General features: G+C 33.5%; 2 protein-coding genes across 2 annotated transcripts; both read right to left on the reverse strand.

The window, feature by feature from the left end:
- Window positions 1-35,370: 35,370 nt before the first annotated feature.
- LOC126885189 (aspartate aminotransferase, mitochondrial-like) lies at window positions 35,371-54,123 on the reverse strand. The gene is made up of 4 exons (XM_050651625.1): window positions 53,862-54,123; window positions 41,853-42,185; window positions 38,582-38,886; window positions 35,371-35,927 (listed from the first exon to the last, which is right to left on the reverse strand). The coding sequence occupies exons 1-4, from the start codon at window positions 54,047-54,049 to the stop codon at window positions 35,470-35,472; spliced, it is 1,284 nt and encodes a 427-aa protein (XP_050507582.1). The 5' UTR covers window positions 54,050-54,123; the 3' UTR covers window positions 35,371-35,469.
- Window positions 54,124-64,357: 10,234 nt separating this feature from the next.
- LOC126885190 (aspartate aminotransferase, mitochondrial-like) lies at window positions 64,358-115,732 on the reverse strand. Its single transcript, XM_050651626.1, has 4 exons — window positions 115,484-115,732; window positions 109,220-109,555; window positions 77,568-77,872; window positions 64,358-64,906 (listed from the first exon to the last, which is right to left on the reverse strand). The coding sequence occupies exons 1-4, from the start codon at window positions 115,669-115,671 to the stop codon at window positions 64,449-64,451; spliced, it is 1,287 nt and encodes a 428-aa protein (XP_050507583.1). The 5' UTR covers window positions 115,672-115,732; the 3' UTR covers window positions 64,358-64,448.
- Window positions 115,733-144,179: the final 28,447 nt, after the last annotated feature.

Consider the following 144,179-nt stretch of genomic DNA (forward strand, 5'->3'; position numbering starts at 1 on the left):
AGCCCCTTTGAATACAGCCTTTTCAAAAATAGGCACTTTGAACCAACGAATCTTACATATCTTATAAACAATAAGTAAAGTAATTTGTGAAGCGGTAATAGCATTTCGGATGCTAATTAGAAAGTGATTTTCACGACTTTTTTACCAACCAAAAAAGATACCAACATTATTTTGACCGAAATTTACTTACTTTTGATGTTAGAAACTAGATGTACTTAATATGGATACTTCTCTTCATGTTAGAAACTTAAAAAAAAACAATAGACGATTAAAACAGTAAATTAATATTTATCCTATCGTTTTTCATACTTACATGATTGATCACTTTACGCCAGCCGTTTTTATAAATAATGAAACTCAAAAATTTTCTTCATCCAAAATTCCAGTCATAATTAAAATCATCATTAATATCGGAAAACTAACACAGCTTTTAAAAATGAGCATTGGAATAAAATTTATATCAAAAAATAGATTCTGAAATTGCATAATATGATACATTTATAAATAAGTTAAATAATTACATACAGACCTCTAGGGAGATAAAACGCTTAAAAAATATATCAAAAAACCCCTGGATAACGGTGGGGTTGATATCTTTAATCAAATGACGAGATTTTCTTAAAAAGAAATTAGTGTCTATATATAGTGTCTTGTACCACTATTGTGTATATTTAGAGTTTAATTTTAATTTTTAAGAAAAACCTACCTCTATAAAAGTACAGGCTGATTGATGACGGTTCAATAAACACGAGTATCGAGCCTATTGTATTGGGATTATTTTTATGGCCGTATAAAACTTGCAAGGCATATTTACAACATTGTAGTTTACCTACATATTATTCATGAATCTTGAGTTATCACGTGTAGGCAGGCCCTGTCGGTTAGTCTTTACAAATGTTGAAACATGGGCTTTGGAAAGCAGGTAAAACGTGTAAGGAACCTTACAACAGGGTTCCCTGTATTTCAATAAATTTTGTTTTCAAATTTTTTGAGGAATAGGTATTCTTCGTTTTTATTTATAAGTACCTACACAAAAAGTAAAATCTATTAAGCAGTTACATTTCCTATGTATGTACTTGTGTAGTTCAAAATGTCCCCATCAAATTAGAAAAACAAGAAGCAAAAAGCGCATTAAAGCGGGGCCCGGGCCCTGGTTCCGCGGAACCCGTGGAACCATGCTCTGTACGCCACTGCTCGTTTTTGGCTCGTCAAATTAAAACTGTCAAAGTGTCACTCGGGAAAAATTCAATAATTTTAGAGCTCTTGTGCAATTACTACTGAATATTTCATTCATAGGATATTATGACCAATAGAAAGCTACAGAAATCTGAATTAAATCGATAATTTTTGATAATTGCCCGTCGTTAAGTATATTACGTCAGATGCCCTTAGTTGCTACGAAAAAATACATTCAGTGACATTAATGACAATTAATGTTTTAAAAATTATAAAAGTGATGACTTTCAATCGTCAAATATTTATAAAAACTTTGTGTTTAATTGTAGTAATTTGTACTTACATAAATAAATTACAATAAAATTTTGGTTTTGAACAGTTTTATTCATGAAATAATCGCAACAAATTGCACTCGAACTCTAAAATTAATATAGAATTTTAGAGCTCTTGTGCAATTACTACTGACTATTTCACTCATCTTAAAATTTTCACATAATCTGACCAATCACAAACCAAAGACAGCTTGTGTTATCGCGAAAACACCAACTGTCTTTCAATTCTGATTGGTCTATCAGCTTCGTGTTTTCAACGACGTAACCATGGATACCGATCGCAAAGCAAAGTTTGACGTTTGCCAAAAAAATTATTGTATAGCTGTATACGTCAAAATGAGTCGTTTCGGTGGTACTTCAAACGAAGTTATAAACCAAAACATTGAAGAAAATATACCGAGTAACACAAGAAAATCTAAATCTTATATATGGAGACAATTTATGATGTTCTGTGTGGATCGCAACTACAAATTAGATGCAGAAAATAACAACGAAAGACTAGCATTCATTCTAAAAGACTGGGCCTTCAACTATTTATTGTTATAGGTAAAAAATAATTATAACAAATTATTTATAGTTATAATAAATATTTCATGATTATGACTAATTGTAAATTATTCAAAAAATGGGTAGATTTGGGTTTCCTAGATCAAATGTATTATTATTAAATTCCTTCCTCTCATTCTACTGAATTTTTGACCTATCACTTTGTTCGTGAAATAGTCTAATAAAATACCACTCGTGATTTAATTTATCTTATAAGTCTGTCTTTTATTTCTAAACTCAACTGAGTTGTTAAAGAAAACACCACTCGTCCTACGGACTCGTGGTGTATTCCAAGCAACTCGGTTTCGTTTAGAAGTAAATCGACAGACTTATCGCGAAAATTGAATCACTAGTGGTATTACTATTGATAATTCGATGAAATAAAATTATTTTGACATAATATTTAAAAGTCAGATCAGTAGACAATTACAATGGGAATCGTCGTCATGGAAACCAATATCGTCGTCGTGGTAACCCATTATATTGAAAGTTGGGTTTTGAGAACCTTGTCAAAGAATTAATTTCTGTATTTTCACTTCTAAATAAAAATTGATATAACTCTATTTTTTGTGGCTTTTTTCCAAACGTACGGCCCTAGAAAAGATATTGTTCCTAACTCATGCGGAAAGTGTCTTTCCCGCACTCGACTGCTTGCCCGAACTCCGCTATTGCGCAGTTCGGGTCAACGGCAGTCTCGTGCGTGAAAGTATCACTTTTCGCACTAGTTAGGAAAATAACTAGATTTTCGAGTGAATATATTCATTTTTCAACAAAATAACCACGTTTTTAGACGGTTTTTCGGCAAATAACTCAAAAGTAAGTATTTTGTCGAAAAAATATTCCTAGCAAAAATATAGCTTGTAAAAAATTGAAAAAAATGGTGTATGTATTACATATTTAGACCTGGTAGAAGTAGAGTTATAGCTAATCAAAAATAGGTTCATATTCGTCAAATTCCAAATCGAATATTTTAATGTGAAATAACCAATAACTGAAGCACTATTTGGGGAAAACTCCATTTCAATTTCCACAAAATAAGAATAATTAATCGTTTTGTATACAACTTTCCATATTTTTACATACTTATATGCCTGGACTAAACTAATTAAACTTGTTTGCAGAACAAATAAACGGACACGTTTTGTTGCAAAGGGCCGAAGAGAGTATTTATAGAATTAGATGTTTTAATAAACTAACAGACATTTATTTTCATCTCGTTAGAAAGTTTTCGGTTACTTTCATAAATTCATGAGTTTATGTTTTATTTAAATACTTCCAAGTTAGAATTCAAAACAATCAAAATTTGTAGCGGCGAATACACTAAAAATAATGTTGTTCAGCATCGGACTTACGAAGTAAAATATTTAGAGGCAAAATCGGTTTAACATGCATTTAAAAGGTATCATGTTATCTAAAGAAAAAATTAGGTAGATGGCAGTTGAGCGATATATTTAATAAAGAGAGGGATGTTCTTACATCCTTTCATTTTCAATTTTATGAGACAGAAGGAATCAAAAGAAAACTAAGAAATGAGATGGGCAAATGAGAAAACTAAGAAAACTTAGTGAGGGGCAAAAAATCGTAGTGTTTGTTAATGTTGTGTTTAGTTTCATTAGAGTTATTTAGAGATTCTTACCATTCCGCCCATCAATTTTAGTGATTTCTCGTTATCTACTAATATCGATATTTCGTCCGATTTAAAAATTATCAGTATATTGACCGTTTACTTTATATACAGTGAGCACGTAAAGGTTGGAATAAATAAATTTTTTCATGAATGGGCGATTTTGAAAACAAATCCCCAAACAAGTCAATTTTTATTTTTAAATTATTATTTTTTAGCCGTATATATCATGCTAGTGGCGTCATCCATCTGGGCGTGATGACGTAATCGATGATTTTTAAATGAGAATAAAGGCAGTGGGCTATCTCATTTGAAATATTATTCATTCTCTATGCAGGGTGTCCAAAAACTCTACCGACAAACGAAGACAGGAGATTCCTCAGATAATTTTTAGACAATTTAACCAAATTCACCTAGTCCGATGGCGTCTTGTAATTAGTTTTTCTTATATGCGTCCAGAACGCTTGTAGTTAGAAAAACAAAAATTGGCACGCATATTTATCTTCCAGAATTAAATCGATTCCATCTATTTCGAATTTCTAGTACCGGTCATAGGCGTCCGTTTTGGGTAGGGCAACGGATAGTTTATTGCATAACTTTTTTGTCTTTAAATTTTAAGCATTTTTGACTTTGGATTATTAAATTGTGAGATATTCTAGTACTGAAAGGTACTCTTGCTTTAAGTCGGTAGGACTCACCGTTTTCTAGAAAAATCGATTTGAAAATTTTTCGTCTCTTGAATTTGAAAAAAAAAATTTTAAAATTTTTTCAAAAGGACAACGGTGTATTTTACTAACTTAAAGCAAGAGTAACTTTTAGTAACAGAATAACTCATAATTTAATAATATAGTGTCAAAAATGCTTAAAAATTAAAGACAAAAAAGTTATGCGATAAAATAACCGTTGACCTACCCAAAACTGACGCATATGGCCGGTACTAGAAATTCGCAATTAATGAAATGGATTCATCTCTGATATAATTAAACGTACCAGTTTTCGTTTTTCTAAACAGTTTTTTTTTGAAATTCAAAAAACGAAAAATTTTCAAATCGATTTTTCTAGAAAACGATATGTATCCTATCTACTTAAAACAAGAGTACCTTTTAGTTCTAGAATACCTCATAATTTAATAATCCAGAGTCAAAAATGTTAAAAAAAAAAAGAAAAAAAGTTATTCGATAAAATAACCTTTGCCCTATCCAAAACGGACGCCTATGACCGGTACTAGAAATTCGCAATAGACGGAATCGATTTATCTGTGGAAGGTAAATATACGTACCAATTTTCGTTTTTCTACCTAGAAGCGTTCTGGAGGTATTTAAGAAAAACTAATTACAAGACGCCATCTTCAAAGAGCTCCAGCTCCCTAGGAAGCACTTTTGGGCTAGGTGAATTTGATTAAATTGTCTTAAAATTATCTGAGGAATCTCGTGTCTTCTTTTTTCGGTAGCGTTTCTGGACACCCTGTATAATAATATAAAAATTAATATAATTATTTATACAGGTTGCCCAAAATTTTATACAGTTCATAATATTTAAACGGACTGACAAATTTAAAAATTAAATATTTTTAAGAAAATGTCTGAAAACAATAGGGATATTATCACCATCTAAACTAATTATATGTTTTTGTTACAAAATAAATAAAGAATATAGTTCGTTTTGTTATGAATGGTCATAGAAAAAAATCATGTATAGGTACTACTTGCATCTTCTTCTTCTTAAGGTGTCGAGACCGCTTGTCGATCGTTGGCTCTCATGTTGCCCAGCGTATACAATCATTGTCTTATTTACAGCCTCACGAAATAGTTCAGTGCTAGTTTTCCCAAACCATTGGCGTAGGTTTTTAGTTGTACGACGGCCAACACTTCTTTTTTCCATTTGGGAGAGGGGGGGAGGGGGCATGCATCATCAATTAACGGGTAATATTGTCCGACAAATTTTTAACGGTACTTCAGTTGTCGGGCACACCAAAGTTTAGAAACCTTTATATTTAAAAACGCCCCCCTCCCGAAAAATTTACGTATTAGAGAAGTTGTCCGACTCGACATAAGTAACTGAATAAAAAAAAAAGAATGTGTGTACTTTGTACGCAGGTAAGAAGTTATACTTGTATTATTATGATTTCAACGAAATTAATATACTTAACAGGTTATTTGTATTTTATTTAAATAATAAACTAACTTTCTTTACCTACTTTTAAAATTTTTTTACCTACCACTTTTAAAATGTTTTTATTAAAACGATACCAAAAATATAAAAAAAATATGAAACGTCCGGAATGTGAACCCGGGACCTCTTGATCTCCGGTCACACGCTCTACCGCTGCTCTATCTCCCTTTTGTTTGACAGGTTACAAGATTTCTCATACATACTGACAAATTTAATACAAAAATACTTTAAATAATTTACTTACTATTATTATAAAATATCTTATTCCCGAGGAAGACAAATCCAAGGACACAAAAATTATAATAAATAATACATTTACTAAAAACACTAATATTTTCTTTTCATACTTTTTCTTGCACTGGTATATTTATACATAACTTGAAAGATTCAGCAACTAAACGCCATACTCTCTGTGTACGCATGCGCGCAGAATTAGGAAATTTTACTCTCAATCGCGCCTAAAGAAGTATAACTTCAAAAAGTCTCAAGGGGGAAGTAATATTTTTTTTAAGTATGGGCCCATTGGGACCACATTTCGTATTGGCTTTCTCTTGAACCTGGAAGTGATTATTCAAAAAAAAATTCATAGGAAATTTTTTCCGAACGAACCCGAGTTTTTCGCCTTCTCTTCTTATTCTTCTTCTTCTTCTTCTTCTTCTTGTTGTGCCACTCCTGTCGGAGATTGGAAATTATCAAGGCTATCCAGACCTTGTTTATAGCTGACATAAAGAGTTCATTCGTGGCGCAGCCAAACGACTCTCTCAAATTCCGCGACCATGACATTATTCTACGGCCTGGATTCCGTTTCCCTTCTATTTTTCCTTGCATTATGTTTTGAATTAATGCGTATTTATGTCCTCTCATCAGGTGACCCAAATATTCGAGTTTTCTTCATTTATCGTTAACAAAATTTCTGGGTCTTTTCCTATCCTTCGTAAAACTTCAAAGTTTGTGACTCTTTCAACCCAACTTATCTTCAGTATTCCACGGTAGGACCACATCTCGAAACTTTCAATATTTTTTATGTTGTTCTATTTGAGCGTCCAGGCCTCTACACCGTATAGTAGCGTGTTAAATACGTAGTCTCTTAGCATTCTTAATCGTAGAGGGATGCTTATATCTATGTTGCAGAAGAATTTTCTCATCCTTATAAAGAAGGCCCTGGCAATTTCGATACGTCTTTTTATTTCATTGTTTTGGTCTCCAGTTTCATTTATTAAATTTCCCAAGTATTTGTAATTTGATACTTTTTCAATTTGAATGTCGTTTATGTGCTGGTTGTGTCATGCTTTTACTGAAACCCATATATTTGGTTTTTTTGATATTGATATTTATGCCATAAGTGTTGCAAGCTATATGTTATTTCTTACCAACATTATGTTTGTAAGTAATCGTTGTAATTCTTCTTCTGTTCTTGCAACTAGTACAGTGTCGTCTGCGTATCGAATATTATTTACAATCTCTGGCCTTCTCTACAGTGCTTTTAATTTTTCCCTTAGTTCGCCAAGTTGAAATTTATCTTTTATTAAGCACTGCAACTGAGAATTAACTACAGTGGAACCTCGATAAGTCGGATTAATCGGGACCGCTGACGATCCGGGTTATCTAAAATCCGGGTGAGCCGGAGAATAATGAAAAACATTAATAAAATACGGATACTTACAGATAAACTCCATTATAATTGCAAAAACATGAAATACATATGCACAGTACATCTAAAATACGTACAGTTGTACATAGTCCAGAAAGCCACTGCGCATCCGCTAGGAAAGATATTCTAATTCGGATTTGTTGCACAATCTTACTCAAAAAGGGCCCCTTTTAACAAATTTGCATGTTGCCAGGACCAAAAGTTAGTCAAACATTTTTTAAACGTTTTTTTTTTGTTTTTTTTCCTAAAATTATTTTTTTTGCATGGAGCAAAATTTTTTTAGGTTTTTTGGATCATTCCAAATAGAAAAGGTCTTTAGTGACTTTTCTCTAAAGTTGATAGTTTTTGACATATAAGCGATTAAAAATTGAAAAATTGCGAAATCGGCCATATTTAACCCTCAAATACTATGTGCAAAACTGAAAATTTGAATGTCGCCAAGGTAAGTAGATATTCGTTAAACATCGATTGATGAAATCCCGAAGAGTTTTTTGTCATACAATATCAAAAACCCCTTTGTTTTTTAATTGCCAATTAAGCGTGCGCGACACTATTTTCCACCGTTGCATGTGTATACAGTATGGTGCAAATGAAAGGAATAAATTCGTTATCTCGTAAACCGGTGACTTTAAGGAAAAATCCCAAAACAGGTCGGTTTTTATTTTTAAGTTATGATATTGTGGCATATATAGTATACTAGTGATGTCATCCATCTGGGCGTGATGACGTAATCCATGATTTTTTTAAAAGAGAATACGGGTCTTGTGCTGACTCATTTGAAAGGTTATTCAATTCTCTATTCAGTAATGTAAACATGTAAATAATTATTTATACAGGGTGTCCAAAAAAGTTTTATTAAATTAAATCATTTAACCAATTGACAAAAAAATTAAATTATAGGTCACGCCGTATAAATAATTATGTAAATGTTTATATTACTGAATAGAGAATTGAAGAACCTTTCAAATGAGCTAGCACAGGACCCCTATTCTCATTTAAAAAAATCATCGATTACGTCATCACGCCCAGATGGATGATGTCACTAGTATACCATATATGTCATAATATCAAAACTTAAAAATAGAAATCGACCTTTTTCGGGATTTTTCCTTAAAGTCGCCGGTTTACGAAATAACGAATTTATTCCTTTCATTTGCACCATACTGCATACACATGCAACGGTGGAAAATAGTGTCGCGCACGCTTGATTAACAATTAAAAAACAAAGGAGTTTTAAATATCTATTGCAAAAAACTCGTCGGGATTTCATCAATCGATGTTTAAAGAATATCTATTTACCTTGGTAACATTCAAACTTTCAGTTTTTCACATAGTTTTTGAGGGTTAAAAATGGCCGATTTCGCAATTTTTCAATTTTTAATCGCTTATATGTCAAAAACTATCAACTTTAGAGAAAAGTCACTACAGACGTTTTCAGTTTGGAATGATCCAAAAAACCTAAAAAAATTTTGTTCCATGCAAAAAAAATAATTTTAGGAAAAAAACAAAAAAAAAACCTTTAAAAAATTTTTGACCAACTTTTGGTCCTGGCAACATGCAGATTTGTTAAAAGGGGTCCTTTTTGAGTAAAATTGTGCAAAAAATCCGAATTAAAATATTTTTACTAGCGGATGAGCAGTGGCTTTCTGGACTAACACAGTATTGCTCATTTCTTGGTAAAAAACTCAATAATGTTTTTATTGTTAAAATGTTCGTCTGATGAAAATCGGTCCCGGTTAGCCGGACTTCCGGGTTATCGGGGGCCGACTTATCGGGGTTCCACTGTACTAGAGTTTGTATTTTTAATCTTAAATCGATGATGCAGTTATCGGTTCTCGCTCCCGATACAACAAACACTATGGATTCTGGATTCCGACACGAGTAGTGGTGGTGGCACAGCACCGCTTAAATTATCTGGTGTAGGAATGATGGATGCCGCCAGGTCAAGGGTTAATCTTGTTGCATTTCCTAAAGTCCGAAATTGACCTGGGAGAATTTATTGAATTTGTGTTGGGTTAAACGGCAGGAAGATTAAAATATTGTGTTGGGCGGATAACGAAACACTTTTTAAAAATACCAAAATAGATGTACTATGAGTTAAAAATTCAGTCAGTTAAAAAGTCAGTGTTTCTGTAAAAACTACAACAGTAAAATAATTATTCTTGAACGTTATAAATATAACATCATTCTCTTTGCCTTATCCATATGCGGGGATATAAATATAATGAGTTCACAAAGAAATCGTACTGAAATCAAAAGATGATTTCGAAAAAACACTTGTTGAGTTTTTTGCCAAATGTTTGTTATATTTCGTCTTTCCAGGCTAAGTTAAGTAGTTTAGTCTAAGTTTAGTCAAAGTTTAGTCTAAGTTTAGTCTAAGTTTAGTCTAAGGTTAGTCTAAGTTTAGTCTAAGTTTAGTATGAGTTTAGTCTAATATAGTTCAAATTTAACCTAACTTTAGTGAAAGTTTAGTTTTAGAAAACAATATCTTAATGTTTTGTTGCAGAATTAAATGTTTAATAATGTTAAATTATATTACACATTCTGGGGTCAAAAATAGTTCGATTGAACCTAACTTACCTTAGTACAAATGTGTTCATAAAAAAAGTTACAACCCTTTGAAATTACAAAATGAAAATCGATTTTTTTCAATATATCGAAAACTATTAGAGATTTTTTACTGAAAATGGACACGTACCATTCTTATGGCAGGAAAATCTTGAAACAAAATTATAGTAAAATTTGTCCACCCCAAAAAAATTTTATGGGGGTTTTGTTCCTTTAAACCCCCCCAAACTTTTGTGTACGTTCCAAGTAATTCATTATTGTAGTACCGTCAGTTAAACACAACGTTTTTAAAACTCTTTTTACCTCTTAGTATTTTTTTGATAAGCCAGTTTCTATCGAGATGCGGCTTCTTTTGAATATATTTACATAAAAATTTTATGGGGGTTTTGTTCCTTTAAACCCCTTAAATGTTTGTGTACGTTCCAATTAAACTATTATTGTGGTACCATTAGTTAAACACAGTGTTTTTAAAACTTTTTTGCCTCTTAGTCTTTTTTTGATAAGTCACCTTTTATCGAGATGTGGCTTCTTTTTTAAAATATACCGAAAAATGTAAATTACAAATAAATTTTCAGATTATTAACAGGTCTCTATAATCGTACTTATACTAATAATCGTACCATATACAAATATGTGGCGGATTCGACAATTATTCAAAATATCTCGATAAACACTGGCTTATCGAAAAAGTACTAAGAGGCAAAAACGTTTTAAAAACATTGTAATTACCTAATGGTGCCACAATAATAATTTAACTGGAACGTACACAAAAGTTTGGGGGGGGGGGGGTTAAGTGGACAAAACCCTCATAAAATTTTTAAGGGGTGCACAAATTTCACTTTAATTTTTTTTAAGATGTCTTTTCAATAAAAACTCTCTAAAAGTGTTCGATATATGAAAAAAAAATCGATTTTCATTTTGTAACTTCAAAGGGCTGTAACTTTTTTTGTGTACATTATTGTATATAGGTGAGTGAGGTTCAATCAACCTATTTTTGACCACAGAATCTGTGGTATAATTTACGACCAATCTTTTCGGGACAACCTGTATATTAAGTACATACGTCAGTTAACAAACACCTTCACTGATTGCATGTTTTTACTTTCGAATTCATAGCTTATATATTTTTAGTGCTTTCGTTATTTTTGCGTTATTAGTTTTCCTTATAGATATTTAGGAAAAATCATAGTCCATTAAAGAAATGATGCGCTAAATGCTAGTTCTAGGGCACTATTACAGGTTTAGATGCCCTTAGCTTCGATAGTCTTGACCTGTTTATTCCACTTTTCCGGTCCTTCACATGTCCCCTCCAGTCCCTTTTCACCAATTGTTCTATGTCAGTCCATGTAGCATCAAACCACTTCCTTTGTGATCTCACTCTTCTTCCCTTTCCTTGTTCTTCTGCTTGCAGAACTTTTAGGACGTTTCTTTCTTTGGCATTCATAAAACATGTCCCAACCATCTAACTCTCTGCGCCCTGATTTTCTGTGTTATTTTGGGTCTCTCATATACCTCCATTACCTCCTGGTTTGTTCTTTTGTGCTATTCTCCGTTGTCGTCTTTTATACCACTTAAAACTTTTCTCAAGATTTTCCTGTCCCAAATCTCTAACTTTTTTTCTTCTTTCTGATTGTATAAGTTTCCAGCGAATAAAGGAAATAAGAAAAAAATTCTATGATTGTATAAGTTTCCAGCGAATAAAGGAAATAAGAAAAAAATTCTATCCCAATATTAGGTACACTATGTAGTATTCTGTTTACTTTCAATATCAACATCATATTATTTTCTTTCATAGAGATATTAGAACTTTCATAATATCAGTAACCTTTTTTTTTCATTTTATTAGGTGCAAATTTACAATCTACTCTAATTACAACACAGAGTATTTAGCAAATAGTAGCAAAGTCTTGAATCCTGGCATGCTTTGGGCACCATCCATCGATAATTCTCCAATACACCTAATCAGTTAGGTCCTCTGGCCATGTCTTTTTCAGTCTTCTTCCCACAAGTGGCGGCTGGTAGAGTTGTTGAATAGTTTGACTTTCATGGGCGAAATTTCTTTCTTGGGCTTTGTTTGCCTGTAGTTATAACATCATAACATCTTCGATAAATGGTATCCCAAGGTCATTATGGATAGTTATATTGGAAACGTACCATGGTACATTCGCTATCATCCGCAGCGTCTTTGATTGAAAAGTTTGCAGTATTTTAGTGTTGCTCGGTTTGCTGCAGCCCCATAACTCTTTACCGTAACTCCATATCGGCTTTAGTATAATTTTGTATAATAATACTTTGTTTTCTAATGATGACTGGGATCTTTTACCTAGCAGCCAATACATTTGTCTGACTTTTAAATTTAGTTGAGATTTCTTGGTTTTGATATGGTTCTTCCATGTCAGCTTTCAGTCCAAATGGAGTCCCAGGTACTTGACACCTGATTTTAAGGGGATAGGAATGTTATTAATATGAACCTGTGGGCAGTCGATCCTTCTTGTTGTGAACGTAATTTGTGAAGACTTTTCACCGTTTACTTTAATCTTCCATTTTGTTAACCAAGTATGAAGTGAATTTAAATAGTTTTGCAGTTTGTTAGAAGCTCTATCTGGGTTTTCGTCTGATGTAAGGATTCCTGTATCGTCGGCAAATGTGGCCATAGTAATGTCATCATCAGTAGGTATATCAGCAGTGTAAAGGGACCGAGGACACTACCTTGAGGTACTCCGGATTGTATAGGGTGATATTTGGAAAGTGAGGTATTTACTTTGATTTGGAAAAATGGCTCGCTCAGATATGATTTTAATATCAGGTATATTTCATTAGGCATATTCTTTTTCACTTTATACAACAGGCCTTTATGCCACACCTTATCAAATGCCCTTTCCACATCAAGGAATACTGCTGCACACATTTTCTTTCCCTCTAAAGTTTCTTTTATATAATTTACAATCCTATGGCACTGCTGTATTGTTGAGCGGTTCTGTCGAAAGCCAAATTGATGGTCAGGTATTATGTTATTTATGTTTATTCTTTCGAAAATTCGGACTAAGAGAAGTCTTTCGAAAATTTTTGACATTATTGGTAGAAGGCTTATAGGACGATAGGAGGAGGGTTCTGTAGGCGGGTTGCCCGGTTTCGCAATCGTAATGATTTGTGCGTATTTCCATTGAATAGGAAAGTGACACAGTCTTATCATGCTGTTATATACAATAGTTAGCAGGACTATCGCTTTTCTAGGCAAATGCTTTAGTACATCACCATTAATTAAGTCATAACCTGAAATATGAGTAACCAGAAGTATTTACGGAATGCCTATGTTCAGTGGTGGACTCGAAAGTATACCGTTTATAATAATAAAAAACAGACCATGTGTAAGAAGGTGCCAGGTGACTAATTATGGATACATGTTTGTGAACGTAAAATTCAACGCCACTTGGCTGTCAAATTCAACACTTAAAGCTGTTGGAAACAAGATACCACCATCATATGGATAGCTGACCACTTTGAATAGTACGTCATCATTTGCTGTGTCTATGAATCAACGACCATCAACCAAATTCTTTAGAACAACCGTCTCGAAAGTCTAAATAGCTATGATGATTGAGTTTAATCATTTCCTGAGAATATTGAATACTGGCCGCATCCTAGATAGTAAGGGAGACAAATATCTAGGAACATTGGTTAATCAAAACGCAGAACAAACATAATATATTAAAAGACATATAGGTATAGGTATAGAAATAGCAAGGACAAAATTTGTGAATCTATTATGTATACAGTATGGTGTAAATTCGATATTTCGTAAGCCGGCGACTTTCAGGGAAAATCCTGAAACTGGTCTATTTTTGTTGAAGTTATACTTCTTTAGGCCCGATTGAGAGTAAAATTTCATAATACTGCGCGCATGCGCACACAGACAGTATGGCGTTTAGTTGCTGAATCTTTCAAGTTATAAATATATCAGTGCAAGAAAAGGTGTGAAAAGAATATATTAGTGTTTTTAGTAAATATATTTATTATAATTTTTGTGTCTTTGGATTTGTCTTCCTCAGGAGTAAGATGAGTATTATTAAAACATTTTATTGTATATTTATTATACTTGTCTGTTTGTTACCGTGAGTTGTCATTAGGTACGTCCGAACCGATACAGACACAGTCCTCCCCCCCCCCCCACAGTAGCGTATTTGGTATAGCATTCGGCCAGAAATCGAGAGGTCTTGAGTTCGAGTCCCGGAGCTTTCCTATACTTTTTTTTTATTATTTTTTTAAGCGGTAAGCACAAAATTAATTTGGTGTTTAAAAAAATTAAAACAAACTGTTTAAAGGATATTTATTTTGAAGAAATCATATAATACAAGTATAACTTCTTACGTGCGTACAAAGTACACACACATTCTTTTTTTTATTATGATTTCTTGACATATATATCATAATAGTTACGTTATCTATCTGGGCGTGATGACGTAATCTACAATTTTTTTTAAATGAGAATAGTGGTCGCGCTAGTTCATTTGAAAGGTTATTCAATTTTCTATTCAGTATTATAAAAATTAACCTAATTATTTATACAGGGTGTCCAGAAATAATTTTTTTAAATTAAATTAATTGACACAAAAAGAAAAATATATGTAATTTATTGAATTCAAAATAAATTCTACTGCTGTCAGAAATCAGAAAAGAATGTTTATTGGACAAATAAACATTACTTTTCGCTTAAATTCAATGTTCAAGCTGCTACCCATCTGCCTCTTGACAGTTTGAACATTGAATATCAGCAAAAAGCAATGTTTATTTCCCATATAAACATTTTTTTTGTTTTTTGACCGCAGTAAAATGTATTTTGAACTAAATAAATTAGATACATTCTTCTTTTTGCTTCATTTAATTTAATTAAAAAAATGTTTTTTTCGACATCCTGTATAAATAATTATGTTAATATTTATACTACTAAATAGATAATTGAATAACTTTTCAAACGAGCTAGCACACGACCCGTATTCTCATTTATAAAAATCAACGATTACGTCATCACGTCCAGATGGATGACGTCACTAGTATGATATATATGTCAAAAAATCATAATTTAAAAATAAAAATCCATCTGTTTCAGGATTTTTTCTTAAAGTCGCCGGCTTACGAAATATCGAATTTATTCCAGACATTTGCACCATACTCTATAGTAGAGACCTAACAACGGTTTTAAGGATAAGGTTGCTGCGCTGCTAAGTTTTTACAACTTTTCTCTACGGGTCTGACCCCTGGATATTGAAGCAATTAGAGATTAAGAAATTGGAAGTTTTTGGAGTTGGTGTTATCGAAAAATGCTACGAATAGATGAGTAGACAAAATTAGCAGTATTGAAGTCCTTGATAACCTCCTGAAAATAAGAATTGCCATGTTGATATCCAATCTTTGATGACCAATCTCCAATAAGGATGTCATATTTTGTTTTGAACATATTTATGCATATCTTGTGGTATTATTTAACTAATACTTCGTACCTTCAATTAAAACCACTAGTCGACAACTTAAAGTGATTACGTCAAATAAAACGTTGGCTGTTTCTCCGAAAGAAATATATTATTTTAATTGCACGTAATATTCTTTGTATGCACAACAAACGTAGGTAATATGAAAAATACAAAACAAAGTAATAATAATTACAGCCACTGAATAAGTTAAATATTGTTTTCTCACAACTTCATAACAGACAGGCATTGTTTCATTTTGAGATAATGAGAACGAATAAAATGGGCAGGAAAGTTAGAAAATTGTGTGTATTCTGACTTGTTATCGAAACAAATTGACTTATCGTTTGAAGATATGTGCATGCATATACCAGAACAGTGTGAAAAGTACACTGTAACGTTACAAACGTCATATCTTTCCTATTTAATTTTTAAAAACATAATTATTTTATTTTATTTTCTTCAATATTTCATTACTAATTGTCTTCTGTATTTGTGTTAACCTGCTTTCCCCGTTAAAAACTTGCTTGACGTCCTCTTTCGTTATCTTCTATTTCCTATCTCTCTTTTCATCCAACATCTAAATCATCATACTGAACATACTTCATATGCTTACTCTCTAGGTATCTGTCTTTTAACACGGAACATGCCTGTCCATCTCCTACTTTGCGCTGTCATTTCAATGACAGTGACAATATAATTTCAAAATCAATGCCATTGCACGCTGATAATAGCCATTTTAATTCCAGAATATTTCTCTTGGGGTAAGAATTTTAATTGTATTTATTTATATTTTACATTAATAGTTTTTATAATCAATTTTTAAATGTTGAATGGGTTGCATGTGAGTTCATTTTAAATGAAATAAAAGACAGACGTTTAGAGTTTACTTCACTAGACGATAGTTTACTTCACAAACATAATAACAGGCACAGATTTGTTGGTTGTCTTTTAACGACTATCTCTTCACCCTCAAGAATTCCCAAATCACATAAACTTGTTTACCTTTGCAACATTCTCCGTCTATTCCACCATATCCTGTTAGCATAACTTAAGCAAAAACTTGCATACTTGTAACCGTTGACCTAAAGATGCTCTGCATACTTTAGAGAGCGAAACCGGTCGTCGGAAGTTACAATAAATGATTGAGAGTATTTGAGAGTACGTCTGTCTTTTACTTCATTTACTTCATTTAATCATTTTTTAGTATCTAACCGCCTTCTTGTAAAAGCAGATGTCTGATATTTTAATGTTAAATTTTCAACTTACATACATGCACATATAAATCATAAGTAGTTTAACTAGTAATCATTATTATTAATTTTATTTTATTCCTGTGTATTTTCATCCTTATTTTACGATTATTTGGCAAGGAACGGTTTCAATACTTCTTTATGTCACTAATATATAGCTTATCTTCTAGTTTTTGGGAATAAAAATCACCTCTCTCCCTTTGGAAGCCCCAAGCATCCTCCACCGTCAACGATACAACCATGAGGACCATATAATGGCCATCTAGACTGCAATGACCAACCAACATCCGTAGGCCTGGTGGATTGCAACATCTAGGACCCCAGAATCAGTCGCAAAAACAGCAGTACCATTCGACATCAAGAAGTTACCATGGAACAAATACCAAAATCTACATAAGTATAATCCAAAAATTGTTAGTTTTTGGCAAGAATCTGAATATATCTCTTATTGTATTTAATAAGGCATATTTTATTAAATCTCCATTGAACAATAAACATTATTAGTTAAATTATTATTTTATTTGCGCTATTCTAGTTTTTCAGTGTTCATATTTTTGATTAAGACAAGGTACACTCACAACTTGGGAGATTGAGCTAGTATAAGGTAAACGATAATTATCATAGTTGGTTGAAATAATAGTTTCAATGTTATTTAAATTATCTCTGGTAGTTTTTCGCTTTACTTTGGCGCCCAACGTGGGGCCAACTAGACAAAATCAATATCGAAAACAACTGATTTTTCTAAATATTCTTGAAGTTTTTAAATAAATTCACGAGAATATTGTAGTGTGAGCGGTTAGCGTTGTCCAAAACTTGTATTTTGAAAACGATGTCTGAACTGAAAGTCTGAAATATCAAGTAATAAAGTATTTCTAATTGTACCTAGATAGTAGATAATTGTACCTAGGATTGGGAACACGAGAAGCTCTTTTTGCCTTAAATGTGTTAACACAACGATGCAGAGACATAAATGTAGATGTATATGCATGTTTTATTGATTATCTTAAAGCTTTTGACTGCGTAACCATCAAAAGATTATCGAAATTCTAAGAACAACTGGAATTGACGAGCAAGACCTGCGAATTATCTCAGAACTATACTGCCACCAAACAGCAATAATTGAAATAGAGCACACAACATCCGAAGATATATAAATCCGAAGAGGAGTGCGACAGGGTTGCGTCTTATCACCGATATTATTTTAATCTGGATTTGGAGTCTATATTCCGAGAAGCATTAGACGAGGTTCAAGGTGGAGCAAGATTAACGGAACCAGCATAAACATCAGGTACGCCGATGATACCGTCTTAATAGCAAGCAATGCACAAGAACTACAAAATATACTAAATGCGGTAGTTCGTCATAGCGAAATGTTTGGTTTACACTTCCTAATCCTCTATCTGTTCTCCTTCGTAAGAATGTAGTGGCGTCATGTAAGTCGTTTGACTATTTCTGTCCAATTCTCTCTCTCCTGTGCGTGTTGTTTTGCTTCGGAGAATGAGTAACCTGTCATGTCCTTTATTTGGTCCGACCATCGTAATGGAGATTTTCCTCTGAATCTTCTGCCATCTACGTTGCCTTCAACTATCATTCGTTCCATGCCTTCTCTTCCTGGTTTTTCCTCATGCTTTACTATGGAGTCTCTAACGCAAGAATTTTATAGTCACCGTTGCATGTGGTTGTCTTTTTAAAGACAGATCACATACTATGAATTTTTTTCTGATGGATATTCTTGAGTTAAGGTTGATTTCATGTAATCGAATGAACTATCTTTCAATAAAGTCGTCTCAGGAACGAAACTCATAAATATTGGCTGAATGGCCGATATAAATGAGTCAGATTAAATTAAATTATTAGAAGAGTTTCTTAATAAGCACAACATTTTTGTTTCATTTATTAATATTTTGTATTTGGACAACGACGTCCCATCTGGACATCGTAACGTTAATAAAATCATTTATTTAGTTAAATTGTGGCTTATTTTCTATTTAGAATAGTTAATTACAAAGAGGCCACAAATAAATAGCTTCAGAACAACATAATAAAGGACGTCTACGAGTCCATTCTGTAATATATGAAATATAGTATATGTATTATTAGTGTGACCAACTAGCCCGAAAAATCCGGGACATGGCCCGAATTACGAAGTCGTGTCCCGGCGTCCCGGAAAAGGCTTCCTGGCCATCCGAATTTTCAACTGTCTGGTGAAATTCTATTATTTTTGTTATTCTTTTAAGAATACACATCAAATTAAATTGTTGGGAGGAAAAAAAATCGACAATAATTATGATTTTAAAAAATATGTAAGCAATGTAAAAGAATTACATTGCAAGAATACATCATATTTTGACCCGTGTTGAGCTGGCCCCCCCCCCCACTTGCAAAAATTAAAAAACAAATAGCCTTGATTTATGAGCTATTTATGAGCTCTCATATTCCGCAAACTAAAAATTTTGAGCTCGTTCCACTGAGCAGGAATTTAATACCCTAGTGGGGGGGGCTGAGTCAGCCCCCCCCCACTACTTAAAAATAGGAATATTGAATCGGTTTTTGCGGCAGAATTACGAGCTATTTATGAGCTCTTGAAATTATATAGTTTCGATTTTTGAGCTCATCCCCTTCACCCCCAAACAACCCTTTAATTGATTTAACTTAAGAGAAAGATGCTGAGAAAACTTAAAATATATCGTATTGCGGATATAATTCCTATAGCTTATATACTCTAAGAATAAACTATTAAATCAAGGGCATTTCGATTATTGAGCTGCAACCCCTTCGCAAGAAAACCACCCTATCTTCCCGGCTTAAGAGAAAGTTGTATTTAAAATGCGTTAAACTAATTATTTGGCGACTGCATATCATTTAATAATTTATAAGCTTCCAAATTACGCGCATTTAGATCAATAAATTGCAATTTATTTTGTATAGTGCAGTCACTGAAGGTAAAAATCAACGATTACCTTCAAGTTCGGTGAACCTTCATCGATTTTCACGAAAATTGGTCAGTGGTTAGAGGATACGTCAAGAAACAAAGGTGACATGGTACCACCTTGCGCCTTTACCCTGAGGGTGGATACCGCCCCTTCTCGGGGGTGAAAATTATTTTATAAAAAATAACTGCACAAATCAATAAATGAACAAATTAAAAGCAAAATTTATTATATAAAGTTAATAAAATAAGTCAATACTTTTTAAGTTATTAAAGATCAAAGATTTTAATTATTTGTAAAAAAATGCATGTTTTGAAGAGGTTTTTTGTAAATCACTGAAAAACTGTAAGTTTTTACAAAAAAGTTAATAGTAGTTTAATTCGCATAGCTTATATTCTAAGAATAAACTCTTAAATCACGCACCTTTCGATTACATAGCTACAACCCCTTCGCAAGAAAACGACCCCATTTTCCCGGCTTAAGAGAGAGTTGTTCTTAAAATAATTTAAATTAATTATTTGTCGACTATATATTGTTTAATAATTTATGAGCTCGCAAAATATACGCATCTCAATTATTGAATTGCCATTTTCTTTCTATAGTGCAGTCACTGAAGGTAAAAATCAATTATTACCTTCGATTTCGGTAAATCTCCATTTATTTTCACGAATTGACAATAACAACTTGGGGTTTTAGCCTGGGGTATATGTCACCCCTTCTCGGGAGTGAAAATTACTTTATTAAAAATAACCCCACAAATCGAGAGAGGGACAAATTGTAAGCAAAATTTGTTATATAATGTGATTAAAATAAATCAATACTTTTTGAGTTATTAAAGATCAAATATTTTAATTTTTGTAAAGAAAATGCATGCTTTAGAGCGATTTTTCATAAATGACTCAAAAACTGTAAGTTTTTACAAAAAAGTTTTCATCACTAAAATTGAAGCTAATAAAGAATATAATAAATTGCTTACTTGAAAAACCTTTAATGTTAATTTAAATTAAGTTATTGGTAATTAAATGTATATTTTTTTCCGCGACTGTTCAAATCTAAGGGTTCAAGCTTAAATAACGGGAAAAAGATGCATTTTATAACACTTAGGTACTAAATACTTGTCAAAGTACTTTGAAATACCCATCAAAAATAAGATCCAGAAAAAGTTGATAGTATCAAAATCCGCTCACCAATTTTCGTGAAAATGAATGGAGATTTACCGAAATCGAAGGTCATAGTTGATTTTTACCTTCAGTGACTGCACTATAGAAAGAAAATGGCAATTCAATAATTGAGATGCGTATATTTTGCGAGCTCATAAATTATTAAACAATATATAGTCGACAAATAATTAATTTAAATTATTTTAAGTACAACCCTCTCTTAAGCCGGGAATAAGGGATGGTTTTCTTGCGAAGGGGTTGTAGTTCAATAATCGAAAGGCGCGTGATTTTAGAGTTTATTCTTAGAATATAAGCTATACGAATTAAACTACTATTAACTTTTTTGTAAAAACTTACAGTTTTTCAGTGATTTACAAAAAACCTCTTCAAAACATGCATTTTTTTCACAAATAATTAAAATTTTTGATCTTTAATAACTTAAAAAGTATTGACTTATTTTATTAACTTTGTATAATAAATTTTGCTTTTAATTTGTTTTTTTATTGATTTGTGCAGTTATTTTTTATAAAATAATTTTCACCCCCGAGAAGGGGCGGTATCCACCCTCAGGGTAAAGGCGCAAGGTGGTACCATGTCACCTTTGTTTCTTGACGTATCCTCTAACCACTGACCAATTTTCGTGAAAATCGATGAAGGTTCACCGAAATTGAAGGTAATCGTTGATTTTTACCTTCAGTGACTGCACTATACAAAATAAATTGCAATTTACTGATCTAAATGCGCGTAATTTGGAAGCTTATAAATTATTAAATGATATGTAGTCGCCAAATAATTAGTTTAACGCATTTTAAGTACAACTTTCTCTTAAGCCGGGAAGATAGGGTGGTTTTCTTGCGAAGGGGTTGTAGCTCAATAATCGAAATGCCCTTGATTTAATAGTTTATTCCTAGAGTATATAAGCTATAGGAATTATATCCGCAATGCGATATATTTTAAGTTTTCTCAGCATCTTTCTCTTAAGTTAAATCAATTAAAGGGTTGTTTGGGGGTCAAGGGGATGAGCTCAAAAATCGAAACTATATAATTTCAAGAGCTCATAAATAGCTCGTAATTCTGCCGCAAAAACCGATTCAATATTCCTATTTTTAAGTAGTGGGGGGGGGGCTGACTCAGCCCCCCCCCCCACTAGGGTATTAAATTCCTGCTCAGTGGAACGAGCTCAAAATTTTTAGTTTGCGGAATATGAGAGCTCATAAATAGCTCATAAATCAGGGCTATTTGTTTTTTAATTTTTGCAAGTGGGGGGGGGGGCAGCTCAACACGGGTCATATTTTGTTTGTTGAGGTAAATTTAAAATATGAATGGATTGATTTTTAAATGTTTTGAAGCTGTTTTCTTGTGGCCTGAGTTTGGCAATTATATTTTTAACCTAAGGTTATATTTACATGGAAATTCAACATCACTTTATTTTCTAATTTTTCCTTTTTTGAGAATGACTGGAAGACGAAACGTCAAAAACTAACAAAAATATAATTATTATTATAACCAATTGTGGCTTAATCCCATTAAAAATATCATTGTCAACATAAAAATGTTCAATAATCAATAAAATAATGATATTAAAGTCCTATATTTAAAAAATAAAAAATGGCCCGATTTTCATTGAAAAGTCCCGGATTTCAAGTATTTTTTTCAGTCTTGTCCCGAATTCAACTAAATTGGAGTTGGTCACACTATGTATTATGTATATTTTAGTATAGCTCCCGGTGCGTAACAAGCTTTACCTACAATGCTAATCTGTGACACTTGTATTTTTCGTTTAGAATTTAAAGATCTTTCAATTCTTGTACAAAACGGGTTTATATGTATAACCTACCAAAATAGTAAACAGTGGCAATTAATTATATTTTAACATTCTGAACATACCCCGGTATAAATTAATTCTCAAGAGGTAGAAGTGTTTAAAGTAACGTGGAAACAATAATTACAGACCGTCAGATTTGTACTCAACAGCCGTAGAAAATTCGTGGGATTTCTCACAATTCCCCTCTTCTACAATCAACGTATATTAGACGCCTATGAGAAACTCATTTATTTTAACAATTTACAAAATTCACACAAAACAAATCAACGGTTTATAGAGATTAATCGAAATTTAGGGCAAGTAACATAATCAATCGATGATTTTTATATAACATCCCATATCGCATTTCAAATCTATACTTTTTATTACAAGATGTCAGTCTATAACAACTTAAACCTAACAAAAAATTGGGAAAGCCGCACTAGTATATTTCATGTCAAAGGTGTAGCACACGGTATTATGAAAACAAATAATAATCGAAGCAGTAAATACAGGGCCTATTTCACCACTAGGCCCGTGAAGCACCTTCCTCGGGCCCGCATTTTAAAAAAATTTTTATTGCGATAAACAAATAAATTTTCAAAGTTCTTTCATTTTACGAACAGGAAATGATAAATGATAAACCATACTGAAGTAAACTTTTAACTATGGTATACAGCCAGCTACGGGGACTTTCCCATTGATTTTGATAAATGATAACTCCACTGTTGATTTTCAAGCGACTTAAGAAAAGGAACATTGGAGAAATGTTCTTAAACGAATAATAGCAACCATTAAATTTTCATCCAAGAACGGTTTATCCTTTTATGGTTCAACCACCAAATTATTTACAAAAGGAAATGACATACGACATACGCATATACAGCGTGTCGCACTTAAGATGAAGACAGCCCAATATTTTGGCTAGCAAATTAAATACAGATATGAAGTTTTGCAGTCCTGCAGGTTGAAGGTTCACATTTTTTAAAATACTCAACTGAAATTAAAATTTTAATCGCGGTTTACTGCGAATCCAAAAACAGGGTAAATTTTCTATATTTTGCTCCACGTTAGAGATATCGAAAAAAGTTATTTGAAAAAACTTTCAAATCTTATTCTAACCCCACATACCAACTTGTATGACAAAATTCGCATTTTTAGTTTTTTCATTATTTGTAGTCAGGACTCAGGTCCCTAAAACTTAAAATTGGTTGGTCCGGAGATTAGGGTCCTGACTGCAATTAATAAAAAAGCTAAAAGTGCGAATTTTGTCATGCAAATTGGTATGTGCGGTTAGAATAAGATTTGGAAGTTTTTTCAAATAACTTTTTCCAATATTGTAACGTGAAGCAAAATATAGAAAATTAACCCTGTTTTGGATTCGCAGTAGGCCTCGATTAAAATCTAAATTTCAGTTGAGTATCTTAAAAAATGTGAACCTTTTGCAAGTATGACTGTGCAAAACTTCAAATCTGTATTTATTTTGATAGCCGAAATATAGAGCTGTCTTCATCTTAAATACGACAAACTGTATTTAATAGTTATTTATGATATAAGTGTTAAAAGTACACGTTTAAGGCACGCATGTGAAAGTTTGCAGAATGAGCAATAGCGAGTTCTGTAATTCACATGAGTGCCTTAAAAATGTACTTTTTAACACGCATATCATAAAATATTTTTTCTACAAACGTAATTACAGGACAATATCTACAAAAAATTTTTACTTGAACTTGACTGACATTTCATTTTTATATTTTTTTGACATTACATCAAAATTGTCTATACGGTCAATACGAACTGCAGTGCCTTAAAAATATTTTAAAGCACTAGTGCCTTAAAGTAGCATCTTTAACGCTCGTATGGAGTGCTAAAAATTGCATTTTTAACACGGTTGTAGAAAAACAATGTTTAATTATTTGAATATAAATTTTATTTATTGTTAATACAAATTTAAATTTCTGGTGCAACTATATTTCTATTAAATAATTAATTCGTTTAAAAAAGTTATTATTAGGTAGGTATTATTAAATCTTATTTAGGGGCCCAAAAATTGTGTAGTGTCTCGGGCCTGACTTGAAGTAAAATAGGCTCTGAGTAAATAGTGAGTTATTTAAATATACCAAAGCTCCTAAATTCGTGATACCTATGGTTCTTTAGCCTAAATGTTTTTTTGTTCTATTATGACCATTTTGCATTAAATCTTGCCTTATACATATTATTATTTATGACAATATGGCCGAAATATCCAAATTTTCATTACATTCTCTATCGGCTGTTACGCGAAATAATTTTCTACTGTGGAATCAGACCATTGCCTAAGTATTACGCAGCCATGCCAGGCATGAAAATTTCTTTCGATCAATCCATCATTTTCCTCTACTTTTCCTTGTATTATAATACTATTATAATAAGTAGATATTATTTACTATTTAGTTCCTCTATTTAAATGACCGAAGCATCTTGTCGTCATTTTAAGAATATCTTCGTTGGAAGTACAGTGGAACCTAGATATTATGTCGGATTAGTCTGGACCGAGGTGGATCCGGGTTATCGAATATCCGGGTTAGCCGGAGAATATGGTAAAAATTAATAAAATATGGTATACTTGTAGATAAACTCCATTATAATTGCAAAAATATGAAGTACATAATATATGCACAGTTACATCTAAATTACGTAAAGTTGTGTACAGTATTATTCATTTCTTGGTAAAAAACTCACGTCAGTTTCGGTTGTGTCAATTTCGTCAGACGAAAATCAATCCGGGTTAGCTGGACCTCCGGGTTATCGGAGGCCAACTTATCGGGGTTCCACTGTATTCGAAACCCACGATATTTTTAGGATCCATCTATAGCAAGGCGAACTATACGAAATATACCAGGATCCGGATATCATAATATTCATTAAAATAGGACGGCTGCGTTGGATGGGACATGTAGAAAGAATGGAAGAAGGCGAAATACCAAACAAAATATTCAAACAGATGCCAGTAGGAAAAATAACAAGAGGAAGAACGAAGCTGTGATAATTAGAACAAATAGAAAATGATATAATAACTTTAAAAATAAAAAACTGGCGAAAAAAAGCACGAAACAGATCATCTGGAAACAGGAGTGGAAAAGGATCCTGGAACAGGCCAAGACCCAGACAGAAAGGGCTGTCGAGCCAGTGATGATGATGATGATGATGATGGTCGATAGCAAGGCAATTCAAATGCTTCTAATTTGATTAGTATTGTGATTTTTAATGTCCATATCTCACAACCATATAATAGGATAGAACACACATAACATTTTAGAACTTTCCTGTGAATATGCTTCGACAAGTTGGTTTGTGTTACAGAAGACTGGTTTCCGGGTCAGAAAAGCCATATGTTATTATCTCTTTATCAAAGTAAGGGTTAACATTTTACTAGTAGCTGCCAAGGCATTTAAAAAGAAAAATACTAAATCCTTTGTAAAAGGTATATTTAAAAGTCCCTACATAAGGGTTACATTACATCACAGAACATTTTCGGATTAAAAAATCCAACATCAGTGTTTAAAACAGCCATTATTGTGCATGCCTGAGCCACCAAAATGTTTTGGGTAAAAACCCTTTAAATGTTGAAAATTATTATGGCAACTGTTGCCTTTCAACTCCAATATGTGAGGTTTTAATCCTCCTTACATTCCAACCACGTGGAAAGAGTCCTGTGTTCCTCTGAGTAATATCCAGGAACATTTGCAACATCACAAAATATTATTAAACATATGTAGTATATAATAATACTTTTCAACATTTAAAGGGTTTTTACCCAAAACATTTTGGTGGCCCAGGCATGAACAATATTGGCTTTATTTAAACATTAATGATGGGTTTTTAATCCGAAAACGTTTTGTGATGTAATATAACCCGTTTTTAGGGACTTTTAACAAATTTAAGAATATGCCAGAACAACCCCTGTTAATCCTCCAACTGTAAATAAAAAAATGAAACCAAATATACCTTTTACAAAGATCTAGAATTTTTGTGATTTATGGTATACAGCCAGCTACAGGAATTTAATTTTCCTCGTAAATTTTTGTATTTAAAAAGGTTTACACGTTTTTCCCCACTCCATTAAACGAAATCAGACCTTGATCGATATTAATCTTTTCAACTGCCATCCCTTTTATATTTTATGTTAATTTTAACGCCTATTAAATTTAACTTGTTTCACTGACTAAATTTTATAATTCCTGGAGGTCTTGTAAATATTCTGCAAGAACGGCTGTATCGTAAAATCGTAAGCATAATATCTAATATTGTTGATTACTTCTCCGCCTAGTCTTATGCCCTCTCGTGTCCTCTAAAGCCTCCCTAAAAATTTCTTTAGAGTATAGATTAAAAAGACTAAACATAAACCTGCCCTACTCCATGTTTGATGTGTAGTTTTTCAGCATGACTATCTTCAATTTGGATTTTGACGATAATATAATTTTCTCATCTAGAGTACGCCTATGTATTATGCAAAACATGTTTTATACCGTTTCTGGTAGTATTAAAGACGGAACGGAAATCCATTTAGTTAGTAACTGTATGCTGAATGGAGAATAATCAACCAGGCAAAATAGGTGAGTTATACATATCCCAACCATATTCTGAAACCTTCCAAACCCCGTCGTCTTGGCGAGCTGAGCGATTTCGACGGATGACAGCCCTAATTTTATAACTAAATGTAATGTTAAAGAAAATATTACCTCCCTCATAAAACTTCTTTTAATCAGTTATTCATGCCGAGTCGGATAAATTTACCAATAAATTGTAAATATTTTTATCAAACAATTTCAGCTGTGAGGGTATAAATTTTATCCTTATGATGCCTGGATGCAGGATTCTTTTATAAAAATACTAACAAATTATTGGTAATATTGTCCGACAAATTTTTAAGGGTAATCCAGTTGTCGGACGCACCAAACTTTAGAAACCTCTATATTTACGAAACGCCCACTCCTGCAAATTTTCAGAAATAGAAAAGAAGTGTGGGCACAAGTTCTATACCGTAACAAATACAAAAGTGTGTTTCATATTGCTGGAGCTATAAACCTATGGTATCAGTATGACAAAACAAATCTTTTTAGATATAAAAGATAATAAAAACTCTGATAACCGGCAAAATAACGCAATAGATGGAAAATATAATAAATTGTAAAGTACAAAGAGATTGGAACTTGTAGAGGTGGAAATTATCGATATAAACGTATAAATTAACATTACATTATATAGTTTCCCACCTTTAGACGTATCGGAGGAGTATGAGTACTGCCACTATGACAGGAGAATTTTATAACATACTCCTGTCACGGATGGTAGGGGTGCCCAAGCAGGAATTTTTGCAGTTACTCGAGTGCGTCAGATTATCACATTGGGAGAAACCTTGAACCCTGTAAATGTACCTCTACCATATTATATTGGCTCTTACTCTTAATACAAGGGAGTTCGTTAAGGGAGGTTCGAAAAAAAACCTATCCTTAGAAAAACTCGAAATCGTCACATTAAAAAACAGTGTATATTTTAAAAATCTGACGATTTGAGCGGGGCATAAGAAAGTGGATGAGTCACAAAGTTTTACAAACAAAAGCGAATATTTCGCGAAATGAACATCAGATCGAAAAACTAAAAAATACGTAAGGCAAAGTTTTCAACCTAATAGAAACATTAATAATATTGAAAAATATTAAAAATATTACTAAACGATTTTTATTTGAAAACTTATTATAAATAAGACGGTTTTGCCTTCGCATTGCAACTGAATAAAAATGGAATTTTTATTTTATTTTTATAAATAGGTGTTCAATATTTTTTAAAAATCTATCGAATGATACCAAGCACGACCTCCACGGAGAGGAGTGGGGGTAGATTTAAAATTTTTAATACGCACCCCGCGATATTTCGCGAAACGAACATCAGATCGAAAACTGAAAAATACACGTATTCAATATTTTTGAAAAATCTATCGAATAACACCAAACAGGACCCCCCACGGAGGTGGGGTGGGGGTATCTTAAATGGGAACCCCCATTTTTATTGCAGATTTGGACTCCTTACGTCAAAATAAGTAACTTTTATTCGAGATATTTTTTCGAGTTATGGATAGATGGCGCTATAATCGGAAAAAACGATGTCGGAAATGGAAAATTAAATTTAAAAATGAATAGTCCTACTTAAATGGAAAACTTTACTTAAATTTTTTTGGTTTTAGGACCTACTCTTTACAACCCAATAGGTCCGCATAACGCTCGAGTAACTGCAAATCTGGCATACTTTCCTCCCCTACTAAGGGTTGGAAACTATGTAATGTAATGTTAATTTATACGTTTATATCGATAATTTCTACCTCTACTAGTTTCATCCGTTTTTATTTTACAATGTATTATGCTTTCCATTTTTTGCGTGATTTTGTCGGTTATTAGCGCGCTCATCACTTTATACATATAAGTAACATCAATAAGGCAAACGGGCATGTATGTATCAGAAGCACTCATCATCACGACAAGAAAGCAAGAACAAATAAAATTTTTCGACAGACTGATAAGAAAAGTACTATAAGCACCACAAAAATCAATAAAAATGAGAATATACTTCGGGTAATCAAAGAAAAGACCGAAAATACAATAGAGGAAATATGTGGAAGTTTTTATAACAACAAAACAGTTACAACTGTATAAGTGTACAGCTTGTACACCAGTTCTTATTTTAGAACCATGTAAAAAATCGAATCATTCTGATTTTAAATTCAACTATTGTCTTCGTTTCAATTTGAATAAACGCTTTAATTTTAGATACCGTGTATGTATATCAAAACACCGCCGTGAGCTATGACCACATTATTCGAAACTCGCAAAAAAAAACAAAAGAATTCCGAGCCAAGCACCTGCCTGAGTGGTCATTGCACTAAAAAAATCTTGTAATTCGGCAGATTCTCCGGTTTATACTTTTGTTCTCTTTTGGTGAAGGGCTTGCAAAGCCGTTACTGTTTTACACATGTAAACTGTGAGGCATGAGTTTAGGGATATAGCTAATAATTAAATAAATATAATAATAATACAATAAAATTGTGCCCGTTTTATAAATCATATCACTTAGGCCTGGATACCGCGTACCAAAAAAAGTTTATTAATAGCAAGCTGAATATTTGTTAATACATAGCTTAACGGTGTCTAGTCGGACAAACTTTGATGTACGGGAGTACTAGAACAGGGGAAGTTTTAATTGTGGAACAGATTACAGGTTTCGAACGTCAGACTACGAAAACTTCTCATGTATTTTGTCGGAGAGAACTTCTAATTGATTTGTTTCTCTTTCATTAAACTCTAAAACTCTTTCCAAAATCAGACTGCTATTTAGCACCAACACAATTCCTGTCATTTGATATGTTCTACGTGTCGAACTTATTAAAATGCTCAACATATTTGTCGGACAAACATTTTTTCATATATTATACAAAGTTTGCTATTGAATAAACTTAAAAACATACTAATAGATTTCACAATTATAAACTTGTCAGGATGACTCGTTCCACAATTAAAATCACCGTTCCAGAATTAAAACTTCCCCTGTTCCACTGTTCCCATACGACTGACACCATTAAGCTATTAACAAATTTTCAGCTTGCTATTAATAAACTTTTTTTGGTACGCGGGATCCAGGGCTAACTTATCTACATCAACAATAATTAACACTAGTTTTTTTGTTTTTAAGTTTCATTTTTCAAAGAAATAAACAATAAAATAAAATATCAGCGATTTTTGTCTTTGTTTTAAGGGGGTAGGCGCAAGATTTCGGCTCCAATGCTTTTTAAATGTATTCCTTTTTTTAGAATCTTGAGAAAACTAATAAGTATTTTTGAAAAATTTAAACGCAGACTGAAAGACTACATTAATAAATAGGGGCGAAAGTCTCTGAAAACTTCTACAATGTTTATTTTAATAAGTTATAGGGGTTAAAAAAAAAGAGAAAGCTTAGTGTGATTTTTAATTTCAAATATCTCATTGAAAAGAAACTTTTTGTTTATTCTAAGGGAGTTTCTGCCCTCAGTAATAATGTAATCTTTCATTCTGCGTTTAAATTTTTCAAAAATATTTATTAGTTTTATCAGGATTCGAAAAAAAATGAATGCATTTAAAATACATTGGCTCGAAATTTTGCGCCTACGCCCTTAAGGTAGATTCACATTCAATATGGCAGTCTATGAATAAACGATCAACTTTACTTTATCCTTCACCATCTTTATCTTTTTCTTACCTACAACTTTGCCATTTACCTTTTTTGTATAACACTTGTTGCTTTCCCAAATATCGTGAAAAAACTCCACAACAAAAAAAGGTATTCTACACTTTTTTTTTCAAAGAAAAAGGGTGTAACTATGGCGCATCTAATCAGAGTCTCCAATGCAACAGCAGTAGTAGCAACACAGGTGCTGGTCCAAAATTGTTACTATCAGAGGAAGGACGTGTTCCTGTACTTTTTAGATTACGAAAAAGCGTTTGATCGTATCCAACACCACAATCATGCAAATCCTCAAAAAACTTGATATACACCAAAAAGACATAAGTAGTCAGTGGCGTGCTGGAACTTTTCAAGCGGCCCGGTGATCTTATAGAAAAGTGGCCTCCCATCCTCATTTTACCTTCTATTATCAGGATGTTTTATTCGGTATTTAAAAAAACAAAAAAAAAAACAAAAATATACATTTTTTTTAATCAAACATAAAACTTTGAATTCAATGATTTTTTTCTTAAGTTGCTATATTTTTTCATTTAAGAATAATAAATCTGACAAATAATAATTATTGACATGTATGACAACATTGTACCTATGATTATTGTACTACTCATAATTGATTAAAATTATGAGATTAGTTAATCAATTAACATAACAATTATTAACATAATTGATTAACTAATTTCATATTATGTTTTCAGCAACCCAAACAAAGTTGACATTGACAGTTGGTGAGAGTAATTAAATATTTGATAATGATCATTGTTGATTAGCTTTCGAACAACCGGCCCTTAGGGTGTCTAGTCGAATAAACTTTGATATGTGTGAACACTGGAACAGGGGCAGTTTTAATTGTGGAACAGGTTAAAAATTTGGAACGGTCACAGCACGAAAACGGCACATTTATTTTGCCCGACAGAACAGACTTAAACTCTTCGAACAGAGATTAAACTCTAATGCAAAAATCAGACTGCTATTTATCACCAAATGGGCGTTTTAATGAGTGGAACATGTAGAATATGTCAAATGACAGGAATTAGGACAGGTAATAAATAGCAGCCTGATTTTTTCATGAGAGTTTAATCTCTGTTCGGAGAGTTTAAGTCTGTTCTGTCGGACAAAATAAATGTGCCGTTTTCGTGCTGTGACCGTTCCAAATTTTTAACCTGTTCCACAATTAAAACTGCCCCTGTTTCAGTGTTCCCATATATCAAAGTTTATTCGACTAGACACCCTTAAGCTATTAACAAATTTTCAGCTTGCTATTAATCAACTTTTTTTTCATACGCGGGATCCAGACCTATAAATCAATTATACAAGAGAGTACAAATACAAGTACAGTGTAAATACTTTAATTTAACATATTTAAAATGTTAATACAACGCAATAATCTAAATATTCTTTTGCAATTATGTTATAAAATAATTACTTAACTCTCGATCAATAATTTCCGCATTAAAATAGATTTTTGAGAAAATTCGTCGATTATTTCATCATTTTTAAGCTCATACCATTAGCATAAAAGTGATCTTGTGTTAAAGTACTTTTTAACCGATTTTTTATGTATTTTAATGTTGAAAAGTTTTTTCGCAAGATACTTGTGTCACTGAAAGAGTTAATAAATGCTTTACATTATACTATTTAAATTTGGATAAGCACACTGATATAAGTTGTACTTATGCAAAACAGCGTAACAGCAAGCTTTACACTTTTTAGTACCACACGGAGGTGAGGTTCTCACGATATCAACATTGTCATTTGTTACTTCATGTTCATTATCACTTGGATTAATAATATCATCCTCCATATTTTCTGTAGGCTGAACATATTCATCATTAACTCCATCTTCTATAATCTCAATATTTTGCAAAATCCTATTTTTAATACAATCCGTTTATCAGCAAAATCCATGAGTTCTTCTCTAATTGCAGTCGCAGATATGGTAGGATAAAACTTTCTTAATTTTTCATAAATGATTTAAATGGCATCAAAGGTATACCATTTTTTTATTGTATCAAAATTTCTAGGATGTAGAGTGCTTATATCATCATAAAACGATTTGATTTGTCTTGATCAAATCGTTTTTAGATACTTTCAATAATTCAGTCAAAAATGAGCAAGACGTTTTTCCATTTTTTAATTCTGCAGAGTACATATACATGTTTGAATGAAATTGGAAAACCTTAAATATGCTTGTATGTATGAAAATAAATAATATTATCTGTAGCAATCTATTTATGTATATAGACTATAGAGTCTTATAAGAACTCATTTACTTAAACTGTACTTCACAATTAAATTTTTTTTTATTTTTTTAAATGTTTTATTAATATTATTAGCAAAATTAACATCCGATTAGAAATTAAAAAAATATTTTTTTGTTACATCTAAAAATTTTTGTGAAAATCTTTTTGACCGGCCTCAAGAAGCCGCGGCCTCTCGGTGATTGCACCGATTCATTTATATGGCCAGCACGCCACTGTAAGTAGTGTTGCAAACTTGTACTGGTATCAAACGGCACAATTAAAAATAGACAATTCTATATCCATATCCATACATATAAGAAGGGGAAGCACAGGGATCTGTGCTTTCTCCTCTTTTATTTAATATTTATTGGGAAGCCATATTTCAAGAGTCTTTGGAAGATGCCGAGATGGGAATCAAAGTGAATGGAGTATTGATCAACAATATACGATATGCTGATAATGGTGTCTTAATTTGTGACGACATAGTCGATATTCAACAACTTGAAACAGTCTCAAATTCATCGCCTTATAAATGAACCAGTCCATCCCTGTGGTGACGAGTGAATTGGATGCGTTATACAGCGAACATTTTTTAATATATGCCACGGTATGTGACGATATGATGTTTTTCATTTGCCGTCCAAATACTCAGAAATAATGCGTTGTGTTGTGTTTCGGTTTACTATCAAAGGAATTTAATAGCCCTTTAAGTCAAGAAGTCTGGGAAATGTTTATATAATAGAGGGTATGTCGACAGATAATGTCCATAATATTGATAAAACTTTCGAATGCTTGAGTTCTCAAAAGTGACCGTTAAAAATAGAGTCAGCAATTTCGATGGGAACCGAAGATTTTCTTACGGCAAAAGTAGCATTTTTCTATTGGTCAAGAAGAGTCATAGCATCTGTGGGATGTTCCGATTATCATTTTCTCGCTATCTTATTGGCAGAAAAATGTCTGGGTTAAGATTATTGGACAAAGTATTCGATGGTTGCCAGAATGGGAGGTGAATTCTGTTGCTAGAGAGAAAAAATTCTTGTCCGCAATTAGGACAGGAGGTCAATTAAGTTTCAGCGGACATGCAGTGAAGAAGTCCAATTTTTGTTGTCTGTGCCAAAGACAGGCTCAGATGGAATCTTCAGAGATTCTGTAGTGCAAGTCGCAAGTGCGATGTGTTTGTCATAGATACCATACCGGTATATTTGTTTTGTGCTGTTGTAGATATTTTAGGACTCACCAGAGGCATCAATTTTTCAAATGCCCACTGTCAATATTTCTTAATGTGAAACAGTAGCGATCAACAGGTAGCGAAAACGCGTTCCAAGATTGCGGCTGTAATTTTGAATATTTTTTCGAGATATTTGGCACACGTATTTGTAATATAATAAAGAATGGCGGTACAGAGCCCAATTTGAAAAGTATATTAATATGTGGAAATTACTCTGTAATTAAATACAATATTAAAAAAACGAGCCTGTACCGCCATTAAGAAGAACAAAAAAATACACTTTCTTTAAATAAACTTTTTCATCCGATGCCTAGATTTTGTGTCCTTTTGGAACTACTAATGAAATAAAAAATTTTAGTAGTTCCAAAATGACACAAAACCTAGGCATCGGATAAAAAAGTTTATTCGAAGAAAGTGTATTTTTTTTGTTCTTCTTAATGGCTTCTCAGGCTCGTTTTTTTAATATTCTATTTAATTACAGAGTAATTTCCACATATTAATATATTTTTCAAAGTGGGCTCTGTACCGCCATTCTCTATTATATTACGAATACGTGGGCCAAATATCTCGAAAAAATATTCAAAATTACAGCCGCAATCTTGGAACGCCTTTTTGCTACCTGTTGATCGCTGCTGTTTCCTCTTAATAACATATTGCTTTCTCGCCTTGAAAATATGACGCATCAGCCATATTTTCTTCGTTGTATTCTTCTTTTTCTTGGTCAGGAAATGAACCAAGAAAATGCACCAGTTGCCACAATAACATCATTCCTGCTTCAAAGGTATGAGAATAAAGTTAAAAGTGATTGGGAAGATGACGATGCTGGCGATAAAATCATGCTTCAAAACACATTGATCATTTACGCGAAATGCTTGTTCTGTCTGTACGGAGTAACATGTTCAATGTTCATATTAGGACCCACCTTTACAAAGAAGAAATAGACATATTATGGTAATCCAGTGATACACACATTGAAAAGTAGCAAAAATTTTATTTTTAATACAAAAATATATGTATGTATAATATATTCGTCTTTTTTATCAGCACAAAAACGTCTATCACAGTAACATTTACTTTTTGTCAGAAGTGGCTTTATGGAAAGACTCACAGACATAACCGATATTTTTAGAGTTAAGGCCTGGCATGGATATTCTTCCATTTTTCATCATATATATGTGATAGTTCTTTATTAGTTTTTCTACAGCGGGAGCTTTTATACCGGTATACGAAAACATACCTATCTGGTTGGTTAGATGATCCCAATTCAATTTTGATCCAGCTTTGATTAAACCCTCTTTTAAAGTTTTTCTGGTCCACTTGATTCTCTCTGCCATCCCTTTGAGTTCTGATAGCCATAATTTTTTGAGTTCTTTATCAGATAAAATTTCTAGGGCTATTCGAGCACCATTAATTGGTGGATTTGAGTATATAGATCTGGCTATTAGTTTTACTTGGGACTCCACTCGCTTTGCTTCGTCTGGAGAGTCACAGATGAAAGAGGCCAGACCAGTTCGTTCTCCATAAATTCCTGAAATGTTTGATTAATGATTTTATAAGTAGAACCTAAAACTTATGAATAAAAACGATAACAAGGAATTACTTCAGTTTTTCAAAAGATTCAGGTAATGCATCAGAAATGAACAATTTACTTTTTTTTTAAATAGCGCTTTGGTAAGTTTTGAATTATTTAAAAACAAAGATATGTAATGTAAAGGGTATAAACATTTATAAGCATTTTCAAAAGAGATGTAGCACGACTTTTATGGGATGCAAAAGAAAATGTGGTAAATGATAAGTGGTCAAAGAGCAGAGATGAAGGAATTGATAGAAGTAAAACATATTGATACAAATATGTGAACAACTTACTTAAAAAACCTGTATCAAACAGCTAATCACAAAGAATTGGAAACACCAGGATTAGAATCTGATGAGAAAACAGAAATTAAAGAGGAAGATATAAAGAACGCCTTAAAAAAGATGAAAAATCGAAAAGCTCCTGGAAAAGATGGAATAGCTAATGAACTCTTAAAATACGGAGGAGATAGACTTCACATAGAACTGAATATCCTTATAAGTAAAATAATAAATACAGGAAGAATTCCAGAAGAATGGAGAACCACTCAAATGACAGCGTTATTTAATTAAGGTGACAGGGCAGACCCCAGTAACTATAGAGGGATAAATTTACTGATCACTATTATACTGAAACTCACACACAAAAATACTGATGGAGAAAATAATGGCGTTCATAAATATATCGGATGAACAACAAGGATTTAGAAGTGGAAGATCATGTAACGATGCAGTTTTTGTGATAAGGCAAATAGCGGAGAAATCATTAGAATAGCCAGCATTAGAATAGCAAGCCAGCCTTTTTCTGTTTCATAGACCTAGAGAATGCATTAATATCATAAATACAGTATCGTAAACAAATAGCTATTTAAACGATATTAATGATTTGATATTAGTCCACTCACTCACGGAAAATATTGCTGTGAGTTTGTTTGCTATAAACTCCGAATTTTAAAGAACCCCTTGGATTGACATGAAAGGCATGCAAATAGCAAAAGTGATTTTTTTTTGGTGTGCCGATGTGTGCTGTTGCTCTGGGGATGAGTATCTACCATCCCTTCTCGAAGGTGAAAAAACATTCGTTCAAAATAAGTACGGAAATGGATAAACTGACGAATTCTAAGCAACATTTGTTTTATAGAACTTTTTCACTAATTCAATACTTTTCGAGTTATTTGCGAGTGAAAAACATATTCTTAGCAAAAATATTGCTTATAAAAAAGTGGAAAAAAATGATGTATTTGTGATGTCTGTAGACCTCGTAGAAGCAGAGTTATAGCTAATGAAAAGTAGGTGCTTATTCGTCAAATTCCAAATCAAATATTTCATCGTGAAATAACTGAAAAATTAAGCATTGTTCGGGTAAAAGCTCATCACAACGTTTTAATAATGTTTACATTAAAACAAGCTTAATTTTTGTTTTTAAAAATGTTTCTAGCATCAAAAGTAATAAAGTTACGCTCAAAATAAAATTAATCTCTTTTTTTTTTAATCGTGAAAATCACCCCCTAATTAGTATCCCAAATGAAATTATTCATTACCGCTTAACAAGTCACATGTATGTATTATTTATACGATCTGTTAGTTACATCGGTTCAAAACGCTTATTAAAAAAAAATGGTTTCAAAGTATTTTTTGCCTAATTTTGAAAAAAATGCCTTTTTCAAAATAACTTAAAATTATTAGTGATACCATAAATCTCAAAGAGTAAAAAATGTAGGTTTTGCTTTTCTGAACATTTTGGATTTTTTTTTGTAGGACAGAAATTGGTTAAGATATGTCTGTTCAAAATTTGCATACACTCGTGATTAGTGAGTCGTTTAAGCCCTTTCAAAAATAAGCACTTTAAACCGATGAAACCTACAATCATATAAACAATATACTATATATATATAAGTAAAGTAAACCTGTGAAACGGTAATTTCATTTGACATGCTATTAGGGAGTGAATTTCCCGATTTTGTTTAACAAAAAAAGGGAATAACTTTATTTTGAGCGTAAGTTGCTTACTTTTGATGCTATATTGAAGCTTTATTAAAGAACAAAAATAAACCTTTTTTAAACACTTTAAAAAAGTTGTGAAAGAGTTTTTTGCGAAAAGTGCTTTATTTTTTGATTATTTCACGTTGAAATATTCGACTTATAATTTGTCGAACAAGAACCTACTCTTCATTAGCTACATATCTGCTTCTACTTGGCCTACAGACTTAATACATACACCATTTTTTTACTTTTTTATACGCTATATATCTTCCAAGAATATTTTTTCCGATAACATACTTAATTTTTGAGTTATTTGAAAAAAATCGCCTAAAAACGTGGATTTTTTGTTGAAAAATAGTTATTCACTCACAAATAACTCGAAAAGTACCTATTGAATTGAAAAAAATCCATAAAACAAAAGTTGCTTAGAATTCATCAATTTATGCACTTCCGGACTTATTTTGAAAGTATGTTTTTTCACCCCCGAGAAGGGGTGATATCACTTTTTTTGAGTTGACCTGTTAGCCACGTGTATGCTAGATTTCTCGTTTATCCAAGGGGTCTTTACGGAGCAAAAACCGTAAGTAAATGGACTATATTAATGAAAATAAAATATATAAATTTTACCCATATTTTTGGCGAAACTTTGACATATGGCCATACCCATCCCAGCTTTAGCAAACTGACGTACAGCGTATGCATCCTTCTCGGGATCTCCTGAACCAAAACCTTGATACGCAAAATCAACAACGATGTAAAATTGCTTCTCTTTACAAATACGAACAATTTCATCCCATTGCTGGGGTGTAGGATCAATTCCTGTGGGGTTGTGGGCTGAGGCGTGAAACAACACTATGGATCCACTGGGTATTTTGTGCAAATCTTCCTTCAAACATTCGAAGTCCAGGGCTAATGTTTTAGAGTTGTAGTACCTATTAATAAACATTGTTTATGTTTATTATGCAAGAGTTATCATCTTTCGAATACACATTTAAGATGGTTTCAATGAGTAATCACTGAAGCTCGGCTAGTATTATCTTATCAAAGCTATAGGCCTGGATCCAGCGTACCAAAAAAAGTTTATTAATAGCAAACTGAAAATTTGTTAATTAAATAGCTTAACGGTGTCTAGTCGGACAAACTTTGATTTACGGTACGGGAACAGGGGAAGTTTTAATTGTGGAACAGGTTACAGGTTTAGAACGTCAGACTACGAAAACGCCCCATTTATTTTGTCGGACAGAACTTCCAATTGATTTGTTACCCTTCCATTAAGCTCTCATGCAGAGATCAGACTGCTATTTACGACATTACCACCAATATAATTCTTGTCATCAGACATGTTCTACGTGTCGGACTTATTAAAATGCCCAATATATTTGTCGGACAAACATTTTTTCATATATTATGTAAAAGTACCCTGCACAAACCTTATGGAAATTAGGTCCCAGTGGATTTCGTTCATACTTTGGGAAAATACTCTTTGAAGCATCCTGATAAAAAGTTCTCATGGGCACGACTCAATCGTATGAATGATTTTCAAGATATAGAGGCACAAACTCGGAAAATTATAAGATTTACTGGGTATTCCAATTCCCTGAGTTACTGGTTATCTGGCAACATGTAGAAGTTTGGATCAAGGAAAAGTACTAGTAGTCTAGGATTTTTTCCTGTCTAGCTAATGGCGACCTTTACGTTGACCTTAACCTTCAACGGACGTCATCTTCTAGAGTTTCGAGAGTTTTCGGCATTAAATTGATATACACATATTACTCATGGGTTTTTGGGATCGCTAAACACGAATATGCCATCAGAATTGACCTCCGGAGAACGTGGTGGCCAGGGCCACTGCAAGGGACGTCATCTTCTGGAGTTTCGATGGTTGTCGGCATTTAATTGATGCAAATGAATTACTAGAGGGTTTTTTGAGGTAGCTAAACTCAAATATGCCACCAGGGCCCAGAGCACGCCAAATAGAATTCTATTTTGCTGACGTCACTAAAATAGAATTCTATTTGGCGTGCTCTGGGCCCTGAACCTACTCCCGGAACACCTGGTTTCCAAGGTAAATGAAAGGCGCTCCTGAAATTTCGAGGGTCTTTGGTACTACATTAATGTAAACGGATTAGTTATAGGTTTTTGAGGCTGCTGAACACGAATACGTGATCAGCACAAACACAGGAGCACCTGGTGCCCAAGACCGGCTATCTTCTGGAGTTAAAACCGAAGAGTAATCCATTTGATTCCTCCATTTGATTCTTCTGAAACTCCAGAAGGTAACCTGTCTTAGGCACCAGATGCTCCTGTGGTTGTGCTGATCACGTATATGTGTTCTGCAACCCCAAAAACCTATAACTAATCCATTTGCATTAATGTAGTACCAAAGACCCTTGAAACTCCAGGAGCCCCTTTCATTGACCTTGGAAACCAGGTGCTCCGGGAGTCGGTTCTGGTGGCATATTCGTGTTTAACGACCTCAAAAACCCTCCAGTAATTCATTTGCATCAATTAAATGCCGAATACCATCGAAACTCTAGAAGATAACGTCCCTTGCAGTGGCCCTGGCCACCACGTCCTCCGGAGGTCAATTATGATAGCATATTCGTATTTAGCGATCCCAAAAACCCATGAGTAATCTGTTTATATCAATTTAATGCCGAAAACCCTCGAAACTCTAGATGATGACGTCCGTTGAAGGTAAAGATCAAAGTAAAGGTCGCCATTGGATAGCTAGGAAAAATCCTAGACTACAAGTACTTTTCCTTGATCCAAACTTCTACATGTTGCCAGATAACCAGTAACTCAGGGAATTGGAATACCCAGTAAATCTTATAATTTTCCGAGTTTGGACCTTTATATCTTGAAAATCCTTCATACGATTGAGATGTGCCCATGAGAACTTTTAATCAGGATGCTTTAAAGGGTATTTTCCCAAAGTATGAACGAAATCTACTGGGACCTAATTTCCATAAGGTTTGTGCGGGGTACTTTGCTATTGAATAAACTTAAAAAAAAACCTGCTAGTTTTCACAATAATAAACTTGTCAGGATGACACGTTCCACAATTAAAACTTCCAACTACACACCGTTAAGATATTAACACATTTTCAGCTTATTACTGTTTTTGGTACGCGGGATCCAGGTCTACTACATTTGCAAGAGACAGTACCAACAATTCGCAAATGGCGGATAACATAGACGAGCGGCACAACAAAAAAAAACGCTTATTTCTCCAGATACTGACCACGGTGTAGTGAATGGCAAATTTTGGTCTTACTTTATGTTTTTGATGATGCTGGAAACGAAAATGAGGTTCATTTTGAATTTTATTTTTTGTGTGTTTAACTCGCTAAAACCCTGTTCCATTTTTATAATTTTTTATGAAATTTTTACACTATATTACTCACCTTTCTGAAGATAATGGGACCTGTTTCGGAAGAAGCTTGCTTCGTATCTTATTCCAATAAAAGTTATGAATTTTTTAAAGTTAAAGGTGGAGATTTCTGAATTGCAAAGTTTAATCGCAACAGTTAAGTGACAAAATTTGAAACTTAGCTTTTTAATCACTTTATGTTAAAACACAGAATACCTACAAAGAAGTTTTCTGAAAAGTTTTAGATCAAAACGTATTATAGAAAAAAAGTTGTTTCTTTTAATATCGACGTTATAAATCTCCAAAATAAAGCTCATTTTTTTTAGATACTGACCATGGGTGGTGAATGGCTAATTTTGGTTTTACGTTATATTTTTAGCATTTATTATAAATAAAAGCGTTTAATAAAAATATTCTGATTATTGTTTAAAAATAATAGGTTGCAATTAAAAACAACAAAAAGCTATTATGGAAATTAGAGTGGCCATGATAAAGTTGCCAAATTAATATTATATGTATATTTACCTGTATGTTTTCGTACATAGTCCAGCATATCGAAGAATGCCATGATGATTGGGCCAGGTGGGATCACATACATAAACTACCCTTTTTGAAAAGAACTTAGACAAAAATCCACCTACTACACAAACTGCTCCTGATCCGGAAAGCGATTGACAGAAAACAACTCGACCAGATTCTGAGAATTCATTACATTCTCCCATTGCAAAATCAAAGGCTTTTCTTCCAAATACTTGATCCCCTATCATGCCTGCATATTCCTTATCCATATCTTTACACATAATTTTTAATTCGGCCTTGCGAACGCTTTGTAAAACGAAGGGTTTTCCTGCATCGTCTCTGCACAAATATAAAAAATTATAACACTAAGTTAAAATGAAAAGTAATCAATTATTATCTAGGTAAGTAATGTCTAGTTACACCAACCTATCTTAAGATTAATGCCCGATTTCACCAACGATACCTCAACAGTTGCCTTATTAAGTAATTCTTATCGATAGGAACTTCCTAAGTCAATAGTTAAGAACAATAGCGTTTCACAACTAAAAGAACTGCTTATCTTCTTCTTCTTTCTTCACTTTTGGCGTGCATACTAGTGCATTTGCCAGCACATTTCTTAGCATTGCATTTGGTCTTGCACATGGCAATATGCAATACTGTTTCTATGAATTTAATGGTATTGGTGAATGCCAGTAAAACACAGATAACACAATAACTATAACACAACAAAGGAGTTTAGACAGCAATGTGAAAAGTCATAACTTTGGGTTAGCTTCTTTTAGTTCTTCTTTTATTTATATGTTCATCTTGTTGATGCTTAAAAATTTATTTAAAACTTCTATTTGTTTTTTGTTAATATTTTGTAATATGACTTTGATGTTAGAAGTGTCAGCTGCTCCTTCAGCTTGTAGCTCTTTATGTATATCCCATAAATTTACTTTATTAATTGGACAATGAAGAAAAATGTGGTCTAGATCTTCTTCCTCTCCACACTCACAGTATGGATGTGTTTTAATGTTGATTCGATGTAAATGAGTTCCAAATATACCATGTCCTGTTCTCATTCTTATTATGTTCGTTAAGTGTCTTCTATCAATATATGGAAACTTTTTAAACCATGGTGTATCCGGGAATGATTTTTGTGTTTCTCCATACCATTTCCCTTTTAATTGAATGGAGTTCTTCCAGAAATTGTTTGATTCTGACTTTAAATTTTGGGAGTATGTCATTATAATTTATTTTTATATTAGCAGGGATTTTGAGACTACTTCCAATTTTTGCTAGTTTATCAACATATTCATTTTCCTCAATGCCGCTATGTCCTGGGATCCAAGATAATTTTAATTTATTGCCACTGTTGTTGGATTCCACTATTAATCTTATGGTTAATAATGTGACATTATCTGTTTTAGCACTTAATCCAATTTGTTTCAACTTATCTATTGCACTCATAGAATCACTAAAGAGAATACCTTTTGAAATATTTTTTTGTACGAACACAATTATTCCCTTATTTATTGCACCAATTTCTGCATTACATATATTTAATTTTGAAGAATATGAGTAATTTAAATTTGGCATGTATACTCCAAACCCCACATGATCGTTTTGTTTTTAGATGCATCAGTAAATACAAACTGGTACTTGTTTATTAAATGATTCGTTTCCGCTTTGAAAATAATATTATTATTATTATATATGTTATTTTTAGAAATATTTAAATTGATTACTGGAATTGGTTGATGTTGCATCTCATATTCAAATTCATAACATGGTAATTTATCATATCTGTGAATTGAGTCTCTATATGGCTCAATATTTTATACGGCTTCAGATAAATATGATTTTTCTTTGTTTCTCCCACTAACTGGTTTATGTATACTAATTTTATGGATGTATTCCAATAATTCCATTAAAGGGTGATTAATATAACAGTAATTTTTACTAATAAATTTAGTAGCTAACCATTGTCTTCTGTATTCGAGTGACATTTCACTTGTTTCTGCTAATAGTACATTGGTAGGAGTCGATTTCATACATCCAAGGACCACTCTCAACGCTTGAAATTGTATTTTATTTAATTGATTGATTGTTGGTTGATGTGATTGTCCAATTATTGTGCTTCCAAAGTCTAAATGAGATCTAACTAAACCATAATAGGCTAGGAGAAGTATTGCTGGATCTGCTCCCCACAAAACTCTGCTGAATGACCTCATTATATTAATACCTTTCTGAGCTTTACCTGTTATGTTTTCTATATGGTTCTTCCAATTAAGCTTTTCTGTGAAGATGACACCCAGGTACTTGACCTCTTTTTTATATGGTATCCGTTGTTGGTTTATGTTTAAGGGTGGTAAATTCATGATATATTTGTTTTTTGAAAAACAAATTGCCTCACTCTTACTAACTGATATTTTGAAATTGTGTTCAATGCACCATTCATTAATGTCTGATAATATTAAATTAAGTGCGATACTATCAAATGAAGGATTTTGGGTTTTGTACAATATAACAAGGCCATCTGCATATGACAGTAGTTGGACACTATCTGGGATAATATTATAAATATATTGCATATATAGATTAAATAGAAGAGGGCTTAATGGCGATCCTTGTGGTAGTCCTTGTGATCTCAGAGATGGTCCTATCAAGTTTCCTTGATACTGCTTATCTAGGAAATTCTTTCCTAAATATTAATTCGGGTACGTTTGAACTATTTTTGATAAATAAAAAGAAGAATAAGATGACATTACCTTACTTTTTCGATTATTTGTCATTATTGTTTGTTTGCCAAGTTGGTTTCAGTTTTGTACTGTTATAGATATTTTATTTAGTAGTTAGTTATTTGTGAATTAGGTTTGTTAAGTTTTGTATGTTATTTGTATATGTACAGTAAAATTGAGGAAAAGAAAAAAGCTGTAAATTTCACAATGCCGAAAAATTAAAGTTAGTTGAATTGTCATTAATGAAATAATTTTAAAATAAATATGTTGAAAATCGCTTCTTTTATTATTAATTTTTAATGACACACTTTTAATATCATGAAAGGGCTTTTGAAACACAAAACTAGTTTGTTAGGTAGTAGGTAGACTACATAATTTTGTCAATAGACCTGTACAAAAACTCCCAAAGGATTTTCTATATTTTCCAACACATATTACCTATATTAATAATATAAAAGGAAATACAAAATTACAACTAATATACCTAATATTAAAGAATAACAGAAAAATTAAGGTAAGAAGCAAATTATTGACAAACGTCACAAGTCAAATATTTTCAAATACAAAGTACATTAGTCAAAATTGTAAAAATATAACCTGACTGTCAACAGTACAATAAGTAATACCTAAAGTTTAGGGAGATCGAAAACCGCATCCTACCGTAAGGTAATGCTTAAGCGGTTTAGGCAATTCTTACACTCAAAAAAATTTAGTTCGTAATATTGATTAACAGTGATTATTGAATAGTATTTCGTTGTAACAACAATTTAATTTTTTGTTTCAACGAACTTTTAGACATTGACGAATGTATTTGGTTATTGTCACAATGATTGAATAATAATTGTGAAAATAACTAGAGTACATTAATCAATAACACTCAATTTATTCAGCCAATAACTTAGTTTCGTATATTTAATAAATAATGTTAATTCTGGCAGCAACTCACTTTCTTGATTTCGTAGATGACAATCAATTACCTTGGTTTATCGTGACAACGTACAGATTTCATTAAAACAATGTACAAATGTTGTTAATATAGAGTAATATATGATTACTGTATAGATGTAAACTGATTGTTGTGACAACGAATGAATTCATCAATCTACTACTGCGTTTAATAACCACAATCAATGGCGTTCATGGTGACAATAAACGTAGTTGTTGAGGCAATCACTATTTTGCTTGACCATTTGAAATGTAACGGCTTTTCCTTATCGTGACACCCCTAGCTTCTCTGTGTTACCATTGTTTAAAAATGAATTCTTTGTTAAACAATGCTGTTACCTCTGCCGAAATGCCGAATAATAATTTCATTTCGTTTTCAAGTGTAGTCCGTAGTAGAAGAAAGTTTTCGTGTGTCTATTATCGTGAAATTTCGGTCGAATTCTTTTTAAATTTTTTTCGAATCCTGAGAAAACTAATTAGTATTTTTGAAAATTTAAACGCATAATAAAATATTACAGTATTATCAAGGGTCTGAAGTCCCTGAGAACTTCTATAATTAATATTTTATTAAGTCACGGGGGCGAAAAAGAGAAAATTTAGTATGATTTTTAATTTCAAATATACTATTCAAAAGAAACTTTTTGTTCATTCTACGGGACTTTCAGACCTCGATAATTGTCATCTTTTATTCTGCGTTTAAAGTTTTCAAAAACACTTATTAGTTTTCTCAGGATTCCAAAAAAAAATAATGCGTTTAAAAATAATTCGATCGAAATTTTGCACCTGCGCTCTCAAAAAGGATTATAGTGATTACATTTTTGGAATCACTATATCAAACGCTTTTAAATAAGCTGTCACATGATGTACTTTCCCATTAAAAAAATAAAGTTATGCCTGTCACCTGAAGAGGAATCGTGTAAAGTTCGAAACATTGATGTTATAATATACTTTGATTATTTTAAAAATCGACCTGTCCGAACGTTTTACTTATGTGCTAAAATAAATAAGTTATTAAGAGGGGGGGAGGAGTGTAACACTTATTCCAGCGCACTGTATAAATGAAATCATAATATGATTTCTCATATTATGAGAAATCACACAGTGTAAAGTCCATTAGGTTTAGGACAAAAAAGGGGAATTTAAAAAATTATTATTAATCAATATCATACATTGGGCTAATGCATTCAGTAATTATTAATATAAAATACGTTCATAGTAGAAATGAACGAAACTGATTGTAAGAATCAATAGAATTGCTTGTAGGAATAACCGTATTTATTGTGAGAATGAACGGGAATAATTGTAGAAATAAACGAAATACGTTAGGAGAAATAACACTGTTATTGACACAACGAATAGTCTTCGTCGGTCAATTAACGACGTTGTTGTTTCAATGAATAGTAGAGCTTCACGATACGATACAATATCGATATTTTTTAAGTATTGAGTATTGTATTGGTTATGCCTATGAAGTATCGTGTCGAGTATCGATATCGGCAATACTTTCTTATAAAAATATCGTATTGCTGTTGATCTCGATACGATATCGATACAGTACTCGATAAAATATCGACATAAAAAGGATTATTAAATATAATAATCCTTGACATAATTAAAAAGACATTAAATTAATAAAAAAAACTATTCTTTATTCACTTATCACTATCTTTATTAAACAAAGCTCTTAAAATATACACAGTGCAGTCACTGAAGGAGGATTTGAGCTATTACTTCTGATTTCATTGACCCTCAATAGATTCTTTTGAAAATTGGTGAGTGGTTAGAGGATACCTTAAGGAACAAAGGTGACATAGTGCCGGTTTGTGTTCTTTGCATTGTAGGGGTGAAATTCACCCTTGCTTTAAAATTATTTTTTATATTTCTGAAAGTGCAGTCATCGAAGTTTTCACCTCCGATTTCGTTGAACCCCCATTGATTCTCATGAAAATTGGTGAGTAGTTAGAGGATACCTCAAGAAACAAAAATTATATGGTGCCGTATTTTAGGGGTGAAATCCACCCTTTTTAAAAGGGAAAAATGCAGATTTAAGCATTATGGCGTAAGTATAATTTATGATTGTAATTGATTTTTCAACCCTTTTAGCACCCTTAGCTTAAATAAAATTTTACGTAATTGTTGTAGCAATTAATGTTGGGCAACAATAACTCACAAATAATGAAGTATCATAAATAGAAATAGGAACTAATGAACTATCATAAAATAGCATTTCATTAAAATGCGAAAATACAATGTGCTCCATTTGAGAATACAATGTGCTCCTGTATACTAAAATTAAAACATTTAGCTATATAAATAATTTTTAGCAATATACTATATTAAAAATAATTTGAACATAAATAGATTTCTTATAACGTATAGATTCTTATAAAAATTGAATATGGCTGAATGCTTCTTTGAAAGTCGACTAAAACTTACTAATTCTGTATTTAGTCCTGTCGCCAGGGGGGTACAACGGCCTCCTTAATTCAGATGGCCTTACCCAAGTTTTTTATGTATTTTGACCCGTAGGACACGAATTTTTTGGGCAACAGTTGATCCGGATGTCGATTAGATTGTTATAAACCAAGAACTTGAGGAATTATATAACAGCGATTTTTCGCAAAACAAAACTTATTTTTGTATTGTTTGGGTGATTCTCAGCAAAAAATGGTCCTACAAGTTTTTTCGTGGGATGCATAATTTTCGAGATAAACGCGGTTGAACTTTCAAAAAATCGAAAAAGTGCAATTTTTGAGCCCGAATAACTTTTGATTAAAAAATAAAATAGCAATTCTGCATACTGCATTTGAAAGTTCAAGTCCAATTCTATTGGTTTTGATTATTTGCATTGCTAAAAATTAAGTTTTTATTTGTTAAACAAAGCCATAAACAGGTAATGTTTCCCGTGCTCCATGCATGCGCTTTAATGTACGTAATCTAGGTAGAAATTGTCTGTATGCGCGCCTACTCGTTCGATTTCAAATGAGAAATGCATTGAAAATATCATTCAATCACTATGTGTTGATAGCTTTGTTTAACAATAAAAAAATTAATTTTTAGCAATGAAAGTAATCAAAACCGATAGAATTTGACTTGAACTTTCAAATGCGGTAAGCAGAATTGCTACTTTATTTTTCAATCAAAAGTTATTAGGGTTCAAAAATTGCAATTTTTCGACTTTTTGAAAGTTCAACCGCGTTTATGTCGAAAACTATGCATCCTACGAAAAAACTTGTAAAAATATCTTTTGCTTAGAATCCAAAAAATACAAAAAAATGTTTTGTTTGGCGAAAAATCGCTGTTATGTGATTCTTCAAGTTCTTTGTTTATAACAAACTTATCGACATCCGGATCGACTATTACCCAAAAATTCGTGTTCTACGGGCCAAAATACATAAAAAAAACTTGGGAAAGTCCATCTGAATTAAGGAGGCCGTTGTACCCCCACTGGCGACAGGACTAATTGTTTAAAAACTACTTTTGAAAAAATAGAAGTCCCCACTTCCATATTATCGCCACAAATTCCACTTGATAAACAGTGTAATCATAACAGTCATTATTTACTCACTCTCAAGAGTTTCAAGTTCAGGCACTAAAGTGTAAAATATTATAACAGCTGATGCTTGGGTTGCAGATCACTTAATACTTTTATGTAAATAATTATGATCTACTAAATACCTATTCCACAAAATATAATCAAACAACTGTAGCGTTTTTTTCTCGATGTCGATATTTTCAATAATATCGAGGCAAGCGTATCGACAATACAAGAGTATTGTATTGATTTCAGATAATAAATATCGTATCGACATTAATATTGCTAAGATATGTATTGTATCGGTATCGTATTGGTTTTCGATACGATATCAAATATCAATACAATATCGATATTTTTATTGAATATCGTGAAGCTCTAATGAATAGTGTTCGTTGAGTCAATGAACAGAGTTCGTAATATCAATAAAGTGATATTATGGTATACATAATGAATGTTCATCCATTCGATAAACGTAATACATTGGCTCAACTAACGAACATAATGAATTGATGAACATCGCTTTGTTGTTCCAATAAAACCAAGAATTGGACAAATTTAAAATATTGCGTTTGTTGTCTGAATTAACATTTTTATTGATATTACGTACCTTTTTCGTTGAGTGTATCGTATGGTGAAATCCGTTTTAGAGTTAGGAAATACCTAAACCCACTTAGGTAATTCTTAAATATTTAGGTATCGTTGATGAAATCGGGCATACGTGCCTTAAAGTTCAGCTTACTAAACATACGCGTTGAAGCCTTGAGTCTTAGATCAATTTTCAGCTAGGCATTAGCATTAGTATAATATAAATGACGTGGCTAAAGTTAGAAACCAAGAGCAGAAATAAAAAAATATATAAAAAAAGTGTAATGTATATTACCACCAATGACCTAAATTTGAAAATTGCAAATAGTTATAAATAAAACTTTATCATCATTCTTGTCTTGGGTTTGATCCCTACGCAGGGACGGATTTTTTATTTAACTTTCACCATGACTTTCTATCTTAAGTTATATACATATATGGCCTGCTTAATATAGCTTCGCACCAAGTTGTCTTTGGTCTTCTTTTTTCACTGTCATTGAGTGATTATTGTTTCAGTGGTGAACATATCCTATCCATTTTAACCTTTGCTCCCACATTTTCGCATCTCTCAGTGCCTCCCTAGACTTCCCCTACTAATCATACCAGTTCTTAGTCTTATTTATTTTTGTCCTTCTATTTAACCATCCAATGGAATACACAAAGCGGCACAAGAAACGTTAGATATCACAACGAAAATGCGAGAAGATAGAAATTACTGGTGGAATGATTAGCTAGAAGTTTACCATAAATGGCTAACGCGTGGTTGCACAAACAAATCCTAAGTAATATTTTAATGTAATATTTAATCGCATGGTAAGCTTATTATACTTTCCAAAAATATGGAAATTTGCAGAAATCATAATGATCCTTAAGCCAGGCAAAGCGCCCAATGAAGTAACATCTTATCGACCCATCAGCCTACTCCAAATCGTTAGCAAAATTTTTGAAAGATTGCCTGCTACAAAGAATATACGAAGATCATGAATTCCTAACATTACTACCAGAACCTCAGTATGGTTTTCGGGAAAATCATTCTACTACACAACAAGTTCATCGAATAGTAAACGAAATATCAAAAACACTCGAAAAAAGGAAATAGGTACTGCAGCGCTGTATTCCTAGATATCTCACAAGTGTTCGACAAAGTTTGGCACAGAGGTCTACTTTACAAAGTAAAATTAGCACTATCTAGTAACTATTTCCTCCTAATCAAATCCTACTTATCAAATAGATATTTTTCTGTAAAATTCAAAGGCCAACAATCTAGCCTCTCTCCTATTAACTCCGGAGTTCCGCAAGGTAGTGTTCTCGGGCCGCTGCTTTTCTCACTCTACACAGCCGATATACCAGAGTCTCATAATACTACGATCGCTTCCTTTTCTGATGACGTAGCAAAACTAGCTGTAAATGAAAATCCCATACAAGCCTCACAAGACCTGCAACACCATCTGGACATACTCAGTGAATGGTACACAAAATGGCGAACAAAATAAACAAAACAAAATCATCTCAAAAAACGTTTACCAACCGCCACAACACATGCCCACCTGTAAGAATGGAAAATGTACGAATACCAACAGTAACAGACGCTAAATACCTTGGCCTCCATCTTGATTAACGTCTTACTTGGAAGAGACATATCCAGACCAAAGAAGACAGCTAGACTTGAAATTCCCGCAAATGTATTGGCTCCTTGGGCGCAGATCAAAACTCAACATCCAAAACAAAATTATTCTGTACAAAGCAATACTCAAACCTATTTGGTACTACGGACTACACCTCTGGGGCTGTGCAAAGACAACATCACTGAATATCATCCAAAGATTTCAGTCTAAAGTTCTAAGATCAATAGTGAATGCACCATGGTACGTAAGTAAACAAACACTTCACAAAGACTTAAATATACCTTTCATCAGAGAAGAAAATCCATCGAGCCACGGAGTCACAAAATGAGCGTACCATTCATCATGAAAATGAGTTAGTAAGGGAATTATTCCATAATGGCTCTGCCACAAGGAGACTAGATAGAACCTGGCCTGATAGAAACTATTTTAAAACTTAAACATAAATAGAATAAGATGAGACATCATTGGAAGTCTCTTCTTCATGCCCAAAAGCATGGAACAAATTTACTTAATGATGTAGATTGTAAATAAACATATATAATTACATAAAAGAAGCTTCAGCTTAGCCCAGCTCAGCTTATATCGATTCTTAAGCAATCCACATGGCAATCCACAAGCTAAAAATTGATCTAAGACACAATGGTGCAACGCGTATGTTTCGTAAGCTGAGCTTAAATCACGTCTTAAGCTTAAGAGCTGTTGGTGCAACCAGGCATAAATAACAAAGAAAGCGAGAATAAAAAGTGCAATCACATACCAAATTCAAAACTGAACTAATAAACTCCAAAAATCAAAAATGAGAAGACAAATTTCAGAAATGTACGGAGAATTAAAATCTAAAGAAACCTGGAGATTTACAAATAATTTAAGAACAAACAACAGAGAAGAAACTGTGACAAGCCCTGTGACCAGAATACAGTATCGCATCACACAACATAATCGAGGTCACAGGACAGACAACCCATATACACATAGAACAGACCAAATAAACAATAACTTTATTAAAAAATGGCAGAGCCCCAGGGCAGGAAGGAGTTACCGCAGAACTACTAAAAAATTGTACTGAAAAAATAGCAAAAATAATAAAAATATTATTTAAGAAGTTTTAAATGGAGAACCGGTACCGCAGATATAGAATGACGGATGGATGACATGTATACATAAGACTGAGAGTAAACAAGAGCCAAATAACTACAAACGTACAGTTGAGTCCGGGAATCTTTACCTACCCGTGCGTCATCATTTAAAATTTAAAGCATACAAAATAAGTCGATGATAAGTCGGAAATTGAAATTTACTAAACGCAACAGCAAGTCATACTGTCACTTGCTGTTGTGTTTAGTAAATTTCAATTTCCGACTTATCATCGACTTATTTCGTATGCTTTAAATGATGAGGCACGGGTAAAAATTCCCGGACTCAACTGTATTATCGTAACTAATACACTTAGTCGACTATACTAAAAATGTTAAAAAACCTTATATGACAAAAAGAGAGGAGAAGGACTTTAGAATATTGGAGAGGTAAGTGATGAGAGCTATAGGGACCTGTTAGATTGTCTGGATTGTCTGAAACAGGATACGGGATTGGGACTAACAATAACGAAATAAGAAAAGACAAGAGCTGAAAGATGGTGACATAATTGAAAAAATTTAACAGCACAGAGTTAGATGGTTGGGGCATATATTATGGACAGCAGGTAGCGCAACAACTATACACTCAATTTTACAATCGGAACCCTGAGTAAGAAGAAGACGCGAAAGACCTAGAATAAAATAGTTACAGGAAGTAAAGGAAGATTTACATAGGGCAGGAATTAGAGACTGGTAGGGAAAGACAGGGGATAGAAATAAATGGAGAAGCAAAATCAATAGTATCGAGTAGCAGACTGGGAATGATCCCCCAAAAAAGATGGAACTACATAGCTTTTTAGCGGCTCAACCCCACCTGGGGTATTTAGCCATTTTATTATTATTATTATATGTGAAGAGAACCATCCATAAGAGAGAAACAAAGAGGCTTTAGGACAGGTAGATTAATAATAGACATTAGTAATACCAAAAAAATCTCAAGGAGTAAAAACTTGTAGGATTTGCTGTTCTGAATATTATGGGTTTTTGTTTTTTTGTAAGACAAAAATGGATGAATATAATACAGTAGAGCGTCGATTATCCGAACTAATTGGGGGACATGGGCGTTCGGAAAACCGATTTGTTCGGATAATCGAACTATATTGAGATTGTCATACATATTTATCCACAAGTGAATAAAAACCATATTTATATAACTGTATATTTGTTTACACCTTGATAATGACAAATAGCAATTAAACAAAAAAGTGCAGTCTTTGCAACAACATATTTTTGGATACACAATTGAAGAAAATTGAGAATATTTTAAGCGTTAATTACTAACGCTCGCTCAGTACTCGAGTGCGGGGCGCGGGAGTCGGGAGTTCGGATAACCGGTCGTTCGGTTGATCGACGTTCGGTTGATCGACGTTCGGATAATCGACGCTCTACTGTAATATGTTTGTTCAAAATTTGCATACCCTCGTTATTATTGAATTGCTCAACCCCTTTCAACTACAATTACTAACCTGTACGCTCCTACTGATAGATTTACTTTTTGTTTCGAAGTGTCACGTTTATAGGCTTCTAGAAGACCAAAAATTGGATCAGGAGGAGCTTTCGGAACTTTTGCAAACCAAGCAGTATTTCGGTATTGTGATTTGAAACATTTTCGTACTAACAATTTTGCACCACCAAAATTTTTCACGTTAGACATTTTACTATAATTTATGCAAAATCATTTTTCATAAATTACATGTATTTAAATTACATGTATTTGTCAAAAACGAATTTGACGTTTTTGACAAATACATGTCAGTTGCTGAATTTGAGGAAATTTAAGGGAAACTGACACGGTTATTAGACTTTATTACGGTTGTCTTGACCGACGGTGGTGGGGAGACTTATATTTTTGACTTTACGTCACAAGAGTTCACATTCCCATATTTTTAAATGATTTTCGATCATTGAATGTGTGTTGTTGTGTATATATGTGTATTATTTGTGTTATTATGAAATAATAAGACAAATAGTACACATTTTATCTTATACCGGGTGGTGAATCGTAAAAAGGGCCATATTAAACTCAATGTAAAATTCTAAATTGTTGAATTCCTGCTTCCCTAATTATTTCACATCAAAAGTCATGAGAGAATACTTGTAGAGAATTAAAATCGGTATTAAAATCAAAAGTTAAAATTGTTCTACGATTTAAATGCATTCCAAAATTTTGAAAAATATGATACATTTGCCACAATAGGTATGCGTGTAAAAGTTAGGCCACACGTTAATACTATTTAACTGACAGTGCTCACACCATTGACTGAATAAAAAATCTTTATTATTAATACTTTCTCCGCAACGGAGCACGGTTCTTAGACATTACTACGGTTGCCTAAATCGACTAACCAATGAACATTAAGGGTGAGATTACGTCACGAGAGTTTACTGTTATTTGAATCGTAATATGATTTTTTTCGAATCCTGAGAAAACCAAGTATTTTAGAAAAATTTAAACGCAGGATGCAAGATTACATCATTACCGAGGGCGGAAAGCCCCTTAGAATAAATAAGCAGATTCTATTGGATGAAATATTTGAAATTAAATATCACACTTCTCTTTTATTTTCAGCCCTGTTACTTATTAAAATAAACATTATAGAAGTTTTCAGGGTCTTTCAGCCCTCGGTAATAATGTAGTCTTTCATTCTGAGTTTAAATTTTTCAAAAATATTTATTAGTTTTCTCAGGATTCGAAAAAAATGAATACAATTAAAACCAGAGATATGTCAAGAAGATCTTTGATTAAAACACGAGAGAATTTTGACATGCGTCAAAATTTTGCATTAACTCAATGTAAAATTCTGAACTGTTAAATTCCAACTTCCCTAATAATTATTTTACATCAAAAGACATTAGAGACTATTTGTAGAGGATTGAAATCTGTATTGGAAATAACTGTTAAAATTGGTCTATGTAATTAAACATATTCCAAAATTTTGTAAAAATTAATACATTTTAGTTTTCAGCCCAAACTTAGGCCACACACAATGCAATAATGTTCACATTATTGAAATGTCAATATTTTTATTTTATCATCTATTGTTTAAAAACAATACAGTTGATAAGATACCCTCAGTTGCGGAGAAAGGATTAATAATAAAGATTTTTTATTCAGTCAATGGTGTGAGCACTGTCAGTTAAATAGTAACGTGTGGCCTTACTTTTACACGCATACCTATTGTGGCAAATGTATCACATTTTTCAAAATTTTGGAATGCATTTAAATCGTAGAACAATTTTAACTTTTGATTTTAATACAGATGTTAATTCTCTACAATTATTCTCTCATGACTTTTGATGTAAAATAATTAGGGAAGCAGGAATTCAACAATTTAGAATTTTACATTGAGTTTCCTATGGCCCTTTTTACGATTCACCACCCGGTATAAGATAAAATGTGTACTATTTGTCTTATTATTTCATAATAACACAAATAATACACATATATACACAATAACACATATTCAATGATCGAAAATCATTTAAAAATATGGGAATGTATGAATGTAAACTCTTGTGACGTAAAGTCAAAAATATAAGTCTCCCCACCACCGTCGGACAAGACAACCGTAATAAAGTCTAATAACCGTGGCAACGGAGGGTATCTTATCAACTGTATTGTTTTTAAACAATAGATGATAAAATAAAAATATTGACAGTTAAAAAATGTGAACATTATTGCATTGTGTGTGGCCTAAGTTTGGGCTGAAAACTAAAATGTATTACATTTTTACAAAATTTTGGCATATGTTTAATTACGTAGACCAATTTTAACAGTTGTTTTCAATACAGATTTCAATCCTCTACAAATAGTTTCTAATGTCTTTTGATGTAAAATAATTAGGGAAGCTGGAGTTCAACAGTTTAGAATTTTACATTGAGTTAATGCAAAATTTTGACGCATGTCAAAATTCTCAATGTGTTTTAATAGGGCTTTTCATTCACAGTCATTTGTTTCGAGCTTCTGTCATGTGTCACATAATATTAATATATCTACGTCATACGTTATTGGTATTGCCAATGATACAAACCAAAGACGTATGACGTAGATATATTAATATTATGTGACACATGACAGAAGCTCGAAACAAATGACAATCGATGAAAAGCCCTATTGTATTCATTTTTCTCGAATCCTGAGAAAACTAATAAATATTTTTGAAAAATTTAAACTCAGAATGAAAGACTACATTATTACCGAGGGCCGAAAGTCCCTGAAAACTTCTATAATGTTTATTTTAATAAGTTACAGGGCTGAAAATAAAAGAGAAGTGTGATATTTAACTTCAAATATTGCATTCAATAGAAACTGCTTGTTTTTCTAAGGTGCTTTCCGTCCTCGGTAATAATGTAATCTTTCATCCTGCGTTTAATTTTTTCTAAAATACTTGGTTTTCTCAGGATTCGAAAAAAATCATATTACAATTCAAATGACAGTACACTCTCGTGACGTAATCGCACCCTTAATGTTCATTGGTTAGTCGATCTAGGCAACCGTAGTAATGTCTAAGAACCGTGGGAAACTGAGTAAAATGCAAGATTTTGACGCATGTCCAAATTTTCAATGTGTTTTATATGTATTAATTTTTTCCGAATCCTAAGAAAACTGATAAATATTTTTGAAAAATTTAAACGCAGAATGAAAGACTGCATTATTACCGAGGGCTGAAAGTCCCTGAAAACTTCTATAATGTTTATTTTAATAAGTTACAGGGTTGAAAAAAAAAGAGACAATTTAGTGTGACTTTTAATTGCAATTACGTTATTCAAAAGAAACTTTTTATTTATTTTAAGGGACTTTCGGCACTTCATTCTCCGGACAAAGGGTCTTTCATTCTGCATTTAAATTTTTCAAAAATACTTATGAGTTTTCTCAGGATTCGAAAAGAATGAATACATTTAAAACACATTGAAAATTTTGACATGCGTCAAAATTTTGCATTTTGCTCCGTTTCCCTTAACTGTTTAACTTAATTGACCTTACGTTATCATATAATACGATATACGGTGGTAAGTGCACTAAGAACCGATGGAGAACATAATACGTTGTGTAATAAAAAGAGATTAAACTAGTAGAAGTAAGAAACTATCGATAGAAACCTATAATTTTACGTTACATTACATTAAACTCACGTCATAGATTTAATGACATCATATCCCACTGGTACAAACTTGACGGTAAACAAATTCAACAAATTTTTGCGCATTTATTATTTTTTCGCTACTTTCAAGTTTAGCAGGAAAGCGCTGTTGCAAAATAAAAAACATATAATATGTAGTTTTTGAGTATTTAGAAACTGTCTTTCGGTCCTTTTCCTAGACGAAGAGAAGGTAAATGCGTGGCCTAAGTGTCCTCTATTTGCTTTCTCCTATTTTCGTCGTCTCTACGTGATTATATATTGTAAAATCCGGAGATATGGGATGCAGCCAGAAAGCAGTTTATAAACGAAAAGTCTTAGATTTAAAATATTGTTTATTATATTTTTATTTCAATTATTCTAATTGTTTAAAAAGTAGTAAACTTTGTATCTGGGGCTTTTCGTTGTTTTCCTCGTAATACGAGAGATGTCGCTGATTTGCGTCTCAAAAGGTGGGTTCATTGCATCGCGATGTTTTGCCTTAAAAGAGGCAGAATGTTTATATTCCCTTCAGAGTTGTGACTGCATAATCTTCACTGATGATGCATAAGGATGCTGAAATAGTTGCTATATGGAGATGGTAGTCCAACTCTGAATCGAATATAAACAAAACCTGCCTTGAACCCTTTTTAATCTTTTTCATTTTACTCAGTTTTTGAGTATTTAGAAACTGTCTTTCGGTCCTTTTCCTAGACGAAGAGAAGGTAAATGCGTGGCCTAAGTGTCCTCTATTTGCTTTCTCCTATTTTCGTCGTCTCTACGTGATTATATATTGTAAAATCCGGAGATATGGGATGCAGCCAGAAAGCAGTTTATTAACGAAAAGTCTTAGATTTAAAATATTGTTTATTATATTTTTATTTCAATTATTCTAATTGTTTAAAAAGTAGTAAACTTTGTATCTGGGGCTTTTCGTTGTTTTCCTCGTAATACGAGAGATGTCGCTGATTTGCCTCTCAAAGGGTGGGTTCATTGCATCGCGATGTTTTGCCTTAAAAGAGGCAGAATGTTTATATTCCCTTCAGAGTTGTGACTGCATAATCTTCACTGATGATGCATAAGGATGCTGAAATAGTTGCTATATGGAGATGGTAGTCCAACTCTGAATCGAATATAAACAAAACCTGCCTTGAACCCCTTTTTAATATAATATGTAGTTACCACAGCAGCTTTGTTTCGCACTATATATAGGAAATAATTTAGAAGGTAGGGATACAGAACACTATCTCCCTATCTCCCTACCTTCGACTCGCTTTACAGCAAGTTCGCGCCAGCGCGCATGAGCGTAGTGAGAAACGGTCAACAGCTGTTCTCATTTTTTTTTCTAAATTACTCCGCGATTCAAAAACATATTCTGGTGTGCATCACTTTACGATTTGACAGACAAGAAGAAATTGAAAATAAATTTGACAATACCTTCGCGTTTTTCTCAAAACTGCTTTTTTCAAAGGCTGTAGACATTGTAACTCAAAAACTACTTGACGAACCCACCTGAAATTTTCTATATTATATTTTCTTTAGATATTCCTTGAGGTAACTCTGACAAGATATGTTTTGTTTTATGCTCATTTTTTGTTTAACAATAATAACTATGTTGATTTTCACCTTTTTTTGCATAAAAAATTCGTTGTTTTGGCTTCTGAGTGATACATATCAAAAAGTCAAAACTCGATAAAACTAAAAACCTCGACAACGTTACCTCAAGAAACTAATAAGCTAATAAAATATTTTTGAAATGAGTTCTGATGTCCACCGCGAAATTCATTGTTTTTTGAGTTGTCTTTAAAAATTTGCCACCGTTGCCTTTTTTCAATATCTTTCCTTTTCTTGAATAGCCTATGAATTGTACTGAGTATGCCTATTTAATTTAAAAGTAAAATAATTCTACCATACTTTAAACAAAATGTGCTTGAAAAATTGATTTCAACCCCTACGGCCCCCTTTTAAGGATAGCTATGACTCTCTCTCTCTCGTCGTTTCCCCACTACCTACTGAGGATCGTGATTTCTTCCAATATCCCTAACAATGTTTCTCTATTGGCCTCTATCTTCAGCGGCTCTAAGAGCTTCCCAGAACGAGTTTCCAGCTGAATTCTTTATTTGGCTGGACCATCTAGTTGGTGATCGTCCTCTTGATCTTCTCCCCGGAACGATTCCAGAAACAATTAATCTCTCCAAACGGTCGTCACCTCTGCGAACCACGTGACCAAAGAATTGCAGTATTCGTTGCAGACATATTGTGGACAGCCTTTTTTTAATCTTGAGTTGGATTAGAATGACAACGTTTGTCCTATGAGCTGTCCAAGGTATACGCAGCATTCTTCTCCAGCACCACATCTCAAAGGCATCAATTTTTTGGCGCTCGCATGCACGAAGAATCCAAGTCTGTGCTCCGTATAGAAATATTGAGAATACAAGGGCATTCACCAGTTTCATCTTGATATTTTGAGAGATAGATCTGTCTTTCCAAACTTTAGTTAGGCGACTCATCGCATTTTTTGCCATACCAATACGTCTCCGAACTTCTGCTTCACAGTTACCATCATTAGTTATACTAGACCCGAGATAGACAAAGGCGTTTACTATCTGGTATTCCTGTAACATCAGTTGAATAGTGTCGAATCTGTCGACCACCATTATTTTTGTCTTAGCTTTATTGATTTTCAGACCAACTTTATTGCTTTCGTACTCAACTCTTCGCAGGAGATCAAACATTTCTTGCTCATTTGCTGCTATAAGTGTAGTGTCATCAGCAAATCTTAAATTGGAGATATTCCTACCAGCTACTGTTACTCCACCGGCCCATCCTTCTAAAACCATCCTCATGCCATGTTCACCATAAATGTTAAATAAGTCAGGTGACAACACGCATCCTTCTCTAACACCTCTCTTGGTCTTGAATTGGTTTGAGAACTTCTGATCTTGTCGTACTCTCGCTATATTGGACTGGTACAGATTTTTAATAAGTGTCACCAGGTACATTCGTACGCCCATTTCTATTAAAATTGACCACAGATTTATCCAGATTACACAACCAAATTCCTTTTGATAGTCAACGATGCATATAATCATAGGTACTTGAAATTCTCTAGACTTTTCAATGAGTTGTCTCAGGTTCAGGATTTGTTCCCTTGTACCTTTCCATCCATCCAATGGCACTACAGCCCAAATCGAGCCTTGGCCTCCTTCAATAAGCTTCTCCAATCATTTCGATTTACCGCTGTTCTTTTCCATGAACGCGTTCCCAGGAAGTTCCTGGCATCCTCATCGACTTCTTCTTCCCATCTCTTTTTAGGTCTTCCAACCGGTCTTCTTCCCTGCATTCTTGCATTCAGCAATTTTCTGGGGATTCTATTCTCATGCATGCGGACCACGTGCCCTGCCCACCGTAATCTCTGTAGTTTAGTGTGTTGTGCTAGAGTTGGTTCGCTATATTGCTCGTATATTTCTCTATTATACCTAATTCGCCAGTTGTTATTTTCCCTTATTGGGCCCAGTATCCTACGTAATACTTTTCTTTCAAACACATCTAATGCATTGGCAGATTTCTGTGTCACCACCCATGTTTCGCAGCCATAACTTACTATGGGCCTGATTATTGTTTTATATACCCGGAGTTTTGTTTTCCGGTGTACGTCTCGCGATTTGAATATGTGGCCCATCGCGAAATATGCTTTATTTGCCAGCACAAGCCTTCTATTTATTTCCGGTTCTTCTTCACTGCTTGCAACCTGATCCATTCCTAGGTACGTGAATCTATTCACATGTTCTATATCGTCAATAAAGTGTTGTTGAGCCGGTCTATTTGATCTGGTTTGTATGAGTAGTTTTGTTTTATTTGTGTTTATTGCTAGCCCTACTGCTTCTGCACTCTGTTTCAACTCAACGTAGGTTTCTTCCGCTGCATTCATTGTTCTGCTCATTATGTTTATATCATCCGCGTATGCTGTTAATTGGGTAGATTTGTTTGTAAGTATGTTATTTCCGCTTACCGTCAACCGTCTAATTACATATTCAAGAACAAGATTAAAAAGTACTTGTACCTTTACCCTTTAAAAACCCCGCTTGTTCCTGAGGTATTTGGTAATGTATATAGGTTTTTAATCTGTTTCTGATGATATGCAACAAGATTTTACTAGCACGTGTTATTACTGACAGTGTGCGGTGGTTTTCACATCTGGTAGTAGTTCCTTTTTTGTGTCTCGGGATATAAATTGAGGTACACCAATCAGATGGCCATTTTCCTAAATTCCAAACAGCGACACAGATAGAATGGATGATATGTAATCCTTTGTCACCTAGTAACTGTAGTATTTCACATGGTATTGAATCAATGCCTGGGGATTTATTTCTCTTTAGTGATTTAATTGCATCTTTGACTTCAGCGAGTAAGACAGTAGGTTCTCTAGGTTAGTCAGAGGGCTACTGATTTTCTGTTGATACCTCGTTATTTTTATATAGCTCGCCAAAGTAGTTTCGCCATGTTTCCAATATTTCGTCAGTATCGGTCTTTAGATTACCTTCCTAATCTATTACAGACCACGTTTGAAGTTTAAATTCTCCGGTAAGGAGTTTGATCTTCTGAAAAAAATCCTTCGGTTGATTTCGACAGCCATGTTCCTCTATCTCTCTGCATATTTGAGAGGTGTAATCAGCTTTGTCTTTACGGCACTGTTTTCTGATTTCTTTTAATAACGCTCTGTATTCATCGTTTGTTCCGTATCCAGTTTTATGTTCTTTTCTGCGTTGAATTACAGTCCACGTATTATCGGATATCCATGGCTTACGGCCAGTGGAAACCGCTGACTCACAGTCTTTTGCAGCCTCGATTACCTTATCTTTGAGATAGATCCAAGTATTCTCAGGGTCACTGACTCAGGAACGTATCGCATATCGTCAGTTAAAACACATATTAAAGAGTAAAATCGTCCAGCTTCTTCACTATTAAAGATATCAAAGAGACTAAAAAAATAAAATATTTACAAAATATGAGACTACAACATAATTTCGACCTTGTACCATTTCCCCCCACAGGGTGTCTCAAACTATAGTTTCAGTTAAAACACATGTTAAAGAATAAAACCATCTATTTTCTTTGTTTCTAAAGATATAAGAGACATTTGTTCTTCTTTTTGTATAGGCATGGCTCTGTTTTTTCAATGCGCCTCTAGTAAGTTGTCATTAAATCGTTTTTTCGTGGTCTTCCCACTGATCGTCTTCCTATTGGGGAACCGTCTCTCGCTGTCCTTTACTCTATTTGTTGTCATTCGGCTTATGTGGCCATTCCATCCTGTTATTCTGTTTCTTACCCAGTTATTAATGTTATCCACCTTGCATCTCCGTCGTATATCTGTACTTCTCTTGCTCTGCCCCATAGAGTCTTACTATCGATTTTTCGAAGGGTTTTCATCTCCGCTGTTTCGAGCAATCTTTTTGTCCTCTCTGTATCGGGTCGTGTTTCTGCGGCGTATGTCATTAACATACGCTTGAAAGAATAGAGCATGTTTTGATATTGTTAAATTAAGGTAGGCTTTTGAAGATCTTTTTAAAATTATATTAAGTTCAAAAATAAGAAGAACGTTGATCATTTGAGTAGATTATGTGAATACCTCAGAAGGTAGCAAGCAAACAAGCATATAGGTCTGGATCCCGCGTATGAAAAAAAAGTTGATTAATAGCCAGCTGAAAATTTGTTAATAGCTTAAGGGTGTCTAGTCGGATAAACTTTGATATATGGGAACACTGAAACAGGGGCAGTTTTAATTGTGGAACAGGTTAAAGATTTGGAACGGTCACACCACGAAAACGGCACATTTATTTTGTCCGACAGAACAGACTTAAACTCTCCGAACAGAGATTAAACTCTCATGCAAAAATCAGACTGCTATTTATCACCTGTCATAATTCCTGTCATTTGACATATTCTACATGTTCCACTCATTAAAACGCCCATCTGGTGATAAATAGCAGTCTGATTTTTGCATGAGAGTTTGATCTCTGTTCGGAGAGTTTAAGTCTGTTCTGTCGGACAAAATACATGTGCCGTTTTCGTGGTGTGACCGTTCCAAATTTTTAACCTGTACCACAATTAAAACTGCCCCTGTTCCAGTGTTCCCATATATCAAAGTTTATCCGACTAGACACCCTTAAGCTATTAACAAATTTTCAGCTTGCTATTAATCAACTTTTTTTTCATACGCGGGATCCAGACCTAATAGTGATTTGCTTGCTTGCTACCTTCTGAGGTATTCACATAACCTACTCAAATACAGAAAGTAGGCTTCGCGTCTGGAGATGTTGAGTACTTTAGTTACATTTACTATTATTATATTGAAGAAGCCACATCATTGTAGCACATGATAGTGGAAAAAGTCGAATAAATAATACTCTGTATAACCCTTGAAGTGGAAGTATCCGATTTTAGTTAAAACATTTCAATTTCATTATTACAAAAATTAATATTTTTACTGGTATTGACACTTCTTTTCAGTATTTAAAGAAAAAAAAAATAAAATTAGGACTATATGAGGATGTAAAGTTTTGTTTTTAATATAATAGATTATAAAAAATAAGAAAAATATGTAGGGTACAACACCTTTTAAAAAATGTATTGCTAAGTGATTTTGAAGTAATGAAGCACCAGGTGTATAAAGGTCATATAAAATATCTTTTTGTTGATCCCAGTTCAAAGGAATATTCGAAATTTAATAATTGAATTAGTTTAATTTTTATACTCACCATATAATTAGCAATTAGCCGCTTAAATAAGTGGGTTTTTCTTAAAAGAAATTTAAAAAAATAATCATTTGATCATTCAAATGAAAATATATCAAACATTTTATTTTTATTACGACAATATACATACAAATATATCACCATTTTTATTATTACAAAATAGTCATACTAAAGAACATTATTACTTTGTCTCGCTAACGACCTTATGAAAGGCATTACAGACATAATCGACATTTTTGGTGTTAATCCCTGAAACAGATATTCTTCCGTTATCCATCATGTATATGTGGTAGTCCTTTATTAGTCTTTTGACACCGGCAGGTTTTATACCGGTATACGAGAACATTCCTATTTGATTGGTTATATGATCCCAATTTTTAGTTGATCCAGCTTTGGCCAATCCTTCTTTTAAAGTTTTTCTGGCCCAAAGGATTCTCGCAGACATCTGCTTGAGCTCTTTTAACCACAATTCTTTTAATGTTTTATCCGATAAAATTTCTAACACTATTCTGGCGCCGTTGATTGGAGGATTTGAGTATATAGACCTTGCTATTAGCTTCACTTGGGACTCCACTCTCTTTGCTTCTTCTGGTGATTCACAGATGAAACTAGCTAGACCAGCTCTTTCGCCATACAGACCTAAAATGCATATTCAATGTATTTTCCTGCGCAATGGAAGGTAGCGCAAATAATACTAATCCCTAAACCTGGTAAACCTCAACACGAAACAACTTCATACCGACCAATAAGTCTACTGCCTGTCATGTCGAAAATTATGGAAAAATTACTAGCTAAGAGACTAATGAAAATTATTGCAGAAAAAGAACTTCTACCGATACACCAATTTGGATTTAGAGTCAAACATTCAACAATTGAACAGATCCATCGACTGGTAGAATTAATCCAAGACTCTTTTGAAAGTAAGCAATATTGCTCAACTGCATTCATCGATGTGAGTCAAGCTTTTGACAAGGTGTGGCATCAGGGACTACTCTATAAACTAAAAAGGGACCTACACCAGTACATGTATGACATACTATACTCATACCTAAAAGAAAGATATTTCCAGGTAAAATATGAAGACAAGATAACCGGTCTACATCTCATAAAGGCAGGCGTTTTTCAAGGTAGCGTTCTTGGGCCGATCCTCTATCTACTATTTACCTCCGATTTGCCTACGGACAATAAAGTATGTACAGCCACATTTGCAGACGATACCGCAATAATGGCGGTACATTCAGATCCCGTTGTTGCAGCAGACCAACTCCAAGAAAACCTAAATAAAGTCCAGAAATGGACTAAGAAATGGAAGATAAAACTTAACGAATCCAAATCAAGCCACATAGTATTCACTAAATGTCACAGCGATTCTCCTCAAATATCACTCAACAATGCTCCCCTTCCAACGGTAGATACTGTAAAGTACTTAGGCCTACATATGGACAAGAGACTCACTTGAAAAACTCATATATGGAAAAAAAGAAAACATCTTGACACCATATATAGAAAATACTATTGGTTGCTCGGAAGAAAATCCCAGTTGTCGTTGAGAAATAAATTACTAGCATACAATGCCATACTCAAGCCAATTTGGACCTACGGAATACAGTTGAGGGGCACTGCTTCAAAATCCAATCTAGCAATCATGGACCGGTTTCAAAACAAGGTTTTACGAGCAATAACTGATGCGCCGTGGTTTGTAAGCAACAAAGACATCCTACAAGACCTTCAAGTGCCAACTGTGAGTGAAGTGATAGTGTCACACAGTGATAAATATTTACAGCGACTAGAAAACCACCCAAATGTGTTAGCGCTAAATTTATTAGACAATAGTCAACAAATTAGACGCCTTAAGCAAAAATTTCCATTAGATTTACCATTCTTAACTTAAGAAACACTAATTGTAAACGTAATTGTAATACTCATGTAGAGTAAATATTTATTGAAATATTTCTCTTCGGGCCATTGTAAATTTCAACAAATGTGTTTATGGTCTGTTTTTTTTTAGACTGATTGCACAGTAAACAAACAATAAAAAAAATATTCAATGTGCTTTTAAAAATAATACCTAAAAACTAATAAAAAATTAGCATAAATGGGAGTAGTACTACACTTGTGAGCCAAAAAATCGACACACTCGATGAATTGTAGATTTTTGCAGTTACTCGAGCGGGTCACATTATCACATGGGGAGAAGCCTTGTACCCTGTAAATGTACTCTACCATAATATATTGGCTCTTAAAACAGGGGAGTTCGTTAAGGGGTTCTGAAAAATAATCTATTTTTAGAGAAACTCGAAATCATCAGATTATGATAAGGTAAGTTAAGGCCATGGGTACATAATTCGCAAATATTTTACGACTGTCCCTACTTTTTCTGTCTTTACACGGCAAATTACGTGTAGTAAAATTAACATTGATATGGATATGTAAACATTACTAGAATGTCATTCTACTTGAAAATGTCTTGATTAACTTAAAGAGATGACTTTTGAATTTTCTTGATAACTTTTATTTGTATAATTGCAAATTATTAATTCAGTTAATAAATGTGATAATTTTTTCACTAACTATGTATTCAGTGATTGTAATAATTTATATGTACAACAAAAACTATTACTCAATCGAGAAAAGAGGAAAAGTGATAAAGTGATTTTTTAATAATATATTGTTAATATGGAACGCTTAGAATTTTGAACATATTTAACAACAAAATACTTGGACCACAGAATATATTAGCCTGATGTATTCTCTGCTTGGATCTTCCACAAATCATACAGAATAGATAACTTTTTATTAAGTTCACGTCTTAAATCAATTGAAGGGTTAAGGGAAAAAAACAAGGAATGTCACGTTATCTTTGTTTTGAGACAATAGGAAATTTAATGTTGGTGACTACATATCTTTAAACCATAGCACTGAAGAAATAGTATTTATTTTTATTTAGTAATCTTAAAGTACATTGTATTTAATACACAAACACATTTTAACCAAATTTTAAAAAAACAGAGATAAAAAATTAAAAATGTACCTAACTACAAAAAAAAACTAAAAAAAACAAGGACTGTCCACACATCACGTTGTATTTTACATTACATTATTATTCTACGTTACAAACATTTAGTTGCACCAGCTAATAGAAAGGCTGAAAACAAAATGATGTCAACAAGAATGGCAATAAAAATTATAACAAAAGGCAATGCAATATGTTTTTGATAGCCTAACGCAATGGTCGCCTGCTTTTTTGACCTTTTGCGAGCAGCCTTTTTAAAATTATAGAATGCCTGTGCCTTACGTTTGTGTAACTCATTTTGAATTGTTAATTTACGAATTTCTGCATCAACCTTGTCATAATTTAATGATTTTAATTTCGCCCGGAATTCATCACATGCTGAACATGTGTCTGACCTTGGGTAACCAAAGGATAAATTAAATTTCGTGTTAAAAATTTGCCGATATGTAACGTAAGAAACTTTAAAGGTCGGATGTTTTTCTTTGAACAAGTTGAACATTTTTGTAATGTTCAAACTCTCTGGTAAATACTTTTTCTTAGATTCGTGTAAACTGTAATAGGATAATCTAGTTTTAAGACACACATTCATTTCTTGGGAAACTCCATTACGCTTAACTCTAGCTTTATTGGCCGCGCCGTTTCTAACACTTCAGGGTTTTGAGCTATGGTTGTACAGAAGGATCCTGAAGATACCATGCACAGACAAAGTCACCAATGAAGAAGTACTACGGCTACGGAGAATGAACACAACCGCAGATTTAGTCAACATCGTGAAAGGCCGTACTTGGGATTTGAAAAATTAAGGCACATACGAGCTACTCCAATGCAGTTTACAAGGAAAAAGGGCCCCAGGTCGAAGAAGAATATCCTGCCTTGCTAACATACGAGCATGGTATAGAAAGATCTCAACACAACTATTCCGTATAGCAACCAACAAAGTCATCATAGCCAGAATGATCGTCAAGGTTCGGAACGGACAGGCACCCTAAGAAGAAAAAGAAGTTTCTAACAAACATAAACAAAGGAAACTAAACGATTAAACTCGAAATAAAATCGTAGTTATTTTTGTTTTTGTTCAAGTAGACTCTCCTTGTTTTTATCTTTCACGCGTGGACATTTCCAGTTTTTATCCTTCGCAGTACTATTTTAAATAGGCATAGTTATCGGACGGTCCAAGTTATTATCTACCAGTCTACTGTAAATAGTAAATACATAAAATATCTGTTAGATAGTGTCACTATCTCAATTTCTTATAAAATGTGACATTCCCGGTTTTTCTCCTTCACCCTTCAATTATTTATCAAATAACTATATATCAATAGTATTTAATCAACAACTCAAAATATTCCCGATGCCATGTCAAATATTTAAAATTGTCACTGATTGTAAGGATTCGAAAAAAAAATGAATCCCCATTTGAATAGTATTGCAGCCGAAAATACGTATGCTCCTCTTGCTCTAAAAATCCTCTTAACAACATGCAAAACAGTGTATATTTAAAAAATCTGACGATTTGATCGGGGCGTAAGAAAATGGGCGTGTCACAAAGTTTCACAAAAAAAAGCGAATATTTCGCGAAATGAACGTCAGATCGAGAAAGTAAAAAATACGTGTTCAATATTTTTGAAAAATCTATCGAATGGCACCAAACACGACCCCCCACGGAGGTTGGGTGGGGGTTACATTAAAATCTTAAATAGGACCCCCAATTTTTATTGCAGATTTGGATTCTTTACCTAAAAATAAGCAACTTTTATTTGAGACATTTTTTCGAATTATGGATCCATGGCACTATAATCTGAAAAAAAAACGATTGTTGGAAATGAAAAATTAAATTAAAAAATGGAAAGTCCCCCACTTTATGGATAACTTAACTTAACTTTTTTTGGTTTTGAGACCTACTTTTCACAACCCAATAAGTCCCCATAACGCTCGAGTAACTGCAAATTTAGCATACTTTCCTCCCCTACTATAATGTTTAAGTAATTCTATGTTGTTGTTCTGAAGCTATTTTCTTGTGGCATTTTTATAATCAAGTATATTCAAATGGGAAATAAGCCACAATTTAAACTAAAAATGATTTTATTAACGTTTTTTATTAACTTTTTTTATTAATTTTTTTTATTAATTTTTTATTAACCCGACTTGGGCGTCGAAACGTTAATAAAATCATTTTTAGGTAAAATTGTGGCTTATTTCCCATATGAATATACTTAATTCTATGTTGTGTTACTTTAACCTAAAACAACTAATTGTCTATAGAACTTCCAAAAAATAATTGTTTTATGCAAATTGGTAATGAGTTGTAAAATTTGCATACTTCTGTAATGACATAGAGAATGCAAAAAATATTATAACAGGCATGTTCTAGGCTTTCCTTAATTTTCTTCTGGAGATTGAAGCTGTCACCGAGTTTATTCAGGTTTTCAGTCTCGATAGAAAGTGTAGAAAATATATGAAAATATACAGTAATAAGCACGCTAATAACCGGTAAAATAACGCAAGACATGGACAACATCATGCGTTGTGAAATAAAAGGAGATGAAAATAGTAGAGTTCGGAAATTAGCGATATTAACCTATAAAGCGCGTGATACACACGCAATCTTTAAAGCGCGTGATACACACGCAATCTTTAAGTACGCGGGTTTAAAGATCGCGGACCTACTCGGCTCGCCGTCGGTGATACACGGCAGACTTAAAGTACGCGGTTTTAAAGATAGCGGTCGCCGTCGGTAGCAAAAAATTTAGAAACTGTCCTCGTGGTTAAATTTTTTATTTTCTGTGTACCTAATTTTGCTGAAATCTTATGTTTTTTAGTAGAGTTTGATTATTTTTTTGATCAAGTTTTGTTAAATAGAAGAATAATTTGATTTTTTATAAGTGTGGTAAGCTGTCAAAATCGTGATGTGAAGTATAGCACTTGTTTTTGATCTATTTTAATTTAATACAAGGTAGGCATAAACAAACAAAATATCATAGATAAGATGGTATTATTTTCATCAGGAGGATAAAACAGCCTATAAATAATTAGGTTTACTCAAAAACAAATAATCAAAATAATTTAGTATAGCTTAAAATAGTGTTTTACGGTTTTCTCAAAACTTATAAAATGTAACTTGTCTCCTTTCAACAATAAACGATTGAATTATTTCTAGGCAATTTGCTTAATTAGTGAAAATATAAGTGTAACTTTAAACGCAATAACATGATGGCTCGAGGCTCGTGGCTCGTGGCAGTGATACACGTACGGGTTACGAGTAAGATTTCAAACTTGTTGGATCGACGGCGTACTTACTCGGCGGACTTAAAGTACGCGTACTTGCGGTGATACACGCGCAAAAAAGGTCGCGAGCCATAAGTTCGCGTACTTACTCGCGTGTGGATCACCCCTTTAAGTACGCGGGTTTAAAGATCGCGGACCTACTCGGCTCGCCGTCGGTGATACACGGCAGACTTAAAGTACGCGGTTTTAAAGATAGCGGTCGCCGTCGGTAGCAAAAAATTTAGAAACTGTCCTCGTGGTTAAATTTTTTATTTTCTGTGTACCTAATTTTGCTGAAATCTTATGTTTTTTAGTAGAGTTTGATTATTTTTTTGATCAGGTTTTGTTAAATAGAAGAATAATTTGATTTTTTATAAGCGTGGTAAGCTGTCAAAATCATGATGTGAAGTATAGCACTTATCCACAAGGAAAAAAGTTTTCCTGTAGTTGGCTGTATACCATGTGATACAAAAACAATAAATGCTGTATAAAAGGTATATTTAAAAATATATATACCTTTTTTAAACTTTATACTTTTTTAAATATACCTTTTATAAAGTATAGCACTTGTTTTTGATCTATTTTAATTTAATACAAGGTAGGCATAAACAAACAAAATATCATAGATAAGATGGTATTATTTTCATCAGGAGGATAAAACAGCCTATAAATGATTAGGTTTACTCAAAAACAAATAATCAAAATAATTTAGTATAGCTTAAAATAGTGTTTTACGGTTTTATCAAAACTTATAAAATGTAACTTGTCTCCTTTCAACAATAAACGATTGAATTATTTCTAGGCAATTTGCTTAACTAGTGAAAATATAAGTGTAATTTTAAACGCAATAACATGATGGCTCGAGGCTCGTGGCTCGTGGCAGTGATACACGTACGGGTTACGAGTAAGATTTCAAACTTGTTGGATCGACGGCGTACTTACTCGGCGGACTTAAAGTACGCGTACTTGCGGTGATACACGCGCGAAAAAGGTCGCGAGCCATAAGTTCGCGTACTTACTCGCGTGTGTATCACCCCTTTAAAACATTACAACTTACGATAGTTTCCCACCTTTAGACTTACCTAACAGCTAGTACTTAAGTCATATGTATGACGTTAACGTAATGTTAACATTTTTTTTAATTGTAAATAATAATTTTGACGGAGCTGTGAGAGCGAATAAATGAGTGAGTTTGGAAGCAAGTCTTTCCATAAATAAATCAAAAACAAATATTATGATTAATGAGTTAATAATTTTACTATAACTTAAAAAAAATATTTAAAAACTAATTTAAAGATTACAGACACAGTTTTCCCGTTCCCTCAGGCAAAAAATATTCAGCTACTAAATGTCAGTCGAAACGAAAAAAAATTAACGTCTAAAGTTGGAAAACTATTGTTTTATTGGTTTATACCGATAATTTCCCACCTCAAGTTACTTGTTGCTAGTAGCTGAATATTTTTTGCCTGAGGGAATGGGAAAACTGTGTCTGTAAAGGCGGGTATACATATGCGCTCTGCTCGGTATGCGAGCCGTTCGCGCGCAGCATATTTGTTAGATTAGTACGTGTTTTCAAGTGACACACAAACGGCTCGCACACGGCGCACCACGATCTAACTTCTGTCGGCTTTTCAACAAATGCTTTGATGGTTCGCAATACGTATTTGGACGGGTTTGCGAGTGGTTTGTTGGTTTTGGGGCGCCTGAGATGAATATTTGTTAGTAATGGAGTGTTAGGAAGGAAATATCAAACTTATTGATGTTTACCGTGGAAAGTGAAAATGAGATGATGACATTGAATATACTTAAACATGTTAGCTTGCAACCCCCAACTTGTAACTAACTTGCAACCATCTTGCAACCAATTTGCAACCAACTTGCAACCAATTTGCAACCAACTTGCAACCAATTTGCAACCAACTTGCAACCAATTTGCAACCAACTTGCAACCAATTTGCAACCAACTTGCAACCAATTTGCAACCAACTTGCAACCAATTTGCAACCAACTTGCAACCAATTTGCAACCAACTTGCAACCAACTTGCAACTCAACTTGCAACCAATCGGAATGAAACCAAACACTTCTCGATGAGAATAGGAGAAGCTACTCCCGACGTCGGCCGATATCGGATCTGATCTGATCGGAGAAAAACGGATCCAATGTAGGCACCCACATTTAATACTAATTATCTACAATTACTAAATGTTCGTAAGTTTCCTCTGGATCGCGGAAGGTTCGTCAAAATGAAAAATTTTAACGAACATTAACCGCGCCGTCAAAATTATTATTTGCAATTAAAAAAATGTTAATATAAAGGCGGATATACATATGCGCTCTGCTCGGTGTGCGAGCCGCTCGCGCGCAGCGTATTCGTCAGATTAGTACGTGTTTTCAAGTGACGCACAAACGGCACGCACACGGCGCACCACGATCTAAATTCTGTCGGTTTTTCAACAAACGCTTTGATGGTTCGCAGTACGTATTTGGACGGGTTTGCGAGTGGTTTGTTGGTTTACGCGCGTCCGAGTTGAATATTTGTTAGTAATGGAATGGTCGGAACTGTCGGAAGGAAATATCTAACTTATTGATGTTTACCGTGGAAAATCATTATTGTGGAATCCTCAATAAAGAACCATTTAATTTAAAGAAACAACTTAAATCCGATCTGAACGGAAATAGAAGCTGAAATAAAAAATATACATGCGGACCAATGTAAAAATGGTTAGTTCATTGTTGTACTAAAAATAACATGTTGTGTTAAAAATAAGATTTACTATTTTATTTGGGCATAAGCCACAATTCTAGTTTGAAATCAAGTTTACTTGACCTTTCGACTTTCACTTCGGAAATAGTTATCAATATAAAAAAAACATTCATAAGCAGATATATATTATGTGTCACCGGAAAGCGAAATAGGTAACGCACAACTTGGAGAACCTATAGTTTTCTAACTTCATGTCTGGTGAAGCAACGCAGTTGAAACAAGCAGATATATTATAATTGTGTCACCGGAAAGCGAAAAAGGTAAGGCACAACTTGGAAGAGCCTATAGTTTCCTAACTTCGCTTCTGGTGAAGCAACGGAGTTGGAACAAGCAGATATATTATAATTGGGTCACCGGAAAACGAAAAAGGTAAAGCACAACTTGGAAGAGCCTATAGTTTCCTAACTTCGCTTCTGGTGAAGCAACGGAGTTGGAACAAGCAGATATATTATAATTGGGTCACCGGAAAACGAAAAAGGTAACGAACAACTTGGAAGAGCTTATAGTTTTCTAACTTCGCTTCTGGTGAAGCAACGGAGTTAAAACAAGCAGATATATTATAATTGGGTCATCGGAAAGCCAAAAAGGTAACGCACAACTTGGAAGAGCCAATAGTTCTCTAACTTCGCTTCTGGCGAAGCAACGGGGTTGGAACAAGCAGATATATTACAATTGTGTTACCGGAAAGCGAAAAAGGTAACGCACAACTTGGAAGAGCCTATAGTTTTCTAACTTCGCTTCTGGTGAAGCAACGGAGTTGGAACAAGCAGATATGTTATAATTGTGTCGCCGTAAAGCGAAAAAGGTAACGCACAACTTGGAAGAGCCTATAGTTTTCTAACTCCGCTTCTGGTGAAGCAACTGAGTTGGAACAAGCAGATATATTATAATTGGGTCACCGGAAAGCGAAAAAGTTAACACAGGGCTTCGAAGAACCTATAGTTTTCTAATTTAGTTTCTGGTGAAGCTACGCAGTTGAAACAAGCAAATACATTACAATTGTTTCACCGGAAAACGAAAACGGTAACGCACAACTTGGAAGAACCTATAGTTCTCTAATTTTGTTTCTGGTTGTAGGAACAAGCAGATATATTATGGTAGGGGAGCAAAGTATGCTAAATGTGCAGTCACTCGAGCGCTTTGGGGACCTATTGGGCTGTGATTATTAGGTCCTAAAACCAAAAAAAGTTAAGTAAAATTTTCGATTTTAGTGGGGACTTCCCATTTTTTAATTTAATTTTCCATTTCCTACAACCTTTTTTCCGATTACAGCACCATCTATCCATAATTAGAAAAAATGTTTCGAATAAAAGTTGTTTATTTTTATACAAACGATCGAAATCTGTAATAAGAAATGGGGGCTACCACTTAAGATTTTAAAGTAACCCCCCACCTCACCTCTGTGGGGTGTCGTGTTTGGAACCATTCGATAGATTTTTCAAAAAATATTGGTAAAGTGTATTTTGCAGTTTTTCGATATAATGTTTATTTTGCGAAAGATCGCGGGATTTGTATTTAAAAATTTTAATTTACCCCTCCCCCCTCTCCGTGGGGGTCATGTTTGGTATTTTTCGATAGATTTTTGAAAAACATTGAACACGTAGTTTTTAGTTTTTCAATCTGACGTTCATTTCGCAAAATATTTGCTTTTTTTTGTGAAACTTTTTGACTCACCCATTTCCGTACGCCCCGCTCAAATCGTCATATTTTTGAAATATAGACTCTTTTGCATGTACATAACTTACCTAATCTTAATCTGACAATTTCGAGTATTTTTAAGGATAGATTTTTTTTTCGGGCCCCCCTGAACGAGCCCCCCCTGTGTTAAGAACCAATAGATGGTGGAGATACATCTGCAGGGTACAACGTTTCTCCCCATATGATGATCTGACGCGATCGAGTAACTGCAAAAATCCCCGCTTGGGCTCCCCTACCATTATAATTGTGTCGCCGGGAAGCGAAAAATGTAGTTCCCGAAATGTTCGCAAACTGTGGCTTATTCCACATAAAATAGTAAATTGCATAAGATGACACAAGAAAATAGTTTCAGAATAATACCAAAATAAGATGTAGTAGAAGTACAGGACAGAGACATGATTATCTACAATTACTAAACGTTCGTAAGTTTCCTCTGGTTCGTCAAAATGAAAAATTTTAACGAACAATAACCGCGCCACGCACGCGCGGCGCTCACACGGCGCGGCGTTCGCGGCGCGGATATCTGTCTCCGCCTTTACGTTAACGTCATACGTATGACTAAAGTAAACTAGCTCTTAGGTAATAGACCAGGGCGGATCTGTAAAAATATTAGTACATTTGGACGTTGAGAGGTGACTCAAATTTTTTTGCAGAAATTGCTTGAAAATAAATCAAATAATAATATTTGAGTTATCCTCCCTCTCAAAAAGGTCCGGAACATTGTTTAAATAAACAAAATGTCAAAAAATTAAGGAAAAATTCGATTTTTTTCTTGGTTTTTTGATTATAACTTTAAAAGTATTCATTTCCGAGAAAAGTTGTACTGACATAAAAGTTGCGTAATTAAATTTCCTATAATATAGAATTAGTTAAAAATTTAAGAAATACTCACAATTGTTGCAAAATAGCAATAATTTTGAAAAAAACATACAAAAACAAGTATTCGCATTTTACGTTTTTCAACCATTTATGCTACACTTAGGACCTTCATATTTTACCTTGAATAATTTTATGATACAGTAAAACAATACTGTAAATTTCATTAAGATCGGTTCAATAGATTTTGCAAAATAAATTTTGCAATCCAGCTTTCGTAAAAAAAATTCATTTTTTCAAAATGTTACAGGACTGAAAATAAAGCAGATAGCAAGTTGAAAATTTTTTTGCACATAGAAGTGTACTGTACCATTCATTTGCCATTTTGCAAATTCAAAATCGCTTAACACCACGGCGTCAGGAATTTTTTTAAATAAGCATTAATTATTGGTGCTACGCGCAGGACAGCGGATAGGTTGCTCTGATTGGGCATTTCAATGACCTTTTATAATGATTGATACATTATAATTTTTATGACATTTTGATATAAATAAATAAATTTGTTTATTGCAAAATAAAAACACATACTCTATCCTTTGAAATAACACTTTTATTAGCAAAAACTTTCTTTGTTCATATATTTTAACTTAAATAATAAAAGTTTATTATTTTTAAACATATTCAATTGTTTAAACAATATTTCACAAACAATAATAAAATTAGTTTGATTTTTGTGGAATTAAAATATTAAAATACAACAAAACATAGAGTAAGAAAGTAATATATTAGATAAAGATTAGAAGAAATTTTGGTGGAAATCAACCTGTGTGAATCGAACACAGCTGTCCTGCGCGTAGCACCAAAAATTATTGTTTATTTCAAAAATTTTCTGACGCCGTGGTAATTAATCGATTTTAATTTTGAAAATTGCAAATGAAAGGTAGAGTACATTTCTATAGGCAAAAAAAAATTCAACTTGCTATCTTTTTTACTTTCAGTCCTGTAACATTTTGAAAAAATGAATTTTTTTTGCGAAAGCTGTATTGCAAAATTTATTTTGCAAAATTTATTGAACCGATCTTAATGAAATTTACAGTATTGTTTTACTGTATCATAAAGTTTTGTTTTACTGTATCATAAAGTTTTGTTTTACTGTATCATAAAGTTTTGTTTTTCAGGGAGAAATATGAAGCTCCTAAGTGTAGCATAAATGGTTGAAAAACGTAAAATGCGAATACTTGTTTTTGTATGGTTTTTTCGCAATTATTGCTATTTTGCAACTAGGGTTACTATTTTTTAAATTTCTAGCCAATTCTATATTGTAGTAAATTGAATTACGCAACTTTTATGTCAGTACAACTTTTCTCGGAAATTAATACTTTTAAATTTTTCGGAGAAAAAAATCGAATTTTTCCTCCAATTTTTGACATTTTGATTATTTAAACAATGTTCCGGACCTTTTTGAGAGGGAGGATAACTCAAATATTATTATTTGATTTATTTTCAAGCAATTTCTGCAAAAAAATTTGAGTCACCTCTCAACGTCCATCTCAAAACAGATCCGCCCTGGACTATAAGTCTAAAGGTGGGAAACTATCGTAAGTTGTAATGTTTTATAGGTTAATACAGCTAGTTTCCGAACTCTACTATTTTCATCTCCTTTTATTTCACAACGCATGATATTGTCCATATTTTGCATTATTTTGCCGGTTATTAGCGCGCTCATCACTGTATAATCCTTACCCATATTTTTGGAGAAACTTTGACATATAGCCATACCAAGGCCAGCTTTAGCAAACTGACGAACTGGGTACGCATCCAGATCGTAATCTCCAGTACCAAAACCTTGATATGCGAAATCAAAAAACACATAAAATTGCTTCTCTTTGCAAATACAAACAAGTTCATCCCATTGCTTGGGTGTAGGATCAACTCCTGTGGGGTTGTGAGCTGAGGCGTGAAACAACACTATGGATTTACAGGGTAATTTGTTCAGGTCATCCTTCATACCCTCAAAGTCTAAACCTAATGTTTTTTCGTTGTAGTATCTAAAAATATATAAATAAATTTTAATGAAAAAATCCTTTATAAAAGGTATATTTATTTAAAAAAGACCTTAAAGGGCCACATCTGTCACAGAACGTTTTTGCTCTAAGCAGAGCATCATCAGTGCAGTTACAGTGACATACACAAATGTGTTACAATGACGTTATTGTTGAAAAATCTAATTGATGGATGAAAATATGGTCATATCGGTAAGGGGGTCTACCCCAAAATCCCGACAGCCAAAATCCCGACAGCCAAATCCCGATGGCCAAAATACCGACACGCCAGAATCCCGACAGACCAAAATCCCGACACGCCAAAATCCCGACAGGTTTGATAAGTTCCTTTAAAACATATAATTACATTTATTTTTGGTTTTTGTTTACGGCCATCTGTTTTTTATTTTTTGTTACTAAACAAAATTATTTACCATTTAATATGAACTAATTTTCTAAATAAAATTTCTAACTTGGGTATATGAATTAAATTTTTTTTTTGCCAATATATAGTCCAATAATATACAGGGTGATTGATTAGTAGGGTAAAGCTCAATAGCTCCGCTATAGTAATAGATAGCAATAAAAGTTAATAACAAACATTTTAGCCACCTTTAAGCTTCACATTACAAAATTAGGTAGAATGTTACAGGGTGTTCGGTAACACAGTGGCAGACCTAACTTTTGTTTTTTTAAATGGAACACCCTATATTTTATTTTATATTCGAAATCCTGTTAACTTCTCAATTACAAAAATATAAAGGTTTGTAATGTCATACAGGGTATTTACAAAGTTATAACCAATTTTGTATGAAAATCGTAATAAGTTCAACTCCCTGTATAAATAAAAATAAGCACAACAGCAATGGTGTATTCATGCCATATTTTTTTATTTATTGTCAAAATTTTTAAGAATTATTAATATTGCTAATTTTCTTTACATCAAATACAGGGTGAGTCAAAACGCAATTACATTATTTTCTCAGTAATGTTAAAGGGAACACCCTGTATTTTATATCATTATTGAAAAGTAACATTAACGTACTTTAATTTTTATATAACATTCTCTATGCGCAAATTTATTAGTTTTCGAGATATTTTCATTTTTCAGAGCAAATTATTTTAGGTGTTTAAATTTATCTAAATTTTAAGTAAGCCATGACTGAATTGACAATTGAAGATTACCGATTAGCAATAAGGTAATCGATGTAACACTGTAGCAAATAAAGAAATAAAAATAATTTATTAGTAATACATTTTACAAACAAAAACACAACCACTACATGCAACATTTTTGAAACAATTAAAAGCTATCTTTTTATGAAAGAAAATTAGTAATAAATTTTACAAAAAAACACACAAACACAAAATACAATATTTTGTGAAGACAATTAAACACTACTTTTGTATGTAAATGTAACAATGTAACAAATAAAAAACGAAACATAATTTGTCAGTAATGCATTTGGCAAAAAAACGTGTTTGAAAAAATTAGAAGCTGCTTTTAATAAAATATTTTTAATATTTAATTACATAAGTTGTTCAAAATTATCTCATAACACATTTATGTACGCCTAAAAACGATCATTGAATGAGCTACTTACTCTACAGAGCATTTGTAAATTAGCACATCGAAATATATATATATATATATATATATATATATATATATATATATATATATATATATATATATATATATATATATATATATATATATATATATATATATATATATATATTGCATTTGCGTCCCTCGTGGCTTCTGTATAGTTTTGACTCTTCGTGACTTCCGATCAATATACAGCGTGTATATTAACAAGAATGATTCCATACAGTTAGCGCTCGCTTTGGCATCCGTTATACTGGCAACAATGTACTTATAATATAAAGTAAAATATTTCACCTTGGTCGTGTTTACGTGAGAATTTAGTTGAAGAACCCAGACAAATTCTATTTATAACTTTTGCCAGCTAGGTGGTTTGCTCGGATATACGATAAAGATTTGCTGTAAATTCTTTGTTTTCGTTGTTATACTCTTAAATCAGGTTAGAAAAACTTATTTCTTGGGTGTAGTTATGAATAATGTATTTTCTAGACTTTAAAATTTTCTATTTTATTTCGATGGAAGATTATGGATTTCGGAAGATTTCGATGGAATAAGTTATAATGTAATATACCTAATATCACTATATACCCTTGACAAATGTTTTTTTTTTTTTAGTTAATAATTGTTTGATGAGCCTTTCGATAGGTTAGGTTAGGTTTACCTTAAATTTTATTTTGATAAATAATCAGTATTGTTTCTCTCTCTCTCTCTCTTTCTCTCTCCCTCTCTCTCTCTCTCTCCCTCTCCCTGTAATACCTTCCCTTATTATGAAGTATTGGGCGCTCTTGCGTTTCTTAGCCAAAAATCAAAGATGGCTGATCCGCAGGATTAGCGCATTCTTTTCTGTTTTATTCTTTCGAAATTTGCTATACAAGTATTTTCCATTGCTCTCTGTTTCTCGCTCTTTGTTTGACTTCTCTTCATCTCAACGCCAATTATTTCATGATCTCTTGTAACAGTTCTTCTCCAGCTATTAATATTTAGATTTTGGTTAACTGTGATATATCGCCTGTGTTCCAGATTTTCCTTAAGAGGAAACAGTAGCGATCAACAGGTAGCGAAAATGCGTTCCAAGATTGCGGCTGTAATTTTGAATATTTTTTCGAAATATTTGGCACACGTATTCGTAATATAATAAAGAATGGCGGTACAGAGCCCAATTTGAAAAATATATTAATATGTAGAAATTACTCCGTAATTAAATACAATATTAAAAAAACGAGCCTGTACTGCCATTAAGAAGAACAAAAAAATACACTTCCTTCAAATAAACTTGTTTATCTGATGCCTAGATTTTGTGTAATTTTGGAACTACTAAAATTTTTTATTTCATTAGTAGTTCCAAAATGACACAAAATCTAGGCATCGGAAAAAAGTTTATTTGAAGAAAGTGTATTTTTTTGTTCTTCTTAATGGCGGTACAGGCTCGTTTTTTTAATATTGTATTTAATTACAGAGTAATTTCCACATATTAATATATTTTTCAAATTGGGCTCTGTACCGCCATTCTTTATTATATTACGAATACGTGTGCCAAATATCTCGAAAAAATATTCAAAATTAGAGCCGCAATCTTGGAACGCGTTTTGGCTACTTGTTGATCGCTACTGTATCACCTTAATGCATTATATGATTATATAATGAGTGCATATTGTGCCTTTACTATCCTTTTTTCTACAACTGCTCTACTAGCGCCTTTTTTCCATGATCGATCCCAGATATGTAAAGTTATCTACATACCTCCTGTATTTGTCTTCCTTGTATTTTAATTTTAGTTTCTTGGTTGCTGTTTTTTTTTAAGTTTGTTTTTTTTTGTCTTTATCTTCAGGCCCATTATCTTGGGAGTATTTTTCAAGCTTGTCGATCTTCTTTTGCTTATGGCTGCTATGTTCGATTAGGGGAAAAATGTCATCTGCGAACTACAAATCGTCCAACTAGTTATGCAATTTCCATCTAATACCTGTTTTATTATCGCTTATTTTCTGCATGATTCAGTCCGCTTTTATTATAAATATTGTCGGGGATAGCACACATTTTTGTTTAACTCCGCTTTGTATAGCTATATCTACTACCATTTTTCCCGCATGTTCTAGTCTGGCTCTATATTTCCTGTAAAATAGTCTGATTAAGTTGATTTATTTTATCGGTAGTCCATATAGTTTTAGAATCTTCCACATTTGTTCTCTGTTTATACCATCGAAGGCCTTTTCAAAGTCAAAGTGAAAGTAAACATGTTTATATTTTTTTGCCATTCACCAGCTTGTTTCAAGATAATTATAGAGTACAAGAGATACAGAGGTACAGGGACAAGATACAGAGGTAGGTACAGATATAATACAAATGTGGTCGATAGTGGAGCGTTTTGCGCGAAAACCTTCTTGGTTGTTTCTTAGTCTTAGTTTCTTATCTATTTCTGGCTTCAGTCTATTCAATATGATATTTGACATTATTTTGAATGTGGCACTTAGCAATGTTATTTCTCGCCAATTCTCGCATTTATTTAAATCGCCCTTTTTTGGTATCTTAATGGTTAAACCCACGTTCCATTTCTGTGGGAGCTCCTGGTCGGCCCATATCTTGTTAAAGAATTTGTGTAACATTTGTACTGATTCGTTTGCGTCCGCCTTTATTAAATCTATCGGTAGTTTGTCGCTTTCAGCGGCTTTGCCATTTTTTTAGTTGATTCAGTGTGTTTTGTATTTCTTCTTTGGTAATTTCAACTGTTCTAATGTTTATTTCCTGTATTACATTATCTCCGTCTATATGTGGTGTTTGGAATATATTTCCTCGCAGGGTTCTTTTCATCTTTGTATTATTTTATGTTCTGATTTAATTATATTATTTCCTTGTTTATCTTTGATTTGTTTATTACTGCTTAGTGTTTTCCCTGTCAAATTTCGGATGATATTGTACTGTATTTGATGGTCGTTTTCTTGCCAGTGCCGGTTTATCCTAACTTCGGGCCCTGGGCGCTGGCGGTTTAGGGGCCCCCCTTCATTGCTATTCGTTGTCAGTTTTTTAACAAGAAAGCACATGCATTAACTATAAAGGTTTATTGTAAAATCCATACAGTAATTTTTTTAAACAAGCAAGAAGAATAGCAAACGTAAAAAATAATCCAAAAAAATAAATAAAAATAGAAAGTTCCACAAAACAACACATGGCAAGCAAAAAAACATATTCTAAAAAATACATAAAGACAAAAATTAGATCATTTTTTTTCTTGACTTGGTATTCGCAAACTTCCATATAATATTATCAGAATTCAGTTTTTCCAGTTCTTCATTCTCTATATACTATATTATACAATAGTGATAATGCGTCTAGGTTTTTTTGACCCAAATTTGACCTTAAATATGTTTTTATTCTTTTTAAAGCCGAAAAAGATCGCTCACCTGACGCGTCAAATAAGAAAAAGTTGCCTTTACATCCTGGATGACATAAAATTTTTCATAAAATATGTTTATTCAAATTTTGGCATAACGTTACAAAATGGGTAATTTCATTATGCAAGTTCTCTTTGGTTTCATAAACATCGTTTTTATGTTTCTCGCATAAAGTATTAATTGACGTCTTAACTTCTTCTTTATCTAGAGTAAAAAAACATTTAAAAGCTGATGTCACACCCTTGTAGCATTCAATTCGCGATTCTGAAATCAGCGACTAATTTTCTAGACTCTAGACTCTAAATTTTCTGCGACAGCGATTTCTTTGTCACCGCGACTACAAATCGCAAGTGGAGTGCTAGCCTTAGAGGCCACTGTATAATGCCAAATTGCAATTTTTGTAATCACTTTACTTTTGAATGTTTGAAAGGGTGTGTACTATTGTTTGCGTATATGTCATTTTCGAGAATAATCTATTCTTTATCTATAAATTAGATGTATGTACATCTATTTGTGTCTTTCGTTTAACTATTTTAAAAGAACTTATTTTGTTCCTATTTTAAAAAAGAACTTATTTTAAAGCCGAAAAGTGAGATATACCTATTATTATTTGGGCCCCACAATTCAAAATGAAATTATTAGAAACTAAAAAAACTCCGTTTATGCGATTATTTTGAATACAATTCGAGACATAGCTAAATCTGATAACTTTCTGTAGTTTTTGGAAAAGGGCCCGCCACAAACACTGACACGGGGCCCCTGTAGAGCTAGGCTACGCCACTGTGTATAGGCGTGAAGAAATGTAATAACAGAACATAGGCTTTTTATTGGCGTATCTGCGTATGAGGTTTTTTTCGGAGAATATATAGATTATTTAGCGTCTTCATTTTTTTTATAATTAAAAGGAACGGGCCCCTTCGGCCCCGGGCCCCTGGGCGCCAGCCCCAAGCGCCCAGTGGATAAACCGGCACTGTTTCTTGCGCAACTTTTTCTGACATTTTTACCATATGATTTACGTAGTATCTTTTGTCTTTTCTGGCTTGCTTTTTAACCGCTATATTTTTCTTTGTATTTCCTTTCTACTACTTTTCCTTAAAATAAGGTTTTTGTCAGGACACTTGACCAGCCAGGTAGCAAATGGTTCTTTTAGAGTTATACCTATTACATTATAAATACAACAATGCCCGTCACAGTTCGGACGAGAGTTTTAATTATTAACAAATAAGGGTCAAATATGACAATTTTTTCGTTTAAATGGCTACAGGTAAAAATAACGTAATTAAATATCTTATTTAGATTATTCATCTTTTAGTAGATAAGCAAAGGTTTAAAATGGAAGTTTTTGAGTTTTGTTCTGATTATTTGTTACTTCGGAAATTGCAAAATAAAACTAAATTTCGAAAATAAAGAAATTGCTATAACTTTTGCAAAAATGAACTTAAGACTTTGATATTGCATGAAATGTTAAGTCAAACAGTCCACATAATGCATAAAAAAATGCAAGACGATTTGTCAATTAGTTTAAATTGCATTCGATTTGTTTATCATAAAGAACTTTTTTGCAATGTTGTTGTTCAGAAAATAATAATGATACCGCAATTCTGTGGAAACCACAGAAAAGAAGAATACTTACATTTTCAACTTATTTAAAAAATCAATAAGAAGTCATTTTTACCATTCTGAAAACATTTTACGAAAGTAGAATCATTTTTGGCTTATAAACAATTTGAATAACCATATTAACATATTGACTAAATCTGCGTTGGGATTTGAAAAGCGGATATTTTGACACGAATTTAAAAAAATAAACTTTTCGCCTAGGTTAATTACGAGCAAATTAAGCCACTTTTATTACTTATTTAATTTACAGTTACTTCTATATACATAAAAGTCTCCTGTAACAGTGTTAGTTATCATATTCCTCCGAAACGGCTTGGCAGATTTTTATGAAATTTTACACATATGTTCTGTAGGATTGAAAATAGATTGTAATCTATTATTTATACCCATAAGTTATAAGGGGGTTACCCTCTGCCACTTTTTTATTGTTTTAGAAAAAATTGTCTACCTTAATTTTATAGTATGTACCATTAAAAATATATATACAACCCTTAATTTTCACCCTTCTATCACCAAGACCCTATTTTTTAATAGCCATCTATTTATTTACATCTATAAAATTCTCCTGTCGTAATGTTAGTTGCCATAATCCTCCGATACCGCTTGAACGATTTTTATGAAATTATATATGTATACTCGAACGTCTTAGAATCATAATTATCGGCCCCATAACATTTTGTATTGTTAGGTAGGTATATGTGCACATAACATACTCTACAAGACTACAAGAAATATATATAAATTTTAAAAAAATAATGATCAAAATCCATCAACTATCTCTGGAGATATAAAGAGCAACATATCTTTGAAAAATAAATTTCATTTTTTGAGTGCACGGATTTTAATAATTCCCCTCCACCGACCACGAGTCGATTTCGTTAGGGCGTTATTTTTAAAGATATATTAACCACTCTGTTCAAGTTTACTCAAACTTTTACATATAAACTATATACATACCTTGAACTTCAAACTAGCGCTAGTTAGCTTTCTTAATAAAAAAAGTGGCTAACTTTGACCGTAATTAACCAAGGTGAATGTTTTTTTAACATTTATGTAAAAGTACACATCGAAAACAATGTGATAACTACATGGGTATTTCCTGTACACCAACAATCAGCAAAATATACGGAAGGATCTTAAAAAACCGAATAGAGACGAATACAAGAAAACGGAAGCAGAAGAACAAGCAGGATTTAGAGCCGGAAGATCTACAATTGATCACCTTTTTGCAATCGCACAAGTCATGGAAAAGAAAACAGCGATTAACCAAGAGATTCATTTCGTATATTATATTGATCTGAAAAAGGCATACGACAGTGTACCTTCGGTAAAGTTATGGGAGGCAATGGAGAATACAAATATAAACATAGAAATGTGAAAAGTGAAAATTACCCCTAACTGTAAAAAATTATAAAACAACATTTTTAACTTTAATATTGTCAACATTTGGTTTTTATTAGGTACATAATGATTGTTTTATGCTTTAAGATATACTATCATAATATTTCAACCCTTAAAACCACCCTTGTTGAAGCTATATATAAAAAAATTACTTATCCTAAAAGAATCATTTCGGCTTGCATCGATTTACATAAAAATTTGGGATTAGGATCATATCACCCTGTACTTCATATTCTAGATCATGCTTAAGGGCGTTGATTATTTTAGGGGTGTAACCTACCCCTTATTGACAAAAATATATAAAAACATTGTAAATTTTAATAGGGGTAAAATTTGGTTTTGATTGGTTAAATAATGATTGTTTTATACTTTAGGATAAAATATCATATTTCAACCCTTAAAAACCACCCTTAATAACATCACAATTTTTATAAGTAGATAGTTTAATAGATCTATACAGAAAAAAAGTAGAATTAAAGAATTACAAAAACATTTATTTACAAAAAAATACGAATTTACAAATATGTACAAATACAATTAGTTTTTTAGTCATCTTCCAGTATATCAACCGGTTCTGTGGTATTATACATACATTGAAAATTATCCATAAGCAGCCTATTCGATATTTAAAAAAAATTGTTTTCTAAACATGGCTCCTTCATTTTTGACGATAAAAAGTTTTTTCAAAAATAATTCTGTAGGATTTTTGAAGAGTTCTAAGACCGTGAAAACTAAATTCTGTAAGATCCCTTAGTTTTTAATTGGGGTGAGTTTAAAAGACTCGAATAAGGGGGTGTCTGCTCGTAAATAGAGGTTTCAAATAGCCATAGTATCTCGCTATCTGTTCACTGTAATGAAAATCCATGCACAAGAGAATTTTACTTATTAAATAATAAGCTACAATTTAATAGTCCATAATTTTTTCGTATCTCCAGTATTTTCGGAGATATTTTGAAGTAAAAGGTGACATAGGAAATTGCAAAAAATCAATTTTTCTTTAAAGTCCAATTTTTCTAAAATTAGGCCTTTTAAATAGGTCAAACTTCTTGGGTGTATTGATAATACGAATATAAAGGGAATTACAGAAAGGTGAAGACCAATTTTTAATCAGTAGGGTAGTTAGGGGGTTGTTTTCACTGATTTTTTCATAGAGAATAGCAGGTACCGAGATTTTTTGATCATAAGTCGCTTAATTTTCATGCTAGGAGCTTCATATTATTATTTTTTGAAAGGTCTATCATTATACTTAAAAAGATTATTTAAGTTTAATTTAATTTGTGTTACTAAAAGATGCATTTTTGATATCTACAGTTTTTTTGATTAAATCCATATTTTTCGAGGTATTCTCAAAAAACCATCTAAAAAAGTCGATTTTTTCGTCGTAAAACTGTTACTTTCAAGCGCGAATATCTCGAAAAATATTAGTTTTACGAAGAAAATGTAAAAAACATTTTTTTCTTAGAATTCATTTTTACATCGATTACGTGGTTAAAATATAATAAAAAATTCCCGTCCCCGAGATGGGGTGGCAACCACCCCAAGCTTTTAGCGTACAGCGGCATGATATAGAAAATGATCCTTGGACTATTCCCTACCCTCTGTGAAAATTTCAAGTAAATCCATGCTGGACGAAAAAATTGCGAGCCAAAATGCTTCATTTTCTCGACTATAGAAGAAGGAGAAAAGATCAGTAAATGTAACGAATATAAATACCTGGGTATGAAAATCACGAATGATGGAACACTGGACGGAGCCATTAAAGAACGAAATACTCAGGGCAGGAAAGCAATTAGGCTCCTAAACTCAGTACTCTGGGACAAGCAGATAAACAACCAAAACAAGAAAAAATCTATAACGCCGTAGTGAAAAGCATTATAACATACAGCTGCGAAGTATGGCATATCAAGGAAAAATCAAAACAAATGTTAGATGTCACTGAAATGGATTTTTGGTGAAGAGCTGCAGGAAGATCAAGAAGAGAACATGTCACCAATGAACGGATACGAGAAATAATGAAGGTCACACATACAATAAATGACGAAATCAACGAAATAAACTACGATGGTTGGGTCACGTACAAAGAATGCATGAAGATATAATCACAAAACAAGTGCAAAACTAGAAACCGCAAGGTAGAAGAAGAAGAGGTAGACCGAGAAAAAGTTGGCAGGCAGGAATAAACAAAGCCATGGATGAAAGAGGTCTGTAAGTAGATCAATGTGCGGACAGAGAGGAATGGCGAACGGCGAACGGGTATCGGAAGACGGAGAAGGTTATAAACCGATAATACAATAATAATGTAAAAGTACCAGCTTTTTAAATCCTAAAGTCTAGGGATGGTGCATGGCGGTTGTTGAACAAAAAACCGGGTTTCGGTTATACCGTTTTTTTTACTTACGGTTTAACCTGGCGGTTATAACCGGTCAAATAACCGGTTGTTCCAAAAACCGGTTTTCGTTTTTTTAATCAAAAGCAAATAGGTTATAATGTTACATTTATATTGCACTTTAGTTTGCTCAATTTTCCTCCCGAAAAATTTCCCAACCAATTCAACCTATAAAAATTTTCCTAGGCGCTCTCAAATTACCCTAAAAATGGGCGAAAGTACCCCAATCTCTGATTCGTCGCTCGTTGTAGACGGCTTCGGCGTATAGTGCGTAGTGCGTCAATAATTGGGATATTCTCAAAAATGATGATCCTACCCGATCTACCGAATGCCCCTTAGATCTATCAAGTTTAGAAAAATATCCAAATGACTTATATTTTACTTAAAAATAAATTCGATAAACCAATTCATTATTTACTTCTCTATTGCCATCAAAAAATTTCAGTAGGTTATATTTTTTAATACGTTTGTAATACCTACCTTTTATTTCCTAATATTTAAAAATTACATATTGGAGATTCCTAATCGTATTTCGGTATTCACATTTCATACAAGACTCTCAAGTCTCAAGTACTCAAGTATAAACAATTTTTAGATGATGGTTGGAATATCGATTTCAAGCAGATCACTTACTTTTTTATGTAACTAAATATTATCATCTAAAACTAAATAACTATGTATTCCCAAAATTGTTTCATAAAAGCTGATGTGACGATTTCGTCCAGTTCTTTATTAGTAAATAAAAGTTGAATTATGGTTGTTTGGGTTAATTACTTATTACTTCGCATATTATTTATAATACATATGATTGAGATCGAAGATAGATAGAAATTTCTTCATTTTTCTCTAAATAAATTTTTTTTCCACAGGTAACTTATTCGGTTTTTCACCGGTTATTACTTTAAAAAGAAAAAACCGGTTATAACCGGGACAAAAAAAAATGGTAAAACCGATTATTTCGAATTAAAAAACCGGTTTTAGGTTATAACCGGTAGGTTTTTCCCATCCCTAAATCGATTAATTTAGTTTGCAGTCAATACTAACAAAGTTATTCAAATTGTTTATAAGCCAAAAATAACTCTACTTTACTAAAATATTTTCGGAATGATAAAAATGACTTTTTATTATTTTTTTAAAAACTTCGAAAACATAAGTATTCTTTTTTCATGGGGTTTTCACATAGCAAATTTTTTATTTTTGAAATTTAAGTTTTATTTTGCAACTTCCGAAGCAACAAATAATCGTACCAAAATTCAAAAACTGACATTTTTGACCCTTATTTGCTAACAACTAAAATTATCGTCCAAACTGTAACGGACATTTTTATATTTATAATGTAATAGGTATATAGTATCCAAAAAATCCATTTGCAACCTGGCCGGTCAAGTGTTCCGAACGTATATTTTTGCCTTATTTCCCTGGAGTACAATGTGTCTCCGGTTATCCATTTCTTTTCTCTTTTTTTTTCATCCCTATAATTTCGTTTGCAGTTTTTGCATAATATCCTTGAAGTTCTTCCATATTTCTTCCACTGTTTCCTCATGTTGGGACACTGCTGTTCGGTTTAATTTCAATCTTTTTGTGAATTCGATTCTTGTGTTTACTTTCCGGTTTTTGTCTTTGGCTAATTTCATCTTTATTTTGACCCTTACTTCAAAGACGCATGTCTTTGATATGTTTAATTGCAGACCAAATATTTGATTTTCGTTTTCAACCAGTCGTGTAAGATCAATCAGCTCTGATTGACTATTTGCAAGAAGGGCTGTGTCATCTGCGAAACGTAGGTTGTCTATTTTATGATTATTTATTGAGATGACTTTTTCCCATCCTTCAAGTGCTCTTCTCATAATATGCTCTTCATATATGTTGAATAATCGTGGAGATAGTATACATCCCTGTCTGACACCCTGTTCTGGATGAAATTCCTTTGAAAGTGTGTCAAGCACTTTAACTGATCCAATAGTGTGTTCGTATAGTTCAGTTATAAGCGAAATAAGGTGTTGGGGTACGCCTACTTCTTTTAGTATTTGCCATAAGTGTCTCCACTTGACCCTGTCGAACGCCTTACGATAATCTATAAAGCATATGTACAGTGGAATATTAAATTCCCTATATTTTTCGATTATCTGTCTTATATTCAACAGGTGTTCTCGAGTACCTCTACCTTTGGTAAATCCAGTTTGCTCTTGTGGAATTTCTCTTTGAATGAATGTTTTTAGTCTCTCATTGATTATATTTAGTATTATTTTACTGGCATGTGATATAAGAGAAATAGTTCTATAATTGTCGCATTTATGGAAGCTGCCTTTTTTATGAATTGTTTTTATTGTAGATTTTGTCCAGTCTTCAGTCCATTGTTTAGAATGCCATATTTGGTTACAGAGTAGATGAAGTAATTTTACGCCAGTTTCTTCTGTGGCTTTGAGTATTTCTGCTGTTATCATATCTGGACCTGGTGCTTTATTATATTTAAGCTTAATGATCACTAGTCTTACTTTATTTTCAAGTATATCAGGTTCTCCTTCTACTTCATCAAAGATTTGTTTATCAGGTTCTTGGGGTTAATCATCTTTATATAAGTACCTGCAATACGATCTCCATGTCTCTGCTATATCTTCTCTGATTGTTCTCAGAGTTCCAGTGTTGTCTTCAATGGCCCAAGTTCTGGCTTTGAAGTATCTTGTTAAGTAGCGTATTTTTCTAAATAGATCTCTCGGCTGATTATTCTGATCATGTCTCTCAATTTCTTTGCATATACTTTGATAGTACAGTTTTTTATCTGCCTTGCATCTTCGCTTTACTTTTTTATTGAGGTTTCTTAAACTAGCTTTTTTCCTTTCACTATGCATACCACTTTGACAAAGATTTCTTCTATTCTCAATGATTTGAAAGGTTCCATCTGTTATCCAGTGTTTCCGTTTCACAGGATTATGTGTTGTTACACAATGTTTAAAAGCCTCCCATATTTCTTGTGATGTTCCGTTACGAATAGAGGGCATTATTTTATGTAATTACTTCTTGGAGAAGTTCGTCCTGCGTTTTTAGTTCTATCTAATGATCTATTTGATTATATCTATTATACAGGTGGTGACATTATAATTGATATATTATAGTATGAGAATAGAAAAATTATATTATTAAAAATATTGTAATAAATAATTATATCTATGCATCTATAAGCGAGGTTCCTATAGCCTCTGCTACTTCTCGCATTTCGACCGCTATCTTTTTCTGTCCATCCGTTCGTCTTCTTTGATGGCTTTATCTCTCATGATGTACTGTACATCTTCTTCCCAGGTAACTGAAGGCCTTCCCCTTCTTCTTCTTTGTTGTGGTATGTAATTTAAAGCTTTCTTTGGCCATCTATCTTCATTCATTCGTTTGACGTGACCATACCACACTAGTTGTCTCGTTTCAATTCTATCTACACTGGAATATACAGTTTTTGTCCTCCTTCCTGATGCGATCTTTTATATACCACACGCTCTCCTTAGATAATCTATTTCTACTACCTACTTCTATTCTCTTTCTATCTTTTTTTGTGATCTGCCAAACTTCTGCTCCATAAGTCATAATAGGCTCTACCAAGGTACGATAGATTGTCGTTTTTTGTCTTATCTCTTTAGACCATAGTAGAGAGCTTAGAATGTTTACCGCTATTTTGCCCTGCTGTGTTTTGTTTTCGATGTCTCTTTTGCCTTCTTTAGATAATATAGATTCGAGATATTTATATTCTTTAAATGTATTTGTTGTTCTAATTTCTAAATCTGGATCTCCTAATAAAGAATTAAGAATTAAATTCTAACACTTCTATAATATGTTACAATTGAGCAATTAGACTACCAGTTTCGGCAACTGGTTATGATAAATTCATCAATTTTAATGAACATACTTCTTAATTCTTTTTATTCTTGCAGTAAAAAAATACACTGTTAATTATACAAAGAGAATATCATTAATCTGTCACAACAATAATTGTTTTAACATACTACAATAATCATTTATAAAAATATCCGAAGTCTAAATACCAACATTTGAGGTGGCAACAGCGTAGTAGAAGCCATGAGGACATTAACTGAAATATACGGATTCCGCGACAACCTTAAAATGAATAAATATATATTTGGACGTCATCAAAACCGTTAAAGTGATTTTAGATATACAGCAAGCGAACGTGGCGCGCCTGACGGCAACTGCCTCAAGTAATGTGTATATTATTATACAGATAACGTGTCTGAGGACATCCGGCCAATATTTTGTTCAAGCATTGTAGGAAGTGGTACCTTTCACCTGCGATAAATTTTAGAGAAAATCCTCGTGGCAACCGTATATCGGAGTCCACGAAGACCTGGACGCCACGAGAGACTACAGTTTAACATGGGGGGACGTCATGAGATGCTAAAAATAAATATATATATATATATATATACAATAGCACTAAAGGCCTTAGAGGCCCATGGCTTGAAAAGTTTGTTTTTTGTTTCTTTCTTCATTTTCACGTTTCTTTATGTGCTGAGCTCTTCTCTGGCTTGATATGTGATTTTCCTCCATTCCTTCCTGTCACTCATTTTTCTTTTTTGGCCCTCTAGCCCCATTCTTTCCAAATCTTTTTCGACGTCTTGCTTCCATCTATTTTTCGGCCTTCCTCTTCTCTTTCTTGAAGTTATAGTGTAGTTTAGTACCTTCTTTGGAGTCCTCGTGTTTGGCATCCTTTCAATGTGACCTCGCCATCTAAGTCTCTGAGCCTTTATCACTCCTATTATATTAGGTTGGTTGTATAATTGTTTTAACTCATCATTTGATCTTCTTATCCATAAACCGTCCCTTATTTTTCCTCCATATATCTTCCTTAGTATTTTCCTTTCCCAGATCTCCAGTAAATTTTGTTCATTTTTTGTCATTGTCCATGTCTCACTGCAGTATGTTACTATTGGCTGTATAGTTGTTTTGTATAGCTGTACTTTTGCCCTTCTTGATAGAAACTTGCTTTTCAACATTACATTAAGCGCATGTACACTTCTATTGCCTGCCATTATTCTAGCTTGTATTTCTTCTTTAATGATAGGTTTACGTGATATTATTGCCCCTAGGTATGTAAATCTTTCTACCATTTCGAATTCGTATGATGTTCCTTCTTCTACTTCTACTTTAAACTTTTGACCATTCCTAAACTGACCATCTGTCCACTCCATACATTTTGTTTTAGTTGAATTTATATATAGTCCCATTTTCTTCGCTGCTTTTACTATTCTCTGTACCATCTCCTGTAGCTCTTTTTTTCCTCTTGCCAGTAACACCACATCATCCGCAAACGCCAAAACTTGGTGTCTTCTTTGATATATGAGTTCTTCTCTATTGATTTTTGCTTCTCGCATTATTTTTTCTAGGCATAAGTTGAAGAGTAAAGATGACAGAGGATCGCCCTGTCTTAATCCTTCGTTTACTATAAATTTTTCTGATGATTGATTGTTTATTTTGACTCTGTTTTCTGTATTCTCCAGAGTGAGATGTATCATGTTACGTAGCTTTCTGCTAACTCCCAATTCCTCAAGCGCCTCTTTTAATTTCTTCCTCTTTATTCTATCGTATGCTTGTTGGAAGTCGATGAATAGTGCTATCGTTGGTAGGTTGTGTTCATAGCTTTCTGCTTGTAATTCTCTGATTACGAATACTTGGTCCGTTGTGCTTCTCCCTCTTCTGAATCCGCACTGATATTCGCCTATTATATTTTCAGCTTCTTTTTCAAGTTTGTCTTTTATTGATTTTCCTAGGATTTTGTATACGGTATTTAGTAAAGCTATTCCTCTGTAATTACTGCATTCTGTTTTGTCGCCTTTTTTATGTAATGGGCAGATAATTGCTTCCTTCCAGTCCTCTGGTATTCGTTCTTTTAACCATATATCTTTTATGATTTTGTGTATCCAATCATTCAGCAATTTTCCACCATATTTCATCATCTCTGCTGTTATGTTATCGCTTCCAGGGCATTTGTTGTTTTTAAGATTTCTAATTATTTCCTCGATTTGTTCTTTGCTCGGTGGATTATCTTCTATGTCTTCTAACTGTTCATTTTCTGTCTCTGCTTCTATGGATTCATTTTGGTTTGGCTTATTCTTGCCATTTAGTAATTCGTCAAAATACTCTTTCCATCTCTCTACTATTTCTGCTTCGCCGCTTATATTATCTCCAGCTTTGTTTTTAACGAATATGGGTTTTTGCTGGTATCCTCTTTTCTCGTTTCTGGCACCTTGATACAGGTTTTTTATTTCTTTATTTCTGTAGTTCTCTTCTATTTCTTTTAGCTTATTATCTAAGTGTTTTCTCTTCTTTTCTCTCAACAACCTCTTTACTTTTTGTCTTTGTTCTATATATCTATCATGCGTCTCTGTTGTTTCTTTCTTGATCATTTCCATCCTTAATGATTGTCTTAGTTCTATTTCTTTTTGGCACTCTATGTCGAACCACTCCTTCCTCTTTTTAATCTCTTGTTTATTACATTCTTTTGCTGCTTTGTTCATTACTTGCTTTATGATTTCCCAGTTGTTCTCCGTTTGTTCTTCTATTTGTATCTTTTTTAGTTCCCTTTCCATTGTTTCTCTGTATGTTTCTTGCTCTTTTTTTGTTGCAAACCGAATTGGTTTATTTATACATTTCTTTTCTTTTATTTTGTTTTTGTTTTCAGGTATCAGTTGCTTCATTTTGATACCCACCATGTAATGGTCGGAGTCGGCATCTGGTCCTCTGTATGTTCTAATCTTCTTTATACATTGCTGCTCTTCTTTTTCGATCAGCACGTGATCTATTTGGTTTTTGGTCTTTCTATCTGGCGATATCCATGTTTCCTTGTGTATTTCTTTTCTTTCGAAATATGTGCTCATTATGATCATATTTTTTTCTCTTGCAAAATCTATGAGGAACTGTCCGTTTTCATTAGTTTCATTGTGTTTACTATGTTTTCCTATTGTCGGTCTAAATACTTCTTCCTTCCCTATTTTGGCATTTGCGTCGCCTAAAATAATTTTCATGTCGTATCTGGGTATACTTTCGATTGTTCTATTTAGTTCACTGTAAAAAGATTCTTTGACATCATTATCTTTTTCTTCAGATGGTGCGTGAATATTTATGAGAGTGATTTTTTGGTATTTTCCCTTGATCCTGATACTACATATTCGATCTGATATTGGTTTGAATTCTACTATTGCTTCCTTTAGTTCTTCTCGTAGCATAAAACCTGTGCCTAATGTTCTATTCTTTCCGCCGCTATTAAAAAACACTGTATCTTCTATTTCTAATATATCATTTCCCAGCTGTTTCGTCTCCTGCAAGGCTACTATGTCAAATTGGAACTTTTCGATTTCTCTCGCTAGATGTTTAAGTTTACCTTCTCTATATGTGCCTCTTACATTCCATGTTCCTAAAAGTAAGTGTTCTTTTCGACATGTTCTCTTGTGTTTTTGTCCGGTTTTCATTTTTTTTCTCTTTTGTCCTTTTTTTGAATTATCGTTGTCCTTTTTCTGTACTTGTGTCGTCATCGTTATTCCCATGGTACAATTGTCTGCTAGTTTTTTGATGTTGTTTTGATCATTTTTCCTTCTTTGTCGTTCCACTTCCATTCGTTGTTGTTTACCCATATTTTTTTTACTCCAATCTTGACTTCATTTCCTTTGTTTCTTTCTTCCTGAGCAATGTTTCTAATTGTTTTCTGTATTTCTCGTTCTCTTATGTTTGCATCTTCGTTAATATATACCTTCAGCCCTCTTATTTCTTTTAACTTATACTTTTTTCCATTATTTTTCTTTTTTCTTCTTGGTTTTCTAATTCAATGAGGCATGTTTTTTCTCCTAGCTTGTGAGCATTCCTTATTTTAACCTCTACTCCTAAGTGTTGTTTGATGAAATTGTTAGTTGTTTCTTTTAACCCTGCTTGTTCATATGTGTCTATCCTTAGACCGTTCATGACTACGTTATTTATTCGTCGGTGTTTTTCCATAACTTCCATGTGGTTTGTTATTTCTCTGAGTTCCTCCTTGATTTCTATATTCTCTTGTTTTAGTTCTGCATTTTCTTTTCTCAGCGCTCTGTTTTCTATAATGAGCTTTTCTATTGCTTCCTTGCTTTCTTTTTGATTTCTTTTTATTTCCTTAATGTCATCGGTGAGGTGTCTCACCATTATTAATAATTGATCAATTTTTGTTTCTTCATTTCTTTTCTCTTGATTTTTTGTTGGTGTTCTCGAGAACTTTTTGCTCTTGCTAAAAATATCATCTTCCTCGTTATCCATATATCTGTCCTTCCTTTTTGACCCTCCTTCTGACTGTGTGTCATCACTGTCTAAAGTTTCCAGATACCTTTCCATTTTCCGGCGCCAAACACTGTCTTCCACCTCAAAAGTGCAGAGAAGACAGCGTTTACCGTATTTATTTTGTATATTTGTTATCGGTTGTTATTTTCTGTGGTTACCTGGAAAATCTACTCACAACGGCAACGTCGCAATTTCATCGGCCAGAGTTTCGTGTCTACGTTTTGTTGTTAAACAGGCTTAACAATTTTAGCGATCTTACTTTTTGTATGTCCTTGGTTCTATTTTGATGTTATTTCACCGATTTTAATGTTTTTAATTATCACTAACCTTAACTTAATGTCTTATATTGTTCGCTGGATACTTTTAATAACTTATTTCCCGTTGCAACTCTCTAAAATTGAGTTTATTGCAGACGGTAAATACAATATTTGTTTTCGTTTTGACTGCCGTGTTGCCTTTCGTGTAGCACATCGAAATACACTTTGTATTCTATTTTTCATCTCATCCCTTGTTGTTGGAGGTATTTTATAAACTTCATTATTAACGTAACCCCAAAAAATCAGAAATCAGTCCAGTTTATTAAATTCTAGTGATTTGGGTGGCCACGCTACTGGTCCATTGAAAAATGAAGATATCTCGAAAACTAATACATTTAGACAAAGGGAATGTTATCTAAAAATTAAAGTACGGTAATGGTACTTTTCAATAGTGATATAAAATACAGGGTGTTCTATTTAAAATTACTGAGAAAATAATGTACTTGCGTTTTTACTCACCCTGTGTTTGATATAAAGAAAATTAGCAATATCGACCATTCTTGAAAATTTTGACAATACTAAAAAAAATATGGCATTAATAAACCATTGTTGTTTTGCTTATTTTTATTTATACAGGGACTTGAACTTGTTACGATTTTCATATAAAATTGGTTATAACTTTGTAAATACCCTGTATAACATAACAAACCTTTATATTTTTGTGATGGATAAGTTAACAGGATTTCGAATTTAAAATAAAATATAGGATGTTCCATTTAAAAAAACAAAAGTTTGGTCTGCCACTGTGTTATCGAACACCCTGTAACATTCTAACTAATTTTGTAATGTGAAGCTCAAAGGTGGCTAAAATTTTTGTTATTAACTTTTATTGCTATCTAATACTATAGCGGGGTTATTGAGCTTTACCCTACTAATCAATCAACCCTGTATGTATAATCAAATCCTGAATTCAAGTTTACTTTCATAAAATAGATATTATGATGTCACTTACAACCTTCCATTTCAGTAAGTATAGCTTTTATATTATAAAATGAAGTGTTTAATGATTTTTTCTTTTAAAATACATAATAATTAGTACCCGTACTTATTAGTAAGTAATTAATTTTTCAATTTCAATACTGTATAATATAATTTGGTATTGCATTTGAAAAGGAAACAATAAATATTCAAAATGTAGTGGTCGGGATTTTTGCTTATGCGACGATTGTTGCATGTCGGGATTTTGGCCAGTCGGGATTCTGGCGTGTCGGGATTCTGGCGTGTCGGTGTTTTGGCCGTCGGGATTTTGGCTGTCGGGATTTTGGACGCCACCGTCGGTAAGGATATGGCCTTTGGTATTATATGACCTCCCACAAGGCACGTGGGTTTTTTAATTGATAGGAAATTTTCCCTTGTGGATTTTTTAAAAATACATACTTTTTGTATAAGTACCTACTATACTAGTAATACGTACAAGAACTATTTGAAATTTAAAATCGTATTAATAAGGAGTCACCATCGATGAACAAAAATTATTTACGTTATGTTCACAATATCGTCGTAGGTACTGATCTTCTTCTCTAAGTGCCGTATCCCTTCTTCTTCTTGTAGTGCCTATCCGTTTCGGATGTTGGCGACCATCATGGCAATCTGCACTTTGTACACTGCTGCTCTGAAAAGATTTGTAGTGGTTGTGTTGAACCACGTTCGTAGATTTCTCAGCCAGGAAATCCTTCGCCGTATCCCACTTCGAGGTTATTATCGTCACTATCTTTAGCCTATCTACAGCTGCTCTGAAGAATTATATAAACTGCATTTAAATCAATGCATTGCCTTAAATTTTTTAACATTTCATGATACTCTCCTTCTTCGTATGTTTCTTCCTCCTCTTATCTTTCCCTGTACTATCAATTATCAATATTTCGTGTCCCAGATATTGTAACTTTCTTATGTTTATTGTGTTTATTATTTCGTATTCTTTGCCCATTTCTCGTAATACTTCCGTTTTCGTTTTTTTTTTCTGTGTCCACGCTATTCTAAGCGTCTTTCTGTATCACAACATTTCAAATGTATACATATTGTAAATCCCAGATCATGATTTACAAAGTTTATACATTGTAAATAATGATTCGGGAGTCCTCTTCGTAACATTCAAAGTGTCTTGGTTTCTTTATTTCTAGTGCATTTTTATTGTGATATTAGTATAGTTTATTAAATCTTTCCCAAATATACTTTCGCTTCTAGAGCATCATCAGGGACGGTTAGTAGGTACATTCATTCAAGCAATTCACCTCGCAATTCTAAAAGCCTTCATGGATTTGTTTGAAATTTTGGCAGTAGCTTAAAAATGATGCAAATAACAAACCTGACTTGGTGCCAATGTATGCTCCCACCCAAGGGGTGAATGCCACCCTTTCTCGGGGATGGAAATTTAAAATTTCAAAATGACACCAGGAATCAATAGAGAATTGAATTTTATGAAGAAAATATAGAATAAAATTTTTTAATTTACTTAATAATTTCTGAGTTATTCGCGATTGAATATTGCAAAAAACACATTTTTCAATAGTTTCTTGCAAATAACTCGAAAATAACGCTTTTTCAGGAAAAAACGATCCTTATTAAAATTGAAGCTTGTAAAAAAACACAGAAACTAGTCTGTTTTAATTAAATTTTTAAAAAAATATTAAGCAACTTATGAGTCATTGAAAACGATTTTTTTGTTTTTCGTAAATTTATGCAAAGATTTGAGATCAAATAACGGAAAAATTATTAATTTTTTATAGAAAATGGTTATAAACATTTTTAAAGTACTTTTTCTATTCTCATACTATAATATATCAATTATGATGTCACTACCTGTATCATAATTAACTTCATTATGATACAGATTTTCATTAAGATACAGATTTTTAACCAAGAGAATCGCGATATGCATTCGCGATAAAGGTGGTACACGCGCAGTGACCAATGGCGAGTCAAATACATACGCTTTGACAGTTCTCAATATGTAAACAAACTGTCAAACTGACAAAATACTTAATTTTTTTGCATTACAAAATTAATAAATTTGAATCATTTTTGTTGTGAATGATCATAGAAAAAATAGTGTATATAACTTTTCTTATAGAGTACGAGCTTCATAATGATAATTAAATGCTCTTTACATAATATACTATTTTAGACCTTCAGAATAAGCTTTGATAAAAGCCTCTAGCATGAAAATTAAGCAAGTTATGACGAAAATTAATCAAATACCTCGAATTTATAAAAGAAAAAATGACGGTAAAATGTATGCCATGTCCGTCAAAATTAATATTAATCCTAGCCCATGTAAAATTAACTTTATTTGTGTTCCAACAATATGTTCCAACAGTTTGAATTATGTAGAACAATTATATTTTGAAGAAATTTGTTTTAAGTAAATTTATTTTTTTTTAGATTTTTCAAAAAATAGGTACGCTATTTTTTCAAAATATCTCAAAAACTATTGGATTTATGAAAAAGTGTTGTGACCAAAAATTTAGCTTTTTTTTAATGAAAACTATCCTTTTTTTATAACTCACGTAGCTTATAAATTAAGCGAAATATAAGCGTTTAAATTATTGATTTCAATGCAAAGGGAGCGTCTTTTTAGCCCTTTAACATTAAATTTTTTTGAACTAAAGGATCTAGAAAGATTGCAACTCCCATGGTCTTATAGCTTATGAAATTCCCTACAAAATGGTGTGAGAGATAATGCAAAAAGCTTAAAGGGAAGCCGAGTTATTGTTAAAAACCAAATACATTTTTCTAGAGTTAATCTTTGAAAATTACGAAGCGTCTAAATTTTGATGTTTTTGGAGTATTTATTCTTTAATACGTGCAGTGTCTGCTTTGTATTTATATATCGGGCAACAAAACTGTAAATTTTGCTGATTGGGGATGGACAAAAGTGAATGGCACCTTGGTACCAAACAAAATGACGGATATTCCTGCACCAGAAGAACTACTTAAAATGATATTTTGTCGCAAACTTAGATTATATTGCAATCAATCTTGCGGTTCTTGCTCTGGTGATAGCTGCCAAAATTGTCCTCCTGTCGACCAAGAAGAAAAGGAAATTGATGCAGAAGAAATAGACGAATTTGGAAGTTAAAGTTAAATTATTGATACCTATATGTATACTTTAAAAATTATATTAATTGTTTACTTAATTTAATGTTGTAAAATAAATATTTTTCATTATCATCAAAATGTGAAGTTTAAAAAAAGTTTAATTTCCCTCAATCATATATTTTTATGGGATACAAAATTAATAAAATCATTATTATAATGACAAATCATAAGCAACAATTAATTTTCATTTTCTTAACGGATTCCATTACTTCAAGCTTTCAAAAAGATTTTTTATTTATTTATTAAGCGCAACATGCCTTGTAGGCCTAGGGCTAAAATGTTTACATTTCTGATTACATAAATAATATAGTAAATATCTTAATATAACTTACATAACTTATAAATTTTATTTAAATACACTTCAGTCTTTTTATACACTTCTTCACAACCTCTCTCCATCTCCTTCTGTCCAATGCTAGTTCTTTCCATCTCTCAATGTTACTTTTCTTCAAGTCTTCATATACACTGTCCTTCCATCTTTTCCTTGGCCTGCCTTTCCTCCTCTTTTGTATTGGTCTTCGTGAAAGTACCATTTTTGGCATTCGTTTACTTCCCATTCTCTCTATGTGCCCCAAGTATCGTATTCTCTGTGCTTTGATCGTCGTCGTAATCGTTGGCTCTTGATATAGTTCTTCCAATTCTTTATTGGTTCTTCTTCTCCACTGACCTTCTATTTTCACACCTCCATATATTGCTCTTTGCATTTTTCTCTCCCATCTTTCTAACAGGTCTGTTTCTGACTTTTTGAGCACCCATGTTTCGCTTGCGTATGTTACTGTAGGTCTGATAACAGTCTTATAAATTCTTATTTTTGTTTTTCTTGATACGTATTTGGATTTCAATAATGTGCGTAATGCTCCATATTTTTTATTTCCTTTAGCTATTCTTGCCTTTATCTCCCCTTCTTCATGACCATTTTCATCTATTTTGGCTCCCAGGTAAATAATTTCTTTGGCTCTTTTAAACGAGTATGTTTTTTCTCCATCTATTTGTACTATGATGTTATTCTCTTTTTCTTTTTGGATCTCTCCCATTATCATATATTTTGTCTTTTCTTCATTTATTTTAAGTCCGAATTTTTTGGCTTCTGTTATTATGTTTTTCATTAACTTTTGTAGTTCTTTTTTGCTTGTTGCTAATAGCGTCAGATCATCTGCAAATGCTATGCATTGGTGGCCGTTTTTAAATATCGTTTCTTGCATGTTTATTCTGCTTTTCCTGATTATTCCTTCCAATGTTAGATTGAATGCCATTGTTGATAGTGGGTCTCCTTGTCGTAATCCTTCCTTGGTTTCAAACTTTTTGGATGTATACCCTTTCCAAGCTATTTCGTTTGTTGTGTTTTCCATCGTCATCTTTATCATCCTGACAATTTTACTTGGTATCCCCAATTCTTTCATCAGTTCGTACATCTGCTGTCTATTTACTGTGTCGTAAGCCTGCTTAAAGTCTATGAACAAAGCATATAGTACTGTTTTATGTTCGTAACAGGTAGTCTGTATTTCTTTTAAGGCAAATATTTGGTCAGTCGTTGATCTGTTGTTTCTAAAACCTGCCTGGTATTCCCCCAGTATTTTTTCCGAATAATGACTTAGCCTTTTACTTATACTTTGTGCCAAGATTTTGTAAACTATTTCTAATAGAATAGAAAAAGACTGTTTGACTTGTACACACTTCTATATAAATCTAAACGGGAACTGGTGTATGTTTTCAAAAGACTGATAGTGTGTAAATAAATTTATTAAATCAGCTAAGTACTTTCAGCATATTAATGCCATCATCAGAGCTATCGTCTTATAGGTGTAAAAACCTCAAAAGAAGAGAAAACTTCGAACAAACACATTCTTTAGTTTAAAATAAACCCAGGGATATAACCACTGGCTAGGGTTAGTTATTTCTAATAGTGCGATGCCTCTGTAGTTTTCGCATAGCATTCTATCACCTTTTTTATGTATAGGGCATATTCTTGCTATGGTCCACTCTTCTGGCATTTTTTCTACTTCCCATATTCTTTTTATCAGATCATATATCTCTTTCTGTAGTCTTTTCCCTCCTGATTTTATCATTTCGGCCGATATTTCTGTTATTCCTGGGCTTTTGTTATTTTTCAAGCTCTTTATTTCGTTCTTTATTTCTTGTTCTGTGGGTATTTCTATTGCTATCTGATCATCTTCAATTTCATGGTTTGTTTCCTTTTGTACTTCGCTCTTATTTAGCAGTTCTGTGAAATAGTTTTGCCAGTTTTCCATTATTTTTTCAGGCTCATTTAGCAACATCCCTTTATCATCTCTCATATATGGGTTGTTTTTTTGATATCCTCTTTCCATTTTTTTTGCTTCCTGGTAGAATGATCTTATTTCTTTTTTTTTGAAATTTTTCTTCTATTTCTTTCAGTTTGTTCTCGTTGTATTTTCTCTTTTTGCTTCTACATTTTCTTTTCATGATTTTTCTCAATTCTCTGTATTCTTCTCTAGTGATTTCTTCGTCATTTGTGAGATTTTTGAGTCTTACTTTTCTTATTGCTTCTGCTATTTCTTGACATTCTTCATCATACCAATCTTTTGTTTTGTGTTTTCTTTTGGTTTTCGCTAGGATTGCTTTACTTGTGTCCAAGATTGCTTCTTTGATATTTTGCCATTGTTTGTCTGGGCTTGACGTTTCTTGTTCCCTGATTAGTCTGTTGGTTATTCCCTGTTCATACTTCTTCTGTGTGTTGTTATCTTTTAGTAGTCCTATGTTAAATTGTTTTCCAATTTTTTCTGTTGTTTTATTGTTTCGCTTTATGTTATGCTCGATTTTATATTCTGCTCTCACCAGGTAGTGGTCAGAGTTACAGTCCGCTCCTCTCATGCTCTTTACATTTATTACATTGTTTGCATGCTTCTTCTCTATTAAAATATGGTCTATCTGATTTACTGTCTTCTTATCAAGGGAAATCCACGTTCCTTTATATATATCTTTTCGGCGTAATTGTGTGCTTCGTATCACCATTTGCCTTTCTGTTGCAAAGCCTATTATTCTTTGGCCATTATCGTTCGACACCTCATGCTTACTATATTTCCCTATTATGTGTTCGTATATATTCTCTCTTCCTACTTTGGCGTTGCAGTCTCCCATTATTATTTTGATGTCAAACCCTGGTAATTTATCATATTCTCTTTCCAATTGCTCGTAGAATTCATCTTTTTCTTCTTCTGTGGCATCTTCAATCGGTGCGTGTACATTTATTATACTTATGTTTCGTTTGTCCCCTTTTAATCTTATTGTGCATAGTCTATCTGATATTGGTTGGAATGCCATTACTCTTTCCTTCCATTTTCGCTGTATTATAAAACCTGTTCCTAACCTTCTGGTTTCTCCCCCGTTTTTAAAAAATACCACGTCTTCTATTTCTACTATTTCTGTTTCCAATTGTTTTGTCTCTTGTAAAGCTATTATTTCTACATTATATCTTTTAATTTCTCTAATTAATTCTTTGAGTTTTCCTGTTTCGTATGTGCCTCTTACATTCCATGTACCCAAGTTGACTTTAGTTTTCTTTTTGTTATCTTTACTTATTGCCTTGTCCATTGCCTGCGTCGTTTCCTTCTTATTTATCCCTGTTGCAAACTGTATCTTGTCATTTTTCGGCTTTTCTTTTTTATTGCTGTCCTGATTTGTTTTATTTCCATAGTTCGTAATCCTATTCTTTGCATTTTTCGTCGTCATTTGTTTCCTTTCATTGCTATTGCTTAGTTTTTTGCTTTGGTCTCTACCACCAACGTTTGGGTCATTCCATCCCAGCGCCATATTTCATGATCGGCATATATTTTCTTATACCCTACTTTCACTTTTCTCCCTTCCTTTCTTAGTTCTTGCGCTTTTTGTCTGACATGTTTCTGTACAATTCTGTCGTTCTGTGATAGGTCATCGTTGATATAAACTAGACCTTCTTCTCGATTTCTCAATTTGGTTTTGTTTCGCATGATTTTTCTTTTATCTTCTTCCTTTTCAAGCTCAACCAGACAAACTTTTTCTCCTAACTTCAGAGCCTTCTCTATTTGTACATCTACTTTTAATTCTGTCTGCATAAAATTTTTCATTGCATGTTTTAGGATATCTGGCCCATTTGTATCTATGTTCAATCCATGTATAATTATATTTTTCCGCCTTTTTTGATTTTCTAAACTTTCAAGCCGTTCTTCTATTTGATAAACTGCCTGTTTTAGTTTCGTGTTTTCTTCTCTTAATGTTACATTCTCCTGGCGTAGCTCTCTTATTTCATCTCTATATTCTTTCTGCTCTCTACGCATCTCGCTAAGTTCTCTTGATTGTTCCTCGATTTTTAGACTTACTCCTGCCATCATTTCCGTAATTTTTTGTATATTCTCCTCCATTTTCTCCTTTCTGTAGGAGGGAGATTTGCTTATTTTTCGACTTTTGTTAAAAGCCCGTTCCAATTCTTCCTCTTTTCTCTTCTTGTCGTTTTCGTCTGTCGTGGTACCGTCACTTTCTGTTCGAAATAATAGCTCTTCGTATTTTTTATCTTCTCTGCTCATTACAACTGGTTCGTTTTACTGCGATAAAGGTCTCGTTCGGACTATCTCCGCGGAAACTTAACCTTTCTCAGTGTAGCGTCTTACTTTTTTTCTTTTTTTTTTGATAAAATTATATTGAGCAGTATATACTATTTCGCTCCTCCCTACTTACAGGACTTCCCTGTCGACTTGGCAACACCGCGTTCCAATCAAACAAGAATCCACTTCGAATATCGTAATATCGATGACGTTTTATTTGTTTATGTGTTACGCTTACCTTTGATTTTTGCCAATTTGGAGCACAATTTCAATATTTAGTTTATTATTTTTCGTTCAGCGCGAAGATTACTCACTTAACTTCACACTTTATCGTTTGCTGTAATTGATTTACTCTGCATTTCGCGAAAAACGGGTTTAATGCAGGAGCAAAATACAATTAATATTTACACACTCAGCGCAACGTTGCCACCCCCAATTTTTTAAACATATCATGTACCTATATTTTTGCATATTTTGAAAGAATGCAAAATTACCTTTCCAATGACATAAAACTCGTTGCCGTAGCAACAAATCGATTTTTTTAAGATTTTGCTAATCATTTTGACGTTCTATTGATAAAATATGAATTTGTTACTTCGGATACTTTTACAATTATCGTGTAGATGGCGCTAAGATTAATAGAATAATTTATACTAAATATTACGGAACATTAAAAAAACTTAAATTCAGTATTTAAAACGTGAGTATATTTAAGGTAAAAATATATACCACAGCTTTGATCAACTAATATTTTTTATAATTAATGTTTTTAATTTTAATTTTAAATTAATCACTTTGACATTTATGTCAAATTTCCGGTAAAGGTTTACAGCCTTGTCACTGCTAGCGCTCGCGAATTTGTAAATATCCCCTCTACGTACGAGCTCACAGCGAATATAACTTGCATTTAATTATCATTATGAAGCTCGTACTCTATAAGAAACTCGCCGCATACGGCTCTTTTCTTATCCCTCATACTCGCTTCATAATGACCATCATTAAATGATCGTTGCATAATATACTATTATAGACCTTCAGAATAAGCTTTGATAAAAGCATCTAGCATGAAAATTAAGCAAGTTATGACGAAAATTAATCAAATACCTCGAATTTATAAAAGAAAAAATGACGGTAAAATGTATGCCATGTCCGTCAAAATTAATATTAATCGTAGCTCATGTAAAATTAACTTTATTTATGTTCCAACAATATGTTCCAACAGTTTGAATTATGTAGAACAATTACATTTTGAAGAAACTTGTTTTAAGTAATTTTCTTTTTTTTATATTTTTCAAAAAATACGCTATTTTTTAAAAATATCTCAAAAACTATTGGATTTATGAAAAAAGTGTTGTGACCAAAAATTTAGCTTTTTTTACTGAAAACTTTGCTTTTTCTATAACTCACGTAAGTTATAAATTAAGCGAAATATAAGCGTTTAAATTATTGATTTCAATGCAAAGGGAGCGTATTTTTAGCCCTTTAACAGTAAATTTTTTTGAACTAAAGGGTCTAGAAAGATTGCAACTCCCATGGTTTTATAGCTTATGAAATTCCCTACAAAATGGTGTGAGAGATAATGCAAAAAGCTTAAAGGGAAGCCGAGTTATTGTTAAAAAACCAAATACATTTTTCTAGAGATAATGTTTGAAAATTACGAAGCGTCTAAATTTTAATGTTTTTGGAGTATTTATTCTTTAATACGTGCAGTGTCTGCTTTGTATTTATATATCGGGCAACAAAACTGTAAATTTTGCTGATTGGGGATGGACAAAAGTGAATGGCACCTTGGTACCAAACAAAATGACGGATATTCCTGCACCAGAAGAACTACTTAAAATGATATTTTGTCGCAAACTTGGATTATATTGCAATCAATCTTGCGGTTCTTGCTCTGCTGATAGCTGCCAAAATTGTCCTCCTGTCGACCAAGAAGAAAAGGAAATTGATGCAGAAGAAATAGACGAATTTGGAAGTTAAAGTTAAATTATTGATACCTATATATATACTTTAAAAATTATATTAATTGTTTACTTAATTTAATGTTGTAAAATAAATATTTTTCATTATCATCAAAATGTGAAGTTTAAAAAAAGTTTAATTTCCCTCAATCATATATTTTTATGGGATACAAAATTAATAAAATCATTATTATAATGACAAATCATAAGCAACAATTAATTTTCATTTTCTTAACGGATTCCATTACTTCAAGCTTTCAAAAAGATTTTTTACATAATTTATATGATAAAGGGTAGTTTTTAGGGGTGGAAACAAATTAAAAACTTGTATGTATCAGGTTTTTTATATTTAAATAATATATATTTGTTCTATTTAAGATCGAAAATAAAATAATTGCATAATCCCAGCCATTTTTTTAATAACTGTATGAGGGGTAGTCTTTAAGGTTAGTTACATATAGAAATATCGAACTAATAGTTACATTGTCAAAAAACAACAAAAATTTAACCTGTTTAAACATTTTGATGTCTTTAACTGCTTCGATTTATTAATTTTCAATTCTTTCCTAAATTTCATTCTTAGGGGTGGTTTTTGGTGGTTGCAATATTTAAAAAAATAAGTGTCAGTTTTCTTGTACTTGAAAGAAAGAAATTCTCCTATTACGATCAAAAATAAAAAAAAAATATGTTTCTTGGCCATATTTTTTTAAATAATCTTTGTATAAGGGGTTGTTTTTAAGGGTTGTGAGCTGTAAAATATCAAAATATTAAAGTCATGATTCAAAACAATCAACATTTAACATATTTTAACGTAATTATAACCCATTACCGCCTTAATTCATTAGTTTTCAATTTATTGGAGTAAGGGGTAGTTTTCACCCCCTAAAAAATAAAAAGCATACTTTGCGACCAAGTCAGGTTTAAAGAGGAGGGTAAAATGAACTTAATTCCAAATTTTCAAGAAGATCGATAAAGGCAATTAGAATTGCGAGGTTTGGATCCATTTTAAGCTTGAATGATTGTACAGTGGAACCTCGCTAAGTCGGATTAATCGGAACCGCGGCCGATCCGGGTTATCTAAAATCCGGGTTAGCAGGAGAATATGGTAAAAATTAATCAAATACGGTATACTTACAGATAAACTCTATTATAATTGCAAAAAACAAGAAATACATATGCACAGTAAATCTAAATTACATACAGTTGTATTCAGTATTAATACGGTATACGGTAATACGGTAATACGGTATACTTACAGATAAACTCTATTATAATTGCAAAAAACAAGAAATACATATGCACAGTAAATCTAAATTACATACAGTTGTATTCAGTATTGTTCATTTCATGGTAAAAAAACTCAGTCAAAATGAAAAAATATTTGTTTTGTCTGATGAAAATCGGTCCTGGTTAGCCGGACTTCCGGGTTATCGGAGGCCGACTTATCGGGGTTCCACTGTACTATATTAGAATATGACATTTGTTTGATGGGAGTGATGGAAATTTAACAAATAACATTTTACCCACACTGGACAAAGGAAAAAACAGATTAAACAAATTATAAATGCCGGTACTATATTTGGATGTCAGATATGAAGGAACAAGCTTATTTATTTGTTCTTGCTTCAGTGTCCAGCTTTAAAGTTCATATTGTAGTATCAAAAAGAGGTAACATATAATGAGATTTAAGTTAATGTAAATAACTATCATATATGTACCTGTAGGTTTTCGTAGTCATTCCAGCATATTCAAGAATACGATGTTGATTGGGCCAGGTAGGTTCAGATAGATAAATTACCTTCTTTTCTGGAAACCACTTAGATAAGAATCCACCTACCACACATATTGCTCCTGATCCGGCAACAGTGTCACAGTAAACAGTTCGTCCACATTCTGAAAATTCATTACCTTCTCCCATTGCAAAATCAAAGGCTTTTCTACCAAATTCCTGATTACCTATCATACCGGAATATTCTTTATCCATACTTTTACACATTATTTTTAATTCTGCCTTGCGCACGCTTTGTAAAACATGAGGGTTGCCATCATCATTTCTGCAAATATAAATAATTAGTTATTAATACACCATTATTGCGTCAACACCCTTCGGTAGGGATCTATGAAGGAGTATCGCCAAGCCGCAAGCCCTTATCCCTTGCCGTACCGCTCCTCCACAGGCCGAACAGACACAAGTTTATTCCAAAGTCGTAGATTCTATAGAATTTTATACTACGACGTTGGCCTTTCTATTTTTCAATGACCGGGCTGGGAATCGAACCTTCATCGTAAATCCGCTAGATTTGTCGATCGAGCGATTCAGTCCACTGAGCCATCTGACCGACTAAATAATTAGTACTAATTTAAAATAGAATAAACCCTCAAAGTCTCTCAAGAAGTATCAAGGATCTCTCCAATATACAGGGTGTCCCGAAAATATTGGTCATAAATTATACCACACATTCTGGGGTCAAAAATAGGTTGATTGAACCTCACTTACCTATAAACAATAGTGCACACAAAAAAAGTTACAGCCCTTTGAATTTACAAAATGAAAATCAACTTTTTTTCATATATCGAAAACTCTTAGAGATTTTTCATTGAAAATGGACATGCGGCATTCTTATGGCAGCAGCATATTAAATAAAAATTAAAGTTAATTTTGTGTACCCCATAAAAATTGTATGAGGTTTTGTTCCCTTAAACCCCCCAAACTTTTGTGTACGTTCCAATTTAATTAATTATTAGTGTGGCACCCTTAGTTAAACACACTATTTTTAAAACATTTTTACCTTCTAGGACTTTTTCGATAAGCCATTGTTTATCGAGATATTTTGAATGTTTATCGAAAGCAACACATATTTGTATATGGTTAACCTTATTGTTATACGGTTAACCTTGTATATTAAATTCAAAAGTATTTTCAATTTTTAACTCATTATTTTTATATTTGACTTTAATATCATTCTAGATATCCTCATATTTTGAAATAAAAAAAAATCCCTATATTTTACGAATAGAAAATATATTCTGAAGTTGATGTTTAGTAAAATACCGTCTATTATGTGTAATTCCAAGTAGTTTTACGCTAATGATGTCGACTTTGCAAAGTAACAAGACACTTACTCAACATACACACTACACATGACACTAATACTCATGTTGTGAGTGGCTGAATTACATAAAGTCCATGCAACAAAAAACTTCATTTTTTTGTTAATTGTCATTTTTGACCTGGGGTCATTTTCTCCCCCTTGGTCATCCGTGTAACAAAAAAAGGTTGGTCATCGGAAGGTTAAGTACGATTATAGAGAGACCTGTTAATAATCTGAAAATGTATTTATAATTTACATTTTTAGGTATATTTTGAAAAAAAAAGCCACATCTCGATAAAAGGTGACTTATCAAAAAAAGACTAAGAGCTAAAAAAGTTTTAAAAACACTGTGTTTAACTGGTCCACAATAATAGTTTAATTGGAAATTGGAACGTACACAAACATTTGGGGGTTTAAAGGAACAAAACTCCCATACAATTTTTCTGTAAATATATTAAAAAAGAAGCCGCATCAAAAAAGTTTTAAAAACGTTGTGTTTAACTATTGGTACCACAATAATGAATTAATTGGAACGTACACAAAAGTTTGGGGGGATTTAAGGGATCAAAACCCCCGTAAAATTATTATGGGGTGGACAAATCTCACTATAATTTTGTTTTAAGATGATCCTGCCATAAGAATGATACATGTCCATTTTCAATAAAAAATCTTTAATAGTTTTCGATATATTGAAAAAAATCCATTTTCATTTTTTAAATTCAAAGGGCTGTAACTTTTTTATGAGTACATTTGTACTAAGGTCAGTTAGGTTTAATCGAACTATTTTTCACTCCAGAATGTGTGGCATAATTTATGACCAATCTTTTCGGGACACCCTGTATATCACAATTTAATACATTGATTTTGTTTGCAAACACACCATTGGCACATAAACTTACGTGCATAGAAATCGTCCCACTTAAAAAATTGGTTATTTTTGATGTCTCCTATTTCCTAAACCTGTTGGCCGATTTAAGTGATTTTAATCACCAATCAAACTGTGTTTTTTATATTCTAGCATTTATAAAATCATCATCATCATCATCAATGGTGCTACAGCCCTATGAAAGAGCCTCGATCTTCCCAAGTCTATTACGCCAGTCAGTCCTATCCATTGCCAACCGTTGCCAGTTTGCTGCGCCTATTTTTCTCCCATCCTCATCTACACCATCTTTCCATCTAAGTTTTGGCCTACCCCTATTTCTACTTCCCACAGGTTGTGACATAAGGATTCTTCTAGGAGGGTTGTTATGCTGTGATCTTGCTAGATGTCCTGCATATCTTAGTCGTCCTATTCTTATAAGAGATACTACGTCTTTTCCACCAAATATATGTTTATATCTGTGGTATACCTCGTAGTTGTACCTCCTCCTCCAAATACCATTTTCACAGATGCCACCGAATATGCCTCTCAGGATCCTTCGTTCAAATATAAGCAGAAGGTTTTCATCTGCCTTGGAGATGGTCCATGTCTCCGATCCATATGTCAACACTGGTTGTATAAGGGTTTTGTATATGGTTATTTTTGTTTTTTGGCTTAAGTTTCTGCTTCTCATATGTCTACTCAGTCCAAAATAGCATTTGTTCGCTAGGATTATCCTTCGCTTGATTTCTTCTGTCATGACGTTTTCCTTGGTGATCAGGGAGCCTAAGTATGTGAATTTGTCCACCACTTTAAAGGTAGAGTTATCAACAGAGAATTGGTGACCGATGTTTATGGCTCTATTGTTGGGTGTTGATGCCACCATCTTAGTTTTCTCCTCGTTTACTGTCAGGCCCATATTTCTTGAGGCATTTGAGAAGGTGGTATACATTTCTTCTAGTTTGCGTGTTGTGCGGGCAACTAGGTCCACGTCATCGGCATATGCCAAAATTTGGGATGATTATTAAAAATATTTCCTCTGTTGTCTATTCGGGCATCTCTGACCGCCTTTTCCAGAGCTATGTTGAAGAGGAGACACGCCAGCGCATCTCCCTGTCGCAGCCCAATATTCGTTTCAAACGCCTGTGATTGTTCGCCCTGTATTTCGACTTTGCAAACGACTTTACGCATTGTAGCCTTAACCAATCTTATCAGTTTGTCAGGGATGTGGAATTCATCCATGGCTTCATACAATTTATTTCTTAGGACACTATCATAGGCCGATTTAAAATCTACGAAAAGATGGTATGTGTCGATATTGAATTCATTGGTTTTTTCCAGTATTTGTCTTAGCACAAAGATCTGGTCTGTTGTTGATCGACCAGGCCTAAAACCACTTTGATATTCTCCAAGAAGCTCCTCTGAATATGCACTTAGGCGACCATATAAGATGCTCGAAAATATTTTGTAAGCTGTATTAAAGAGGGTTATTCCCCTATAGTTTCTACATTCCAATTGATCACCCTTTTTGTGTAGCGGGCAAACGATTCCATTTATAAAATACTAAAATTAAAACCCAACTACAGCTTTAGGTTTTTTTAATATTCTGTTTTTTATTCATTCGTTTATGTTGAATAATAAAAAGGTTAGGTACATTAACAACTAGACATGTTCTTCATCAATACACGGTGTTTCTAAATAAGTGCGACAAACTTTAAGGGGTAATTCTGCATGAAAAAATGATGACAGTTTGTTTTATAAACGTGTGTTTGCAAATGTTTCGTTTCCGAGATACGGGATGTTGAATTTTTTCGTACAAACTGACGATTTACTGCTCTGAAACCAATGGAGATATGCAAATGAAATTTGGTCGGTTTTAAGAGATAGTTATTGCCGATTTTTCGACAAAATTATATATAAAATTACATATATTTACCATTAGCGTGCATACGGGTAATATGATCCGTGATATTACCCGTATGCGCGCTAATATTGAATATTAAATTCTTTATTGTATGTCAAAAAATGTGCAATAACTACGTCTTAAAACCCACCAAATTTTTATTTACATTTGCATATTTCAACCGGTTTTAAAACAATAAATAAATCGTCAGTTTGTAAGAAAAAATTCAACATCTCGTATCTCAGAAACGAAACATTTGCAAACATACGTTTATAAAGCAAACTGTCATTTTTTTTCATGCAGAATTACCCGTTAAAGTTTGTCACACTTATTTAGAAACACCGTGAATTGATGAAGAACATGTCTATTGTCCTTTTCATGATCATTTTTCAGTGCGTAACAAATGATAGGAAAAAGGGTAAGTCCGTGATAATACACATTTATGACATTTATTCTAACATGACATTTTAGTTAAATCTGACAGTTGTCACATTTTATTTTCAATTTGGAATAAAAGCAAATCAAATGTGTTTCTTGCATTTATAAAATGGTATTTTCTTTGATTTGTATAGTCTTATAAATTATACAGATTATATTTGTAATATTATTATCTAATTAAAAAAAAATTATTTTTTTATTATGGTGCCATCTATCGACAACTAGAATAACTAGAATAAATGTTATAAAAATGTCACCGACGAAATGTAATCACCGAGGTACCTTTTTTTCTGTCACATACAATTTAATGCATTAGAAAGAAATCGAAAAACTGTGACGCACTGAAAGATGATCATGAGAAATACTGTAGTTGTTAATGTACCTAACTTTTTTATTATCCAACATAAACGAATGAATCAAAAAACAGAATATTAAGAAAACCTAAAGCTGTAGTTGGATTTTAATTTTGGTATTTTATAAATGCTAGAATATTCCACAGGGTGATGCGAACTTTCAGAAAAAGAACACAGTTTGATTCGTACACCCGGTATACAATAAAAATTTACCTGTTTAGCAACAATATTATTACAGCGATATTGTTGAATCAGACATATTAAAAAAATCACTTAAATCAGCCAAAAGGTTTAGGAAATACGAGACATCAAAAATTACCAAATTTTTAAGTGGACCGATTTCTATGCACGTAAGTTTACTTTAAATACTTTTATCTTTTAAATACCGCCTGAGGTTGGCTATCGTCACAGCTACGGTTCGTACAGTAAAAATCCCGATGCACGTCATTTACGACATAGAAAGTGACGTCACATGATACCAAACACAAAGATAGACTTCTATTGAAGACTCACTGCTCAACCATACTAAATACCCAAAATATCTTGGTGTGACACTCGATAGAACGCTAAGCTTTAAAGAACATCTTACAAAGACGAGTGCAAAACTTAGAACACGAAATAATATTCTACAAAAGTTATGCGGTACCACATGGGGTCCCTCACCGACTACACTTATTGAAGAATGTGTGCACATATCGAAGAATGCTGAGAATATCCTGGACAGAAAGAATAACCAATGAGGAACTACTAAGAAGAATAGAGAACAGCAGGGAGATACTGGATTTCATCAAAATAGGAAAACTACAATATCTGGGTCATATATCACGTGGTGACAGATATGAATTCCTAAAATTAATAATGCAGGAAAAGATTCAAGGAAGGCGCAGCAGAGGTAAAAGAAAAATATCCTGGCTGAGAAACCTCAGAGAATGGTTTGGATGCACCTCAACTAAATTCTTTCGGGCTGTAGTGACAAAAGTTAAAATAGCAGTGATGATTGCAAAGCTCCGTCGCGGATTTGGCTCGTAAAGAAGAAGAAGAAAAATCGTGATTTTTAAGATCCAATAGAGTCTGCAGAACTTTAATATAATGTTTATAAACAGGTTGTATTGCTTTCAGGATTCAATGACAGTGGCACATACTCTTGGAGAATTTTTCAGCGTGAAGTTGAAGCCGTAAATAACGAATAGGTACATACTGTTCAAAGATTCTAACACATTCTGAGTCTCATTAGTAGCACTGGCGGCATTACAATTCATGTGTCCATATTCTGATACCTGTTGCTACAGGAATTCCCATGTCCTAAGTAATAAAAAGACGTAATATTCACTAACCTATATGATCCAACACCTAAATTTACTTTGTCCTTCGAAGAATCTTGCAAAAAAGAGTCGGTCATTCCAAAAATTGGATCCGGGTCAGCTAGAGGAACGTTTGAAAACCAAGCAACATTTCGGTATTGCGATTTGAAATATAAATTTGGTACTAAAAATTTTGTACTTCCAAAATTTTTCCAGTTCATTTTTACTTTAATTTATACTTAAAAAAAATTCTAGCAGAAGTTGACGTATGTTATGACAAATACATATTAGTTGATTCTTCTTTTTCTGCTTTAGCTTATTGGCCTCCACCTATTGAGTGTTTGGTCAGCTCATCGTCGCGGAGTAAAGGAAAAAATTCACTTTTAATTTGAAGTTAGTAATGGTAACCCAGACAAAAGAGTCCAGATGGAGAAAATCAGCTATAAAAAATCCGCAATCTAAGCGGGAAGACATTGCGGCGAAGAATGAATGGCCATACGTAGTAGGTCGAGAGAGATTCCTGTGAGGAACCAGGCGACACCTCACAGTAATTAGCCTTACTCGAGCATGCGGGGCTCTGCTGGAGTGGACTGCAATTCCCTAGCTACTCGTGGGAACAATATGGACAACTATATGGAAACCAATATTTCCGAACGAACAACCCGTAGTAGAAAACCATGAAGGCACTACTACTCAGATAGCGAAGCCAACCAAAAGGAAGGCAGTCAGAGTCACCTCCCTAGAGAGTGGGTCTGCTGACTGGACACTGTAGACTAGATAGACAATTGAGTCTCATAGGCCTGACAGAAGAGGACACTTGTCGGTTCTGTCTGGAAGAAGAGGAAACCGCTCTACAAGTTCTGTGTCATTGCGAAGGTGTCGCACGAGTGCGGTTTCTAGAACTCAAGGAGAAAAAACCGGAAGCACCATGCTACATGAAAAGGCCACTATCAGGGCTGTTGAGTCTCATTAAGAGGACCAAGCTAGATGAAATGCTTTAAAAGAAGTGGGAAACACAACAGATCTGCAAAGGTCGCAGTTTATCAGGCTCTGTTGGCCGCTACATTCTACATTCTAGTACATTACACAATCTGTTTCTTCTTCTTTTTCTTCTTCTTCTTCTTCGTTTTGACAAAAATTATCTCAAATTCTCCTATACTTCTTCACATAAAGGCTCGATTTCGCGATAGTAGTCACGAGAGTACTATCACGAGAGTGATAGTGATAGTACTGTAGCGTGATTAGTGTAATTACTTCTAATTACAATAAAACTAGCGGTTCGTAATTTATATACGACTTTATTTATATAAGTTACAGACGAATTTATCTTATACACTAAACTTATTCAAAAAATATGCCCGTATTTATACCCAGTTGTTATTCTGGAACAATCGACTCCCATCTCGAGCTATCGGCTTGTTCCGCCTACGTGACGTACCTTCCAGAATTATCCGGCGAGGCCTAGCACATCCGATTACGTCATTCTCGAGGTGTTTACTGTTATACGGGGATCGGCCAAGATTTCTCTTCCGCTACACTGCTCCCCTCTTAAGATCTGAGCGTCTCGATCAGCAACTCTAAATGAAGGCCCAGGATGGCGGAATCTACACGACTCTCCAGCTCTGCATACACCCTTCAAGAAGAAATAACAGTCTACTGTCTTTGAAGGGTACGACATCTTCGGGTTTATGCAACACACAGTGATTTGTACACCAGTTCCTGTGAAGACCACTTCAAGCATGCTTCTCACAATCTTCCAATCCAGATTTTCTACTGCATGGCCTATTTTTGGTAAAGCCAAATTTTTGATGTCATAATTACACACGATTTTCTTCAAATTAGTTAGAGCACGCCATATGTTCTCGTAGCTTGGCGTGTCCGTATAAGACTTTCTGGTCACCATATACAGCAAAGATCGAGGACCATCTTCCAATCGCAGTACTCTTCCAATTTTAGGCTGCTGATTTCTTAACTCGTCCAGGCGGCCGAACTTTCTATTGAATACGGACGATATTCCTTTAGTCATCTCGAGGTCTTGGGCAACACAGTGGGCCAGAGAGACGTTTTCTGGAACACCAAACAGATCTTGCTGAACTTCTGTGGTCACGCCGAATCTAGCACTCTTTCTCGCTGCGTAATTTGACATAAATTGATTAAAACTTGGCTGTGCGACATCTTTCATCTCCTGTTGGAGGACTCGTGCTTCTTCTGTTTCATTTGAGCCAGCATATGGTGCAAGACGATTTATGTGAATAACTTTTGGTTTACCGTTTGGCAACTTCTTAATTCTATATATTACGTCATTTATTTTCTTCTTAACTTCATATGGACCTTCCCATTGTCTTTGCAGTTTAGGACATAAGCCTCGACGACGTTGCGGATTATAAAGCCAGACAAGATCACCTACTTCGAAGCTTTCATTCTTGCATCGAGAATCATATTGATCTTTCATTCTGTCACTGGCTATCTGGATGTGTTGTCGGGCAAGTTCATGAATGTTGTTCATTCGTAATTTCAGGCGGTCAACGTAGTCTTCGCCTGCAACATGTTCCTCGGAAGGTCCGCAGCCAAACTCTAGGTCGCAGGGCAACCGAACTTCACGACCCAACATCAGGCAGGTTGGTGTTTGACCTGTAGTTTCATTTACGGCCGAGCGGTAGGCCATCAGGAATAAATGAATGTGTTGGTCCCAATCTCGCTGATGTTCAGATACAACTTTGGACAAGTGTTTACCCATCGTTCGGTTCATCCTCTCGACCATCCCATCTGATTGAGGATGCAGGGGTGTTGTTCTGGTCTTATTGGCACCAATCAATTTACAAACGTTTTGGAAAAGAGCTGACTCAAAGTTTCGCCCTTGGTCGGAGTGGATCTCCAAGGGAACACCAAATCGGCTAAAGAATTCTTTAACAAGTACCTCTGCAACGGTAGCAGCTTCTTGATTTGGTAATGCATAGGCCTCAGTCCATTTTGTAAAATAATCCATGGCTACCAGGATGTATTTATTTCCAGCATCGGTTTCTGGAAATGGACCTGCAATGTCGATAGCTACTCTTTCCATAGGACTTCCAACATTGTACTGTCTCATGGGTGCTCTCTTTTTACCAACTGGACCATTACCGGATGCACACAGTTCACATTTCTGGCACCATCTTCTTACATCATCTTTACAGTTCACCCAATAGAACCGTTCTCGAACCTTTTGCAGAGTCTTCGTAATACCAAAGTGTCCACCTGATGTACCGTCATGCAACTGACGCAATACTTCTGACGCTTTACTTTTAGGTACAATCAACTGAAGCTTAGATTCTGTACCATCATCGTTCTCAAAGGTTCTGTACAAAAGATCATCTTTTAGTATCAGGCAATTCCATTGGCTCCAGTAGGCCTTGACTTCCGGACTACATGCACTAATGTTTTGCCAACTAGGTCTCTCACCTCGACGCATCCAATCCAATACTCTTTTTATACATGGATCATCTTCTTGGGCGTGTTGTAACTGTTGGGGCTGCCATTGTTCATTAACTACGATAGTTCGTCTCACAGGGCAACGCTGTTCCTCTACTCTAAGCCGGTGATTACAACTTTCACCGCATGGCCGTATCGAGGAAGCATCTATATTTGAACGAACTCTTCCAGCCCTCTTCACGCGTCTCTTCGGCATCGTGTCACGAATCACCCTCCGTACCATTTCCACCAAACGTTCATCTTTTCTCTTATCGCCTTTTTCCATGGCTATTACTCCATTGTTTCGTGAAGCTTGGCTAGCTGCTTCGTGTTCCAAGGCAATAGCAAGTGCTTCATCCAAAACTTTCGGTCTTGCTAGTCGTAAAGCTTTCTGTAGTTCACTATCTTTCAGCCCATTGACAAAGGTATCTACCGCAATTTCTTCTAAAACGCTGTCTGGCACCTCCGGATAAGCCAACCGCACCACACGAGCCACATCTGCTTCAAATTCTTGCAGATTCTCACTTGCTCGTTGACTTCTATTTCTCAGTTGTGCTTTGTATACTTGTTGTAGATGGGCATCTCCATAGCGTTTTTCTAGACGAGTGAACAAGGTCTGGTAACATTTTTCTTGACCCTTAGGAATTGATCTTAATATATCTGCAGCATCACCTCGCAAAGCAGCAGTCAAGGAAACAGCCTTTTCTTGTTCGGTCCAATGGTTGGCGGTCGCAATAGCTTCGAATTGTCTGAGGTATATGGACCAAGAGGACTTCCCATCGAATGGTGGTAATTTAAATCTCATATGATGCGATGTTTCGTCTCTCGGTGTTTCATCCTTCACTACAAGATCTAAAGCTACTGCATTAACTGATGGTTGTACTTTTGTATCAGTTATCATGCTCTCTAGTTGTTTGATCTTTTCTTCTACGGTCTCTACACTTTTCTGCATCTTATCGAATGTTCTAGAAACTTCTTCAAATTTCTCGTCATTCTGTCTACAAACGTCTTTAATTACTTGAGAAACACTTTCAAATTTCTCGTCGCTTTTTCTACTAACTTCTTCAAGTTTCTCGTTGTTCTTTATAGAAGTTTCATCGATCTTTTGAGAAATGGTTTCGAATTTCTCATTATTTATCTTAGAAATATCATCGATCGTTTGAGAAAGACTTAGACTTATCTTAGACGTTTCATCGATCTTTTGAGAAACACTTTCAAATTTCGATAAGATCGCTTGTTCTGCTGATTGGAAGTGGAACGTCTTTGGGTCATCTCCATTCTTCTTGAGGACTTCCTCGAGTCGTGATTGTAGGACTATCTTGAGCCCACTGCTGTCCACGTCCCGTTCCTCTAGCTGTTCACGGAGCTGTTTTACTGTAAGTTTTTGTAGCAACATCTTTGGTCGGCACACACGTACTTTCCAAAAGTCTTTTAAAAGTCTTTCCGAATACCGAACAATCAACGCACTTTAACTATTCCCGACGAATAGAGTCCAAAAGTCTTTTAAAGTCTTTCCGAATACCGAACAATTAACGCACTCCGGTTATTCCCGACGAATAAAGTTCAAAAGTCTTTTAAAGTCTCTCTGTAATTCACTTATTTATATCGCACTACTTTACCGAACACCGACACCAACTGTAGCGTGATTAGTGTAATTACTTCTAATTACAATAAAACTAGCGGTTCGTAATTTATATACGACTTTATTTATATAAGTTACAGACGAATTTATCTTATACACTAAACTTATTCACAAAATATGCCCGTATTTATACCCAGTTGTTATTCTGGAACAATCGACTCCCATCTCGAGCTATCGGCTTGTTCCGCCTACGTGACGTACCTTCCAGAATTCTCCGGCGAGGCCTAGCACATCCGATTACGTCATTCTCGAGGTGTTTACTGTTATACGGGGATCGGCCAAGATTTCTCTTCCGCTACAGTACATATTATCACATTTGTGGGCAGTTTACACGGATCGGTATTTTGTGATAATACAGTGCGTACAACCATACAAAACTGGTAAAGATAGCACGAGACAGATCATCAAACGGCTGAAGGAGTATAGGAAGGCCAAGGAAGAGATGGAGTGACCACCTGGATATCTGATGAGAAGGCATCCGAAGATGGAACAGGCGCGGGTCTATTAAGGAAGCAGGAAGAAGAAGAATACAAAACCTCTTAACGCGGTACAGTGGAACCCCGATAAGTCGGCCTCCGATAACCCGGAAGTCTGACAGACAAAAGTCTGGACTGACGAAAGTCCAGACAAAACAAACATTTTTTCACTTTAACTGAGATTTTTCCCAAGAAATAAACAATACTGTATACAAATGTACGTAATTTAGATGTACTGTGCATATGTATTTCATGTTTTTGCAAATATAATGTGTATTTGTTTATTATTCATATGTATTCGATTAATTTTTACAATATTCTCCGGCTAACCCGGATTTTCGATAACCCGGATTGGCCGCGGTCCCGATTAATCCGACTTATCGAGGTTCCACTGCAATAATGATTAGTTCCACTGCAAATAGTGAGTGGGGCACACAATATTCTAGCTACCAAAGAGCTGATTATGAATATTCGTGGCGCAAAAATGTATTTTTTACGAATAAAAAAAAAGATTTACAAAAGGGAACCTTTAATAAAGTTTGCAGTGTGATTTTTAGCGTATCAGATTTCAGGTATCAGGTATTTGGTTTTAAGCTAAACAATGAGAACCGTTTCCCACAGAATCAAGGAACACCTCAACAACGCAGAAATATCAAACTTCGAATACAGTAGAACCCCGCAAATCCGAACTAATTGGGGGGACAGCCTGTTCGGATTCCGAAAAGTTCGGATTATCCGAAAGTTAGCCTTAACTAGTAGTTCAAAGCTTTCATTGTGATTTTGAGTAGCCAAACGTTCTCGCAAGAGTGTGGACAATATTTTTGGACTCAAGTTGACTACGAGAGAACCAAAGTAAGTTTGTGTTTAACTTTTATAAACACTTTATAAACCTATATATTAAAGTATAATATTTATTTTTAAGAAATTTTAAATGTCAAAGTCCTAGTAATCCTACATTGTCCAATTTTCTGGCTTTACTCTTTATAATAAACATGTTTTTAAGTTTTTGTCTTGAATTTTTAAATTTTTTTCACTTTCCGTTGGTTCAGATTTGCCGAAAGTTCGGATTCGCGGGGTTCGGATTTACGGGGTTCTACTGTATTATATAAAAGTTAATAAAATCATTCCTTTTCTTCTTCCCAAAATAGTAAAATTTTACATAACATACCAAATAAAACTTTTAGACAAATGCACCTTTTAGAAGATGTTGGGATAACTAAAGAAATAAAATTGAACCGTGATTTTTGCTTAAATACACAAATTAATCTCAATTGCAACTATAAACCTCAGTTCAAACTATTGTGGGAGACTTTAAAAGAAGAAGTGTGACCTCATGCAATCTAAATAATTTTTCCATTTTTATATTTAAAATTTATAACAACTTTGTAATAATTAATATTTTAAACATTTATTCTTTTTAAAACAAGAAAATTTCTTTAAAAAAGTGCATTTTCCAACACTTGTATTGATACAATTTTAATACACTTAAATACCATACTGATACCATTACCATCAAGTTTCTTCTTATTCTTGACATACAACAAAGAATCAATTTTATTTTTTCAATTGAATTTTTTAGACCTTCAATCATTTTTCAACATTTACATTATACATTTATATACTATTCAAATATTCAAACCAAGATTTATGTAACTATATTTCAGACAGTCCTTGATACTGTAAAGATCACAAAGCACCAGGAAATGATGGTCTAAATGGAGAAATGATAAAAAAGGAGGGAATGTTTTACATCAAAAATTGTATGACATTATTGTGAGGAGGGGAGCCCAAGCGGGGATTTTTGCAGTTACTCGAGCGCGTCAGATTATTACATGGCGGAAACCTTGTACCCTGAAAATGTATCTCTACCATATATTGGCTCTTAATGCAGTGGAGTTCGTTAAAGGGGAGCCAAAAAAACAATATATCCTTAGAAAAACTCGAAATCGTCAGATTAAGATAAGGTAAGTTAAGTACATGCAAAACAGTGTATATTTCAAAAATCTGACGATTTGAGCGGGGCGTAAGGAAATGGGGGAGTCCCAAAGTTTCACAAGAAAAATCGAATATTTCACGAAATGAATGACAGATCGAAAAACTAAAAAATACGTGCTCAATATTTTTCAAAAATCTATCGAATGATATCAAACACGACTTCCCACGGAGAGGGGTGGGGGTAAATTTAAAATTTTAATTACAATTCCCGCAATATTTCCCGAAATGAACATCAGATAATTGAAAAATACACTTTTATTCAATATTTTTGAAATATTTATCGAAACGAATGACACCAAACACCACGACCATAGAGGTGGGGTGGGGGGTTACTTTAAAATCTTAAATGGGAGCCCCCATTTTTTATTGCAGATTTGGATTCCTTACGTAAAAATAAGTAACTTTTATTCGAGACATTTTTTCGAATTATGGATAGGTGGCGCTATAATCTAAAAAAACGATTGTTGGAATTGGAAAATTAACTTAAAAATGGAAAGTCCCCACTAAAATGGAAAACTTTATTTAACTTTTTTTGGTTTTAGGACCTACTCTTCACAACCTAATACATAGGTACCCACAACGCTCGAGTGACTGCACATTTAGCAAACTTTGCTCCCCTACCATAAAGAATAATTTCGAAACAGAGTCATATCGCTAATTAGCACAGAATATACTCTTCTATCGATTATCTTGCTATAGAGGCTCACTCCGTTTTTGGAAGATATTCTAGGTACCAATGTGGCTTTCATGCTGAAAGGCCAACAGTAGATAAATATTTACAATCTGACAAATATTAGAAAAACACCGGGAATTCATCCGAGATGTACACCAAATTTTTGTAGATTTCCAGAAAGTATATGTTTCCATAAAATGAAGCAAACTGACTAGCATTGGTAGAAATGAGAATGCCAAGAAAATTAGGGGAGCTAATTCAAATGTTCGTGACAGTTTCACATGCACAGGTAAAAACAGGAAACAGAACATCGATGCCATTTAGTATAACATAATGACTTAGACAAAGGGACCCCTTATCACCGTTCCTATTCAATTTGACCTTAGAATATGCAATAAGTAAAATATCATCTGAGCTGACAGGGGGATTTGTGAACTGAGGATCAAAACTATTGTTAATCTTTGCTCTTGATCTAGATGCAGTCGCTCAATCTATAAGAGGCGTGGTAGAGGTGTTTTCAGAACTCGAGGAAGAAACAGGGAGTCTGGGCTTTCGAATAAATGAAGAGAAGACGAAATACATAGTCGTAACCAAAAATGCAAGACCAAGATCTAAACAGAATATAACTATTAATGACCACAATTTCTAAGTAGTTTTTTTTATAATGTTGTAACATTTACAATCTACCCTTAACTAAGAACAATACGTAAATTATTTGACAAAAATTGAAAATTTGACCTGTAGAGGGAGATCCAGTGATCACCCTCTTTACATAAATTAAATTAAAACAAAAAGAATAAGTTTTCACTCTAATGGCATATAAAACAACATAATGCTATTCTACACCCCACCAGAATGAAAACAATGGGAATTTTCTCTGGTTACACCTCCGAGGCTTCTACAATTTGCAAGCCATATGGATGCTGAGACTAAGGAAGATGAGGGAATTCTAGAATTTACAATTCACGTCCCATCTGCTCAGCGCGGTAAAGTTCCAACGAGAATCGTTCCATTCATACTCCACACAGAGTAAATGTAAATAAAAAATGAATAACCATTTTCAATTTCGTTGCAAAACGAAAACACAGCCGAACCATATTCTAGTCCAATCAGAGAGTGCTGCAAGCACCCCCACCGGTCTCGAAACTTATTAGTTTCTCATCAGGAGGCACATATGTTGCTCTCCCTGATCCAACCAAAACAAACCCTAGCGTGCAGTCCCGGATTGCAACGAACGAAATGGCATAGATGCCCTAGCGGCAACTGCTAGCAAAAAGAATAAGTTTTCACTCTAATGGCATATAAAACAACATAATGCTATTCTACAGCCCACCAGAATGAAAACAATGGGAACCTTCTCTGGTTACACCTCCGAGGCTTCTACAATTTGCAAGCCATACGGATGCTGAGACTAAGGAAGATGAGGGAATCCTACAATTTACAATTCACGTCCCATCTGCTCAGCGCGGTAAAGTTCCAACGAGAATGGTTCCCTTCATACTCCACACAGAGTAAATGTAAATCAAAAATGAATAACCATTTTCAGTTTCGTTGCAAAACGAAAACACAGCCGATCCATATTCTAGTCCAATCAGAGAGTGCTGCAAGCACCCCTATCGGTTTCGAAACTTATCAGTCTCTCATCAGGAGGCACATATGCTGCTCTCCCTGATCCAACCAAAACAAACCCCAGCGTGCAGTCCCGGATTGCAACGAACGAAATGGCATAGATGCCCTAGCGGCAACTGCTAGCAAAAAGAATAAGTTTTCACTCTAATGGCATATAAAACAATGTAATGCTATTCTACACCCCACCAGAATGAAAACAATGGGAACCTTCTCTGGTTACACCTCCGAGTGAAAACAATGGGAACCTTCTCTGGTTACACCTCCGAGGTTTCTACAATTTGCAAGCCATACGGATGCTGAGACTAAGGAAGATGAGGGAATTCTACAATTTACAATTCACGTCCCATCTGCTCAGCGCGGTAAAGTTCCAACGAAAATGGTTCCCTTCATACTCCACACAGAGTAAATGTAAATCAAAAATGAATAACCATTTTCAATTTAGTTGCAAAACGAAAACACAGCCGAACCATATTCTAGTCCAATCAGAGAGTGCTGCAAGCACCCACCGGTCTCGATAGTTATTAGTCTTTCATCAGGAGGCACAATAGGAGGCTTCTACAATTTGCTTGCAAATTGTAGAAGCCTCGAGCCTCGGAGGTGTAACCAGAGAAGGTTCCCATTGTTTTCATTCTGGTGGGGTGTAGAATAGCATTATGTTGTTTTATATGCCATTAGAGTGAAAACTTATTCTTTTTGCTAGCAGTTGCCGCTAGGGCATCTATGCCATTTCGTTCATTGCAATCCGGGACTGCACGCTGGGGTTTGTTTTGGTTGGATCAGGGAGAGCAGCATATGTACCTCCTGATGAGAGACTGATAAGTTTCGAAACCGGTAGGGGTGCTTGCAGCACTCTCTGATTGGACTAGGATATTATTCGGCTGTGTTTTCGTTTTGCAACGAAATTGAAAATGGTTATTCATTTTTGATTTACATTTACTCTGTATGAGGGGAACCATTCTCGTTGGAACTTTACCGCGCTAAGCAGATGGGACGTGAATTGTAAATTGTAGAATTCCCTCATCCTCCTTAGTCTCAGCATCCGTATGGCTTGCAAATTGTAGAAGCCTCGGAGGTGTAACCAGAGAAGGTTCCCATTGTTTTCATTCTGGTGGGGTGTAGAATAGCATTATGTTGTTTTATATGCCATTAGAGTGAAAACTTATTCTTTTTGAAAAACCAATACAGAAGTAAAAACTTCGAGATGTATTCTGGTATAAAATCGTTTATTTAAAAACTATAAAATGTCATCGATTGCAGAACGTTTTCGTTCTAAACAGAACATCTTCAGTGCATCCTGCCGAGTATTTTGAAACTAGCACACCGTAAATAGTGTTAACATCATCATATATGGTTTACATAATGTAATATGTTAAAATGTTATGACTACAAGTCGATGTTAATGGATAAAGTGGAACACATGCTAAAAGGGTGCCATGGTTCCCTGCTCGAAGATACTAGGTACTTGCCAATTCAATGGGCACAGACCAACTTGTTGGTCTGTGCCCATTGAATTGGCAAGTACCTAGTATCTTCGAGCAGGGAACCATGGCACCCTTTTAGCATGTGTTCCACTTTATCCATTAACATCGACTTGTAGTCATAACATTTTAACATATTACATTATGTAAACCATATATGATGATGTTAACACTATTTACGGTGTGCTAGTTTCAAAATACTCGGCAGGATGCACTGAAGATGTTCTGTTTAGAACGAAAACGTTCTGCAATCGATGACATTTTATAGTTTTTAAATAAACGATTTTATACCAGAATACATCTCGAAGTTTTTACTTCTGTATTGGTTTTTTAAACTATGGTATACAGCCAACTATTGGGATTTTCCCATTGAATTTTTTTTTTTTTTTTTTTTTTATTCTTTTTGCTAGCAGTTGCCGCTAGGGCATCTATGCCATTTCGTTCGTTGCACTCCGGGACTGCACGCTGGGGTTTGTTTTGGCTGGATCAGGGAGAGCAGTATATGTGCCTCCTGATGAGAAACTAATAAGTTTCGAGACCGGTGGGGGTGCTTGCAGCACTCTCTGATTGGACTAGAATATGGTTCGGCTGTGTTTTCGTTTTGCAACGAAATTGAAAATGGTTATTCATTTTTAAATTAAAACAAGTTAAAAATAAGTTTAGTTATCACAGATTATTCGAATCTTCTTGCTAGGTCCACTACTTTGAATCTCTTCAGGCGTCGTACATCATTGTGGTCATCAGTGAGGTTGCTGGCTAACTCGTTTGGATGATATTCTAGTCTCTTGGAATATTTTTTGTAATATTCTGTTATTACTGTTTTTATGGATGGCACATTGAGGTATTGCTCTATCACATAGTTTGGCGCGTACCAAGGGGCATTCAGAATTGTTCTAAGGACTTTGTTCTGAAATCTCTGCAGTATTTCTAGGTTAGTTTAACTGGCTGTCCCCCAAAGTTTAATACCATAGGTCCACACTGGTTTTAATATAGTTTTATATATCAACAGTTTGTTTTCAAGAGATAGTTGAGATTTACGACCGATGGCCGATGATAGGAGATTAACTTTGCAAAAGCACATTTTTACAAAAAGAAATCAACTAGGAATAAAATTCCGAGAAATGTATTTCTAAGTATTAAAAGAGTTTAAATAATTGGGGGAGGTAGAAAAAGAGGTCTCAGTGAGGATAGGTGCGAGGACAGAGCATTATACTACCTATCATCATTATTAATATTTAAGCTGCTAAAAAGACCATTCAAATTAAGACTGTACAAGACAATTATTCGCCCAGTGGTTACATATTGAAGTAAAATATGGACTTTACATCTTCTTCTTCTTCAGGTGGCATCTCCGCTACGGAGGTTGGCAATCATCATATATATTTAAATTTTTGAGGCAGTAGCTCTAAATAATTGTTTTGAGCTGCATCCAAACCATTCCCTCAGGTTCTTCAGCTATGAAATTCGTCTTCTTTCGATGCTTCTTCTGCCATCTATCTTTCCTTGCATTATGAGTCGTAGGATGCCATACATCTCGTCCCGCATCACATGTCCGAGATACTGTAGCTTTCTTTCTTTAATTGTAAATTCAACTTCCTTCTCTTTACCTAGTCTTCTCAGTACTTCATTGTTCGTAACTCTATCTACCCAGGAAATCCTCATAATTCTTCTATAGGTCCACATTTCAAAGGCGTTGAGTCGTATCATTGTCTCTACATTTAACGTCCACGATTCCACTCCATAGTATAGTAGAGTGTATACATAACATTTTGTTAGGCGTACTTTAAGAGCTAATGTTATATCTTTGCTAAAGCTATGTAAACTTGTTCATTTTCATAAAATTAGAACGTGATCTTTCGTTTCTGACTTTGATTTCTGCAGTGTATGGACTTTACATCAGCGGGAAATAAATAAGCTGCTGGTATTTGAAAGGAAGGTCCTGAGAATGATATTTGTCCCTCAAAGAGATAAGTTGACAGGAGAATGGAGAAGGTGCCATAATGCTGAATTGATGACTGTATGGTACTGAAAACATAGTCAGATGTATAAAAGCTTACCGGATAAGATGGGCAGTTCAGAGTAAGATCAGAGGAAGATAGAGCGTTAAAGATAATATTTTTTAAGAGATCAGACGGTAGAAGATCAGTAGTGCGTCCCAGAAAAAAATGAAAAGATGATGTTGAAGCCGATTCATCTAGGATTGAGGTACAACAATGGAAAACTGAAGTGCAAGATTGTAGAAAATGGAGGGCTATAGTAGATGCGGCGAAGACTCACCCCGAGTTTAAAGCCACTCAAGAAAAAACAGAAGTATATGACACATGTCAGCTATCATTTTGAAATGACATTTAGAAAACCGCATCCAGTGCAGTCTGTCAGTTCATTTTATTAGACGCATCGATTCCAGATTGTGGGTAATTGCATCTTACCATGCTCAGATTAATCAATATGTTTTTGTGAAGTCTTATTGTGCTGTTTCTAGATGTTTTTTTCAATTTTAAATTAAAATTCTTAATCATCCCTCAAGTTTTTTTGACTACAAATAACGAAAAAACAGCAAAGAATGCGTAACAAACAATCAAAATAAAATATTATGTAAAATTAGCTGTCCAAAAGTATGTAATAATTGATTTTAAGATTTTTTTCTTTATTTTGTAGCAGTGAATTATCGCCTCATACCAATCTGTCGACTCCATCAAAATAATTTGTACTTTTAATAGATTCCACTAATTCGAAACAAATGTATACGAATTCACGGTTAACTAATTAACCAAAAGAAGCTTGTTAGCCCATTCGTAACGAATAAAAACTAGAAATATTCATATGAGCGAGTAAATCGGTTTGATAGAGAGAACAACAAAAAGCGGCGGATGTTGACAACCGTTATCAAATTGCTAATCTGTAAAAGATCTGTGAAGATTTGTACAAGCGCCAAATAAACGACAGATCAGAAAAAATAATCTTCATTGTTGTTTGTCTCACGTCACGTTCATTGCACTTTATGTATCATCAGTTTTTCAACGAGTAGCGCGTCATCCTTGTCCTCTAGGTATTCTAAAAGTTCATTCGTGACACAAGGCCGCTTCGTAAGTCACTTATCCACCAGGTACAATGGTACAAGCTCCTCTTCTTCATCACTTTCTTGGTTTTCTCCTCAGGATTTTCTAAGGATGTCTTCATCCGTTAGATGCTCAAATCCCGGGTCGGTAGTATCTAACCCAGTCTAACCACTCTAACTGGTATCCTGCGTCCACATTCTCTCTCCCAGGAACTGAGTTCATTAAACTTGTAAGGACAGGCAATTACTCGTATTATACAAAATACAAGCAAAAATTATACAAAATATCTACTGGCAATAACCACTGTCAAATTACATACTAACAGTAATCGCATAAAAATAGAACGGGGTGTTAGACAAGGAGACCCAATGTCACCTAAACTTATTAATATGGTCTGAGAATATGCTTTCAAGAATTTGGATCGGATGACAATGGGAATAAAAATAGATGGAGAATATCTAAACAACCTACGTTTCGCCGATGACATAGTCATAATAACTGAGGATCTAGGGATAGCAAGAGAAATGGTATAAAGTAACTCGTTGTGGCTATAGAAAATGTAGGTTTATATATAAACATCTCGAAAACAAATTTATTGACGGTACCCAACCAGAACATCAGTATTGGTGGGAAAGAAATAAAACTCGTAGGTAGATGGGGCATGAAATTACGATTGGCAGGTATAATCAGACAAGAGAAGAATCGATCTTGGGTGGGCAGCATATGGAAAAGTGAGAGAAACTTTTAAAAGTGAGTTGTCCACATTCCTAAAGAGAAAGGTATTTGATCAGTGCGTCCTCCCAGGCTTGCTTGACATACGGAGCCGAAACACTTACCTTAACTAAAGCCTAGGCTACCAAACTGAGAGTGAGTGGAGCGGTCCATGTTAGGAATAACTCTTCGAGACAAAATCAAAAACGAAGAGATCAGGAGAAGAACAAAGGTGATTGAAGTCATCGAAAGGATAGCAAGACTAAAATGGAGATGGGCAAGACACACAGCCAGAATGACAGATGGTCGATGGACAAAGAGGTTGTGGGAATGGAGACCAAAAGAAGACAAGAGAAGCGTCGGTCGACCGCCCAGAAGATGCACTAAGGCTAAATGAACGACTTTTGGACGAGAAAGTGTGACTTTTGTCCTTATCCCAAAATACTTATTATGATTAATTATTAAAAAAACACTGAAAGATATGTTGTTTATATTCTTAAAAAAAAAGGTCGGCCAGGCTTTGATAACCTTAATCTTAGATAACTTAGATAAGATAGATTAACCTTAGCTAAAATAGATGTACTACTTACTTCGTTTCTGGCTGCATGGTCTAATCCTAAAGCCAATAAAAAAGGCTAAATAAAAACTGGATTAGAGCGGCATGAGATAGACGGGATTAGAAACAAGAGGTAGAGACCTATGTTCAGCAGAGGGCTTTTGCTGCTGGATGATGATAATGATTAGACTTAGGCAAATATGCAAATGGCATATTTTGCATATTATGAATAAAAAATGGAAAAATGTCAAATTTTGCATATTTTGCATTAAAAATGTCAAATTTTGCATATTTTTATAAAAGTGAGCATAAAGTGCATATAATTTGAAATTTTGGTCGTAACTATATATTTTTATATCCAAACTTACAGATAGAATGCAATAGTATATAGTAACTAATAAAAGACAGCGGCTTATAGTTTTGTCACGTATTGTCCTGGAATTAAGGGTTTGTGTCTACCAGTTTATGCCTCTAGGTAAAAATTTTTATTTTGACGGTCAGTTTCACTTGGTTTCACCTTTGTTGTAAAATTGGAGGCGTGATCAACGTGTATTTGTAATTATCAATAGGTTTGTTCGTAGAACGATCAGCAACCGTTGCCAACCATCAGACGCATGCGCGTTTGTAGTTTACGAACTCAAACTGCTAACTGCGCAGAGCCAACTGTTAACTGTTCATGCGTCTGATGGTTGGCAACGGTTGCTGATCGTTTGGATCGTACTACGAACAAACCTAATAATTACTGTGCTTTGAAAATGCCGAAAATAAGCAATCTCTCAACTTGGATAAAACCTTACAGAGAGCTATCTATGGATATGGATAAAGTTTATTGCTCATGTTGTGGCAAAACCGTAAGAACGTACGTATTATTTTTTATTATTTTTTAAAAATTTACACGGTGATACAAACAAAGATTTTAAAATTGGAGATTATGTTTAATAAAAGTACCGACACAAAACTTTTTCTTCCTGCAGCTGTGCCTAATAATAAATTATTGCCTATTTTATCTGATGCCGCAAGATATATGGTAAAAGCAGGACAAAATTTAAAAATATTTTATCCAAACCTAATACATGTCACTTGTTTAGAGCATGGAATAAACAGAGTTGCGGAGGAAATAAGAAAAAAATTTCCACTAGTTAACAGTTTAGTAGCAAGCTTCAAAAAGTTATTCCTGAAATCACCTGTAAGAATACAATGCTACAGAGATATACTTTATGCTGCTGTTCCACTGCCACCGCAACCCATTTTAACGCGATGAGGAACATGGTTGGAAGCAGCTAATTTCTATGCTAATCATTTTGTTGAGTTAAAAAAATAATTAACCTTTTAACGGATTATAGTTGCCAATCTTTATTGGAAGCTGAACAAGCCTTCCAAAATAACATCCTTCAACAGAAACTGTCATTCATAAAATCAAATTATAGTTTTGTTCAGAAAACTATAGCCCTATTAGAATTTTCCAAATTTTCATTGTTAGTAAGTACAGTTTTAATAAAAGAATTTGAGTCATTGTGTCAAAACGTTTAAGGTACATTGGAAAGGAAATTTTTCAAAAATTTAAAGCAACCATGGAAAAAAGCAGTGATTGCCAGGTTCTTTGTGAAGTGGTTTAAGTACTAGCTGGGACATTTTCCGAACCACTTAATTTAGAAGCATCTATTATAGTAAATTTTTCTATTTATTCAGATAGAAGCCATAAGTTTTTATTAGAAAATTTTGAACAGCATTTGATAATTTATTTTTACCACAATTCGAAATAATATTTATATGTTAAAATAATTGTATATGTTATGTACTTGTAAATAAAAAAATATTGTAAATATTTTTGGTTATATTAATTGCATGATTTCTAGATAAATATGCATATTTTTGCATAAAATACTGCATATTTATGAGCATATTTCATACTTTTTTATTTGCATATTTGCCTACGTCTAATAATGATGATATAAGTACAGGTAGTTCAGTTTCATCTTCTCCAACTGCTAGTTCGTTTGGTACAACAATTTTCGATATTTGGTAACAGTTTTCTCCATGACTTCACAATTGTTGAATACTTTACAGACCCCCACGTAGGTGCGATTTCGTAAATAAAGTCGACAATAATGAATGGCTGCCAAATCTCTTTAAAGTCATATTCATTAATATTAAAAAAGCTTCTACACAGTCGAGGATTATCCGCTCGCGGTTAAACGGGAGTTGACTTTATCTTAAAGAGACCCATTTAGATTATGTTCACAAGTATAATCAACCGGATTCCACCATGTCCCAGATGCAGAGGAAGTCATAGAAAAAATGGTTTCATGACATAGAAAAATATGTGAAAGTCATCGGTATAAAGGACTGGAAAGTGCACTGCAAAGACGAGAAGATATAAAAAATACCACCAAAAATAAGAAAAAATGCACAATAAACAAAATAAAATACATAAAATTAACAATTGAAAATGGTTATTCATTTTTTATAAAATTAACAGTTTAAAAGTATGTATTTAATAAACAAGATTTTTTTTTCTATATTTTGAAGAAATGAATTATCACGTTGTACCAATCTGTCGACTCCATCAAAATAATTTGTACTTTTAATAGATTCCACTAATTCGAAACAAATTTATACGAATTCACGGTTAACTAATTAACCAAAAGAAGCTTGTTAGCCAATTCGTAACGAATAAAAACTAGAAATATTCATATGAGCGAGTGAGTTCGTTTGATAGAGAAAACAACAAAAAGCGGCGGATGTTGACAACCGTTAACAAATTGCTAATCTGTAAAAGATCTGTGAAGATTTGTACAAGCACCAAATAAACGGCAGAAGAGAAATGATCTTCATTGTTGTTTGTCTCACGTCACGTTCTGGTACCGAATAAAAAATCCTACTTACTTGAATAACGGAATATTGAATCTAATTGGTGTGGTATTTATATCTCTGAGAATACAGTGGGTGCTCAAATAATAGTGGTACCTAATAAAATTGAAATTATTGTTCAGAACGAGTTTATAACTGAACTAAAACATGTTTTGCTTCTAACAAAAGAGAATGAGAAGTACGGAGGAGAAAGTATAACCTTAGATATAACAAAACTTATACAAAAACTAATATTGCACTGCAAGATACCAGATCAGGGCCTCCCAGAGCCAGGCCGGGCCCCGGGGATGAAAACCGGCCGCCCCCCCCCAAACCCAGTTGAACGAAAATTCCCAAAAATCTGATAACTCATAAACTGGGATATGTAATAGTGAACACTCATGCTATTGACACAGGAAGGAAGAAAATTAAAACAGTTTTAACAATTAAACTTTGTTTTTAATTATTTACTATAGAAATGTTAGTTACAACATAACTCTTCTTGCTTTCATATCCGCAAAGTTTTGGATCACGTGGTCGAAATCAAACCGAAATCAAAAATATTTTAATAAAAGGAATTTTTTAAATTTGCTAACGGCCGGGCCCGGGCCCCGTGGATTTTGCCCCCCTGCCAACCTCTGGTCGGGCCTGTACCAAATGCATGGAGAAACAGCATCATGATACCAATGTTCAAGAAAGGAGACAAGGAAGACCCCAACAATTATATAGGTATAAATCTACCGAACACCGCACTTAAGCTAACCACACAAGTCCTAACCAACAAAATCAATAAACTAACAACTTTATCAGGTGAACAACAAGGATTGAGATCCGGAAGATCCTGCGTAGACGCTGTATTTGTACTGAGACAAATCACAGAAAAGGCCATTGAGTACAATAAACCAGCATATCTGTGTTTTATGGACCTGACAAAGGCTTTCGATCGCATCCAAGTGGAAGACGTCTTATATTTACTGTATACAAGAACCACATGCAAGGTGGATAACATTAATAACTGGGTAAGAAATCGAAGAATAAAATGGAATAACCACATAAACCGAATGACAACAAATAGGGGAGTCAGGACAGCGAGAGACGGTTCCCCAATGGAAAGACGAACAGTGAGAAAACCACGAAAATGATGGAACGACAACTTACTAGAGACACATTGAAAAAACAGACAGAGTCATGTTTATACAAAAAGAAGAAGAGAAGAAGAAGAAACATACCAATCACTATTATATTACAAACCATTGAAAACATCTACTTTCATAATCGAATACAGGCAAAGATAAATGGAAAACTAACGCAGTTTATACCAGTACAAAGCGGATTCAGACAAGCTGACTCATTAAGCCCACAATGCTCTTTAATATAATAATGGACGAAATAATAGAAGCAGTACGTAAAGGTCATGGTTACAGAATGGGGAACAAAGAAATTAAAATATTATGTTATGCAGACGACGTCGCATTAATCGCCGAGACAGAAGACTATCTCCAAAGATTAACACACATCTTCAATACAACAGCCAAGAAATACAATATGATAATATCAGCAGAAAACACCAAATGTAATAGATACAATAAAAAATAACATCTAAATACCCACTAAGATGTAAAATCGAAATTGATGGGAAAATAATAAAGCAGGAAGCAAGGTTTAGATATCTGGGAATAGATATAACCATTTACGGATATGTTGAAGAGGAAGTAAAAATAAAGCGGCTGGATCTCTTAATGACACAATCTGGAAGAACAAATACCTAAGACAAGACACAAAAGCAAGGATCTATAAAGCAGCAATTTGACCTATATTGACATACACCGCGGTGACAAGGACCTGACACATGAGACGACTACTAGAAACAACAGAGATAAAATACTTCGACGAATATCAGGGAAAAGTCTATTGGATAGGTAGAGAAGTGACAACATAAGAAGAGCATGCAATGTAGAAGACATAAATGGATGGGTGACAAAACGGAAACAGGAGTAAAATGAATACATTAGTAGAATGGCAGACGATTGGATAGTACGAATAGCACGAGATAAGTCACCAATTGGACGAAGAAGTATTGGCAGACCAAGAAAAAGATGGTGCGATAATTTAAACAATTTAGGAGGCTAATATTGAAGAAGAAACATGCTTTAAAGCTTACATACAAGAAGGAAGAAGAAGAAGAAAAGAGAATGAGACGAGATACATCAAACTAATACTCAAGGTCAATATACAAGGAAAAATCCAGGGAAAAAGATCCATAGGAAGAACCTTAGGGAATGGTTTGGATTTAATAACAACGAATTATTTAGAGCCGCGGTCTCAAAAGCAAAAATTGATCTGATGATTGTCAACCTTCGAAGCGGAGACAACACCTAGAGGAGAAGTTATGCTTATGTATTCTTCGAGTACCTTACGCTTCCAGAGCGTAGACGTTCATTTGCTTTTTATTCGTAATTATTCCTCTCTAATTCGTAATTTTTATTCCTAATTCCGCAGCATTATCTTATATCTCTCAGTTACGAATATTGCTTCTCCTCTCTACTGACATTACGTCATAAGTAGACTTGGCAAATATGCAAATTGCATATTTTGCATATTATGCATATAAAAAGCAAAACTGTTAAAGTTTGCATATTTTTATAAATGTGTGCATAAAGTGAATATAATTTGAAATTATGACCCATTATGTATATACCCATTTTTACACTTATGCAACAAGTAGCTTGGAAATCCCAATATTTAATTTTGCTTTACAATATCTTGGTATTCAAATTTTTGGTATCGGAATGTAGTACCAAACTAATAAAAGATAGCGGCCTATAGTTTCGTCACGATTTTTCCTTGAATATCAGGGTTCCAAAATCTGCAGTTTATACAGAAGATAAAAATTTTTACTTTGAGGGTCAGTTTTGCTATTTTAAAATTAAAGGCCTGAACAGGTAGGTGTCTTTGTAATTTGTGAATAATTATTGTGCTTTAAAAATGCCGAAAATAAACTGTGTTTTAACTTGGATAAAACCTTCTTTCATAGAGCTATATGTGGATATAGATAAAATGTATTGCTCATTTTGTAGCAATATGTACTCAGATAGAAACCATAAGTTTTTGTTTGAAATTTTTGAACACCATTTTAATAATTCATTTTTACCACAATTCTAATTAATATTATTTATTTGTTAAAATACTTACATATTTAATAACATAAACTTAGTTTGTAAAATAATTACATTCATGGCAATTAATATAATATTTGAATATATTTCATAACATATAAATATTTTTTAAATAAAAAAATATTGTCAATTTTTTTTATTACATGCATATTTTCTAATAAACATGCATATTTTTACGTAAAATACTGCATATATATGCGCATATTTTATACCTTTTTATTTGCATATTTACCTGTCATAAGTGTCGGCGTAATGACATAATCGACGATTTGGTACGTGGTCACGTGACACCTTATTTGAAAGGTCACCTAATCGGCTTTACAACGAAGCAATTATTTGAATATTGCTCAAATTCAAAGTCTGTGAGCCTTGATTTGAGCCCCAGTGTGAGCTGGGGGAGGGGCCGGTCAGATCAAAACTTTCGTGACATTTAACGGTTAACGTTGCCATATAAAAATTTCACCACTTAACGAGAGCTCTTTGGAATAAATCGTTGTCCGTCGACCATTTCGTTTCATCAAAAGGTCCCAAAAATTTGATCAGCCACTATATATCTTTATCTTTATCTGTATATCTAGCTAAAGATAACTATTTGTTACAACTAGGCAGGAAGAGTTCTCCTTAATATCGAATTATATAGAAACGAGCAAAGATAATTAGTTGGAACGTATTTTGTCTTGTTGAGTTGATCATTAAAATACCTGGCATGTATTTGTCAATAGTTCCGCCTTCTAACAAATGCTATAACGTAACAAAAATCTGTGTCTTTTTTTTTCTCTCATGGTATTGGGATCATTTCAGAGCTTAATAGCTGTAATACTGAATAACTCAGTAAAACTTCAAACAATCAATTATTTTATATACGTTGTTGCAGTACACATAGAAATTGGCTTAATTTTAAATTTTGTTTTTTATACAGGAAACAGAAACAGAAAATGAGGAGAATTTTATAACTCAAATTATTTTCGTCACAATATTAAATTTGAATATCTTGTAAATGACCTTGGGCCCACCATTTAAAAAAAATCGATAGGTACCTCCCTGATGAGACTTTTTTTTATTTAGTTATGCATGTCGAATAGGACAACATTTTTATTTCATAAATTTTTCTAAACTTTGGTGCGTTCCACAACTGGACTGAATACCCTTAAAAATTTGTCTGACGATATTAATAGTTAATTGTAAGTATTTTTATCAAACAATACTGCAAAAAAATCATCATTTATGACTCCACAAATACCTATAAGTCGTTACAGCCCAGTAAATGAACGTAAAATATACCAATACCGTGTAATTTTTCAGTGTCACCACCGAAATGGTCAACTCAAGACTTTTCGAGTTATTTATGAGTAAAAATGTTTATTGTTCAACAAACAAAACACGTTTTTAAGCGATTTTTCGCAAATAGTTCAAAGAGTAAGTATTTGATCAAAAAGAATATTGTTAGCAAAAGTGTAGCTTATAAAAAAATGAAACAAAAATGAAGTTTATCGACCCAGTAAAAGAAAAGTTGTAGCTAATGAAAAGTTTTTCTTATACGTCAAATTCCAAATCGAATATTTTAACGTGAAATAACCAAAAAATGAAATACTTTTCGTGGAAAACGCATTAGAACTTTTTTAAAGTGTTTAAAAAAACTTTATTCTTTTTTTTTTACAAAAGTTTCTAGCATCAAACCTAAGCCAGTTACCCTCAAAATACTGTTAATCCCATTTTTTTGGAAAAGAATTGTGAAATCTCCCCCTATTTAGCACCCCAAGTGAAACTAATCATTATCGCTTTACAAATTACTTAACTTTTTTATATGACCTGTAAGTTTCACAGGTTCAAAGTGCTTATTTTTGAAAGGGTTCTAGTTAAAAGGGCTTGAACGAGTCACTAATCACCAGTATATGCAAATTTTAAACAGCCATATCTTAACCAATTTTTGTCTTAAAGAATAAAGCCAACATATTTCTAAAAGCAAAATCTACATTTCTTTACTCTTTGAGATTCTTCGTATCACTAAAATTTTTTAAGTCATTTTGAAAAAAGGCATTTTCCAAAATAAAAAAAAACTTTTTTTTTACTATGAAATCAATTTTTTTCAAAAATAAGAACTTTGAAACGGTCAAACTTACAGATTTATAAACAATAAATATTTAAAGTAAATGCAGTAAATGAATAAAATGCCTCCAAAAGTGCATAAACATGTGAAAATAAATATATTGACGGCCAAATTTTGTTCCTATTATTTTTTGTATTAGTTTTAATAGTAGTGGAGTCACTGAAGGTTTTCACCTCTGATTTCGTTGAACCTCCATAGATTTTCATGAAAATCGGTGAGTAGTTAGAGGATACCTCAAGCAATAAAGGTGACATGATGCATACTTGCGCTTTTACCTTGGGGATGGTAGCCACCCCTTCTCGAGGGTGAAAATTATTTTATTAAAAATAATACCATAAATCGATATAAGGACAAATTCTAAGCAAAATTTGTTATATAAAGTTATTAACATAAATCAATGCTTTTTGAGTTATTGAGGACCAAAGATTTTATATTTTCATATAAAAATGCATGCTTTAAAGCGGTTTTTCACGTATAACTCAAAAACTATAAGCTTTTACAAAAAAGTTATAATTACCAAAATTGAAGATAATAAGAAATTTAATACATTTCTCACTTAAAGAACTAAACTAATGTTAAGTCAAAGTGAGTTATGGGTAATTGAATGTATTTTTTTTTTCGACGAGTACTCAAATCTAAGTATCCAAGCTTAAATACTGGGAATACGATGCATTTTATAAAATATACCTGTTAAGCACTTGTAAAAGCACTTCGGATTGCCTATCAATTGAGTTTCAGAAGAAGTCAATAGCATTAAAATTAAGCAAGGTATGATGAAAATAAGAGAAACCTTTCGAATTTTTTAGGAAAAAGTGAAAAATATACATAAAAAAACATACGCCATTTCCACAAAAATTAAAATTTATAGTAATCCTTACAATCATTTCTTTATATTAGCATAAGTAATGACTACAACAATTTTGACCGGTTTATAATGAACATTTTTGAAAAAAGGTATAATTTAAATAAATCAGAATTTTTAAAATGATATTTAATTACGTATTTACGTATTTACGTATTTAAAAACGTAATTTTCATTTTCTTTTGATAATAACTCCAAAAATACTTAATATACGTAAAAAAATGATATATTACCAAATTTTAGTTTTTTCTGTTTTAAATATTTTACCTCTTTTATTATTTCTGTAGAGTAAAAGATAACCGACATAGAAACGTTTAAAACTTAAATTTTGCTGCAAGAACCATGTAACCGGGGCCAGTTAACCTTTAATTTTTTAAAAATGAAGGGTTTAAAAGATTAAATTTGACTTTATTTAATTGCACTTGGAATTAACTTTCAAATGGTTTGTAAGTGAATCTGACATCCTAAAAATTAACGGAGTTATTTAAAAAACAACAATAACATTTTTTGGAAAAAATTTGAAAAGATAAATTTTGAAACATTTTTGGAGCATAAATTTTAATGCTATCAACTTGTTCGAGGACTAATTTGATAGATATTTCTAAGTACTTTGCCAAATATTTAATAAGTTTATGTTTATCAATTGCCTCATTTTCCCGTTATTTCAGCATGAATACTTAGACTTATGTACTCGCCGAAAAAAATATATATTCAATTACCTATAACTTACTTTCAGTTAACATTAAAAGGTTTTCTTAGTAAGAGTTTTATTACATTTTTATTAGCTTCAATGTTGGTAATTATAATTTTTTTACAAAAACTTATAGTTTTTGAGTTATTTACGAAAAATCGGTTAAAAACATGCATTTTTCTCACGAAAAATTAAAATCTTTGATATTTAATAACTCAAAAAGTTTTGATTTATTTTAATGACTTTATATAACAAATTTTGCTTAGAATTTGCCCCTCTATCGAATTATGGGATTATTTTTATAAAATAATTTTCACCCTCGAGAAGGGGTGGCACCCACCCCCAGGGTAAAAGCGCAAGTTGGCAATATGTCACCTTTGTTCCTTGAGATATCCTCTAACCACTCACCAATTTTCCAGCAAATCGATGGAGGTTCAACGAAATCGGAGGTAATAGCTCATATCCACCTTCAGTGACTGCACTATAGTTGTTTAGTTAGATCTTGCCCTCCGTACTTTAGGAGTTCGTTCGATATTCTGTCCTCTCCTCGAGATTTTCTATTTTTTAATTTTCTTAATGCTTCCTTTACCTCTCCCTCCTCGATATTTATTTCTTCGTTTGTCGTAACTTCAGGTGTTGGTATTTCATTATCGTCACCTTTAGCAAATAGAGATCGGAAGTAGTCTGCCCATGTTTCCTTCTGAATGTGTTTCGCTTTTATTATTTCGTTCATCTCCTTTATTTGCCCTCTGATCATTCTCCATACTACTTTTGTGTTCCGTAGAAGTAGTGTTCCATCTGTTTTGAGAAACTCTGCCAGTGCTCCCTTTTTATTTGCCTCACTAAAGTATTCGTTTCGTTTCTGATTCGTTTGTAGTGGTTGTATGCCGGTTGTGTTTGTTTTGTTCTGTATTGGAAAATGCTTTCTTCTTTTCTTTGCATTTTATCTTAACTTCCTCTCTAAACCACGGGGTTTTCTTCTTTAATATGTGAGTATTCGTTACTTTTCTCTCTCCAAGTGAATTTGTTGCAGCGTCGATTATGTTATCTTTGAGTTTTTGCCAGCTTTTATCGATGTTATCGTTTTCTAATATTCCATTCTTAGCAATCTTCTTAGATATATTATAACATAAAAATGTGTGTACCATTTTTATATATTCGGCTGCAATACGAAGGAAAAACAATCTTACTTTTTAATTAGAATAAGGAGTGCAGCCAGTCCCTTTAACTGCAATTTTCTGCTCTTATTGGAGCTTCATCAGAAGGAACGTAGGCACTGTTCTCCTTAATCCAATCAAATCGCATCGAAATGTTTTTCCAAATATTGCAGCCAAAATGATGGTATTGGGTGGCTAGCGCCATCTGGCCGTAAAAATACGAAGCAAGCTTTCAATCCTAATAGCAAATAATTAATATTGAAAAATATCAAAAATTACTAAAAGATTTTTAAATTGAAAACTTACTGGTACATCCCCATGTATACACCTCCAAGACTTCTACAATTTGCAAGTCATATGGATGCTGCAGTAAAGACGATAGGGAAGGAATTCTAAACTTTGCAATTCAAATCCCCCGTCTGCAGCCGGTTAGGAACTGAAAGATGCACCATAGTTACTCTACTGAGTAATAAGAAAATAAAATAAAAATGTGTGTACCATTTTTATATATTCGGCTGCAATACGAAGGAAAAACAATCTTACTTTTTAATTAGAATAAGGAGTGCAGCCAGTCCCTTTAACTGCAATTTTCTGCTCTTATTGGAGCTTCATCAGAAGGAACGTAGGCACTGTTCTCCTTAATCCAATCAAATCGCATCGAAATGTTTTTCCAAATATTGCAGCCAAAATGATGGTATTGGGTGGCTAGCGCCATCTGGCCGTAAAAATACGAAGCAAGCTTTCAATCCTAATAGCAAATAATTAATATTGAAAAATATCAAAAATTACTAAAAGATTTTTAAATTGAAAACTTACTGGTACATCCCCATGTATACACCTCCAAGACTTCTACAATTTGCAAGTCATATGGATGCTGCAGTAAAGACGATAGGGAAGGAATTCTAAACTTTGCAATTCAAATCCCCCGTCTGCAGCCGGTTAGGAACTGAAAGATGCACCATAGTTACTCTACTGAGTAATAAGAAAATAAAATAAAAATGTGTGTACCATTTTTATATATTCGGCTGCAATACGAAGGAAAAACAATCTTACTTTTTAATTAGAATAAGGAGTGCAGCCAGTCCCTTTAACTGCAATTTTCTGCTCTTATTGGAGCTTCATCAGAAGGAACGTAGGCACTGTTCTCCTTAATCCAATCAAATCGCATCGAAATGTTTTTCCAAATATTGCAGCCAAAATGATGGTATTGGGTGGCTAGCGCCATCTGGCCGTAAAAATACGAAGCAAGCTTTCAATCCTAATAGCAAATAATTAATATTGAAAAATATCAAAAATTACTAAAAGATTTTTAAATTGAAAACTTACTGGTACATCCCCATGTATACACCTCCAAGACTTCTACAATTTGCAAGTCATATGGATGCTGCAGTAAAGACGATAGGGAAGGAATTCTAAACTTTGCAATTCAAATCCCCCGTCTGCAGCCGGTTAGGAACTGAAAGATGCACCATAGTTACTCTACTGAGTAATAAGAAAATAAAATAAAAATGTGTGTACCATTTTTATATATTCGGCTGCAATACGAAGGAAAAACAATCTTACTTTTTAATTAGAATAAGGAGTGCAGCCAGTCCCTTTAACTGCAATTTTCTGCTCTTATTGGAGCTTCATCAGAAGGAACGTAGGCACTGTTCTCCTTAATCCAATCAAATCGCATCGAAATGTTTTTCCAAATATTGCAGCCAAAATGATGGTATTGGGTGGCTAGCGCCATCTGGCCGTAAAAATACGAAGCAAGCTTTCAATCCTAATAGCAAATAATTAATATTGAAAAATATCAAAAATTACTAAAAGATTTTTAAATTGAAAACTTACTGGTACATCCCCATGTATACACCTCCAAGACTTCTACTGCAGGACTTCTTTACTGCAGCATCCATATGACTTGCAAATTGTAGAAGTCTTGGAGGTGTATACATGGGGATGTACCAGTAAGTTTTCAATTTAAAAATCTTTTAGTAATTTTTGATATTTTTCAATATTAATTATTTGCTATTAGGATTGAAAGCTTGCTTCGTATTTTTACGGCCAGATGGCGCTAGCCACCCAATACCATCATTTTGGCTGCAATATTTGGAAAAACATTTCGATGCGATTTGATTGGATTAAGGAGAACAGTGCCTACGTTCCTTCTGATGAAGCTCCAATAAGAGCAGAAAATTGCAGTTAAAGGGACTGGCTGCACTCCTTATTCTAATT

This window comes from Diabrotica virgifera, chromosome 5 (assembly GCF_917563875.1).
Source record: "Diabrotica virgifera virgifera chromosome 5, PGI_DIABVI_V3a".
Classification (NCBI taxonomy): Eukaryota; Metazoa; Arthropoda; class Insecta; order Coleoptera; family Chrysomelidae; genus Diabrotica; species Diabrotica virgifera.

Coding starts and splice junctions, on each gene's coding strand:
- LOC126885189 (XM_050651625.1), bottom strand. CDS start 54,049: ATGTCTAACGTGAAAAATTTTGGTGGTGCAAAATTGTTAGTACGAAAA. Junction 42,186..53,861: donor CTATCAGTAGGAGCGTACAG/GTTAGTAATTGT, acceptor ATATTTGTGCAG/AGACGATGCAGGAAAACCCT. Junction 35,928..38,581: donor AAGTTTCGCCAAAAATATGG/GTAAAATTTATA, acceptor CAAACATTTCAG/GAATTTATGGAGAACGAACT.
- LOC126885190 (XM_050651626.1), bottom strand. CDS start 115,671: ATGAACTGGAAAAATTTTGGAAGTACAAAATTTTTAGTACCAAATTTA. Junction 77,873..109,219: donor ATGACTACGAAAACCTACAG/GTACATATATGA, acceptor ATATATTTTTAG/ATACTACAACGAAAAAACAT. Junction 64,907..77,567: donor AAGTTTCTCCAAAAATATGG/GTAAGGATTATA, acceptor TATGCATTTTAG/GTCTGTATGGCGAAAGAGCT.